We start from the raw sequence: 144179 nt of genomic DNA on the forward strand, positions 1-144179 counted from the left end.
GATACTTTATCTCAAAGTATGGGGTCCCCAGAGGACAGTTATTACTCTCACTTCTCACATAATTTAGCTAGGTCACATATGGAAATTTATTTGGCAGGTAAATTTGACTTTCCAAGGAGTGTGGCTGCCTAAATATTGTAATAAATATTAATGTAAGTATTATTGGGGTAATAAATATTTGGGTGAGATTTTTCATTTATAATAAATACATTTTGCCAAGCCTGTTCCTCTAATGCACTCCTAGGGGCTGACCCAGATAAAGGTATACTATATATTAAGGTGACTCACTTTAGTCCCAAGCAGAAGTTGTTTGGCTTCATGTGTTGTTAGGTTGGGCTGAACTGATCTGTTGCTGGGTCAGGCTACTCAGTTTCTGTCCTATAATCTTCTAGACTTCACTAAATTTACAATATCATAGCTATGTGTCACTTTCTGACTCCTGTTATATAGCTACTAACTCTAACCAATTCCACCGCTGACTCTAACTCTTGGCATGTGTGGTTCCTGTGATACATTCTCAGCATCTTCCAAACTCACATGATTGTCTCTCAGTAGTAGAGAGAGGAGAAAGAAATTCCTTCCAAAATCTCAACCAGAAATCCTGAACTTACCCCTCAGGACTAGAAAACTGTTGAAATTCTACAGGTATCTAAATCCCCCAGAGTCATAGTTTTTCTATTTTGGTTACCACTTAAATTTCATTTCTCTTGAACCCAAGCAGAGTCATACCATTTTTTTTTTCTTTGCCTAATTGCAGAAAGGAAAGGAAAGGCTCAGAGCTGTTTTAATTTGCATTTATCTTACCACTGGCGATTTGAAATATATTCTCTAATGGTCATGAGAGTATACAATTCTTTTTTAAAACTGTTTGCTCATATTTGTTACCCACTTATATATCAAAGATTGGTCCTTCGTCCTACACATTTATGTTAGTAAATGGCTTTTATAGGGAATGTGGGCCAAGAGGTACCCTAGATACATCCAGGCACTTAAAGGACATAATTACTTACTGCTTGGGTAATTGAAGGGTGCAAAATTTCCTGACTCCTTCCTGATAAAACTTCCTGGATCCTTCTTGCCAAGTAGTGGACCAGTGATGAGAAGGCAGAGCATGTTAAGATGATGTGCCAAATGCTGATTGGTCTAACATGAGGGATATGAATGCTACATCTGTTTTAAAAAAATGAAAGCTTCCTCATGATCCTATTGGCTGTAACAAAGGATTTTCTTAGCCTCTCCCAAGCTGGAATAAGGGAAATACTCTTTCCTCTAACTAACTAAGATGGGGAGCCTGGTCTCGGGTGAGCATAGGACTAAGTCTTTGATTATTCATTCCACCTTATGATTCCTTTTTTGAGTAGATGAATGACCACCATTCTCAGTTTCCATGATAGATGATCTTGTAAATCTGAGAGATTCAGCTGGTTGTAATAATGTAAAGAAGAGTTGATTTTAGTATATTCTCAGTGGTTCATTATTCAAATTGCTGAGCACAAAGTTCAGAAGAGGTTCAGGGATAGATGGAATGAAGTTTGAGGATAGATTGGCCAAAATACATAAATCCTATCTCAATTTCCTAAACAATGCTTTATGTTCTAATGAGTTTGAATATCATTTTCCTAGCAGGTGACAAAGGTAGTTATATTACTGAACACTATTTTAAATTCGTACAAAGGCTCATTTTGAACTGTCTTATATTTACATTTTCATTTATGCTTAAGAATAAATTACCTCATGTGATACCCAGACGAATCGTGCCTCAGCTAGGGAAGGGGTGGTGGGGGGTTGGGGTGGAAGAAAAGAAAATAATCTGTTTCCAATGAACAATGGATGAAAATGACCAAATAAAATAATGTTTTAAAAACTAAAAAAAAAGAATAAATTACCTGTTCCAGGACTAATTTATATTAGATATTAATATCTTTTTGATCTCAATTTTTGAGGGAGACTCTATACATTAGCCATAACACATTATCCTTGAAACCCATCAGGGGGCATTTAATCAGTCACTGAGTATGATAACAAGTAGCCTAACACCTTTTAATAAAGGCAAACTTCCATTTACTTAACCCAATCCTGTCACACTTGGGAACAAAAAGTGATTAGACACAATATGACCAGACCTATGATAACACAGCAATGGTACCTAAAAGGCAGAAATGTGTATCTTCATTAGCAAATATTTTTGGTGATATTTGATGCAAATATTTCCCCCACTGGACAGCTTTCTTTATTATTCTACATTGATTTTATTCAAGTTTAATTTCGGGAATTTTATGAATTCTAAACTAATTGTTTATTGGTCTTTTATTATCTCCTTCTGGCTGTTGTTTCCTTAAAAATTCAGATCCTGCTTAAGGTAAAGAAAAGTGACTTTTTAAATTCTTTATTTTTTTTAAATAAAATGACTTTTTTTAGGTCAAGTGTCCATTTTAGTAAATGAAGTTAAATGTTAGTCTAAATTTAATTTCTCCCAAATTGCTTTCTAATTTCCCAAGCACTTATGATCAAATAGTTTTTCCTCTTGATTTATATTCTTGAGTTAACAAATATGGAGCTTCTGTTTTAAATGGCACTTGGTTCTTATCTAATCTGATCTATTTAAAAAACAATCTTTTCAGTGGTTATTTTTTATAATCCAGTTGGTTTGTTTTATCTAGATCTTTTTAATAATCCCCTGAAGAACCGATAGTCAAATTCTGTAAATTAATTTACACAGTATTGTCATTTTATTATATTGGTATTTTCACACCATAAGCTCCAATAGCTCTCTAATGATTGAAATTTTCATTTATTTTTTTAAAAGCTAATTTGTTGTATAGTTGAATATGGCAAGGAAAATTAACTATGAAATATTTTATAATTACTTCCTAAGGATATAACTTCCTATTCCTCATATGCTACACCTGAGGCTCACTGGAAAAGAGCCATTCAAAATAGAGCTTTAATACATTGGGAGTTCAATCATGTCAGTCCTGTCTAATTCTTCATAAGTCAATTTAAGGTTTTCTTGGCAAAGATATTAGAGGAGTTTGCCATTTCTTTATGAAACATTTTACAAATGAGGAAACTAAGGCAAACAAGGTTAAATGACTTGCCCAGGGTCACACAGCAAATAAATATCTGAGGCTGGATTTTAACTGAGGTGTTTCTGACTCCAGGCCCATGCTCATTCCACTGTACCATTTAGCTGCTTTAATTTTTGCATTGATTTTATAAACACCTTTCCTTTTATCATGTGCATTAAATATATGTTGGAAAAGCTTAACAAATTGAAATTTGTTAATGAACAAATTATGATTTCAAAACATCCTAAATTCCATCTATTAAGCTATCTATCCAGCATATTATTTATGTGTCCATCAAAACAATCTAAGATCTTGAGTTATCTGGAATCTACTCCCATTTAAGTCCTACAGAAAATCAAATTCCTATCCTCCTCCACTGTTTCAGAGAGCTGCTCTAAGTTGAGAAGTTTTCTTAATACATCACTGTGCTCAGTTTAGTCCTGTGGGATGTGTGGAGGAAGACAGGAATTTGGCCAGGGAAATCGAAACACATAAAAACAAATCTTGCCGTATGACTTAGGAACACTGGGGGAAAAAAATAGGTTTGTAAACCAGGGCTCAGAAATGTTCCAGTAACATCCTGATAAGTCCACACCTACTATCTGAACACAATCTAAAGTTATAGATCTTGTTCACATCAAAATTGAATTGAGGAATTAGAATTTGGAAATGTGTTATACTTTTCTGTTGATATGCTAGAACTGAAAATGAATTCTTTTCCCCCAGAAGTAGCCTTGTAATGAATGTCATAAATAATACAGGGGAGTGCAGGTTTTGGAACATCTAACTGACACATCGTGAATGAATTGTTTTGAGGAAAACACACTTTTCTGTCTATAGTTGAGATGTTTTAGGTGACATGATTTGAACTGAAATGAATCTGAGTTACAACCATATAATAAAAGTATCTTCTGAGAAGAAATAGAAACAGTGAAGTCTAGGGAATGTTGGACCACCTTTGGTGTCAGGAAGACCTAAGCTCTAGTTCTATCTCTAACACATACTATATTTTATATTCCCAAAACTTCACTGAACTTTTCAGTGCCCCATGCAACTATTTATAAGGTATAGATGAGTCATAATGTTCTTCAATATAAGTAGTTTATATGACTGTAATCCCTATTCTGATGAAGTAAAAAAATCTAGGCTTGATTTTCCCCTTTCTGCCCTTCTCCACTACCCCAAAGTGACTAATGTACTTTCCAGATTAAAAGAAAATTTCATATTTGTTTGAGGTGAATTAGCTTCTTCTGAAGAAAAGACTTATGGATAAAATAGTCATTAGTTTGGAAGAGGCAATTACTTTCCAATAAGTAGAAATTAAGTGAGAAATCATCTCTGATTATTATATTTTCTGGTTTGATGTCAAGCATGTTAAAATAAGTGGATATCAAAATATAATATTCTATGTAATGTTGAAAATAGATTGGGTCAATATCTCGAGCAACATGCTCTACCACTTAATTTATATCAATGTTAGCAACAAAGAGGAAAAAAATAGAAAGAGATCTTAATCTCTTAAGGAGGGATAGCAAGAAAGGAAGACATTTCAAAAATTCAACAAAATATTCTTTTTTATTGAAATATTTTATTGAAAATTTTTTGGATTGTGAGTAATCTTTTCAAAACTAAACCTGGTCTTCCAAAGTTTCAGAAAAACTTGACATTGACTTAGAGGAAAAGAAAATAAAGACCTAAGTGAATATTAGTGTTGAAGAGCCAATGTGTCAAGGGCATTCATAGAAAGTTATTTTGAAGATTAGATTGAATTTACATAAAATGTTAAGTCATTCTTTAAACTGGAATGGGAGACATTTTCTTCCTGAGAAACAAAGATTTATAATACCAAAGACTGACTCAGAAAATATAATCTTAGTAAAATAGAGAATGAATCAGAAAAAAAAATCAAAACTTTTCTCAAATGGAATTACTTGTAAGAACCCTTCACATACATTGCAATTATAAGGTCTTTAACAGTAATTAAGTATATTTCAAGATAGTAAACTCCTTATTTCTATTAAAGGTATCATTATTCTTGGAGTCACAAGAATTCACAACCTAGAACCCAACTTCTACTGTTCATTCTATGGTTCTTTCCAGCTTTCCTCAATATCTATAGCATCTTCACCATTTTTGTACTCATATCACAACAATCATTCTTGTCTAGAATTTCATTACCTTTCCCCTAGAAAACTGGATCAGTCTCTTAAAATTTATCACCTTGGATCTAGTCTCTTTGTTTTCCCAAACTATCCTGTTTAGCTACTAAATTTATATTACTAAAGTTTAGTCTGACCATAAGTAGACCTGGGTCTGATCAGAATTACCTCCATATTATGATGAGGAACCAAAGTAGGACTACATCAGGAGATTGTCTTATTAAACTTTCAGAATAGCACTTTATTATAATTATATATGTAAAGGTATAAATGTGTGTATAATTCAAATTTGTATATTAATATACAAACAAAAAATTATTCTGTAATTGAATGAGAAAGAAACACTTAATTTCATATAATAATATAAAAGGAAACCTTGTTGGTATTAGAATTATTAGGATAATAGATTTAGAAATAGAAAGGATTTAAGAGAATTTCTAGTCCAATCTTCTAATTTTATTATTAATTTATAATTAACAATCACTTATTTTCTCTCCCTGCAACCCCACCCCAATTCCTTACATCACAAATATATACTCAAGCAAAACAAATTCCTATGGTTGTCATGTCCCAAAACGTGTCTCATTCTGAATATTTAGTCCTTTACCTCTCTGTCAAGAAATGGGTAGCATTCTTTATTTTGTTCATTTATTATCATAGTACATAGAATTTTTCATTCTTTCACAATTGTTCATTATTACATTGTTTTTATAATATAAATTCTCCTCCTTGTTCTGCTTACTTCCCTTTGCATCAGATTTCTCTGAAACTATCCCTTTTATCATTTCTTATAGAATAACAGTATTTCATTATGTTCATTATTTATTTATCTGTCTCCAATTAATGGGAACACTGTCTTTATTTTTGCCACAAGCAAAGGAGCAACTATAAATATTTTTATTCATGTATGGTACCTTGTTTTTCCCTTTCCTTGATCTCTGCAATCTAGTTGCTCTTTGGAAATAATTCCAAATTGCTATCCAGAATGACTACAAATCTCTTGTTTTGCAGATGGGGAACAGAGGCCCAAGAAGGTCAACCAAAGAATATTATACAAGTAGTAAGCAGTACAGGCAGGAAGTCTAGAACTCTTTCCACTGTACCACACCATCTGGTGGTACAAGACACAATTTATTTGATGGTGAGTTATAACAATAATACTTCATATCCATAGAAAACTTAATAATTTACAAAGAATTTTCCTGTTCAGTATCTTATCTCATTTTTTATCAAGATCCGTCAGGTAGGTAAGATGTATATGATTATCTCCAGTTTACAGACAAAAAAACTAAGTCTCAGAAAATTTAAATAATATACCTCAAGTTATATGATTCCCAAAAGGCAGAACTGAGACAATATTGCAGTATGAAATCAACCTGAATGACTGTACACATCTTATCTATGAAATACCAAGTTAATCTGTATAATTCTAGAATTTAATCATTGTATGACTTTTAAAGCCAAACTCCAGTTGGCTTCTATAAGGAATTACAAACAAAGTAAAAAGTTACCTTTCAAGGGACAAATGCCTATGAACCAGACTGAGCAATTTTGTTCTCTAACATGCATTCTTGCAAATAATTAAACATGGCTTTATTAACAGTTAACTAATCAAACAAAACATGGATTTGGAAAATCTTTGCCAAATTAAGAATAATATACCTAAATTTTAAACTATGAATAGTCCAATATCTGTCTTAAAATAAAAGATCAATAAAATAGTTAAAACAAGTTTCCCCCTAAAACTATGAAAATAAAATCCATAAAAGTATCACTTTATTGAAATAGTGTGAATAGAACATAGTTAGATAAACTCAAGAGCAAGGATTGTTTTTGTCTTTGTATCATTTGGTGCTTGGCACAGTTCCTGACACATAGTTGGTACTCAATAAATGACTTTTGATGGATGGGCAGGTGTCCTGATATTTACATATATGTTGCATGTAGCCTAATTGGTTCAAATCTCAGCATTGTTCTGAGAATCATTGAAGAGATGGCTGTATATCATGATGAATTCATTTGTTTAATATTTATAAAATAATGAAATGTCCACAGCACCCTGGGGGCATAAAGATGAACAAAACCCAGGCTTTGTTCTTAAGGTGTTTTATACACAGGATGCACAATAGGCGTGATGTTGGATTTGATGGCCTCTAAGAGGAAGCTCTTCTTTCCAGTTCTAAATTTAAGATTCTATCATAGCTAAGGTTTATAATGCATTATAAGACTGACAAAGCATTTTACACATCACATTCATTAGGCACAGCAGACTTGTGAGTAGATGCTATCATATCCATTTTATAGATGAGGAGACCAAGGAAAGAAGTCTGTGACTTGTCTAGTCTGTCACTAGGATCACATAGCTAGTCTGTGCCTACAGCAGAATTAGAACTCAAGTCTTAGACTTTATCAACTGAACCACCTAAAAGCTAAAATTTTATCAAGAAAATTAATAAAGAAAACCCATTCAGCAGGAAAAAACACAGAAAGCTCCAGAGAAGAATTGATGCCTTAGCTGAAGGAAGAGTTTTCCAGATGGTGATGAGAAGGTAGAGTGTCCCAATTAGGTGGATGTTCTACATTAATTTATAGAGATAGAAACCAACAGGATTAAAAATTATAGTAACAATGAATTTTATAGATTACTTTGAGGTTTGTGAAGCATTTTATGAATATTTTTCATTGTTCTTCAGCTGTTTTGGTCATGTTAAACTCTTTGTACCCTAATATAGGATTAGGCAACTAAATTAGGCAAAGATACTGCAGTTGTTTGACATTTTCTTCTCCAGCTCATTTTATAGAAAAGGAAATGGAGCAAATAGGTATTAGCGACTTACCCAGTGTTACAGCTAGTGTTTGAGGCTGGCTTTGAACTCATGAAGATGAGTTTTCCTGACTCTAGTCCCAATGATCAATCCACTGCAACACCTAACTGCCTCTGAAAAATATTACTTTTTTTCCCTTCAATACCTCTAAGATAGAGGTGCTATTATTATCTCCATTTTTCAGATAGGGAAATTGATGCAGAGAAAGATGACACAGGTCACAAAGCCATTAAATATCTGAGTCTGATTATGTGTTCAGTTCTTCCTTACTTTAAATCCAAAGAGCAAGAGACTTTGCTCATAGCAAATGAGATTGGATGGATGGTATTTGGGGTAGAAGACTAATTTATCTGGAATGCCATTGTTGTTGTTCAGTTATTTCAGTTGAGTCTCATTGTTCATGACCCTGTTTTGGGATTTTCTTAGCACGGATACTGCAGTGCTTTGCCATTTCCTTCTCCAGCTCATTTTACAGATGAACCTGTAAACAGGGTTAAATGACTTGTCCAGGGTCCCACAACTAGAGTCAGGGGCCAGATTTGAACTCAGGAAGATGTCTTCCTAACTTCAGGCATGGCACTCTATCTACTGCTCAATCAACTCTGATTATAATAGTCACGTGCTATCTTGCCTCCTCAGAAGGTGAGTCTGGTGTGATGGACTCTTCTTTGTCTTCATTGAAGGAATAATAGTGAACTGGAGATGACTGTGATCCTGCCTCCACAAATGACTACATTTCTAAATTTGAAACTTTATGAGCCATAAAGGAGATTCCGGTGAATAATGTCAATGAACCTAGAAATCCACATTCCATACATCACCCTGAATAATTATTTCCAGAGGTCTTCAACCAAGAAGTCAACAATTCTTTTTTTTTTTTAAACTCTTACCTTCCATCTTGGAGTCAATACTGTGTATTGGCTCCAAGGCAGAAGAGTGGTAAGGGCTAGGCAATGGGGGAAGTCAATAATTCTTTAGGATCTGAGTAAGGAAATCAAATTATTCATCTTTGAAATGTTTTTATTCTTAAACTTTGCCAGTGTGGCTGTCTTTTTCAAAGGTTGTAAAATCATCTTCTCAGTAACTTAAAATGGTTGACTATTCGGTATGTTAAGTATATTGATAATTAGAGTCAGTGTTTTTCAAGTGTCTGCATCAGTATGAACAAAATATATTTTTCACCCCTCCACCCCTCCACTTGGTTGTTGTAAGTCTGAGATAAACATCAGAATTTTGAAGTTGTTTTTGCTGAATGTTTTTCTATGTTTTTATAAATAAAAAAATATTGTTCACAGAATTCTTTCTCTTCTAAGAATTGCTTTGGTTTTCATCTTGTAATTTTAAAAAGTTGAACAAAAATCAAAGAATATAAGCTTGAAAAATTGAGTTGTTATTATGGTTGTTATTAACCACATGAACCTTTTGTCTTTAGGCAAACTGAAAAAGTTAGGAAATAAAAATACACATTGGAATTCCTGCCCTGGTTGATATTTGCAGGGGAGTAGAAAGAGGCAGCAATGGGTAACATAAGCTAGATATTTCCCTTATAGTCATGCAAATGAATTGCTAAGGAGAGGTCTGTCTCCATTTGTGTATGTGTTGTATGCATCCTTACTAAATGCTAGTCAAAGAATGGCTTGATTTTTGGTAATGGAACAGAGAAAAAAAATAATTCAAATTACAAAGAATCTCCATTATGTTTTAAAGATAAAAACTTTTTAACATTCATTTAAAAAATGATTTCCAAATGAGTTTTACTCTTTGAGAAGGCAAGCAATTTTATAGAGGTTAAATATATACAACCATGCAAAGCATATACACATTAGTCATGTGAAAGAAAACACACACAAAAAAAGAAAAATAAAGTAAAAAAATCTGCATTGATCTTCATTCAGACACCCTAAGTTCTTTCTCAGGGGATGTATAGCATTTTTCATCATAAATCCTTCAGAATTGTCTTGGATCATTGTATTGATGAGAATACCCAAGTCATTCACAGGTGATCATCATACAATATTATTGTTACTGTGTACAATATTCTCCTGGTTGTTCCCTTCAAATAAGATTTTCCCTTTTTCTGAAAGCACCCTACTCATCACTTCTTATAGCATAATAGTATGCCATTACAATCATATATCACAACTTGTTTCGCCATTCTCCAATCGATAGGCATCCACTCAAATTTTAATTCTTTGACACCACAACATGCTATAAACAATCAAGATTTTTTTTTCCATAAAATTCCTTTTCTTTCTAGTTTGTTTTTTGTTTTGATCTCTTTGGAATACAAACATAGTAGTGGTATTGCTATATCAAAGGGTATGTTGTATTTTATAGTCCTTTGGCATAAATGGGTACTTAGAACAAGTGTTGATTATTTTTAGTGTAGTTTTTCTGAAAAAAAAAAGATGGCATGTTATAACTTCTTCACATTAAATTTTCAATAACCACAAAGGTCATTGTTAAAAATATATATATTAATTTCATCAATTTACCAAGACCCTCTCTTTAATTCTTTGATATTCAAATTATTGCTATGAAAAACCTAACAATTGACTCCTGGAAGAGGTTGCCTCAATGGGCAGAAATAAACAATAGAATTATGAGGGAAGGTATGATTCAATGGAGGCTAAATAAATAGATTAATAATACCTTCACATTTATTTCCCTTCTTACTTTAAGAAATCAAAATTTTAAAATCAATCTGCCCCTCTTTACTATCCCTTTTTAGAAAGTAAAACAAAGGCCTAAATCTATAGTTGTAGTCTTCTAAAGCAAATTAATTAGTTGCATCAAAAAACGTATTTCTTTCTGTCTTTTATGTTCATCATATCCATCAAGTGTTGAGCTATTGTAAAGGCCCAGAGATTAAGATTAAGTTTTAAGGAAAATACTGCTAATTGACCTGGACCAAGAAAACAGATCTTCTGGGAAAAAGTTCTGTAAGGACCATCATGATTACAGATGAACTAAAAAGGGTGACAGCAACAGATGTACCCATGAGATCTTGAGCAAGCCTTTGGATTTCATGAACTGAAGAGTGAGGGTTGGGTCTTCCATCCCTTTCTGTCCTCACTCTGTCCTGATATTTTATTTTGATTGTAAAAAGGGGCAGGGGGGCAATGCTTGCTAATAGCCCCTTATCAATGCATCACTCATTTTTAATATTGTAAGAAACACCCAATTAGAGTCTTCTATGAAATGCATAATACCTTTAAGTCCTTACGTGTCTTGGTGAGATAATTCTGAAGTTTATAGATATATGGATGATTCACTAGGGAGATTAACATGTATCCTAGTGAATCAGAACGGGAACTGTGAAAACTAACACTAGCCTCTACCTTTTCTTTGGTACATTAAAATTAACTTTGGATTTTAAAAAAGGAGTTTTGATATTAAGTGTGGAAACATCCCACTTTCTGATTAAATCAAGATGTAATTCATCTCTAACCCTCTGATTGAATTAAGGAAGTGGATAAAGGAAAGGTAGTGGACCTTTGGAAGCTGTTCTAAAGGTCTTGTGACTCCCAGCATCCAGAAGACCATTGCCTCTTGTCCCACCTGACTCCCTAGTGTCTGGAAGATCCAAATCTTGCCCTGGGTGAGTCCAGAATCCTCCAATTGGAGGGGCTGGGGAAAGGGATGTCACTAAGAACATAAATTTGATTTGGGAGAGGAATGGCTTTTTCTGGGGATTCCAAAGAAAGAGAATATGTGTAGATCCAACTTCCAGCTCTCAGTTCTTGGAGGAGGCTTGTTAAGGGAATGGTCAGTTCTCTGCCTTTTCTTTCTCTGGACCACATTTTACTTAATAAACACTTATAAATGACGATACACAGTGTCTAGAAAATGTTTATCTTAACACAGGTGAACAGTGTGCTTCATCTACATTCTTTTTAATTCATTATCATTATGTCAGTTATAAAGTTTTTCAAAGCTATAACATTACCATTGGATAAACTGATCTAATTTTACTCACTTTGCTCTGCATCTATTCATAAAGATCTTTCCAGTTTCTTCTGGTATCATTTCACCATTTCTTATGGAGCAAATATTCCATTATTCTTATACTATACCCATTTCCCAAATGACTTCCAAATTTTGATTAACTAAAACCAATTTTTTATAAAAAGGAAAAGAAAAAAGCAAACCCTACAATATTTTTGTATATATAGATGTTTCCTTCTTTGATTTCATGAGGGGATAGATCTAGTAGTTCTACAGGTGGATCTGTACCGTATGGTCACTTTCTGGTAATAATTTCCAAATTGCTTTTCAGAATTTGTGTACTATTTTCAAGCCCCAGCAACATTGTATTAGTGTACCAATTTTCTTAGACCTTCCAACATTTGTCATTTTCTGCTTTTGTACTCATTGCCAGACCAGTATGTGTGAAGTTGAATATTAAAGTAGCTTTAATTTGTATTTATTAGTGACAGCATTTTTCTTATCTGACTGTTGATAACTCACAATTTCTTCCTTTGAAAAATGCCTGCTCATCTTTTGACTATTTTTCTGTTGGAGAATGGTTGTCATAAATTTGAATCAACTTGACATTTCTTTTATATGTTGTTTCCTTAGCAATAAATTTACTCAATTTGAATTTGTTCATATTAGATTTTAAATAGCTTAAGATGGCATAATTCATGTAGGCTATCTTCCACAAAAGAATAAATTTGTCAATATATAATGTTGGGCATTATGATATGCATTTTACAAATATTTCATTTGATCCTCACTACAACCCGGAAAGGTGGATGCCATTGCCCCCATTTTAGAGTTGAGGAAATTGAGGTAGAAGTTAAGTAATTCAAACAGGGTCAGATGGCTAATTGGCACTCAGCTCTTCCTGACTCCAGGACCAATGTTCTAGCCACTATGACATGTAGCTAGCATATTACTATATCACTTTCCAGTATTTCATTATAAGCCTTACCATTTGCCAGACTTTTAATATTTAATATTTATCAGAGTACAGTTTATTTTCACTTCATTCTGGGAACTCTCCTTCATAAATATTTTCAATGTGCCTTTATCTCCCATAATAATCTCATGATATTTAAAAGAATAGCATGCCCATTATATAGAGGACAAGTCCTAAATAAAGGAATACCTGTGACACCAGGTAGATCTGTTTTCAAGAATTCACTAAAAGCCTTAGCAATATTTTACTCTCTAAATTATGGATAAGTTGCTAATTTGAATGAAAAATCTTTGCACTGACAAAACTTCAATTCTGGACATCACTCAACTATACTGTCACCCTCCCAAAAAAACACAACACAACGACCTAAAGTTAAAAATCTTAAGAAGCTGGTATAATAATAATTTTAGAATATCTGGATTATGTAACTGGAATTCCTCCTACCTGAATATCTTATTTTCCAGAATTTTTTCTCCTTTTGGGTATGATTGGAACCTAATTTTATTCATTTTTCATCTATTTGAGTCACTTGCATATACATATCAGAAAATCAGTCAACATTTGAATGATCAATAATTTAGATTATGCCTGTCAACCTTTGGTTTTATCTGACAATATTTGGAGAAGTAGGGATGTTGTAAAAAAGTATGTTGTGGGCAAGAAGACCATTTACTGGCTTAAACTATCACATTATAATAAATTTGGAGGTAGAAGGGATGTTAAAGGAAATCAACTCCAACTACCTCGTTTTAGGGAACCTCATGTTAGAGGCAACCACATAGGGAATGTCAGAGGGAGAATTTAACAACACATGAAGAATCCTGTCTACTGTGCCATGCTGCCTCTTTAAAAGAAAAAAAAACCTCAAGATAGGAAAAATACCTCCTACTAAGGCAACTAAAAAGATAATGAGCATATAAAATTTGACTATACCTATATAGAGACATCAAATACAAGAACACAAAGATGGAACAAGTACTTAAATAAATTGTAGAACAGAAAACATCTTTAGACATAAAGAGGTATAAAGATAATATTTTTGAGTTTTAAATAACTATTATAGCTCACAAGACAATGCAATTGTAATACCTCTCAAAACCAAATTATCTTGAAAGATGTAGATAATTTTGTGCAATGACCTACTGAGTATTACCATCAACCAAGCATAAAAGATGTGCTGCTCACCTTCTCTAGTATCATGATTTCCTTGAAAGAATGTCAACAGAAGAATCAATAAATCTCCAATTACCAGTTTAGATGTGATAACATACTAATTTTATAGCATACCACAATACCACAATCCTTCCTTAGTGGAGAATAAGAAAGTAGTTAACCATACATGCTAGAAACAAAAAATGAGTAAAAAATCCTTGGACCAGAACTTGACTTGTAGCAGTCAGTCCACTGAGTTTGATGACTCAAACATACATACCTACATACATACATATTATATATATATATATATATATATATATATATTACTTTAGTCACATTAAACCTAATGCAATAGTTTAAAAGTATTATAATTCCTATTTTACATATATGGAACCTGAAATTCCAAAACTCTAAGTGACTTGACCGCATAACTTGTTATCAACCAACAAGTAATTACTGAATAAATCCTTTGTGCCCAGAATTGGGGAACAGTGACAAAAACTAATCTCTTCACTCAAGTAGCTGACATTCAAAAGAGAAAAACAAAGAACAAAAGATTATAAAATATATAAGTGAATTCCAAGGTGATTCTCTGTCTGTGTGTGTGTGTGTGCATGTGTGTATGCTGAGTTGGAGGAAAGTGAAGACCACTAGCAGTTGGGGAGACCACAAGGTCATAGATTTTAGAATTGTAGGTTACATTCAATTCTTTCATTTAATGATTTGGGTGGAAAATAAAGATATATGTTTTTATTCTAGAGCCAGCATTCTAACAACCACACTTCCTTTTTGGAAAGGCTAAGGTACTTTAGGATGGTATGTGAACTAAAGTTTGAAGAAAACTAGGGATTTGGGGAAAATTTTTTTTCTCTATTATGTATAGATCAATAAACATGAGTTTCACTACTTATAAAAAAACAACAGGAAAAGTGTTTTATAAGCACTGTAAAACTTTTATATGTAGCTTTTTCACGTATACATCAAAGTTGATTGCCCTTTCTGAACTTCCTTTCACTCTTCTGTGCACTTGGCGTTATTTTGTTTGTTTTTTAAAAGCTCAGTCTGGTCCAAACTCAAATTTCTAGCCCCATTGGAAAAACACACATATACATACAGAAATATACATACACACAAATACGACTAGGCATAAAGATGTCATAAGATTTATGAGAAGTGGAAGGCTGTCTTTAAGGTGCATACTAGGAACTCAAGGTAAAGAATTTTAGCAGGCAGAAGGCAGGGGAGGAACTGTCTGTTATTGACAACTGCTAGGGAGAGTAGTGACTTCTTGTTGGAGGTTGGGAACTTCCCTGTCCTGAAGTGGTGGAGGAAAGGTGGGCTTGTCATAGCTCATCTATCTTAACCTGACTGTGGAGAATATTATAATATAATATAATATAATATAATATAATATAATATAATATAATATAATATAATATAATATAATATAATATAATATAATATAACATAACATAACATAATATAATATAATATAATATAATAACATAATTTCCCAATTCTTCTTTGGAGGTACTATTTGATTTGGAAAGCTCTAGAAAAGGATCTGACTATATCTGCTATGATTTTTCAGGTTTTACTTAAAAAAATCCTGTCAGATCAGGGATCAGACCCCCTGGGGGGAACTTAGCCATTAGAGCTTAATCATAAGATTTTCAGAGACAATTTTGGGGGAATAAATCTAACCAACTACTGAGTATCATATATAGTTAAGTTTAGTCAGTTTTGAGGACACCTAGATAGAAATAGGGAGCTAAGTTAGCCAGAAAACCAGAAGGCTCCCTCTTGCAAGGGACATTGAGGATGGTAGGAAATTAGGTAGATCTCTTAACAGTTAGGGACCCCTTGTTCTGATCCTGTTTGTATTCCCTCTTAAAATAAAAGAGATATTGTTTTTATAGCAACTGTCTCCAAGGCATTTGCACAACTGGGTCACTGAGAGAAAATGATTCAGTTTCACTTTCACTAACCAGAGGTTAGAATACCCAGCTGGGTATTCAGGGGGATCCCTGAGTAGATCTACCTCTATCAGCATCTGTGGCTCTTTCCCACTATATTCTTTTTTTTTTTTAGTTAAGGGAATGACCCAAGTGATATACTAGTAAATTAGACTGGAGTGGTTAGGTAGGAAAAACAAACAAGAACACCATAATGGTTCAGAGAGAAAAAATCATCTAGGAGGAGAGAGGTTGATCAACATTATAAAATGTAGCAAATAGTTCAATAAATTTGAGCACAGGAAAAAAAAAGGATCATTAGTAACTTTGGAGAGTAGTTTCAATAAGTGTTGAGAACAAAAGACAGATTTATAAAAGTTTGAGGAAAGAATAAGTAGAGGTTGAGTGTAGACAATTTTTTTCCCTTTAGGAGGTTGGTTAAGAAAGGTTAGATAAAGGAAAAAAGCTTAAAGGCATGGGAGATCTAATAATGGTTTTGTTTGTTTTTTAGGATGGGGAGGCAGACATAATTGAAGGCAGTAAGGAAAGAACCATTAGATGGAAAAGTTAAAAGATTTAAAAGAGGAAATGGTCAAGGTTGCAATTTGCCTGAAAAAGATGGGAGGGGAAGGAAAAATGGGATCAAGTGCATATGTAGAGAGAATGGTCTTGGCAGAAAGTCACTTTATTTCCAGGAAATTAAAAAGTAGAAAATGGGAGATGATGTGAAAAAACTTTAAGATAAAGAGAAAGAAGGCACTCATGTGTAATATACTTAATATTCTTTGTAAAGAATAAGGTAAGGCCTTCATCTAAACAAAAGGGAAACACCTATCACTCTGTTCCAAGAATTGTTCCAAGAATTAATTTTTTTAAACTATATCTTTTTTATGGTTTTAGATTGTTTTACTGTTTGCAGGAGGGAGTTAAGTATTACACATAATACATTTCAGTATATACTGGAATTCGGTTTTATTCATTTCATAGTTATTCAGGAAGTACAGTTATTATTTTATCAAATTCTATGTCTAATCCCATATCTTACTTGAGAAAACAGTTCATATTCAAAAAGATGTTTTTAGGATTATGAACAAAGAAAAATAGCTCATATGAAAATATTTTAAAGTAGCAAAGAAAATTAAATTCAATTGTCAATTCTAACAACAACACCAATAATGAAATGTTGGGAATGTTCTTAGAATAGTATCCTAATCAAATGATTTTGCAGTAGGAATTGAGGTAGGCATCTTAAATGGTAAATTTATTATGTTTGATAAAACTAATGCTAAATGGAAAACAATATAGCATATGAAAGTATTTAGTTTAGCCTGACTTATGAATTCCATTTAAACGAGGCTGCTGATGAAAATTAAAAAAAAAATTGCCAAAATCTGATAACACGTGTTTTGCTTTATTCTTGCTGGAAAAGAATCTTTTTACAACTTAACTTTGTCTGCTTCTTACCTTTAAAATTCACCAATGCAAATGCCAGTTAATTTCCATAGTAAAGAGCATTTAGGAAATTCATAGGTTATTTCTTCAGCAAATTACATTGACACAAAGGCTTAATATAAAGTTTGTAGAAGTTATACTTTATTCCAAAATGAGAGAGACTTCACATGAAAGGGCTGGCTGAGCTGAATTAATTTCATTTTGGGAAATTGAGATTTTCTTAAGACATATAACATTTCTTAGGGAAATGTAAACTATAATAAATTTCTGGTTCTCTCTGAATAAAAGAAAACAGGAAGCAAACTACAGGTATAAGTGATGAACAAATTCTGAGAGAGCTGGACAGATTTTATAGTAGAACAAAGGAAAAAAACTGGGAAAATAGTGTTTACTATTTTTTTTTACTTTTACTATTTTACTACGACTAATTACTATTATTATAAACACCCACTGGCCTGCAGTATATTAAAAATTCAAAATAATACATGGAATCAACAAACTGGATTGTAAAATTTTAAAAATCTTAAATTTATTAGGCTTTATTAGTAACATATAGAATTACACAGAATAAAGTTCAGGTCCTCATCAATGATGGCTTACCAATGTGTGTTCCTTTTTTTCCTCCTTCAATCATAATTTTTATGAGGAAAATTTACACAATTTTATTTTACTCTTATCTTCATACTGTGGATGTAGCAGTTCTTCCATCAATAAATTGAATGAAAAACATATTTTTCAGAAAAGGCACATAAAGAATTTAGACCAACAAAGTTAGAAAATTTGGATAACTTCCAATTTTTTTTAAAAGCTCTTATAATCGAGACTGACATTAATGCAAAGTCACATGTAAGCACTTTAAAGAACACAGACACACAAACTGATGGGTGCTAACTGGCAGGGTAAAATCAAATATGAGCTAACCACTATGAAATCTGCTTATAAGCAAACAATTAAAATAACATTTTTTTCTGGGATGAGCATTAACCTCTTTGTAGTTTTGCTGAAAATGGCTTAAAGAGGTACACAGGGAGACAAGCCCAAGTAATAGGAAAGTAATGATTTTATCAAAGTGCAACATGTCAGTGATATGTAACACTTATGAGTATAGACTATTATTTACTTCTAATAAGCTTTAGTAGTTATACTTTGAAAACTTAATTATTCATGTTTAAGAGAAATGGAACATTTTAATAAATGAAATAAAACAGACCTAAGACACTTGAAGGCAATATGAATACCATAGAAGACAGGGCAATTTCAGCATAGCAGGATAATAAAATCTGAATCTAGTCATATAGCTAAACTTAAAGCTTGTGCTGAATCAGTAGTAGACTATTCAAACTATCATGTATGCTAGGTACAAAGAGTTTCCCAAAGGAAATACACAAATGAATGTCTCTAAATTTATTATACTCACATTTTAGCCCACAAAAATGCTCTCAACATCCATCTCAACTTACTTATAAATAAAAGCTTATTCATTTAAAATGTATAAAAATTAATCTTGGCACCACCATTTAAGGTAATGCATATATACCAATCACATAGTAAATTTTAAAGTGAAAACTTAAGTTAGATGACTAAAAATTAGATATAGCACTAAGTGTGAGGCTGTCTACAACATATCAAAAATTGGAAATACATCTTAAGTTTTGCAACTGAAACCTAATAGAGAATAAGGGAGCATGCATCTTTAAAAAAGAAAAAAAAAACTAAAATGTACAAGATTTGTTTAAATAATCAATCCAAAGGCAAGTATATTTATCCTCTTTTAAGAGCATTTCAATAAACAACAAATTTAGAGGACAAACCAAGTTATTAAAATATTTTGTTCAATGTTTGTACAAATAACATTCCTACAATTACAAGTATACATACAATCAAGGTAGTTTTTCAATGTTTCTTAATATTACTGTACTTTAAAATTTACAAGACATAAACATAAATAAAGCTGTTTAAAACTGGCAAATACAGTACTGGTCTATCATTCAGCACAAGTCACTTTATATTTTTCACCTTGAAAACCATCAGGTTAGAATTTTGTGAAGCCATTCCTCAAACCTAAAGATCAATAATTAAACTTATAAATATAGGTATGCACAGAATAATTTCCATATTTGCAAATATGCAAACATCATACACTGGAGCCTCGCTATAACTTTTCCCTGGGATCCATGCTTGAGGACTGTGTTACAGGCTTTTAACAGTGTTACAATATGGTCCTTCTGATATTTCCAAGGGTGGGGGTGTGGGGAACAATCTTCAATCAAGATCTCTGATGGACCTGCCTTGTGAATTTCATGCTACAGCTGGTCATACTATATAGTGAGGCTCCTGTGTATATAGCTCCAAATTTAATTACATTTGGCTTAAGAAACTTGATTTACCATTAAACTTAAAAATCTTAGAAGAGGCCACAATCCTTTAGATTATTTTTTATGATGACATCTGTTACGGCATCAAACACAAACTGCACATTCTTAGTATCTGTGGCACATGTGAAGTGGGTATATATTTCCTTTGTGTCTTTTCTTTTGTTGAGGTCTTCAAATTGACATTGAATATATGCTGCTGCTTCTTCATATGTGTTTGAACCTTAAATAGGAAAAAAGAACAAAACATAAAATTAAATTAAAATAAATTTCAAGTTTAAAAAAAGTATACTGCGTATTGCTAAATAAAGCTAACCTAGGATGAAAATTTTCAAGGTGGAGAAATTGAGCATAGAATCTGAGATTAGAGTGGTGTCTGTGAGAGTAGAGAGGAAGGCACATATTCTAGATGTTTTGAAGGTAGAAACAACAGAGTTTAGCAATGGATGGGATGTTTTGGTAGAGGAAGAGTTAAGGATGACTTTGTGGTTATAAGCAAGATTGATTGGCAGAAGAGTGGCAGCTCTCAAAAGCAATGAAAATTGGGAAGAGAAAAGAGGATGGGGGGGGATTATGAGTTTCAGTTTGAACAGGTTAAGTTTGAGATAACTATGAAATGCCAAAATTGAGATGTCTAAAAGCAGCTGGTGATGTGAGACTGTAGCTCAGTCAGGCAAGAGACAGAGAAAAGTGAATCATCTGCATGGAGTTTGTCATCGAATTCATGGGAGCTGATGAGATCACCAAGTAAGTTGTTACTGAGGGAAATCAGAAGAGGAGTCCAAGACAAAAATATATTACTAGTAAGAATGCAAAAGCTTTCTGCAAAAGGGCAATGACAGTGTGGTCTATATTACTAATAACTGACATTAAATATGCCTTATTTTATTGATTAAAACCATAAAACGGGAAATTCTTCTGACAATTTAACTAGCCTGCTTCTAGACTTCTCTTTTACTATGCCCCAACATGTTATATGTTTCAACTACTCAGTATTGGTCGAATGTATCTAATACTTTCTTCATACCTTGCTTATGGTCTATTCAAATTTTATGTAACTTTTACCTTTCAAGAGCTTCAAAAATAGGAACTTTTCAATGAAGCCACCTCTAATTCCCAGGGGAATTCACATTTCAAAATGACTTTTTCCCACCCTGTGACTTTAAGAGAGTTCTTTATTTTTTTAAATACTCTCTTGGTATAGATAAAGCAAAGAGAAAAACTACTCTGATAGGAACATGATTTGTTAGAAGTGAGAACTTAGAATTTGGGACAAGGACTCATATTGGTATAAAACAATGTGATGACTTTCATTAATGATTCTCAGAGTGAGAATAAGCATATCTGGGTGAAATGCTGTGAGATTTTACAGCTCTTAGGAAAATGATGTGTGTAATTAAAAATTTCTATTTTATGTATTTCTCTTTGTGTTTTTCAATTGCCAGTTACATACACTTGAATTCATGTATGTTGTTGAATCTATGTAAAACAAAGTCCTACTATACACTTGAATCCAGGTTTTCCCAATTTACAAGCTATCTTATGAGTTTTAATCCATAAAACAACATGAACTTTCTTCCAGTACAAAATAGTTGCCGCTAAATGGAGTAAAAGTAAGGGTTCTTACAACAGCAATATCAGATTGAGGAAATTTTTTATTGGATTATATTATTTATTAGCAATATTTCCATGAATCCATTTATTCCTTCAAATGCCAGACTCTGAGGATCAGGCAGTTTCTCAAGATTTCAACTGAGCGAGTGATAAATCAATCACTACTACTCAGTTCCCAAGACATTTAATTGGGCAATGGCAAAAACTCTTGCCTTTTGGTAAGGTAGGGTGAAACCTCTCTACTTTATTCACGAAAAAATAATCCAGCCTTCCCAAGGGCTTTGAAAGCTCATGTCCTTTTATCCTTGTTAGGCATCTCAGATAGATTTCTCGTGACATGGTCCACAATAAGAAAAAGTTATTGGAAACGTGACTGAGAGGATTTATATTTTTCTAGCCAAAGATTGCTAGAGGAAGCTGGATTTCTTAAGCTAACTGAAAATCCATTTCTTAAAGTAGCAGAGAAGGGCACTGGTCAGCCACATTTATCTAGCTTAGTGAAGCTGTAAGGACCCACCCACCTGGAGAGTATTATTTCCCTTCCCTATAATGAAGTACTGAGGGAAGAGCTGAGATCTCTAAATTAATCTCTTCATTAAAATATCCCAATCAGAATCCAGGAGAGATACAAATGGTGTACTATTAGGTCAATTAGAAGGAAGATACAACTTCGTCTAAGACTGGTCTTTCCACACAAAGCCATGAATGATTGACCTGTCCTATATTAATAGACAGTATGCCCCTATTAATAAATCATGTTTTATTCAGAAAAATGATCTCCTTTTATTTACTGGTTAAAATTTTGGATAATATATTATTTTAAAAGTATAAAAATTTACCACAAGAGTTTTCAGTTATATTTAAAGACTAATTGATTTGACAATATTTCCAAAGAAAGCAAAATACCTGCATATTCAGGATAGCAGATAGTGAGAGGACTCCTTTTAATTTTTTCTTCAAAAAGATCCTTCTTGTTTAGAAAAAGAATAATAGATGTATCTGTAAACCATTTGTTGTTGCAGATGCTGTCAAACAACTTCATACTTTCATGCATCCGATTCTAATATTAAAAGAAAATTGCCATTGTATCAAGAGCAACAATAACTCCATGAATGCAGTTCTCTAGTGAAGTACAGCTTAGTTAATTCTTGCAAAGATAAATTACATCCAACTCAAAACTACCATCTTATTACTGACCTAACACAAAAATGCATGTTAAAATTGAAAATATTTAAGCTATTTTTTACATAAAATATAACATATTTAAGAAAATTATGGCTTCAAAAGTTAAATATATAATAAAACATTTTTGACATCTATAATATATATATATATATATATATATATATAGTAGCTCCATAGTGCCCCATGTAGCACTGAAAAAAAAATTCACTACCCCTCTATTCTTTATCTCTTTCTCTCTTTCTGAAATTCTTCATTTTTCCATCCAAAAAAGCCTATGTAGCAACTTCAGAGGGAATATGTATTTTCCTCATGTTATTTAAACATAAATATTGAAAATTTATAGATAACAAGTAACAATATGTTGCTATCATAGACTGATTGCTGTAATACTATAAGTAAGAGATTCAGAAATACAGTCTTTACTTTATGAGAGGCTCATCTTAATTCCCTGTCATCTTCTGTACCACAAGTCTGGTGGCTTATAGATATGAGTGCAACTCATTTCTTATGTTCCCTTCAAGTTAGGGAGTGGAAGGTGGGAAGGCAGAAACTACACTCTGGGTCAATCTGGCACGCAAGAACTCATCACTCATGTTGGATCATTAGAATGGTTTAACTTGTTAAAATTATGTCATCTAACCATCTTCCTTTTCCAGATCTTTTAAAAGATCTTTTGAAGATCATCCCCAAAGACCTCTTGATATTAACGTTTCAGAAATTGATCAAAACAAAACAAAAATTTGGGAATAATGGGTAAAACCACAATGCTATTTGCTTTGACATTCAGTCCTTCGAAAATTATACTTACCATTTCTTCATCTTCAGCCAGAACTAGGTCATAGTCACTAAGTGCTACACAAAAGATGATAGCAGTTACTCCTTCGAAGCAATGGATCCATTTCTTCCTTTCAGATCTTTGTCCTCCCACATCAAACATTCTATAGAAAGAAAAAGTTTATTGATATGATTTCAAAATATTCATCACTTTGAAATACTAAACTGTCAACAAAATAGCCACAAGGAATCCTGATAAGGACATGAAGGGAAAAACATAGGAAAACATTTTTATTTTTTCAAAACACTGAAATTATACTATAAGGGAGAGGAAGGATTGAGGATTACAAAAATTATATCTCCTATCAAAAAAATATGCTTAAAGAAATTAAATATACTCATTTAAGAATTAGTGAATTCCTATTAATAGCACAGTACTATCATAAAATAAACAAGAGAGATAATTTGGTTTCAAGAGCTCATAGACTAACTGAGCAGACAAGGAAAATCTCAAAAAAAAAATCAAAATATTTAGAAAAGAACATGAAAAAACAGTGATGAATTCAGTATAAACTAATTCACAATTTCAAAAGCCTCAGAGGAGGTGGGAAATATTGTATTTATAAAATAGAATGACAAAGACCTGACCAAGTTCAAACTATCCATAAGGAGACCCAAGTAGTAGATAATCAGAATAAGGTCAGGCCTCTTTTGGTAGTATTTGTTTTTAAACCCTTACCTTCCATATTAGAATCCATACTGTGTAAGGGCTAGGCAATGGGGGTTAAGTGACTTGCCCAGGATCACACAGCTAGGAAGTATACAGCTAGGAAGTATCTGAGGTCAGATTTGAACAAACCCAGGACCTCTCTCAATCCAGTGAGTCACCCAGCTGCACCCTCTTTTGGTAATATTCAAAATATATAATGTTTTCAGAAAGGTGTGAGGTGATCTCAGTGTTGTTTTAATTTGCTTCTCTAAAATCAAAACAGATTTACAGAAGTTTTTTTTTTTTTTATGTGACAACTGATAGTTTTGACTTCTTTTCTGAAAGTTGCCTCATTATATCTTTTGATCAATTGATGACTGGCTTGTATTCCCATTAACTTTTATAGATGTTAAAAAGAAAGAAAGGGGGCAGCTGGGTAGCTCAGTGGATTGAGAACCAGGCCTAGAGACGGGAGGTCCTAGGTTCAAATCTGACCTCAGACATTTCCTAGCTGTGTGATGTGACCCTGGGTAAGTCACTTGACCCCCATTGCCTAGCCCTTACCACTCTTCTGCCTTGGAGCCAATACACAGTATTGCTTCCCAAGATGGAAGGTCAGGGTTGAAAAAAAAAACACAACAAAAAACAAAACAATAAAATAAAATGAAAGAAAACCTTTGGAGGTGAAATGACTTACTTAGCTACCAACAAATGAGGAGCCTGGATGCCATATGACAAAGTAATAATTATTACTCCATTATGTATACAAAACAGAAAAAAGATGAGATTAAGGAGGAAACCGATGATAATAACAACAAAAGTAATAAAAATAAGTGGTAACTAAAAAATTATGGTATTTATACAGTACTTTGAGGTGTGCAAAATGCTTTACAAATATTATCTTATCTCATTTTTATCCTCACAACAACGCTGGGATGTAGGTGCTGTTTTTACCCTCATTAGGAGGAAACTGAAGTAGAGATTAAGTGAATTGTTCAAGGTCCCACAGTTATAAGTATCTAAAGATGAATTTGAACTAGGGTCTTTTTTATTTCAGGCCCACTTCTCTATCCGCTTTTCTACCTGATTGCCTCTGATTAGATCAAACAGGCAAAAAAACAAATATATGTTCGCCATTTGCTCAATTCCGAAAGGAAAAAAAAAAGCAATAAATATTTTCACCAAAAAAAAAATTTACTGGAATTCAAACAATTTCAAATAAGATTTACTTTAGTAATTGATTAGCAGTAGCTTAAAAAAGAATGCCAATAGACACTCATAAAACATCTAGCAATAAAATATTTACATTGTTGGCAAGATAAATTTGAACCTACCAATTAGCATGTTGCATAGTATTTTAAATGTACAATGTACAATAATTCTATACTTTATTAGAGTCTCAAGTTGGTAATTAGAGGTAATGAGAATTTTACCATTGAAGTACCTTATGTTTTTTACTAGATGAAGGTGGAAAAAATCTCAAACACCAATGACGTAAGTGATGTTCCTTTAGTCCATAAGTCAAGGGACACAATGATTGAGAATGGTTTATTAACCTTGGCCAGAAGGTGGTAAACAATTACATTAGTGAGAACGGTTTTTAGTGAATTACATAGGGTAAAAGCCAGCTGGCTGAAGAACAAAGAAAACTCAAATAAGGAAGAAAGACTGAGTATTATTTCTGTATTGGCTCAGTGTGAAGGCATAAAGGTTTAAAATGCATTACAGAAATCTAAAATTACATAATATAGTATGTTTTTTGTAATGTACTGTACTTAAACATTGAAACACCTCATTTGAAAAAGAACCAGAGGTATAAAGCTATCTTTTTTTCTTACTTTTTTTGTTTTAAATAAGATGACACTTAAAGACCTATTCTGTCTAGGTCATTCCTTTTGATATTTTTTTTCAAGGAGTGGTGATAGACTATGTTGAATCATACTTGCTTTCACATACCCTTTATTAACAAAGGAATAAATATGACACATTTAGGAAAAACTGAAGTTTCTTATATCCATAACTATGCATCATTTTTCAAACCTAATGATTTAAGACATTTGGGGTAATGTTATTACCTGGCACTATTACTAATCAGAGAATGAATAACTACAGTTATTTATGGATCAAATTTTTATTGATACAAGGAATGAATAGGGTCATCTTGATTCTGAGGACAGCTCTTCTGAAATCTTGATATGTAATTAGGTAAATAATTATTTCCATAGTAATAAGTAATTTTTAAAATTTCAATTTAATGACAATAACCAAGGATCTTTTTGAGGTTCCCTTCATAATACCTAGAAAAAAAAACTGAAGAGACACTAACAAATAACTATGAATAAACACCAGGGACACAAAGAAATACAAGTTCATTGTCTTCAAGGAGCACATATTCTAACAGGGAAGACAACGTGCAAATAATTTACATATAGACAAAATATATATAGTGTAAATGGAAGAGAGTATCAGATTAAAGTCATTAGCAGTGCATGGGGAGGTAGAAGTGAAGAGTTATGGGGAGAAATAAAAAGGTATAGAGATGTCTTTTGGGAAATGTAGTATTGTGTATGAGGAAGAGCAAAAAGGTCAGGGTAATTGGATTCAAAAGTAAACACCTCGAGGATAGGACTGTTTTTTAAATTTCTTTTTGTAATCAGCCCAGTGCCTCACACATAATGGAAGCTTAATAAATACTTGATGACTGACTTAAAGGGAATAAATTTAAGAGATCAGATAGGAAGATATCAAGTTGGGAAGGACTTTAAATAATAAGAACAACATTTTATAGTTGAACCTGGTGGTAATGAACCACTGGAGTTTGAACTAGGAACCAATACATTTGGATCTATACACTAAGACAGTGATAGTGAACCTTTTTGAAATGGAGTGCTGGGCCCACCTCCACCTGACCCCCAGCTTACCACACAGGGGAGGGAGAACAGGCTCACATTGGGCTGCAGGGCAGAGGGGCAGGTGAAGTAAAGAATGTCACCAGGGAGTTTAGAGAGGGGGAGGAGCGAGAGGAGTGGCTCCAGTGCTCTGCTCCCCTTCAGCTCTGCCTCCTGTGATCCTGTGAGCTGCCGACTTTACCAACGTGTCCCACCCACTCTCATTGGGCTGTTGGGCAGAGGGATGTAAGAAAATGTTGTCAGGCACTGTGGAGAGAGGGAGAGGAGCTGCTCTGCACAAGTTCTTTTGCCTTTCTAGTAAGGAACTGGGGGATGAGGGGGTATCCACATATCCAAAGAGAGAGCTTTTTGTGCCACCTTATATGCTCTAAGAAAACCATTTTGGCATCTAAGTACAGGATGGACTGAAATGGAGAGACCTGAGACAGAGTGACGAACCAGAAAGTTAATCCAGTAGTACGTACATGAGGTGATGGAAGTCTGTACCATGGTGGTAGCTAGCTATGAATGGGAGAGAAGGGGACCTATAAGAGCTACTGTAGTGATAGAATTAAGACTTAAGAACAAATTTAATATGTGGGGTATAGATGAAAGAATGATATTGAAGTTAACTGAGAGAAAAATAGTTCTATTGATAATGACAGGAAACATGAGAAGAGTTTTGGGGGGATAGGTAAGATAATGAGTTCAGTTTTAGACATAGTGAGTTTGAGATGTCCAAAAAGAAGTTGGCGATTTGAGAATTGTGCTGAGGTGATAGATCAGGGCTCTATAAACAGATCTGGTCTTCATCTACATAGAGATTAATATCTAAAGCCATTAGACATTAGCAAATAAAACAGTTTAGAGAGAAAATAAAAGAGCCCAGAACTGAGCACTGTCAAGTTACCCAAGGTTAGTCAGTAGGATGATGGAGGTGAGCAATCTTCTAGAGAACACGGGGCAAAAGGGAATCAAAGGTGAAAGATGAAGTGCTAACCTTGATTAAGAATGGCTCTGGGAACAGTTGGGTAGCTCAGTGGATTGAGAACCAGCCCTAGAGACAGGACATCCTAGGTTCAAATCTGGCCTCCGACACTTCCCAGCTGTGTGACCCTGAGCAAGTCACTTAAGCCCCATTGCCTAGCCCTTACCACTCTTCTGCCTTGGAACTAATACACAGTATTGATTCCTGGACAGAAAGTAAGAATTTTTTTTTTTTAAATGGCCACCTCTTCACGTGAGACAGGTGAAGGAGGTGTGTGTTTGTGTGTGTGAATATTTGAGTGATGTGAGATAAGAGGAAAGAAGGGGAAGCTCTCACTGAATGTCTCCATTTTTTCTGTGAAGTGAAAGGACAGGTCAGCTGATTGAGGAAAAGAGATTCAATCAGGGGCTAAAGGAGAGGCAATAATGGATGGAAGACTTTCTACGGTGAAGGGGAAAGGAAATTGATTAGAGAGGTATAAGAAGTCTGCCTTACTACACTAAGTAACCAGTTGAAATTAGGTGACAAATCTATAGACAACCCAATCAACAAGCTTTCATGCTTTTTTCTTCCACTTAAAGGTAGAATAGGAGCTTTTTTTTTTTTAAAGGCAAGTTGGTTAGAGTAAGCCAAAACTGGGATTTTTCAAGGAATGAATAGAAGGCAAGGAAGCAAAAAATTCAAATATATATACAGAGTATAATGTAGCCCGTGCAGGAGTAAGGACTTGTAAAAGAACCAAGGGGCAGAAGAACTAGAAGTTAGGGTGAGAAGGAAGAACAGAGTTTTAGTAAGGCATAGAGAAAGACAACCTATGCTGTTTTCAGTATAAACTTCCCTTGCTGCTTTCAGTTATCAACTTCCCGTTAATCATTTTTGTTCTGTCATCTCCAATGTAAAGGTTGTTCTCTTAGATAATGAAAACAGAAATGAAATAGGAATTGAATAGCTCTACTTTCTCTCCAATACCAGTTATCACTGTGTTCACCACAAGGCAAAAAAGGATCCTTCTTTGTTCCTTTTTTGTTGTCAGATTCTTTCAGCCTCAGTCTCAATTCTTTCTGAGCTTTTTTTTCTAATGCTATTTTTATGGAATGAATCCACACTTGGAATTTAGTCTTGTTTCTTTCTAGGCTTTGCACATTTCTTTTAACAATCTAAGGTGCCTGATGAGTAACCTCTTCATTCACATCTAACTCTCCAAATGAATCCCATTTTTCCTCTTTAATGGAATGATTCCTATTTTATCCTTCAGAATATTTTTCTTTGATATCTCTCATTCCCTCCCTGTTTAGCACAAACATTTTGATCTATTATGCTAATATCAATATTCTTCCCCAAAACCTGTGATATATGTTAGTTAGCTATGTCCAATTTTCTTCTCCCCAGTCATTAACTTTAGGATGGAGTTGAATTTGCAAACCCATTTCATGCCTTTCTACTTTTTCACAACCCAGCAATTCATTACTTCTCCACTAGTTTATATTAGATAAAGAATACAATTATTGATAGTTCTGAACTTCTCCAGATAATTCTTAAAAAACAAATATTTTGACTTTTTAAGTCAATACAGAATTTATTAAATACTGAGGAAGGCAGGATCACAGATATAGATAGGAAGAATTTAACAATATAATACCAAATTTCACTCCCCAGGTTCCCTGCCAGATTTTAGAGACTAGGAACCTATGTCTCAGAAAAACTAGTTTACATGCCTAAGGTGACATAAGTATGAGTGCTTAAATTTCACTACATCCTACACACCTGCTTGCAATTCTAGTTTTCTTTTCACTATACTTGAACTTGATAAAGCACTACTATATGAATAGCCTGAGTTCCCTCAACCATATGTTCAGGAGAAAGTAGAAAATAAACTGTTACACATGTTTTTGCATGTTTCCACAAGAGTAACATCTTTTTTAATCCCAAAGGAGAATTTTAATATATTATCTGATAATTTTACTCCATTACTTGTTACTCTTAATTTTACTATATTACTTTAATAAACCATTAGTCATTCCCACTCATTGATCTAAAAAGAGATACAATTTTAGATCAATAAGAAAGCATGACTAATCTTTGTATGACACACACATACAGATATTTAGATAGGAATGATTTCCTAACTCTACACTAATACAGTTCCATCTAACACATACAATATTCGACAAACATATATACAATTATATTTATACATGAAACTACTAAAATTTAAATTTAATGTTTCTTTTTCAATAAAAAAAAACACTTCTTCAATCAATGAATATTCCTTATAATTTTGTCTTTGAAAAATTTTAGAACACTGTGGTAAAGATAATGTTACAAAATAAATAAAACAATGAAGGGTATTTCTGATTTTAAGGAACGAAGGTGGACATAAAATTCACAACAAACTCCTATATACTTTAAGGGAAATTAGGAGATTTGGTTATCTAATATGTGAAATGAGAGTTTAGGTATTAAAAAAATAGAAGACATGGATAGCAAAGGTCAAAAATCAGGAGAAAATGGTAGAAAATATTACTAATTACTAATACTACTCATGTGACAATGGTAAAGTTATAAACATCTTTGGGTCTCAACATACTCCTCAACTATCACATGAAGAGATTGAACTGAAAGATCTCTTAGGTCCCTTTCACCTCTTAATCTATTATGATGTGAACACCATTAAATTAAAATCATATTTCACACCTTTGGAAGCATGGGGTTAATGACTGAAAATCAGACTGATAATACTTATTTTATAATCACTTGTATTTGAATATATTAGTTGGTTTTAGCTTATATGTTTGCTTTTCTTTATTTTCTTGCGCTTGATATTTGTATTTATTCATTGAAGCCAAAATAAATTTTGAATTAAAAAATAACTCTCGGAGCAGTTAGGTGGCTTAGTGGATAGAAAGTCAGGCCTGGAGAGGAGAGGTCCTAAGTTCAAATATGGTCTCAAACACTTCCTAGATTTGGGAACCTGGGTAAGTCACTTAACCCCAGTTCCCTACCTGTTACCATTCTTCTACAGAAGGAGGAGAGAGGGAGAGAGGGAGAGAGAGAGAGGGAGAGAGGGAGAGAGTGTGTGTGTGTGTGAGAGAGAGAGAGAGAGAGAGAGAGAAAGGGAGAGAAGGGAGAGAAGCGAGAGAAGAAAGAGAATGGGGGAGAGAGGGGGTGAGAGGGAGAGGGGGAGATGGGGGGGAGAGAGGGGGAGAGAGAGAGAACTGTTATCAAAATCAGTTAATACTAGACAAAAAAAAGTGTTTTGAGTAACTTAAATATACTCAGCCTTTTCAGTAAGGACATCCAAAATATACTTTCGTTTTTATTGTTCTGGGATCCACATAATTCTTAAGGACAACTGAAACCAATACTTTGGCAAGAATAGTAATCTAACATTACCTGTTTAAAAATAAAACTTAAACCAATTTAAGAATTCCTAAATAACCCAAGATTATCCTTAAGCCATTAAGTTACCCTAAACATATGATATAAAATTCTACCTCATCTGTAATATATATTTTGGGTATGAGTCATCATGAGAAACATCTTTACATAGCAGGTTAGTACTTGACGGGTAAAGAAATGACAAAACTGTAGAAACCCAGCCTGGGAATAAAAATGACTCAGTCATGATGAATTTCTAAGACTTATGCAAGTCAAAATTTAAAGCAAATATTACAGAGCACATCTATTGAACTATCAGTGATTAATTTCTTAAAATTAATTAGCAATTTTTCAACACTTGTAGAGTTAGTATCGTGCACTATTCTTACAAGTGTGAGAAAAATAATCGGGGGTATTTATCCTTGTTTGATATTATAGGAGACAAATACAAAGATCAGAAAGTATTTTAGTGGCACACAGTGAGTAAAGATTTAGGTTTTCTGACTGTACACTGTTAATTGAAAATTGTATTTATAAAAAATTGCATAAATGCTCTTTTCCTTGCTTTCTTGAGCCTATTTTAATATAATAATAGTTATTCTTTTTATCAGCAAAGAACACAACCTATCCATGCCTTTACATCCAGTGCCATTTTCATCTGTGCTCTACTTTCCAACATTTTTCTTTACTCTCCATTTTAGAAGGCTAGGAAATAGACTCGAGCCTTAGAACAATTCATATACTTTTGGGTCCATGCCATGGGATTCCATAATGCAAATCATTTAGCAGTGACTATTAAAATAAATAAAAATGAAAATCCAGCAACACTCCCTTTGAAGATGCCAGGACATTTGCTATTATCAGCAAATCAGTTTGTTAAGAGTCCTATGAACCTTCAATGGAATCATTATTTTATCTACATGGCTACTCCTCCAGTGTTGATTTCAGAACTCCCAATCTGTTTAAAACTTTTGTCTCTTGTTTTAAGTCCTCCACAGAAGTAAGCCCAAAGTGCTAGGCACCTTCTTCCACTAAAGCTCTACCCTTAAAACACATAACAAACCATAAAACCCAGACTTGTCAGTCACAAATCTCCAGTAGTAAAAGATAAGGTCCTGTTAGAAAGCTTACTAATGCTTTACAATTCATTATAAGTTTTGCTGAAGAAGTGGAAAGCTGGAAGGGGTTGGGTCTAAATACTATTAAAACAAGACACAATGACAAATGATGTTAGCCTGACGGAAAGGAAGATGAGAGAAAAACAAAATATATATAGAACTGTAGTGCAAAATATGACAAACATAGGATCTTAGTTATAATTGAGTCATCAAGAAAAGATAAAATTAAGTTTAGTGAAAAAATTAAATTTCATAAAAGTGGCTATAAAATGTATTTGATGGAAAAAAATCATAAAATAATTTAAGACTAAACAAAAAAAAATTGTGACTCTTGTCCAAGAAAACTTTAGCTATTAGATAGCTGTTATGTGCAATATCTTACTCTCCCTCCCCCAATGATATCAGAAACTATTTTTTGATACTCAAGAAAACAATCCATTGGAAAAGGTTCCCAAGTAGATGTATGAGCCCTACTTCAATTAATGACAGAGCACAGACTTTTCCAAAATTATTGATGATTATTAGGTTTTCTCCTGGCTTATACCACAAGAAAATTCCTTCAGTGATTGGGTAAAATTCCATGCTATTATCAATGGATTTTTAGATGTTGACATTGCAGAACTGAATTTCAATCTCTATACACGTGCATTAGTCTCCTTGAGAAGGACGATGCTTTTACATCTTAAAAAAATGTGGGGATAGATGACGAAGGAGAAAACAACTAAAAACTAAACAATTTATATTTGAAGTTCAAATGCTGATATAAACTTTGATATAAGCTTAAGAGTTGCTTAAATTTATTGCTGTAAACCAGATCACACTTCTATAAGAAATGACAAAAACACTAACTAGTATAGAAAGCTGGATATTCCTTATAGAACACAATAAAGTGTCCAGATGATATTAGACAATGCCCCAATAATTAGAATAAAGTTTTGGACTTTCAAATGGCTTTAATACTGGATTTCTATTTCCATAATATATACATTATCATCTTTGACCACATATTCCCCACACAACCTGAAACATACTGTTAAAATGGAGATTTGCTGGACTTCAATCCCCAGAAGTCCTTGGTACTTCCCAGAATTCCCTATAATCTCACCTGAGTCCTCACCTGAGTGGGAGAACACAATTTAGTATTTAAAGGGCTCTCTGCTTCCCATGAGTCTCTCTTCTTCCACTTCTAAGCACACGTGTCTCTCTACTGGGCACGCAAGATGTAGTAAGTGAATTGTGAATGGGCTAAAAAGCCCTAGGCATGTGCTTTTCTTATTCTGTATTTTCTTTATTCCTTGATTTCTAATCATCTTTAATAAACCTCGTTAAATATAATACTTTTATTACAAGAGACTAATTTAACTGTTACAATACTTTTGCATGTGTCCTCTTCTCTCTATTCACATAGCTACCACCTAATTCCAGACTCCCATCACCTCTTGCTTGCACTGTTCCAGTAACTCTTCTAATTAAAACTTCATGCCTCATATCTCTAAACTCCAATTATCTGCCAGTGACTTTCCTAAAATGTAGAACTGGCTGTATCACTACTTTCCAGACTCGATATACTGAGTTCCCCATTACCTCTACAATCAAATATAAACTCCTCTATTGGGTATTAAAACATCTTGCCAACATGGCCCCTTATTGTTCTAAGCCTTAAAATATTAATAACCAGCATTTATTAATTTGTAGATGACAACTCATTTCCTGCCTCTATACTCCATGTACTAGCTACCCTCACAATTTGGAGAGTTCTGTCTCCTATCATTTGATTTTGTGGTTTCTCGCTTCCTTCACGACTTAGCTAAAGCACCAACTTCTACACCAGGTTAAAATATGAGCTCTTTGAGGGCAGGGGCTGTTTTTGGTTTTTCCTTGTAACCCTAGAACTTAGCAAAGCATCTGACATAAAGCAAACCTATTGCCTAGTTGCTGTTCCAGTAATGTTTTTGGGTCTATGCCATGAGACTATTTTATGAAAGAATCCACTTCATGATGAAAATAATATAGTTATATCCCACTTAATGAATGGTCAGGCTTCTGGTAATTTCCTTTGCATTATATATACAATAGAGGTTTAAGAAATGATGCTTATTTCAACAAAATGTGAAAGAATAACTAGTAAGTCAACGCCCTAGAATTGGTTTGGGAACAATAAAAAATAGAACAGTCATGACATGAAGTCATGCCTTTAAAATGATAAAAGAAAGAGAATCTAAGAGGACAAAGATTTAAACTGAGAAAATGCGAGAGTCAAAAGGAGAAAAGTAAAGAATGAAGGCTTTTTGCAAAGGAGAACCAGGAAGCAGTGAGAAATTAAAAGATGAGAAAAATACATCATTAAATTTTATAAATGAAGCATCCTTGCATATAAAATAACAGGTCAACATTTTGTGAATTTAATGGATTTTCTATCTTCTATGAAAACCTATTTCTATTGAAAAAAAATTAGAAATATAGTAGTGTATGTTTTAACATGATACTTCATTCATTTAGCTTCTGTAGCTGTTACCCCATTCATAAAAAGAATATTTTATAGCAAAGAACAAGGTTCTTTGCAGTTCAAAACAGTGTAACACTATACAAGACTGAGAAATCATAAGAACGCTAACTTACAGATTTGTAGAGGAAGCAAAGAAAGAAGAAAAGGCCCCACAGAAATCTTTCATATTTTCAATTATTTAGAATTGTTCAATTATTTTAAATCACTTCACAAGTAGTATATTTTATAAATATATACATTCTCACTAAACTTTTAGTTCATATATATTATATAACAAATAATTAGTTTTTCAACTAAAAGAGATAAGTCATCCATGACCTTCATAGACAAAAAAGGTTTTTATATTAAAATTTCTCCAAAAAAATTGAATGCAGGTAGTTGAAAATGGCATATAATTCTTTTCTGGATAAAATTATAACATCATTTCCAGGGTGTTTATGTCTTACATTTTTTTTTCAATGAAAACTTACCTTTACCATTTTTGAGAAAGCAATTTATCATTCCCTAGCATTTGGATCTTCAAATATTTGTACATTTAAGCCTTGTGTTTCTGAAGCAATAGGTTTTATACTTAAATATACATTATGCATTTTTTAGCTATACTCACTTAAAATGAAGATCCTTGAAAGTAAAATGTGTTTCAACTATTCCTGTTGTTTTCACTCTAGTTCTGAGAACATCCTGCTGTGTTGGGATATAATTTGGATGTGCTATTCTGTCCAAGTCATTCAAGTAGCTGAGGAGGGAAAAAAAACAAATATGGTAGGTTAATCAACCCATAAAGATTCACTAGGAAAAAGAAAAAAGTAAAACATTTTCTAAGCACATGTTCTAAGATATTTAGCAAACAGACCCAATTTAGGCCTAAATATTTATGAAAACTCCTACTGACATAAAAAGAATTCAATCTTTTTTCCCCCTAAAGAAAAATGATTGTTTTTCTTTGTCAATTGGAAGCAAAAGCAAAACCTAGAACAATATGTAAACCATATAAAAAAGACTCATGTTTAATTTTACTTTTATTTCTTGAATAAGTGTTCAAAGGTAGAACATCTAATAATGTAGTACTCCCCTACTTGGACAGCAGATTCTTAAGCCTATTGCCCAGTCTGTCCATACTAATATGGAAAAGCTTTGACTGGGAAAGAGACTGGGCAATAGACTGAATGTCTGCTGCCTAAAGACCAGATCAGGTGTCGAGTAGATCATCCCAATTCACTTCATTCAATTCATTCACAAATTTCTTGTACAACTCCCAAAAAGGCCCCAAAGCACTGCATTCTCTAACAAGGAAATGTGTGTCCACTTAGATGAAATTGTGAACCCATGAATTTTTGAGTAATAAACCTAACTTTAGCTTTTGGCTTGTTCTTCATTAATCTTTGCCCAGACTTTGACCCCATTCAGGTTCTGTTTTTTTCCCCTTTTATCACTTCTCAGTCAATCAACTTTCTACCACATATAACAAAATCATCCATTTGAGTCAAGTAGCTCTTTCTCTGTATGCAATTCAGTGTGGCTTCCAGGGCCATGTTGTATTCTACAAGCAGTGAGTGTTTATTGTACATCTCAAGATATAGGCTAAGATAATAATATTTATTTGAGAAATATGACTACTGTTAGATAGGACACACCTGGCAGAAACTAGAAACTATCTAGTGAAGAGCTGTTTTATCATTTTTGTGCCTTGGGTGATTTTTCCTCTTCACTTTTGCTCATGCCATTACACCTACCAAACTGACCTTCACCCTCCTCTAGTCTGCAAAATCTGTTCAATTCCTTTGTCTTCTATAACGTTTTTTTGCTAATTCACCTGATTTAAAATAGTCTCCAAACTCAAATCATCTAGTAATTTTTATCTCTTGACTTAATGGTGGAAAGGATAGAGGATATAAAGTCAGAAAATATGATGTTTCTATTGGTTAGAACCTTCTATCTTGATTGATAACTTGATTTTTCAGTTCCAGCTCTACTTTGATAGAGCATATCATTTACTGAGTCTAAAAGTGGAGGCTAGGAAATCTGTTATTGGTCACAATATTTGATTTACTAAAAAGTTAATCTATAAATGCTCTCAGATTTTCTCTCTTAGTTGGGTCTCTCCTGCAGACTTATTTTTGTTCTGTTTTTCACTGTTTTATAAGGTAAAGCTGCTAGTAATTTCTCCCTGTACTCCTCAAAGCTACTGAAGTCACTTTGTACTTGAAAGGTGGTGCTGACCTTGTATGCCTTGATCTTGTGTGTTTAAGAGATAAATGTTTACTGACTGATAAGTTATTCTGGCTCTTTTGAACTTTCCCCTGTGGTGGCTGACAATTAAAACTTTAATCAGTATCTTTAATTTTATCCATTCACATTTTTCAAAGTTAACCACTTGTTTTAACTAGGACAAACACTAGTAGTGTTAGTTTTAAGTGCATGAAAGTATTATTTTGTTGTCTTTATGATTTCTTATTTTTAAAAGTTTCATTAAAAAATAAAAATGGAAAACAAATATTAAATCAATATCTTTTAAAACAAACAAAAAACATATGAGGGCCCTCATTATGTTGGGCTGATCCTTTATGACATATTCAAGAAGATGGATAAGAATTGAATGAGATAGGAAGGTCTGCCTGTACCATGACAAAGTATGATCTTATAGGGAGAGGAAGGTGAACATGGAGAATCCATAGCAATGATCATATGCTGCATTATATACATACATATGTATATTTATGTATATATATACACACATGCTACAAATGTTTAAATTATTTGGTACAGTTATTAAAGTTTTATATTTTATGTTCTTATTTTTCATTAACTCCAGCTACCAAGGATGCAGTGTACTTAAAAGCTTCTTTATTAAAATGGCAACTCCATTTAAAATCTGGTTGTTTACTTATATATGGACATCAATGATTTTTTCCCCTTTTAGTCTAGTAGAACTAAAAAAAATGCCTTCCTTCCAATGCTAAACTAATGGTCTAACTTTACAAATAAGAGTTTTAATTAATAAAAGAATATTTCTAGCATATAAAAACAAACAAATGAGAATGTGAGATTGTTCTTTACTTGCTGGCAGTTAACTGATTATAGTATGATGTCAATAACATGAACAGCATAGTTGGGTTGTAGCTCTGTTCTTAAAGGAAAATGATCTAATCTTGAATTACAATTATCACCTATAAAAACAATAATGTGAATGTGATTATTGTAACCAAGGAATAATGTTCTAAATTGACTAAATAAACTAATTCAAATGAAAAAAAAAAGAAAAGAAAAAACATTAATGTGAAGTAGCCTGTTATTTTTCCTGACTCTAGGAATTTCAAGGTGAGGTTCAATTGTCCAAGAAATTACCAGAGAATTTTCATTTTAATACTATTCTCAACAAATAGGGTATGTTTCTTTCCTTGGGTCCAAAGCCCTGTTTGAGTTCTGGGGAAGAGTTAGGATTGTTCCCTGCCAGGTGTCTGACTGTCGCAACAGTGTCACCACTGGGTGTACCAGTATACTCTCTTAATGATTTTCATGATAACCATTTGGCAACTTGCCCGGGTGGCATCTGTCTCTCCTCTGTCATTTAGCTTTAGTGCCTAACTCATTCTCCTGTTGGAAAGGCATTTGAAATTCTAAGTAATGGATTTTCTTCAGGTTTAAATGATGTTCATTTGGTAGTTACTCCCATCCTTTAAGGCTCAAACTTGCTTGCTCTCAGGTTACTGAATAGTTAATGAACTATAAATACCACAGTTCACTATTCTTGCATAGCTGGAGCTACAGTACTTTCCTGGTTTCATCTAGTGTTTGGAAGCTTGCCTAAAACTGTCATTTTATATGTTTAGAACCCACATAGCTTTTGAATTAAGGAAAAAGAATACTATAAAACCAACTGGTCTGGGGTAATTTTTCAATTTTCTTGTCTTAGTTTCCTAAATAAAATGCTAATACACTGTTGGGGGGGGGGGGGAAAGTGACTTTTAATACTAACAGTGGTCACATTCTGAAATCTTATAATTCATTTTCAAATAAGGTCAACAGAATTTTTAGACTCCTGTACTTTAGTGGATTAATGAAAAATGATTTACAAAAATTCAATATATCCACATTAAATATCTACTTGTCTTTGGCGGCTATTCACCCTTTAGAAATCCACTTACATGGAACAACTTAATTTAATTTATATTGAATATGGTATTATTATGTTCCCTGACTGGCAAATGGTGGCTGGGGATACAAAATATTTTCTAATTTCTAGGAATCATTGGGGGAAAAGTACAAGTATATATTATCAAAATATATGCATTGCACGCAATAAGTGCTATAGGAGACCTGAGCACAATGAGGATGTGAGGCTGATAGGTCAAGGAGTCAAGGAAGGATAGCTATAGGACAGGAGAATAGAAGGTAAGAATACCTGGATATGCAAAATGGACAGAGAGGACATTCTAGGCAAAAGGAATCTTTCTTAGGTTCTCTTTCTTAGAAGGGTAGCTAGCAATCCCTGTAAACCCAGCTATAAGGGTAATATACTCATCCCAAGCAAAAAGTATAGAATTTTTGCTTAACTTGAAAAGATTTAGTCATCAAACACAGTTCAAGAATACATTCTGGCAATACTGTATCTTCTGAGAGAAGAGCCTTCCTCATGTCTCCCTTCTCTACACAGTGATGGTGCTTAAAGAGTAGCATGTATGTAGCTCTCTGGGTGAGAGTGAAAGCACTCTGGGTAGGAAGGGGAGAACTGGCTGAGTCTGAGGAGGCAAACACCCCCACCTCCCATCCCTGAGGCAGGGCTGGATGCTTTTTAGAGACCCATGAGAGGCCAGGTACTACTTAAAACAAACCTCTGTGTTATTCAGCAGCATTCCCTAGTGTTCAAAATATCATGAGATTCTATCTGCTCCCAAAAGTCCACTCCCTTCTGTTATGCCAGGATTTTAGAAAGGGGAAATACATAAAGAATCATTTTGCAGTCTATATCTTTCCTTGATACACTTCTTTATAATGTACAGAGATTGTACCCTGAATAAACCCTAGATTTGGGGGGCATGCCAAGTAATCTAGCCCCATCAATCTCCAAAACCAGCAAAGACTTTTAATTTGTAAATTACAACTTTTAAGGTTTACCAAAGTCCTTTTTGTAAGATAGTGTAATTCTGATATCCTTCATTTTATGGATTAAACTGAAATACAAAATCATTCATTTATGGCTAGTAAGTTTTAGAATCAGGATCTGAACTTGATTTGTCATCTCCCCACAATGAAATATGTGAATAATAAAAAGTATTTTGGGACTATTAATATGATAATGGCACATGCGAAACATGCAGACTGAGAGATTGTAGAAATTTTCAATTTTACAAATCAGAGTTGTCCCAGACAGTTCTTGCCTGTAATATAAATACATAGCATAATGCCTTATACCCAGCAGGTGCTCAATTCTCTACTGATGGGAGTAGGAGTAGTAATGACTCATTCAAATACTTTCTGGCAATAATCAATAACTAATAATATATGAGGTGGTGTGGTATAGTCAATAGAGAGCTATCCTTAGAGTTTGGTGGGGAGGGGCATTCAATTCATGCCTTTGATATATTGCCTACCTGACCCTGAATAAATTATTTAAACCTTTCGATTCTTCAAGAAAGTATTTCAGACTAAAGTTTAGAGTTAGTTGTACACCTCTCTTCGTGGAGGGGACTTCTTTACTCAGACTATTAAATGGACAAAAAAAAAACCCCTCAATAATAGAGAGAACCACAAATACACCCATACTTATAAAAATGAATACACAGTGTGTTTATTTGCATGAATAAGGGATACAATTTACAGAAATGCCCTAAAAATATTCCTAAAGTATCTAAAAGGATCCTGTTAGAAGCATTAAACAAATAACTCCCTAATTTTAGCTCTTTTGCAAACTTTTATATTTTGACACAAGAAAACATAGCTCAAAAACAACAAACATGTAAAGTATAAAGCTGTCTCCCTACAATTTTGTTCAACTAGTGAGTTCCTCCAATACTTGTGGATTCAGAAAAGTTTGATTTTTGCATTAACTTTTCATTAATAGAATTTTCATTAATAGTTCTATTATATCAAAGTAGTATGTTTGTATTTCATGGTATTAAGGGGGGAAAAGAGTGAATCTAAAGACTTTCAAAGAACTGTTCAAAATCATAAATTGTATCTAAAAGATGAGGTGGAAAGTAACTATTACATAATATAGTTAATAGTTACTTTACACTTCATCTTTTTTAACATCATTCAATATCTGATAAACTTCATGCTCCACTGAATATGGTTATAAAGTGGACTTTCCGAGAATTCAATTGTCCTAATAAACTTTTTAAAAATAATAAATTTCACCGTCTATAGAATATTTCATTTAAAATCTTTCTCTGAAATAAATTGAAAATATTATCAAGAGCCAATGGGGCTGTGTGACCCTGGGCAAGTCCCTTTACTCCCCCTAGCCCTTAATGGCTCTTCTGCCTTGAAAACATTACACAGTATTGATTCGACTATGATAAGAATTTTAAAAAAAGTCAATAGGAGGGAAAATGAAGTTTATTGCTAGAGACTTAGTGAATCTCTAGCTATTCACCATTAATAATGTAATAACGGCAGGTAGAAAAGCACAGGGAAAAGACCACACACGATTAAAATTTACAAAGGACTCAATATAAGAAAGGCACAGTATTAAGCTATAGACATAAAGCTATGTAAGATAAAATTTCTGCCATAAAAATGCTGATAATAAAGACTGATAGGACACAAACATAAAAAGCAACAATTCAGTGTTAATGAGTTTATGATAAATGTCAAATAAATATTATAGGCAATAATTACTAATGTTCAAAAAAGATATCTTATGGAATGGGGCAGTCAAGGAAGCCGTCACCATCCACATCTCAAAAGGCAGAGAATCTCTCACTGGCTATTTCTCATTTAGCTGTGTTTTGTGTATATTGGGGAAGGGGGGGAGGTTGTTCCTGCACCTTCTACAATATTCACTTATTTCTCCATTATTTTCCATTCAACATCCTATTTTACATTTGACTGTTCTATTTTATAATTCATGGTCATTCAAACTCTGAAAAGCAAATGATGCCAACAAGAAAATAAAACTATCTTATAAAGTTCAGCAAGCACAAAATATATTTTTTGGCTTTTTTTTTTAAACCCTTACCTTCAGTCTTAGAATCAATACTGTGTGTTGGTTCCAAGGCAGAAGAGTGGTAAAGGCAATGGGGGTCAAGTGACTTGCCCAGGGTCACACAGGTGGGAAGGGTCTGAGGCCAGATTTTAACCCAGGACCTCCCTTCTCTAGGCTTGGATCTCAATCCACTGAGCCATCCAACTGCCCCCAAATACATGACTTTTAAAGGAATACTAAAGAAGAAAGTTAGCATGAGAAATTTTCTTTAGAATATATATAATATAGAAATATATAACAAATTCTGGAGTAAAATCTAAAAGGCAGATAGGGTTTTATAATTGTTTGAATCACTATGGGCAAGTTGGGGGGCTGTTCATTAAAAGACTATCTAAAGATAGCTATAATTCAAAGCCTTCTAGAAGTACAGCAGGCCTCACTTCTACTGTCATTCACAATGTTTACTGCAATATGATGTATTCATGACCATTTTAAAGTATATTATTATTTAGGGCACTTCCCACTTGAGACCTTGACCATCGAAAGGAGTTCCTCCTCCAGGACTACATGTTAGACCATGGTTTCTCATCATTAAAGTAGAAAAGGGTTTTGTAATTTGTTTTATAGCTTGAAGACCTTTGGGCAGTTAAGTCAAAACTACAAAAATTTTCAGAATGCTGTTTATTTGTTTTTTCTTTTTGTTTTTTTTTTAGTGCATAAATGAAAAGAATTGCTAACTTTCAGTTTGGGGTTATTAAAAAATGTCATTTTTTCCCCCAAGCAAACTGAAGGAACTTCTGAAATCTATTCCTAGGATCCCTGGTTAAGAACCTCTAAACAAAAACAATAATGCAGCTATAATTCAGTTATACTCTTAATTTCTCTGGCACTTGCCAGATGAACACATGTGAATCTTGGTACTAGAGACCATAATTATTTTCCTTGAAATGTATTTTTAAAACATTCCCCTGATATATATTTTTTCACTAAAAACACATGCATTAATTTCTTCAGGCACTTCTGCATACAAAGGAAATAACTAACAATGGCATACTAGAAATGACACAAAATAAAACATGAAAGACATTGAAATATTTTCAGTTGTGCAACTGCATCTGACATTTTAGCAATAAAATTCTGAAATACAAATACATCTGTCTATAATTAATAAGGATATTTTAGTACTGAAATTAAAATTACTTACTATGCTGCAGAATCATTAAGTTGGTACTCCCGGGACCTATTGAAGCAGGCTTGCACACCACTATCTTTCCACAATCTTTTGATAACACCTGCAAGTTCTGCAGTCATAAAACCTTCTTCAGCAGCTCCAGCAAGTACAAAAAGTTGCCGGGCATCATCCTAAACAATCATAAAACAAAAGAAAAGAAGGAAAAAACTATTATAAAACAAAAAATAAATGTTTCACTCTGTTCTAAAAATAAAAGCAAAACAAAGTGACAAACATACTTCTTCTAGGTATTTATCCTAGGTAATCCTCACTAGATAGTTAAGACTAGGAAAACTATTAGAAATAATGATTGAAAGAATCAAGAGAATGCCATTGCTGAAAGTTCAAGGGGGCAGCTGGGTGGCTCAGTGGATTGAGAGTCAGGTCTAGAGAGGTCCTGGGTTCAAATCTGACCTCAGACACTTCCTAGCTGTGTGACCCTGGGAAAGTCACTTGACCCCCATTGCCTAGCCCTTACCACTCTTCTGCCTTGGAGCTAATACACAGTATTGACTCCAAGAGGGAAGGTAAGGGTTTAAAAAAAAATGATCTTCCAATACACTCAAGAGAAAGTGAGATCCAGAGAAAAATGATTTGTCCAAAAGATTTCCCAGCAAATAACAGAGAAAGAACTAGAACCCTGGGCTAAAGCTCTTTCTACAACATGCTACATTCTTTGAAGAACACAAAGGATACCAAGATGAGTATGATATGCTCTTTGTCTTTGAACTTGTTAAAGACAATGAATCAATATGCTTATAATTTCTATCCATCTTTCAGGTTACAATGAGCTTTCCCCCTATAAAACTTTTTGAGTTAAGTGTCCTATTATAATCATTAAAATAGATGAAGAAACTAAAGCCTAGGAGTCTATGAGACTGGTACATTGTAACACAGTTAAGTTAACCCCATATATTCTGACTCCAAAGATAGCATCCTTTTCACTCTGATATTTTGTCTTAAAAGTATTTATTTTGTGTGGGATGCATTGTAATAGTCACTTTGGGGATCTGGTCTTTAAGGAAATGCCAACCTTTTGGAGTAAGAGTAATGAAAATTTAAATTAGAACCTAAGGTATAAATACTTTAGGACCTAGGTAAAGAAGGGGAGGAAATTATATGAAAAACATAGAATAAACAAAAACATTGAATATGTGTGATAAAGAAAACAAAATGACTGGAGAAGTTCAGCCTTTCATTTCAACCAGGATGTTCATTTTTGGGATTAGTAGGAAATAAGACTGAGTGAGTAGGATGAGGGCATATTATTGAATATCCTAAGAGACAAATACATTTAGATTTGGAGAGTAATTTCTTTTTCCTTTTTGGACTTAAGAATTCCCCAAATACTTTGCAATATATTTTTGCACAAATATTTTGAATGAAAAATGAAGGATGAACTGAAATTAAGAATGTATTTTAAAGCATTGAACCATACATATGTACACACATATACACATATCTATTTATATATAAATGTATAAAACCAAATTATATGGATATTTTTATTAATTTTATACATGTATGGAATTAATTTCAGTTTTCTGTTTGAATTTTTAAACTCCTTTTCTTCATTTTCCTTTTTTACTTCACTATGCATAAAGGGTGTGTGTGTGTGTGTATGTGTGTTTGTGAATACCTATCTTATAGCCAATAAGGCTTCATTGTTAAATGTTTATGGGATTAATTTCCTCCTAGGCTTTAACTTTTATAAAACACATAAAGAATATTGTATTAAAATGCTCTAATCTTGATCAAAATCATGCTATCTGATTAAATATATCAAAAAGTGCAGAGGAATGTAACCAGGAATGGCGAAAGTCTTTGAGAACGTGTCATGTGAATATGGATGTCTGGCAAAGGGAAAAACTTAAGGTGGATGGGATAGCTATCTTTAAGTATATGAAAGTAGAAGTGTTGTTTGGCTTTGCTAAGTATAACCAGCAACAAAGTACAAAAGTTGCAAAGAGATCAAGTTTAGCGTTAATGTCATAGAAAACAAACAAATTTCCCAACACTAAGAGAAACCCAAAGTAGGACAAGTTGTCCCACAAAATGATTATATATTCTTCTCTACTCCCTAAACAGTTCTAAGTAGAGGTTATTTGTTGGATATGGTATAGTGGCAATTCATTTCAGATAAAAGGTTGGACTAAATGGCCTTTTAGGTCCCTTCCAACTCAGAAATTGTAATTTTACACTGAATGTTTAATTTTTCCTTTAAAAATAGTGTTATACTTTAGGGCAAGGGATATCTACATATATGGTGCATTTTTTTCTCTTAAGTGTAATACAAATTTTCTGACAGAAAACTAACAGGATTGATTTCCTCCCCTCAAACTTCCAGTTGAATTTTAGATGTTATATTAGAAGACAAGAAAGAAACAACATGAGTATCTTACCACACAACAGACATATTTGAGCATCATTTTGATGCTATTACAAAAAGCAGTTTTTTTCATTTTATCTCCTCCAAATAAAAATGGTATGCAAATTACATGATAATTTCTAGAATACTGAACCTATTATATTGTGCATTTTCAACATAACATTTTATTGGATTTCTTAAAATAGCTATTATTTCACACAATGTACAGTTTAAAAATGCAAACAAAATTAAATATATCTTCCAAACATTTTAAGTCATTTTACCTACCTTTGTACTTCACATTCCTGTGATTTTAAAGCCAATGATTTTAACTGCACTCTCTCTTCAAAAGAGAAAGTTTTCAAAAGCTGCTATGGCCAAAAAAAAAAAATTCACCACCATATGGCCAACTGGGCAATAAACCTTCAGAACTTAACTATTTTGGGGATAAGATCCACCTGATGTTCTTCCAGCTGGCTAGCATCTGCCAGAATTTGTTGCCTACTCTGACCACCTTTCATAAGAGTCACCAACATGCCACAGAGAAATAAGCAGTACACAATACAGACTAAATTATAATATATATTTTTAAAAGTCAGTACTAGATTCTTGGCCATTTATTAACTCAGGTTAAAAACAACATTGCTTAAAGAGATGTGATTTGCATTCTATTCCTATCTTTAAGAATTATGAATTTGACTAAGAACTAGACAGTAAATATGACTTTTTAGATTATGTATTTAGTGGGTTTTTTTTAACTTTTTAATTTTTCCATGTATTATGATCAAAAAAGGGAATTAAGTTCTTTGGTCATCTTCAGAGTTTTTTTGGTAAATTGAAGCTAAAAGGTTATTAGCTGCAATCCTCATAGGTATTCATTTCAGACTATAGTCTATATTTTTAAGCATAAATGGAAAAATATAATTGCTTACCAAAAATGTGATGAATGATAAAGAGAGGATTTTGATGGAGTTGGGTATTGGAGCCTATTTGCTGAAGGAAAACAGAGACTTTTTCTTGCCAATTCATAAAGCTCACCATTTTCCAGTCATGAACAAAATGTGAAAAATAATCACATCTTCCAGATGGAATCACAATACATAAGCATATGTTTCCTTTTTTTAGGAAATTTTAAGAAGAATGCATGCAATCAGCTTACCACATGTGATATATCCTTAATAAACCCAAAGAAAACATGTCCTTAATAGCCTACATTCCTGAGATTATTTGTAAAATTAAAAAGAAATTGTTTTCTACTATCCAAAATAATCCTTTAATTTAACCTAGATTCCAACCAATTAATAGAAATCATTCTTATTTATTTAAAAGACTCAGATTTAATGTATATAAGCTGATACTTTTGTAGAAAAGAACTATATAATAGCTAATGATTCTTTTTTTTTTTAATAGCTAGGGACCTAAAATTTGTGAACTACAAACACATATATCTAAGGCAAGATCTCAGAAACAAAGAGGGAATTTTTTAAAAGACATTTGTACTATTTCTGTGACTTTTCCAAAGCAAAAAAACCCTACCCCACCCCCTGTCAAATAATGTAGTTATCCAATTAACAATAAATACTCATAGATATACTCATTTGAAAGAAACTAGCAGTAGACAAAAAAAAATGATTGTGCACGTTTCAATATAATATTTAAGACAGTTATGATTTTTGAAAATAATCACTGGTATTGAAAATAAGTAGTGGGGAGCAGGAGGAGAGTTTACAAACAAGGTAATAAGACCTTCTGTTCGGTAAGTTTCTAATGTAATGAGAAAACACATAAAGCTTACAAAAACATAAAGAATATTTATAAAACTGGGGAAAACAAAAAGCAATGGGGGAATATGCTTAATTAAACTAATTTTGTCAGAAAACACTAAGAAATTAGCTTGTTACAGTCTTAGTGTGGTTTGGTAGAAAAGAAAGCTAAAAGTTAGGAAGACCAGAGTTCAAATGGATCCTGGGACACATAATGGCTATGTGATCCTAGACAATCTACTTATTCTCTCAGTGCCTAAGGCAATGCTTTAAGACAGAGGTATCAAATACCTGTCTTGCTAGCCTGCCTATAACAGTGCAATATAGCCAGAACTAGATTTTTAAAGTCATAGGAAAATAACAAAGTAAATAAAAATGCTATACAACATAAATAATATTAATGAATTGTTCTAAGTTAATATGTACATGCAGGAATTCTTATAGATCATTTAGTGGCTGGCCCTGTTTCTATTTGAGTCTGAGACTATTCCTAAGAATATTTTAGAGTAGTTATTCATTGACACTGGTAGAACCTAACCTCTACACCAATAAAATTAGAGGTTCAGTCTAAAGATTCAGGAAGTTAGATGGAAGACTGAATAAAGGTCTGGCCTTGAATTAAGGAAAATCCAAATTTAAATGCAGCCTCAGATACTTACTAGTTATGTGACCCTGGACAAGTCATTTAACTTAGGCTTGCTTTAGTTTCCTCATCTGTAAAATGGGGATAATAATAATACCTCCATCCCAGATGAGGAGGAAATTTGTAATGAGGATCAAAGGAGGTAATAATTGTAAAGCACAAAGCATAGTATCTGGCACTGAATAAGCTTATTATGAATATTAGTTATTATTAAAATATACTGAATTTAAATATATATTTTTATAGGTTACAAAGGAAAAAGGTTTCAATTTGATAAGATAGATAACAAGTGCTTATACTGGGAATAATGGGGGGTAAAGGTTTGAAGAAGAATGCTTTAAAATCAAGTAGGAAGATGTGAAAAGAGAAAGGAGATCTTACAGTGGAAAAGATTTGAGAAAATAAGGAGAACAAAGGTATTAAGAGTCTACATGTTAAGTCAGAAAAATCAAACTATGTTGGTGTCCATGTAAATTAAAGAAAGAGAAGACCCTGGTGATAGTGAATAAAAAAAAATACTGTTAAATTCTTTTTATTTGCTTCTAAAAGAACATTTGTCCTATAGGGCAAAAGTCTGTCTCTAATAAATGTTAAGTTCCTGTTAACATGAACATGTTAAGTTCATAAAAGATTCTTTGAAAGGTAAAAAGAGAAATCTGTTTCATGATTTTAATTGTTAATGTCATACATAAGGAATAAAACAGAAGATAAGTAGTATCATATATTAGAAAGGGCCCTGTAGCTCAAAGTCACAGTCTGGTTCTAATCGAGCCTCTAAGGACCTAAGCTTGAATATGATTTTAGGTAAATCACTTCACATTTCTGGGTCTATGTTTTCTCTTCTAGAACAAGAGAGGGATGGATGAGAAGGACTCAGTGTTTCCTTTGGACTCTAAACCAATGAACCCCCAAACCTACCTTATTTCTCTCTTCCTTTGATAACTGTGACCATCATATTCTGATTGCTCCACACAAACAAATCTTGAGCTTTCCTACCTCTGTTTTTTTAATGCATAAAGTAATCCAAAAGGAATGAGGGTACAAATACAATCATAGTCACAAATCTTAAACTGGAAGAAACCCTAAGAGTCTTACACGGGGAGGATCAGAGGGGAGTTCATTATCACTAAAAAAAGGCATTAAATCTGCTATGTGGGAGCTGAATTTTAGTACTCCACTACTTTTTTCAGTCCTCATCTGAAGATGAGTGGTACTTAAAAGTGAATCCATTCAAAAGAACAATTTTTCATGCTATATACTGAAAGAATTATTTAGAAATTCAGCTTCAGCAAATATATATCTATATATGCATATTATATATACATACACAAACATGTTTCTCAAATTTAGCAAAATTTAGGATATAATTGCACATGTTCAGTAAATCATAAACTTAATTCTTGATTTTTGAGGAAGATGATTTCTCTTAAAGAATATATTATCTATCACTGCATGTGTGAATTTTATAGAGAACTCATAAAGATTTTGCTACTGTGAAATCATTTTGGAGCCAAAGCAATTTTCCCAAGGGCTTTTCTTAATTCAAAACATTTCCTTTTTTTTTTAGTTCCTATCCAGACTCAGGTTAAAAAATGGGTAGGAATAGTTGTTAGTGTTAAGCAGAAAGAAGTGCTTGAATGAGGATTCATTTTATAAATACTGAGTTCACTACTGAATATTTTGGAGTAGGAATGACTTTTTCTTTCTTAGACAAGTTCCTAGGACACTAGCATGGCATACTGCATAGAGTTAACTTTTGGGTCAGGAGAGTATGACAAAAAGTTAGTCAATCAGTATTTATTAAGCACCTATTATGACATGTTGGTTGTATAATACTAGAGGTTAAATACCTGTAAGCCAATGTGACTGTAAGACATAAATTAAAGGACAGTTACTGATTTAGACTGGTAAAATGAGTTTCCTCATGGAGAAGTCTCTACCTCATTTAAATCACAAGTCTAGACCAAAACAAAAACACAACTTGGTAACCTGTAAGGACTGAGATAATGAATACTCTGGTTAACAAAGACCCTCTGAACATTCTCTTGCTTGCAATCATCATTGATAGCTTTATTAAAATGTAACACAAAATAATACATTATGCAATTAAAATGATCAATACAGCAAGCCTACTTGGTGGTAGGAGCATAAATACAAACAAAAATTTCCAAAATCTAATCAAAATGAATAAAATACACATGCACAAAAGATACTTACCGCCCTAGCAGAGTCTCCAAAGTCTATCTTTAATCTCCCCATTGCTCTAATAATAGCAATAATTGACTGAATGGTGTTGCTATAAACAACTGCTTTATATTGTTTACATTCTTCTTCTGAATAACCAGCTTCGTGGATAATTCTGAGAAGGAAAAATAAAGAATGTATTTCCCTTACCAGAAAGATATATTCTAACTAGAAATTTCATCATGATTTTTATATTCACTTACTTCATTTGTTTTACAATTGTGCTTTTCCCTGATTCTCCAGCTCCTAAAAAATTAAAAAGATACAGTTAGAAAGGTCCTTTGAGCAACATTATCTAAAACAAACTTAAGTTCTTTTCTTTGACTTCAGAAAGTTGTTTTTTTCATCTTTAAGAAAACTCTCATATTCTAAATTATGTCAAAATAAGGAAATAATAGGAAATCTTTTTTATGTAATTCCAAATTTTCATCACAAGCATCTTCCCCCAAAATGTTGGGTTTTTATCAGTTATTTTGAGTACATTATTCGTTACTGAGAGGCAGCATAGTGGATAGAGGGAAGACCACAGAACCAAGACATACTACTCAAGGCAAGTCACTTGAATGAATTCTGAGTCCTCTAGGCAACTCTCTTAAAGACTATAAATTGGCAAAGATGCTGACTTGTATTTCATAGTGAGTTTCTATATCTGAGAGCCAATAAAACCATATCACTATCTTATTAAAATTATATTTCCTAAGAAATCTCAATCATCTATAATTTATAGAGGGAATTTATGGAAGAGAAGGGAATGGAAATAACCCATTATAACTATCTAAAACTTTTTAGCTAAAGAAATGAGAAGTAATATTTCCTTGCTATTTTAGGAGCTTAAACTTGTTCTCTGCAAAATATTATTTTACTATTCTAGATCCCATCACTAACAGTTTAAAAAAATAAAAATATACTCTAAAATTATTTGGATTTTAGGAATCCAAAAATTTAATTTTCTCTCTATTAGCAAGGATATTCTTGGATGCTGTCAATTGCCCCTCCCCTTTATTTTATTATCCTTGTCTTACACTGAATTACTTTTATTTTTTTAACAAGAAATGACTTTGCTGAGGATTTAGAAGGCTACTATACAACATTTAGACCTGGAAACAAATTTGAGTAGAGGGGGAAGGGAAGAGAAGGACATTATTAAATATTACTTTCATGCCAGGCATCCTTTTTTTGAATGTGTTTATTTTAGAAATTATAACTTGGAATGTGGTGCCTTCTTGCAGGGGGAACAAAAGTTCTATGAAAATATAAAAAGGAAAGAGTACATGCTGATTATTGGCTGATTTCTATGGTGGTGTTTGGCATGTTCGTTAGAAAAAGAAAAAAAGGAAAGGAAAAGACAGAAGTAGCAGCCAAAGACCTAGAAGGCTGCATTTGATCACTAACTGTCCTCCAGGAATGTATGCAAGTGCTGTGGGGGGGAAGGGGGAGACACACTTCTTATATGTCCATCACTAATAGTCTTGATTGTTCAAGGCTTAATTATCCAGTTTGTAGATCACCTAGGCTTTGCACACACAGGCTTCCTTTTTTGGCCATTCTGTTTAAAGGATGAAGAGAATGTAAACTCAGAAAATGGTTAAGAGTATCAATAATTGACAAATAAAATTGGGGAGAAAAGTTGCAACTATGTGATAAAGTTGGACATAGGATTAACTGAGCATTTATTTATTCACGGTACCCCAGACCTATATCTTTGTGAATGATTTATAAAGTGAATGCTTGAGGGGGGGGGGATGTCATTCAATAATTGAAATATCCTCAATGTCCACTCTCCATGAAGTAGAAAAAACAAGAATTGGATGCACAACAATGACATTCTTCATTTTACAGTCTAAGCTTTCTAGGGCATGTGCCAATGAACACAGTTCCAAGATAAACACCCCATTACTTATTAATCAACAATAGTGTATTTGGCACTGTGAAAATCACAATCTTGGTCTTAACAGCTTAGAAGTAAAAATAACTGTTTTTCAGTATTTTAGGAGTAAATAATTCCAGTAACCCAGCTTTTATCAAGGGGCAAAATAAAGAAACTCTTCCTTAGTTTCTCTGGCTAGTCCTTTGTCACAATTAAGATATACTAACAGCCAGTATAAGTGAGCTACTATGGAACTCACCCCAGAAATCTGTGATCAATTCAAAATTTCCCAATCCCACAATTGTGGGGGAGATCACCATTGTATATGGAAAATCTAGTCTCTAAATTTTGGAAGCCATGTACACCATCAAGTTGGTAATGGATGGCTTTAGCACCAATATCCAAAATAATGCTAGAAGGTTTTTCACAGAAAGGAATCAATCATTCTTTAGTGGCAGAAATTTTCTTTAAAACTTAATTTACTGTGAAGGTGATATATCACACTGACTACTTGATCTGTCAAACAGAAAAAGTACATATGTGTATATTCTATGGTCCAACAGCATTAGTCTTTTTTTTTTTCAGTAAAATGTGGTCCTTTCTTTTTGCATTTGTCTCTCTCCTAGTTTAGTTAATTATATTACTTGATGAGGTAAATATATTTTGTATGGAAAAGATAACCAGAGCCACTTTCAAAAGATCTTTCTTTTAATGAATCTTACTGACTATTCTTGTTTTGATCTCATAATAGCAATCTTCCAAATACTATCAGCAAAAGTTCTAACACTGCACATTCTGGTTCATTATATAGTAAAATAGAAAAATCACAGGCTAAACCCACTGAAGTTCCATCTTTTGGTAATGTAAGCAGAAGAAAGGAAAAATTCATGAAGTCATGAAGTAATTGATTTTCTCAGAGATGTTTAGCCTAACGTCTTCAAGGACAGATTCCCATGCCTGACCTTCTTTCTGGTTTCCTGAGACTACTGTAGAGACTGACCCAGTAATCAGATAACAATTAAATCTCTTTTTTGTCTAAATTGTAAAAATGCTCTTTTCTCTCTCACTTATCAATTGTAAGTTAAGAATTATCACACACAAAGTTATATTAAGTTATTATATATAAGTTATATTAAAATACAATGGAGTTGAGCTACAATATTGTATTTGAACTTTTGTTGCTGTTCAGTTATGCCCAATTCGCCCTGACCCCATTTGGGGTTTTCTTGGCAAAGATACTGGATCAGTTGGCCATTTCTTTCACCTGCTTATTTTACACACTGAAGAAACACAGACAAACAGGGCTAAGAGATTTGCATAGGGTCACACAGCTGGAGGCCAGATTTGAACTTTCTGACTCCAGGCTTGGTATTCTAGCCACTGTGCCCCATTGCTTCCCCTAGCAGAGCCAAAAGTAGCATAAAGAGTTTAAGGTTCAGAATCATACAGTGATGAGGTGTACCAGACACTTCCCATCCTCCACCACAACCATTTACACACACCTCTAGACCTCTAGTTCTACTCTGACTCCTCCCTCCCCTCCTATTGCTCATTCTGAATAGGAATAATAGGTCAAAGAGTTATCCCCATAGACGTCATTTCTTCTCTGCCACTATCTCCTCCTTCCCCTTCAAGTGGGCACCTTTCCCCTTGATTATATGCCTTTCCCCTCTTTGTTTCATTGTTTCATTTGTTTCATTCAATTCCATCTCAAGGTCTCAGGACTCTTTCATGCTCATATATACATTTTTTTTTAAATAGAAGTCTTATTTCTATGTCTCTTTCACAAAGATCTCCATCCTGTTTATCCTTCTAAAAGCATCTTGTTTTATTTGTGATGGAAAGAAAAAGATTCTAATCATGAATCATTATTTTTAAAACAGTGCTAGTTGTGAAACATTACTTTCTAAAATGTGGAAAATAATTTCTTAAGGATAATTAGGCATGGGAGAAAAATTAATGCTTACCAAAAATGGAGGTCCATTTAAAATCTCCTCAAAAGGCCTCTTCTATCATTTTAATTTTTATGACTATTTAGTCCTCAAAATTAGAAACATTCAAGAGTTTTTAAAAATATTCTCTCCCACCCCCCCTTTAATGACTTGGACAGGGAAAAATATATTTGTCTATTACATGTAATTGAAAATTTTATAGCATTTCAGGTATGGTACTGATATGCACTACTGGGGAGGTATTGATTGGAAGATGAATTATCTTTGTGAACATATTTCCCCATAGCAACAATATTAATATATAATTCAGGGCTTCCTAAAATATATCACAGCAACTAAAGAAACCAGGATGCCAATGTATCTTGAAAGTCATGAAGCACATAAATGTACAGAGGTATGGAAATGAAAGCATTAACTTTTTTCTTTTAATGGGAGAGGAAGAAGAGAGAGTGTCTCCCTATCTCACTCACCCAGGTTTGAAGTTTAGTGGACACAGGTTAGTTTCTGAATTGATGAGCCCCACAACTTTAGCCTACTGTTTCTGAAGGTGGGATGATTTTCCCCTTCTTAGAAAGCCATAGTCTTACCAAGGGGGGGAGGGGGCAAGGGGGGCTCAACTTAATACACAGACAACTAATGGTCTTTGGCCCTACTTCAGCTCAGAACTCCTGAACTCTAGCAATTTAATGGCCTTACCCTCTCACAGTTATGTGCCAACACAATAATTTCACTGCTGATTTCACAGAGATATCGGTTCAAGGAAGCTGTATCATGAAAGCTAAATGCTGTCACTTTTTTAAGAGAAGAAAATAAAATGATGAAGAAAAACTTGGAAAACTTGAAAAACTTGGAAAACCAGTGATAAGCAAACCAAATAAGGAGGCATAACAAAATTAATTATGGTAATATTTTTATATAGCATATAACCATCAAAATGATCAAAAAATTTTCTATGATTGCTAATGAGTAGCTTAAAATATTTTTAAAAATACATTATTTAAAAGTAAACGGGGCCAGGAGCAGCTAGGTGGCTCAATGGATAGAACCTGGAGGCAAATTCCTTGGTTCAAATCTGGCCTCAAATACTTCCTAGCTATGTGACCCTGAGCAAGTCATTTAACCCCCATTACCTAACCCTTACCATTCTTTGCCTTAGAGCCAATACATAGTATTGATACTAAGATGGAAGGTAAGGGTTTTTATTTAGAAGATAAAATAAAATTATAGGGGGAGGGGGAATGGGAAGGTCCTTTCAAGTTCAAAATCTATGATCTGATGAATAATTCTGTGAGGACAGTAACCAAACTTCTGTATACAGTTACAAGGAATGATAATAATATTCCTATATCAGTTTATACCAATGTCCTAAGAAGTCTGGTAATATGAAAGTAAAAGGACATAAAGTTGTTATATACTACTTTTATGACTATCTTGGAAATTATTTGAGAGTAGTTTCGAAATTCCCATTTTAAAAATCTGGGCAAAAGACCTGATAATTGTTACAATGACTGCCCAGTCAAGTTTAAAGTGTTCTGAGAGAATATTGAAGTATCAAATGTCAGGTAGTCCTGATATATATGGTGAAAGCAACTCTACTTGCAAGTTAGCAGAAACTAAGGAGGTAGGAAAATATAAATGGGGAAAAAACATGGTGAATTATAGTTTCCTTTGAAAAGGCTTATCAGTGGGAGAAACACAACTATCAGTGGTTTTCTGATCACCTAGGATGGAAGCACTATGGACAACAGATTTTAATTATGAAAGCCTGTTTGTTCCAAGAAAATTTATCAAATGGAAAGCCATGGCCCCACTATAAACTTACCTGGTCAGATTTTATTCCCCCTAACTACATGAACATTCAAATCACTCTGTCACCCTAATCCTGAATTAAGCACATATACTGCTAGTTAAACCATCACTAATGTTTTAGACACATCATTAGATTTGAGTTGTACATTCTCCAGGGAATGTTAGGGACTCTAATAATTGGGATAAAAAGTATAGCTGTGCTTGTTAATGAATAGGAATAGAAATTTTGTATTCAATACATAATATATATATAATGTTAAACAAATAAAATTTTCATAGCTGACATTATAATATTTATATTTAATATATTGATTTTTCTAGTATGTTTAGTCATACATTATGCCTTGATATGCAGCCTGTGTCAGGAGTACAAGCCCCAATAGTAATACACCTCCCTAATATAATTTGTTCCCTTCTCCCCTAAGAAATCACAATCAAATTTCTGACACATCACAGCAGTGAAACTGGAAATTTCCTGTTATTCAAGCAAGGTTTATACCAAAGATAATTCAAATATGCTGTTAGTAATTCCATATTAAAAAAAAAAGACAAGATGGTTTGTTAGACAACTAGTATGAAAATTATGCCACAGCACTATCCCCAGGAACTACATTGAGGAAATAAATACATGGCTGGATGGTGACAGACCATATCAAGGACCTAATAACAAGCATATGGAGCTCTTAACAAAATAATGTTCTTATACCTCTAAATATATGTACTCCAAAAAAAGTCAAGAATATCATGGGAAAATACCAAAAAATTACATAAAAGTACAGAAATGTTTAATTAAGTATTTATAGTATTTATGACACAATAGTATTACTATTGTTAAAATATGAGCCCTGAAAACATGAGTGTTCTCTTTTCTAATAGCCATACCTAATGGAATCTCTTTTTAAGTGCATTTTATTTCATTAAATATTTTCTAATTATATGTAAATTTTTTAAACATTTGGTTAAGGTTTTTTTTTATTTACAAATTCTCTAAATTCCTACTACTCCATTCTCCTTGAGACAAGCAATTTAATATTTAATATGTGAAACCATGCAAAAAATATTTCCAAATTAGCCATGTTACAAAAGAAAACAGACAAAAAGAAAAAGAAAGGAAAGGGGAGAAAGCATGCTTCAATCTGCTGAGAGTTCATTACTTCTCTCTCTTGAGGTAGATTGCATTTTTCATCATGGATCCTTTGGAATTGTCCTGGATCAAGACAATGATCTTCTTTCACAGTTGATCATATTCACAATATTGCTGTTGATTTTGCTTATTTCATTTTGCATGAATTATTCAAGTTTTTTCATGAAAACATCCTACTTCTCATTGTCTCTAGACATTAGTTTCCATTAGTTTCCCATAGGCATTCCATTAGTTTACCATATCACACAGCTTGCTCAGCTATTCCCCAACTGATTTTCAATTAGTTGCTACCTCAAAAAGAGTTGGCAAAAATATTTTTTCTATCAACAAGTCCTTTTCCTTTTCATTTGATTTCTTTGGGTTACAGACCTAGTATTGGTGTTGCCAGGTCAAAAGGCACGCTTAGCTTGATAGCCCTTTGAATGTCATTCCAACGTATTCTCTAGAATGGGTAGACTAGTTCCTAACTCCATTAGCACGCCAATTTCTGACATTCCCTTCAGCATCTGTCATTTTCCTTTTTTCTGTCATGTAAGACAATCTGAGAGATGTAAAGTGGTATCTCACAGTTGTTTTAATTAGCATTTATTTAATAAGTTGTGATTTAGAGCATTTTTTTCATTGGGACTACTGATAGATTTGATTTTGTAAAAATGGATTGGAATCCAGGACTTCAATCCCCACAAGCCTTTGCTCCACTTCCCCAGAATGCCTTGTAATCTCACCTGGGTGGAGATGGAGAAGGGCTTTAACCTGATTGCAAAGGCTTTTGAGGGCTCTCTTGGACTTCCGTTTTGGGGCAGATGTGGCTCTTTCCATAATGTAGGTTATCTTGTCTAGGCTCTGGCCTAGGCACTTGTTTTTTCTTATTCTATATTTTCTTTAATCTTTAACATTTAATAAACCTCTAAAAAGTATAATACTCCTTGCTGAGAGAAACTAATTTCCACCTGCCTCAGTCTCCCCTAAATTTTAATCTTTACAATTTCTTCTGAAAACAGTCTATTATATTCTTTGACCATTTGTAAACTGGGGAATGATTCTTATTTTTATAAATTTGGCTCAGTTCCCTAAATACTTGAGAATTAAGGCCTTTATTAGAGAAACTAACTATAATTTCCTCCTCTCTTTGCCTTTTTCCTTCTAATCTCCGCTGCATTGGTTTTGATTATACAAAAACCTTTCTATTTCATAAAAGCAAAAAGTCTTCCTGTGATCTAACCAATGTTCTGTCATCAATTTTTATCCACAGAACTAAGAGGCATATTTTTTCATGCTCTGCTAATTTACCTATGATATCACCCTGTGGGTTTAAATCCATTTTGACCTTCTTTCAATGTATGGTGTGAAATGTTGGTTTGTGCCTAGTTTCTCCCAAGCTGCTTTGCAGTTTCCCCAACAATTTGTTAAATAGTGAGTCCTTTTATAATTTCTTTTCCATGTTTACCGTTTTAGGATTCTCTTGAGTCTTGTATTTGAAAGTCAAATTTTCTATTCAGCTTTCATCTTTTCACCAAGATTTTTCAAAGCCTTCTATTTTGTTAACTATCCATTTTTCCCCTGAAGGATTATACTCAGTTCTGCTGGGTTTCTTATTCTTGATTATAATTCAGAATACAATATGCTACGTTCCTTTAGTTTCATACTTGCTAAATCTTATGTGATCTTGATTACGATTACACAGTATTGGAAAGATGTCTTTACAGCAGCTTGGTATATTTTCTCTTTGATCTGGAACTACTCAAAACTGTATATAATATTCCTGAGAATTTTCATTTGGGGATCTTCTTCAGAGGGCAATTGGTGGATTCTTTTAATTTACATTTTGCCCTCTGGTTGCAGGACATTGGGGTAGTTTTCCTTGATTATTTCCTGAACTCTGATATCTATATTCTATTTGGTCATGGCTTTAAGTTAATCCATTAATTCTTACATTATCTTTTCTTGATCTATTTTCTAGGTAAGTTGTTTTTCCCATGAGATATTTCAAAATTTCTCCTATCTTTTCATCCTTTTGACTTTGTTTTATTGTTCCTGGATATCTTGTGCAGTCAATAGCTTCTAGTCATCCAATTCTAATTTTTATTTTTAAGAAATTATTTTCTTCAGTGAAATTTTTTAAGATTTTAATTATTTTTATTTATTAATATTTTAATATTTTTAAGATGTTATTTTCTTATGAAATTTTTGTACCTTTTACCAAGTTGTTAATATCCTTATTCTAATTTTCTTCCTTTGCTCACTTTTACCTAATCTTTCCTCTTAACATTCTTATTTGATTTTGAAAATAATTTTTAGCTTTTCCAGGAAATTTTGTTAATTTTTTGTCTAATTCACAATTTTTCTTTGAGGCTTCGCTTGTATCACTTTTGACTTTATTGTCTTCTTCTGGATGTGTCTTGATTTTCCCTGTCACCAGAGTAGATTTTTTATAAGCAGGTTCTTTTTTTTTTGTTGTTGTTTGCTTATTTTTCCACCCTATTTATAATTTTGAACTTTGTATGTTAATGTTAGGCTTTGTTCTTTAGTGTGTGTGTGTGTACATGCATGTACAGGTGCACACACATACACTGATATGAGGAGTGGTACATTGCCGTAATCAAAGCTAATTCTGGGAGTTTGGAAGTTTTAAGTATTTCTAAGGTGGTATGATCTTAAGGAGAGTATGTGATTATTGCTCTCCTGGGTTCTTATCCAGGAAGGGCCCCTAATCCCTTGGAACTACAATTGATCTTCTGGGTCCCTGTCCCATTGGGAGTGGAAATGATACTGTTCCCTCAGGGATTCTAATATCTTGTGACCAAAATCATTACCATACCTCAGATGTTCCACTCTCTCTTGACCAAAAGTGGTCCATTGTACTTTTCAATATGATCCTGAAGTAGGTATAGGCAATGGAATTGCCAACCTCCATCTGTTCCTGTGTCCCATACTAGATTAGATAAACCCTGTGATCTCTTTCTAACTAGTTTATAGGTCCCCTTACCATTTCTGGCTCAAGAACTCCCAATGCTACTGCTGTTTTAATTACTACCATCTAGTCTCTCTGTTGGTTTTTTCTACATGTGGGATTCAAATAAGCATCCACTCCCATGTCAGAAATCTCTTTCTGAACTCCTAAGTTATCTTAGGACTGGAAGAATGTATCATTGTCACCTTTTGTTGTCTCTGAAATGCCAGGCTTCAATTTGAAGGGTTAATGTTTGTAGGGGAATTTGAGAGAGCTCGGCTGAATGCATTCTCTATTCTACTACTTAAACTCTGCCCTGGAAGTCTGGACCTCATGGAATCTTGATAGCTTTTTCAAAAGGAAAGGATTTAATGTCAAAGATAGATATATATCCTATATCCTAGATATAAGATAAGGCTTGGAAAAAGAAACTGTGTTAAGAGAATCAGAAAACAGAATAATGTGGAAAGGACATTTAAATGGTCATTTATTATATAGCTGTTACTTCAACAAAGTGGTCTATTCAATCTAAATCATCCCTGACCTGTTAAAATTTCCCTATTTTTAAAGGCTTTGTGGAGGGAAGAGGGAAGCAAGGATGTCAGAACTTCCTTTAGAAAGCAATTCCAGAGTTTAATAACTTTTACAGTCAGGAAATTCCTATTTATACTCAAGCTAAATTCTTCAGGGTACAGCTTAAGTTCATTTCCTCTTGTTTGGTCTTTGTGGGCTGTGAAGAACAGCTGGTCATCATAACAAGTATGTAAAGATTCACAGGACAGTCAAGCCTCAGCTCTGTTTGCTAGGAGTATCTCAGATTGTTTGTAATTCTAAAAATAAAATATATTTGTATATTTGCTTTAAAAAACAACCTAATGAGATCTCCCCAGGCCTCTTAATCTTACAAGTACAAGGTTCGGTACTACACAGTATTTTTAAAATGTATTCACTGCTAAATAAATTTCATCATTTATCTCATCTTTCATCTTATTACTCTTCAAAATATTGTTGCTTCTTGAATATCAATGTTTGTATTGGAGAACCTTTGAGAAATGATGGTGGGGCATGAAAAGAGGGGCAATTAAAAGTTATACAGACAACATATCCATGATTTATGCAAAGGACTTCACACATTTTCTCAGAGTATCCTTGTGGTCAAGATGGGGAAACAAAGTTATGATGAAATTCTAGTCAAGTGAATTGGTTGAACAATATGCACAAAAAAATGTTAAGTACTGAGAGAGAAATATGCTAACCAAAGGTGTTTGTCATTATATGTTGTTACAGATGATACTATATCTATGAACATCAGCTCTAGAACATGAGAGAGCTTTAGTAAATGGTATTGATTTAAGAGATCAACCCAGCTATCTATACAAGAAAAAACAAGGTTAAAAATGGCTGATGGGGCAGTTAGATTGCTCATAGAGTCAGATCTGGAAATGGGAAATCACAGCCAAAAATCTGATCTCAGATTTTCCTCTGTGTGACCTTGGGCAAGTCACTTAACTCCAATTATCCAGTCTGTCCCATTCTTCTGACTTGGAACTGATATTGCTTCTGAGGCAGAAAGTAAAGATAAAAAAAAGAAAAGAATGAGTATTGTCCAACCCATGATAATTAGATGAATGACTCAAGAGTTGATTCATTAGCACAAATTTTTAGGCTGACACTACAGATGCACAATGAACTAGTAAAAACTGAATAGGAGAGAAGGTTGAATTACATTTTAGAAGTTGTTTCAGGTTGGCTCTAGCTTCTCTCAACAGTAAAAGCCCATATTTTTTATCACCAATAGTCTTTCTATGGCATGTTTCACAAATCAAAGAATGCCAACCACAGAAAAAATAAATTGACCCAAAGGACAATGGAGAAACACAATGTGGGTGAAAATATCTTGCTTCAATGCATGTATCATTCAGATTAATGGAATATTGTCCAAGTTTAATGATAGAGAACATATCTGAAGTACTACAAGGCAGTTAAATTACAATGGGTTTCCAATACTCAAGACACACCTATAATGGAACAATCTGAAACCATAGCAGGAATTTGCTTCTGTATGATATCTTTCTCAAGAAAGTGCAAGAATTCAGAAAATTGAAGTACTTCTCAGTAACTCACAAGCTGCAGTCCTTCACAAGCCCACGTCCATAAACAGACTTTAGGTCTTTGAAAAAGTAAAGTGCTATAATTATTGTATATTTTCTGATGTAGTAGTAGTAGTTATAAACAAGACTGGTCCTCATTATTCTACCCACAATTATACTCCAACACTTTTTCAGTAGAATGGTCCAACTTATTAAAGCCCCAGAGATTCAGGTTGAGTATCTCCTGAAGCTATAGATATGGCCACTATTTTTGGTAGTATTTATGTATTCCTTAATCATTTATCATGTATAAAAAATGCTACTATTTCTTATTAGGTTCCAATATTTTTATGTGTTACTGATAAAATGTTTTAACATTGTACCCCTAACCCTACTTTCCCAACAAGTATTGTGGTTTTAATTGCAAGACTTTGCATATTGAGGTGCCTTTTTTTTACTTTTTTGGCAATGTATATATCCTGCCATAGTAAAACTGCCATTAATTTCAATTTTGGAAAAATTTAAAAAGTCATTTACAATAAAGAGTTCACAGACCAATTGTAATATATCCAGGAAAGAGAAATGGCTTCCAAAATCACTCACACTATCCCATTCTCCTATAGCATTATTGTGATTTTTTTTAAATGGACCTAGCTGAAGTGTGTACATTTTTCATCTACTTTTTCCCTCTCCAAGATGGAATGTTAAATCTTTTTCAAGTAAATATAAATTTTGACAAAGAGGCATTATAATGTTCCAAGGTTCAATATAAATGTTATAATAGAAACTTTTTCTAGAAAAATAGATAAATGAATTTGGTTAATGAGCTATCAAAAATAATACCAATTTACCTTCATTGAACACAAATCTATTTTCTACTAATTATTTACCATGGACAAAGAGCTGTCAGCAAAACAAAGGTGAAAGAACCATGGGTCTTACCTTATATTAAATCTTACTATGTGACCTCCAGGCAACTATTGTAAGAGGCAAAATCTGAAAGTGAAAGAACACTGAAAAAGAAAGATCCAGAAAGCAACTAATATTGTCAAAAGACCTAAAACTATACTGTGTTGAGTAACTTAAGTAAGTAGATTTAGCTTTAAAACAAAAAAAAAAAGACAACATTTGGGTCAGGAGGAAGAGAATGGAATGAAACCATCAAGTGTCTGAAGAGAGATCATGTGAAGGGAGGCTTAGACCTGTTTTTCTTGGACTTAGAAGCTAAGAATTCAATGATTAAGATCAAGGGATAGAATTTGTAACAAAGGCTGGAAAAAAATTAGTAAGGACTTCAGTAGAATGAGTTTCTCAGAACTTAATGAATCCTCATCAGTCACAGGAAGTGTTTAGGAAGAAGATACTGGATCTGCTAGAAAGATGTCATTCAGATAAGCTGAAGGAAACTATTTTTGAGGTGTATTTTCTAGTCTGACAATGAACACTTCTAGATACAAACATTGTGTGTAATGGGAGTACATAGGAAATAGACTATTTCAAGAAAGTGGAGGTAAGGAAAAGCTTCATGATGAGTAGAATATGACAGATGGAGCTGGAGGAAAGAAGATTTAAGGTAAAGAAGATGCATTAGGACAATCATGAAGGGAGAAAAATTATAATGTGATTGAGAAAATAGTGAGCATGATGCCACCTCTAACATTCACATAAACATAAAGGTTCACAGACAGAAAACACAAAGGCAAAAAAAAAATTTCCAATGCAAATATGAAAAAAGGTCTAAGAAAAAAGTTTTATATTTATTAAGCTATTTTCTTCAGTTCAAAATACTTTATCCAGTGCTGGATACTTTGTATTGTTCAATCTTTTTTCAGACATGTTTAACTCTGAGTCCCTACTTGTATTTTCATTTTGGCAAAAGTACTGGAGTAGTTGCCATTTCCTTCTCTGGCTCATTTTTACAGATAAGAAAACTGACACAAATGGGATTAAATGACTTGCTCAGAGTCACACAACTGTAAGAGGCCACATTTGAACTCAGGTCTATAGGCTTGAGCCTCTGTCCACCTCACCACCTAGCTGTTTTGTAGTCACTTAGTAGAAAACAAGTCAACAACATATTTATTAAGTGTCTTCAATGTGACAGTTGCTATGCTAAGCAGTGGGAATAAAAATACAAGCAAAACAAAACAACAACAAAAAAGAAATAGATACTGACAAATGGAATTAAAATTAATTTTTGTCAGGTTTTTAAAAATTTAAAGAAAGTAGAAAATAGTACTTAAATATACTGACATCTTTCTTGGGTGAATGACAGGGCAAACTAGACCACTAAATTCACACTACCTCCTGGTTATTCCCAATTTCTCAACCATGTTTTTTTCCTTTACATTCCATTGAGCCATCCACTCCTGACCATCTTGTCATCCACCTGCTTCCTGCCAGTTTTCATACTTTCATACTTTCTATAATTTTATATCTCTTCCTCTGAGAACAGTAACTGAATGAACAAATTCCACTGATTCTGGAATATACATACCTATTGATTGATGGCCCTACAGATCAACTCACCATTTCTGCATCTCTAGAACAAAACTTTCTTTCCTACCCCTATTAACTTATTAGAAAGTTAGCTACTCAAAGGCAAAAATTGGTAACACTTTTTTTTTTGCATCTCTAACACTTAGCATAGGGTCAGGAACACTTCATAACTGTTTGTGCACAGATCCACTTATTTTTATCCAGGTCCCTTACCCAATAGTATAACCCAGTGCTCTCCTTTGAATATTCTTTTTTTCTATCATTCATCAGTTTCCATGGATTCATCTCTCACTGGGTTTTAAATCTCCATATCCAGTTCTGAGCTCAAGTCTTACAACTCCAATTGCCTGCTAGATAGACATCTCTAGCTGGTTGTTACAAAGACATTTCAAACTCAACATGTTCAAAAACGCAACTCAAAGATCACACATACACAAACACACACAGGGGAGACACAGACTGCCCCTCTTCCAAATTTCTCTATTTTCTGTTCATCATACTATTATTTTTCCAGTTACCCAGGAGTCATGCTTAATTTGGCTCTCACAAATACCCTCCCCACTCTAATAGTCAATCAGTTATCACATCTTATCAATTTCATCTCAATATCTGTTGTATTCATTTTCTTCTTTTCATTCAGACCACAACCACTTATTTTAAGCCATCACTTCTCCTTTGGACTAATGCAAAAGTGTAATACAAAACTGACATTCCTAAATCATAGGTCTAATCCACATCACTTACCAGGCTCAAGAAACTTCAATGGTATTCTGAATATATGGCAAACTATTTTATCTAGCAATTAAAAGTATTTCATAATCTGGCTCCAGTCTATCTATCCAGGCTAATTATTTATTATTTCTCCAGACAAAGCTGGAGGCTTATTAGCTGCTCCCTATATTCAATATATCATTTCTTTCATCTGTGCTTTTGTAGATTGTCCACTGTACTCAATTGCTGTCCCTCAATCTGCACATTGAAGAACGTTTAATTCCTTTCAAGGCTAAGCTGAGATACTACCTCCTTTCAGACAACACTGTTTATTTCACCCAGATATTAATACCTTCTCACTATGAGATAACGTTATCACAGCTTATTTGTGTTCTTGTATATATTTCCCTCATAAATTATAAGAGCCTTCTAAGCAAGTTCAGTCTTTCTTGTAATTATAAATACAAGATCTAAAAACATGTAAGACATTAATAATTCAGGTTCTTAATAAATTCTGGACTAGTGAAATCTATGTTTATTCCTCATTGTTCAGAAAAACTTGCCCAATTACTAATACTAGAGGCTAAAATGTCATAGTGGAAAGAGTTCTAAACCAAGAACAACCTGAACCTACGGCACCCATGCTGAATGGAGGCTACTGCCCTTCCCCTCTCCATCTGCACCTGAGGACATTTCTCTCATCACTTGCCCCTCTGCCCAGTAGCCCAGTGGGAGAGCTTCTTCCTTCCCATCTGGGGTAAGATGGAAGGCTCACAAGTGGCGTGACAGTTGGAGTAAGGGCACTTGGTCTCTAAAAGGTTCATCATCATTGACCATCATTATACAATTAGTGACAGACCTCTGTCTGACATAATTATACAAACTTATCCAAGTAACCTGATTTTTTTCTATTTTCTCAATTAACAAATGAATACTATAATCTGTCTAAAATCTGTCCAGATTGCTTTAAAATTTAGATTAAAAAAAACTGGGATGTAGGCTCTATGTAAAAGTCAAGGTGACATTATTATTTTATTTTAGCTACAAAAGAAGGGGAATTCCAGCACTGGAAAAAAAGAAATAAATTAGAATTACATTCATGATGTTGGGTTTTGCAATGTGCTATCCTAATGTTATGTCTGGCATTTTAGGATTACTTCAAATTATTTCAAATAAAATAACAAAACAACTCTCCTTTTACTTTCATATTACAACTCTCCAAGACCTAATTCAGTAGGTGTCACTGAGAAGCTAGGTACTCCATTTTCAAATTTGACCTCATCTCAATTTGTCTGGTAAATTTACACTTTGGATTTTTAGTTTCTAAAATGTATAATAAAAATGGATTTTTGAAAAAAATTATTTGAAATGATGTTAAGTGAGCAGAACCAGAGAATATCATTATACAATGAAAAACTGTGAATGAATTAATATTATCAGCAAAACAAGGATCCAGGACAACCCTAAAGGACTCATGGTGAAAAAAAAGCTATACTTTTTTATATATACTATTTGTATATATTTTTATACATACTTTTTTATACTATACTACTACTATAGAAAAGAACTGATGGAGTTGGAAGGCAGATTGAAGCATACTATTCTTTACTTTATTACCTCCATGAATTTTTCTCAAGTGTAAGCGATATGCATCTTCCTTTGCAACATGATAAACATGGAAATATGTAGTGAATGATAACACATTCACAGCATATATCATAGTTCTTGACATCCTGGGAAGGGGGGAGAGAGAGAGAACATGGATTGCAAAATGTGAGAAAAACTATTATAAAAATTATACTGACATGAAAATAAAAATAAAGTAACAAAAATAGACTTCTTGTGGTGGAACTGAAGCAATGGTTATATGTTAGGATTTCAAAACAAATTCCATACTTCAACAATGATAGCATATAAAAAAATGAGAAAAAGCAAGATATTAAAGTATAGCATAAAAGGATAGGTAAACAAATCAAATCAATTAGAATACTGTGCCTAAATCCTATCAATAAACATACTAAAATCATCAAATTTTATAACTTGAAGTCTTTTCATTATCACATTGTTCTACAAATGAGAAAATTAACAAAGATTAGTGATATATGGAGTTGGGATCATAAACTGGACTTGTTGATTAAAGTTCTTTAAATCATACCATATAATTTCTTCAAACTGAAAACAGGATTTTCAACAAAGAAAAATAACCTATTTGTGGATAATGCAAATGGTAAAGTGTTATAGTAACTCAGAACTATTCAAAATCTCTAAGTATTGAGAAAATGAGTAGTCTGCATAATCTCTAGTTTCATTATGAAACAATTAAGAAATTTGAAACATTAAAATAATAGTGATTATTCATAAAGACTGATGAGAGTTAGATAACTAACAAGATGGGACTACAATTGCATACCCTAAATAAAAAACATTAATTTTAAATTATTCTGAATTTTACTGAAAATATTTCTAAAACTCTAATTACAAAGGGATTTTTTAAAAATACAAAAGGAAACATAAGACCTTTGAAATTTAGTCCAACAACTGCTTGTTTTGTTTTTGTCACTGAAAAAAGCTATATTTTCCTCTTGATCTGCACATTAACTTCCTAACAGTCTGAATAGTGACATACTTACTAGAAATTTTAACATCTAACATAAACCCTTCTGTCATTATTCATAGTATGCCATTTGCCACTTAAAATTCCAAAACCTCAATTATTATCACTGATCTTTAATATTAATAACAGACATCAGCCCACTCATTGACTTTGACACAGATGACTAAGAGTACAAAGTTTTGAAAACTAGACTATATTAAAATAGCTCTCAGAAGGAAAGCAGCTATGATTCTTTTGCTTTACTATCACAAAAAAACTTGTGTCAGAATAAATAAGAAGAAAAGCCTGTTTGGAAATCTGGGAATTCCTAAAAACTATGTTGAATATTTAAGATCTTCTTGTGACCATTAATAAAAAAAAGTAAAGATATTACATTCTAATTTTTAACTGGTGACTTGATAAACTCCTCTGCAAATCTTAATGTGCTTTATGAATGTCAGATATTGCTAATGGGTAAATTTTCACATTAAAAACTGGACTAAAATTCTTTTCTAATATGTAGTCTTGTGCTAGTCTACCTGCCACATTTCTGCATAAAAGAGAAAGCATAAAACATTCACACACTCATAGTCTACAATATTATAAGAGAAGGTAACAGCCAGCAATAAATGATTCTTTTAGTGGAGTCATTCAAGACAAAGGATTTAGTTTTTATAAATCCCTCCTTACCATTCTTATCTTCATCAATCCTAACATTTTAGCTTGGATAATGCTGATATAAATTTTTAATTCCGTAAGAATATTGCAAATATCGCAAATGTTAAAAGACTAAACTAACTCAATGGATATAACACCAAAAGTTTTTTTTTTTAATGGAGTTAGTAGTTTTATATCAGAATAAACTATTTTGTTGTAAGAAAAAAATTTAGCACAAATTTGTATTTTTTTTGAGACGTTAAATAAAGTGCAAAATTCTCTTGAAGGCTTTATAGTGTTGTGCAGCTGAATGTAACTATCATACAACTTGAAACATGAAGAACTTCACCTCTAGGGAATCTGTCTTCAACTTGGAATCTAAACTGACTCTACTCTATCATCATCAACACCAACACTTCTAACATCTCTAGAGGGTATATGACTTTGTTATATGCCATACTTCATACCGTATTTTTTAAGATTATTTTATTTTTTTACACAAGATATGGTTTCTAATAATCGTCTTCTGATATTTTGCAACCAACATTCTCTTTCCCTCTCACCCCTCTCCCTTCCCTGAGAGGGAAGGCAATTTAATATAAATTATATTTGTGCTATCATGCAATACATATCTCCATGTTAATCATGTTGTGAAATGAGATACATATTGCTTATACAAGAAAAAAGCAAAATAAAGTGAAAAACAGCATGCTTCAATCTGCATAAGACCTCTAAGGTGGTGGATAGGTCTTTTTTGTCATGAGTCCCATGGAATTATGTCTTGCATCTTTGTATTGCTGATAATAGTTGCCATTTAGTTGATAGTAGTGCATTATTCCTGTTCCTATGAATGAAATTTTCCTGGTTCTACTCAGTTTACTTTGTATTAAAGTCTTTCCAGATTTTTTTTAATTGTCTTTATCATTTCTTATGGCACAATAGTATTCCATTATAATCATACATCACACCTTATTCAACCATTCCCCAATTGATGGAAATCCCTTCAATTTCCAATTCTTTGCCACCATAATAAGAGCTACTATAGATAATTTTGGACAAGTAGGTCCTTTCTCCCTATTTTTAATCTCTTTGGGATACAGATCTAGTAACTGTATTGCTGGGTCAAAGGGTATGTATAATTTGATGGCCTTTGGGGCACAGTTCCAAATTACTCTCCAGCTTACAATTCCACCAAAAATATTTAGTGTCCCAATTTTCCCACATTCCTTCATACATTTAATATTTTTTTTCTTTTCTGTCTTATTACCCAATCTAAAAGGCATAAGGTGATAGATACCTCAGAGTTGTTTCAATTTTTATTTCTCTAATCAAAAGTGATTTGGATCATTTTTTCATAGAAGATAGTTTTAATTTCTTCATCTGAGAACTACCTGTTAATAAGGTACTAGATACAGTATCATCAATCAGAAGGTTGAACAAGGTTCTTTCTGTCATTTTTTAAGGAATTTTAAATATGTTTAACCTAAACATGGGAGATAGACACTTTATTAGAGGGAAAACCCCTAAAGTGGCACTTTTTTCTATAATAGAATCAAATGCTTTTCAAAATCAACAAAAAATAAATAAAGAAGGAAATTTAAGCTTACCCTACAAGTTCTTTAACTTAAAGATATGAAGTTCAATGGTAAAGATATGAAGTTCAATAAAAAACATTTTTGAAATTCTATTTGATGAACTTGATACATAGATTCTCATAAAATGTGAATGGCAGTACCCTAAGTCAGTAATTGCTGATAATGGTTTTCTCTATTGTCTGTTCCCCAAATTAATATGGTTTAAATTTTTTTTCCATGATTGTGGTATCTACCTGTCTTTTAGATATTTTACCTTGATGCCCTCATGGCTTCCTGAATGGATCTCACCTATGTATAATTGATCCTACTTGTGTGACTTTCACATCTTTGTTCTTTATAATCCATTTCCACCTTCTCTAGAAGCTCATTTGGGATTGTAACACTAGTGGTCAAACATGATGACTCCATTTTTCTTATAAAAAAAAAACAAAAACAAAAAACCCTGTTTTTTATTCTAAAATTTACTGCACATCTTTTACATATTTTGTTCTTTTGTTACCTTTCTATAAATGTCCTTAAAAGATCTTTGTTTACATGAGCCTTCTACCAAACTCTAGAAAATTATTATAATTTTCATTTCTCTTTCCAGTTTATTAGGTGATATTGCTATAATCTTGTATCACCTTTACTACATAAGATTTTTAAAAGTCAGTTTATTACATAAATTGGCATGACCCTCAGATGCTCTCTCTTATTTCTTGGCAAATAAATCAAGGGTATGACTTCTGATCAAGATGGGCTGCCTGAACTTAAAACAGTTTGTTGTCCTATCCCACATCTACTTCAGCAAAAAGACTTAAATTTCTACTAGAATGAATATGGATTAAAAAACATAATACATAACTAAACTAAATGACTTTTTCTGATCTAGATCTAGACAAAAATCAGCCAGAAGCCTACAGGAAATAACAAAGATGGCCACAAAGCCAGCACTGGAATAATCATAAGTATATTATGCCATTCCTTCTGTAGTTATATTTAGGTTCTTTGTGTCCAACATCTCTGCCAAAGTTTCAGTTAAAATTTTCTGTGTTTCTATTCTCTGGCTCTCATTTTTAAAAAGGACATGTGATTCCACTATTATGGATGAGGGAGGAAGGATTCCTTGGTAATGGAAACTGTCTCCATAGACAGAGAACACAGGCAACTTACGGTTTGTAATTTTAGGTCTTAAAGAGTCATCTAGGACACTGAGATGTTGAGTTTCTTACCTAGCCCCAAATAAAATATGTCAGAGACATAACTTGAGCCCAAGTTTTCCTGACTCCAAGGCCAGACAGCTATTTTAATCCCCTATACTAAACTACTATGAATGTTTTCAATTTGGTGAATGTTAGCATTTCAATGGACCTTAGAATGTGGGGTATGTCAGGAGTTCTAGTCTTGCCTCTGACAACTAGTCATTAATCTAATCATTGCTCCTTACTAAATTGGTTTACTCTACTGTTGTACTTTTGGAAGAGTCATTTCACTTATCTGGTCCTCAATTTTCATTTCTGTAAAATGAGAAACAAAGACTTAATAGCCTGTAAGATTTCTTCCAGTTCTAAATCTATGATATAATTAATTACACTAAAGAAGCACTAAAGAACTAATCAATATATGTCTTTTTCATGAATCAACTAATATTATCAAATTATGAGTTGATATCCTCCACCTGGGTCCATCCTATTAACTGGTAACAGCCCCTTTCCACTGACTCCCCCAGCAAAGCTTTAGTCTGGAAAGGATGTGAGCCTGAGCCTCTGTGAAATTGAAAGTAAGGATTCAATGGTTACTTCCTAAAACATCATGTTTTAAAATATGACCCTCCATCTCCACATCATATTTCATTCCCACACACATTTATTAAGCACCTGTGTTCATGGCGTTGCATTCTGACCAGGCAGTCTGAAACAAGCTGTTTAGGATCATATTAGGATGTGCTCTTGGAAAGGCAATGCACTTAGCACTGTGAAAACAGAGATTTCGTCCCTGGTTCTCAGTTGCCTAGTTACTATTAGGTTCTTGTAAATATTTAATATGTTGGTTTTTCCGGTTTTATTTACCAGAGAGGATAAAATAGAGACAGTGTCCAACACACAAATATACTGCATTCCAAAAGTACATCTGTAAGTCTTTATATCTGGAGCTCGGAACACATTTACTTACAGGATTTTTTTTTAAAAGACGCTTCTCAGACCAGCCTTGAAAAATCTATTGCAACCATGATGTACTTGAAGTAAGGTATTGTGCTAATATTATACTGAACTATAATCCTGTACAGTACTCGAACACAAAACTGACATTTTTAACAATGAGCAATGCTTGTACAAGAAAATATAATCACAACTCTTAAGAATACAGGAACATTTTCCTTCTTCCCTCTTCCCAATTCTAAAGTATCCAGATTCCCTCTAGGATGGGTGGAGGAGAATTGGCCTGTTCTAACTGGCTTGCCTCAAAATGGAGTTGGCAACATAAAAATCAGGTGTCTATGTCAGGGTTTAGGCTAGGAAGAGGAAGGGTCAATGTTTCTTGGTGCTTCCAACCAAAGATTACACTACATCAAAAAGAGGCTTGTTTATGGCGTGATAAATATATTAGTAGCAGATTACTCAACACAGAATTACCAGAACAACGTGATTCAGGAGGAAAGGAAGACATTTACATTGTGGGCCAATCAATGAGTGTCTAGGATCTTATAAAGAGCTTAAGACAAGGTGTTCTACCTTAGGAGTCCCACATGCTTTCTACCTTTTATTTATGGAAAGTGGAACTGGTCTCTTAGGTCTAGATGGACCACCAGAAAGGATGGGTGTCAGAGATAGCAATGAGCAAGGCTGGGGGAAGGGAGAAGGAGAAAGAAGAGAGGGGAAAAGACTAAGATAAGGTTGAAGGTATCATGTGGCGGCCAGGTTTCAAAAAATGCCTGCCTCTGATCCACAAAGACAAAGCCTACACTATTTATGCACAGCTTATGTCTCCTGAGGTGGAAGGCTTTCACCCTGGTTGCGCTCCTGAGTCCCAACCTGTGGCCAGATGGCAGAAGTGACATAAAATATATATTATGGGTTAGAAGACCAAGAAACAGGAAAAGGTCTTCACCACTGCGGTTGTCACAGTACACCATCCTCCTTTCCCAATACCTACCCCTCCTCAAAGGCAGATGCTGGCACTCAGCAGCTTAACTGTCTTCAAATCAACAAACATTTATTACTATGTGCTAAGCACAGTACTAAACTATGAAGAAACAAAAGCAGAAGTCAAATAGTCCCATCTCCTCAATGAATTGAGTAGGTGGGTACATACATATACAAGTAAACAAATATAATGTACAAAATGAATGTGAAATAATATGAGAAGTGAGCTTCCAAGTAGCTGTGGAATCAAGAAAGAATTTAAGATGAAGATGGCAATTAAACTCAGTCTTCAAGGGTACCAGTAATTATAAGGGGCAGAGATGAGGAATATATTCATGGCATTAGGGACAGTCAGTGGAAAGACACAAAGATGGGAGAGATGAGGTGCTGTATGCTAAAAAGCAAATGGACCATTAGAACTGGAGCCTAAATGTATGAGAAAGGAAATAAAACAGAAGCCGGGTTAAGAAGGTTTTTAACTAGACATGTACAAAAAAATTTATAGCCTTGCTCTCTGTGATGGCAAAAAATTTGGAAAATGAGGGGGTGTCCCTAGATTGGGGAATGGCTGAAAAAATTGTGGTATATATTAGTGATGGAATATTATTGTCCTAAAAGGAATAATGTACTGGAGAAATTCCATGTGAACTGGAACAACCTCCAGGATTGATGCAGTGAAAGGAGAAGAAGTAGGAGAACATTGTACACAGAGACCAACACACTGGCACAATTGAATGTAATGGACTTCTCTACTAGCAGTAATGCAATGACCCAGGACAATTCTGAGGGACTTATGAGAAAGAATGTTATCCACGTCCAGAGAAAGAAAACACAGAAGAAAAACAACTGATTAATCACATGGTTCAATGGGGATATGATTGGGGATGTAGATTCTAAGCAATCACCCTAGTGCAAATATCAATTACATGGAAATAGGTCTTGATCAGCGACACATGTACCAGTGGAATGACACTTTGGCTACAGGAGCGGGGTGGGAGGAGGGGAGGGAAAGAACATGAATCATGTAACCATGAAAAAAATTCTAAATTAATTAAATAAAATCTTTCAAATTAAAAAAAGAAGACTTTTAACTACTACTATCAAACTGTGTTTGATCCTAGTTGCAACGAGTAACCATTGGAATTGAATGGGGTACATGATCAGATTTTTATCAATAAAATCATTTTAGAAAGCTATGTGGACTAAAAGTGGAGTAGGGAGAGGCAGGAGACAGGGGGACCAAAAAGATGCTATTTCAATAAGCTAGGGGAGAGGTAATGAGAACTTGAACTAAGGAGATGGCTGCATGAGTCTGAAGGAGATAATATATTATAGCTAGAGAAAGAGGGACATGTTACAGTTCAAGAAACCACAAGATTTGGCAAATGACCAGATACATGAAGAGAGCGAAGAGCCTAGGCTAATTCCAGTAGTCCATAAGCTCCTTGAGGGAAAGAAATATTTGTCTTTGTCTTACTAGTACCTTGTAAGAAGAGTAAAATTCAAAAATGAAAGGGATTGTCTTCTGTGATATTTTGGAATAAATTGAGTTACTAGATTGTTTATTCTTTTTTCTAATGATGAAAGAAAATGTGTTTACTTTTAATAATTCTTCATTCCTTTGGCTAGAAGGAGACACCTAGTTAGGAAAGCAAATAGGTTCAAGAATCAAGAAATCAAATGGACTCCACATATGTAACCTAGAGTAGATATAAGACAAACTTTGGCAACAGGTGTGGGAATTTAACATCAACTTACTTCTTTCTGGCACCCCAAAAAAACCTTTCGATTTGAAAGGGGGGGAAATTTTATATTACAATTAAAGCTAAAAGGGGGCTTCTTTCCACCTTGCTGAATGACGGGTGAGACAAACTTTTTGTTTCTCTGTAAACAAGCCTCATAAGATAATGTAGCAACTGTAAACCTCAAATTTCCTTAGACTTATAAATGTTGGAAATTTGAGGTTTACACAACTAAATAAGCAAGGCAAAGTCAGGCAGAGAAAAAGCCATGGGAATCCTGCAGCCATTCTAAACATCTCAAAAATCTAGACATCTGGAAAACCTACCTTCCATCATCCAGAATGTCAGAGTGGTCCAATCAAAGAGGCTTGGGAAAGAGACCTCAGGCAAAGCATAATTTGGGGTACAAGGAGAAAGTTGACTTTTTTCCCATGGAATCCCTGTCTAAGTGTGTGTTGTCATGCTCAAGCTCTATGATGAGGGAAGGAGGGCAGCAAAGACTGAAAAGTGTGTTGGCCACACATGAATCTCTTTCTCTGGCCCACTTTTTATTATTTTATAATTACAAATTAAGAGACAATCTCCAGAGAATTTCAATCAAAACATAGGTAAATAGACCCATGATGGCAAATCTATGTATATATTTTTGCTGACACTCAGCCACATACTAGCTCAGCAGGGCCTTGGGCTGGGAAGCCACACCCCCGCAGCCAGTCCGGCCCTGCCTTGGCAGGGGTGGGAGGGCTGCTCCACCTGCTGGCCTGCTGGAAAGGGGGGCTGGGAGTACACCTGTGTGGGGCTCCTGTGGAGGTGGGGAGGAGGAACAGTAGGCAGAAGGAGCCCACAGGGGCAGACAGGCTGGCAGGTGAGGTCAGACAGGCTGGGGAGGAGTAGGGAGGGGCTTGGCCTCAATGGGCTGCAATGGAGGAGTGCCAGGAACCCATTACCAGACACTTTTAGCACCCTGAAAAATATAGGAATGGCTTTACTCACAATTTTTCCCTCTATGTACTTTTGTGAGACCTTACTCTCAGCATTAAATAACATAAAAAACCAACAAAAGAAACAGATTGACAGATGTAGTAGAGCTTGCTTGGGCCTGAAGTGTACAAAATACCAACCTTCAATTGAAGATTTAGTCAGTGAAATTCAGCAACAAAAAAGTCACTAATAGGCAGGTTAAAGAAATCTCCCTCCCCCTCACTCTTACTTTCAGGCATCCCAAACAAGTTAAATATTATCAAGATCAACAAAAGAAACTGACTTGACAGATGAACAAAGAAGGCCCCAACTTAAATAATTAGTTCTTGGTTTATTAAATAGTTATATATTACAATTATACATTTTTGTTATTCAAACTATAAATATCACAAAATTATGAGTTTTTTCTCAGTGACACACCACCCAAGTTATGCTCATTTTTTTGGCAAATTTTGACACACCAAGCTCAAAAGGTTGCCCATCACTGTAATAGACACTAAACTGGTTCCAAGGACATAAAGAAGATGACTGAATATCAACAGGTTCTATAACTCAAGGCCATAACCCTTATAAATGGTACTGGGGGATCAGAATTTTCAATTGCTGTCAACACTTAGAAATACTTTTTGATCCAGGAATCACTTCCCAAGCAGATCTTTCTTTATCTGGGACTGTGGACTGATCTCAACACTCTTCTATTTTCCCCATCGATTCTCTCTTATATGACCCCAAACAAAATAGGATAGTTTGGCACAGAGATATTTTATGATTATTTACAAAGCTTTTACTTTGAAAACTTACTTTAGGAAACTCATACAAAGGGAAAACCACTGAGGAATAAAAAATAATTTTTAATGCTTTAACACTTTCTAAATTTTTGCTTATTAAGTCACACATCAATCAACACATAGATAACTACATGGTGTGTCTTTTACACACAAGGGACTGAAGTAAGATTCGTCTATGTTACAGAGGAAAAGTCATTCCCAGACCATCCTAATCATTTTGCTTGAGGTATGAATGTGGATTAAGAAGGAAAGAGGTTAAGATCACTGGGTAGAGAGGCTGGGAAGGAAGGTGGACTGCAGGCTAAAGGGACTGCATCTGAGGTACAGAGTGAAAAGTCAGTGTAATAATAATATTTGTAATGCATATTATATATCATATATTATGCTAAATGCTGGGGTACAAAGAAAAACAAAAACAAATGGTTCTTGGCCTCAACACCCTCACATGGCAACATGTGAATAATTATATCCAAGACATAGTGTTTATATTTTTTGGAAGAGGGTCAGTGACATCATGAGGTAATGTCTTGACTTTCCAGTGAACTGAATTTAAGTGAGGCAGAGTTGCACAAAATCATTATAGCTTCACTCTCTCTTCCAAAGTCCAGTGGCATGAAAAAGTCAAGATGACTGGTGATGGACAGTGGATGACATTGTGTCTTTGATGTCTGACAGATCTCTAAGCACTTTACAACACTGCTTCATCCACCTTCATAGCCTTTGGAAGGAATCATTCTCATCCACCTGTTCCACTAGGTGAAGTCTTCACATCCTTGGGTAGACATCCCCATAATTCACTGATGGGTTTCACTCAAACCCTGTTGATTACTCTCAGCCTTCTGCCCATAAATTTTAACTAGGGTGTGGCTGCTGAGCATGCTAAAGTTCTTGGAGCCATGGGTGAAAATTAGGTGACAGGTAGACACCAAAAGTGGATGCGCTTTGCAAGCCCTCACTCCAGGTGCCAGTTCTCCTTGCACACTCCATACATCCCAAGACATACATAGTGTGAATGGAAGATACCATATAGAGAGTTAAGAAAGTCCTAGAACAGGGGGTATTTGACTTGTGTTGAAGGATGGCCAAGGATGGTGTGAACTTTAAATTACTCCACCCTACATAGACCTTACTTTATGAGAAGATAAAGTTGTAATCTCCTGATTGAACAATGAAGGCACTTAGCTCTTACCTTACAGTGAAGCTAGAACTTTAAGTTAAGTCTATTTTTAGATCTTAATACAAAAAGGTGTTAAGTGACTACAAAGGTTAAATTCATCACAAAAAGGTCAAGTAACCAACAAACAGTGAACTTAACAAAGAAGTATTCAGTAACTCTAAAGATATAATCTAATCAAAGAAGATGAGAACTAAAGAATGGGCATTTAGAGGAGGGGACACAAGGGTGAAAGGTCTATGTATTTGGCTCACTTCCTCTCTCTGGTACCTTTGGCGGTGGAGAGGTGGCTGACAGCAGTGTACTGGGCCTTTCGGCATCTTGACATGGCTACAGCTATTTTCTGGTTCAGTGGTGAGTTTCTAGTTGAAGTTTCCCTCCTTTACTTTCCAACTTTATCCTCTTAGAAGCCTCTCATCTTCAGAGATCTAGAGGCAGAGATTTTAAACTCCCCCTGGCACAGGCCAGGCGGAAGAAATCCTATATCCTCTTCTCTTCTTCTCCTTAAATCCTTCCCTCTATATTAATTAAAATTACCATAAATTTCCTGACTGACTTGGGTATTTTATTTGGGATTTTCCCCTGGTGACCAATTAATTTGGATTTAAGACATAAAAAAAGGAGAAATTGAAGGAGAGGAAAAACACAGAAGACAACAAGTGCAAAGTCACATAGGGAAGAATAGTAAGCAAGTACAGGAAGATGGAAAGAGTTGTGATTGAGAAGTGGGGTAAAGAAAAATCATTGAAATGAAGGTACAATTGTACCAGGGTGGTCTCTCTTCCTTTCCAGTCCTTCTATGTCTATACCACTATTCTTGTCATCTATGATACTGCTCTATGCAAAAGCTGAAACTGGGAGGAAGAAAACAGGGTAATGATCCCAGGAGAGAAAAAGAGGGTAAAATAAATGGACAGCATTTATTAAGCACCTACCCTTTAAGTGGCAAGTGCTATGCAAATATTATCTCTGCTGATCTTCATAACATCTCTGTGAGCTAAGTGCTATTAAATTCCAAATCAACTAGAGGTGGGTGGGGTGTCTATTTGTAAGGAATGGAAAGTTCCAGTAACCACAGGCCTTCTCTTTTTCTCCCTCGCTCCTTCCCCTCTCCTATTTTCCCTTCTTCCTCCCTCCTCCTAGTGACTGCCTCTATTAAGGACAAATAGAGGATTAGAAAGTATTCATTATTAGTTTGTGAAGGGTCAGCAAAACAAATAAAGCAACTTCCTTTTATACAAATGAAACATTTATTTTATAATTTTGATAGATATCTACTAAAACAAGATGCTTCTTGTTCTTCTAATCAACACCTACTAATAAAGTGTTCTACTTTTATTCATGTGAAAAGGTCAACCTCCAAATTAGCAAGAAATATTTCAATGCCTGCAAACTTTTAAATTACACTCATTCAGGGGATTTTCTTTCCTTTTTAGGAGTTTCTGTCCAGTGGTTCAAAAAAGAATTTTACCCATCTGAAAAAAAAAATTCTCTCTATTTAAATGACCTAAATTAATACACACACCCACACAAAAGAGCTAACACATCTGTAATAAAAATTATGGAATAAAGTATAGTTCAATGATATATGATACTGTCTAACTATATACAAATTTAGATAGTACATGCTAAATGTCTTTCCTCAATAATTTTATTCAGGAGTTGAAATTTATGCTTAAAGAAATATAACCTATTTTTTCTTATCTTCACCTACAAAAATGCAAACCTAAGTATTTTACTTTGTACTTTATGTTTTGAACCTTTCTGGATAACTGCCCAGAATGCAACTGTGATTCAAAAACCTTCAGTTAAAACACCAGTAGAAATTCTGAAAAGATTTCATTTTTGAAAAAAAAATACTATTTTCAAGGAATCATTTTTAGCTTTTACTATGCTGATTTGTTGTTGGGTTTTTTTTTTTTGCATCTATCATAACCTAATTACTAGATATGGGGATTTATTATATACATATTTATATACATATATACCAGTTTTGACAGTAAAAATTACTTATTTCTGTAAAGATTATTTTATATTTGAATCAATATGGATTTTACTTGTCCTTAAGAGATATTTATTTTTACCTATATTTAATGGATTTTTTTCTAATAATGTCTTCCTGGTTTTTGTTAGTAATATAAAATTAATTTTTACATTTATTTTATATCCTTGTAGTTATCAGTAATTAATAATCTGAAATGATTTAATTACTGATGTTCTGGGGTTTTATTAGTACACAATCAATTCATCTGCATGTAAGGATAATTTTTAACTTTCCTTTGCAAATACTTATGCTTTTTGTTTTTATCATTCCTATTACTAGTATTTCTTGTATTATATTAAATAATACTGGGGAGAGGATGCATCCTTCCTTTTAACATGGAAAAGACTTCTTAAGTTACAAATTGTACTAGCTCTGGCTATTAGATAAATGCTTTTAATTACACTTTTAAAAGGGCACTTTAAAACTGAATGAGGCAGAAAAGTTACATCAAATATCTCTGCTCAGATTCTTAATTCCTCACATGCCTGTGCTATAATTACAAATATAAGACTGACAACCATTCCCCAAATGTGATTAAAAAAAATATACAAGCTGTTTATTACAAAGAAAAAATTTTAAAGCCATTAAAGCCATGAGAGTTCCAATTATAACTACAATAATAGGTTTACAAACATAAAATCTCATTTGATCCCCATGAGCCTGAGAGCTGCTCATAATTGTATTTTACAGATGAGGAAACTGAGGCTGAGAGATATTAAGCAAATGGATTAGAAATTTGTGAAATAAATGTAATATTATTTGCAGTAATGAATGAGTAATTCAAAGAAAGATGGGAAGACTTGTATGAACAGATACAGGCTGACAATCAAAATTGAAAAAATACACAGAGGGGGCCACTGGGTAGCTCAGTAGATTGAGAGCCAGGCCAAGAGATGGGAGGTCCTAGGTTCAAATCTGGCCTCAGACACTTCCCAGCTGTGACCCTGGGCAAGTTACTTAACCCCCATTGCCTAGCCCTTACAACTCTTCTGCCTTGAAACCAATACACAGTATTGATTCCAAGAGGGAAGGTAAGGGTTTAAAAAAAATACACAGAGCAAGCAATGTAAATGAAAAGATTACTAAAGGAAATCAAATTTAATAACTTGGAAAAGCTAAGAAATATTGGAGAACACATAACATTCCTCCTCTTCCTTCTCACAGCAGCAAAGCAGGGAGCAACTAAAGAAGACTGCTAGTATACTTTGTTGTTATTCCATATTGGATATTTTAATGTAATAGTTTCAACTGGAAGGGAAAAGGTAAATGAGTGTGATTAAAAAGAAAAACAACATCAATAAATATTTTCCTATAAAGTCATGCTTCTGTTTCAGCTGGAGAGAGCAGGAAAAGAGAAGAGAAGGGAAAGGAAGAGAATTTAAGGGAAGAGAGTATTAAATCTCTTAAGACAGGACCAGCCTGGGACAGAAATAGATTTAAAAGAACCCATTCTCTAGGATGGCATTAATAACTTGTAATATTTTATCTGGCAGGTTAAAAGGAGCTTAGAAAAACCTTATGATATTCTTATGGATGATATTCTACTAGATTCCCCCATTTATTTTTCCAGCAGAACTAGCACATGTTTCACATTAATCAAATGATTATCTCTGAGAAATAATTCCACATAATAAGAACAATAAACTTTAACAAAAGAGCCAAATTATTGACAAGCCGTCTAACAAATCAGGTGAATACTGAAGGTGATAGTTTCTCATGAAACATGTCTCCCTAAAATTAAAGTCACTTACAAGATAGGGAGAATAACGGTAAGCACATTTAGTAATATAGCAACATTACTACAATCTGAGAATAAATAAATGTAATTTGTTGGCTTAAAAGTATAGCAGAAGTGCTTAAAGAACCTCTGCACAACTGAGTCCTTCTAGATCAGGTTGATGAAATTATAGAATATAAGGGTGATCCCTTCTCTGAATGAGTACATCTTATACAGTAATAGGATATTGATCACTGGATGAAGGCAAATGATTTGCTGAGAGATCTAAATAAAAGGCAAGCTGGTTTGCTTTGAAGAAGAGAGACCACCATGGGAAGCTGTCTCCTAACCTTGCTCCTTCTCCTCTTAAAACAGTAAACATACACAGGGGAAATCTGACACCATCTAACAGGAGTTTACCAGCTGACTAAAGTGGAGTCCATGAACATAGCCTAAACTCCAGAGCCTGGAGTTGAGTTCTGATCAAGAATTGTACTGACAAAACCATGACTTCTATTGTAGTTAGGATATGCATAGGCTCTAGCTCTTTCTGAAACTGTATGAGTCTACTTAAGGTCAGGATGTCAGCTGAGCAAATGTTGAAGGTACTGTAGCCATCATAAAGTAACATCCATAAATGATTGGAAACCAAAACGGATGATCCTGCAGCAGCCAATGCCTGAACTGTCTCTCAGAATGGCCCCATGTTTCCTATGTGTGTGCTTGTCCACTTAAGAAATCTAAGTTCATTTTCCATAGTGAATCTCTTTTAGTGAGAAAGTATACTCCAGAGGATTTTTATTGCCTACTCATCTCCTTACTATGCCAGTTCCCCACATATGCATTTGTTTTGAGCTAATTGTGTCCTCTAACTGACTAGTCAGGGGTATAAAAACATTTATGGCAACTGATGTGCTGTTAGTTTTACTGGAATCTGAAAGAGTCATCCCTAGAGGGACCCAATTTTTAAGTGTAGTTGAGGGGGAGGAAGAATGGTAACTCAGAGAGATATCAAAAATTAAGATTTCACCTACACCTGAAAGTTTCCTAGTTGTTTTTTTAATGCCTCAGCTCAGAATTCCCATCAACTTTCATGATACTTGGTAGACTTCTCTAGCTGTGAATGGTTATTTATATACAATAGAAACTGACCAGGATCTTATTATCATCTATGGAATATTTTTTCACATAAACAAAAAGCTCAATACCATTATCTCCAATTATTCTTTAATGCCTTTATGGAAGGCACCTAAGAGTTTACCATACTTTTTGAATTAATATTTGCCAAAAGCTACATTAAAAGTCCCAGGTGTTTTGAAAAACATGATCATAACTCTACATATTCAAGATATAACACCATTACTGCCAAATGAGAATGGATATCATTAATAAGCTTAAAAATATAGCAGGGGTGATCAAGGAACTCCTACTCAACTGAAACAGGATCAAACTAATGAAATTACAGAAGTATAAAGAGGGGACCTATTTCAGACTCTGAGAAGTATATCTGCACACTTTAATAGAATAGTGGCCATTGGAAAATGAAAGCAATTGATGATTGCCTATTAACTTCTATTAATCTCTACTCATTTACTGAATTTATGAAATCTGTTGAAAGTTACATAATGATGGGCCCATTAGGAAACAAGATACTATACCGATTCAAAAATCAGAAGGAATGCACAACTTGAAACCCTTATATTGTGACAAATGTAATAAAAAACAGCTACCTTTTTTGAAAGGATTCATGAAACAGGATGAAAAAGAATTCTAAGTGGTCAAACTGAAGTAGAGATATGACTTTAAAAGTTATTTTAAAAGAGAGTCACCAAGCTGTACTTTTTAATCTTAGATATCTTCAACATTTCATTTAGGGGGTTATTGAAACAGCATATATAATATTTAAAATATCTTCCAAACCAAACTCAAAAGGTGATGAGACGGAAGATAAATGTATAACCTTAGAAACAAGAAGAACTCAAGTTCAAATCTTGCCTCCAACACAATGGCACTCTGGCCATGGGTAAATCACTTGCCCTGTATCTCAGCTCTCTTATAGTATCAAACAAACCCAAATCAAACAAGCAAAATTAAAGACCCAAGTAAAATGGTGGTAGTAAAATTAGGTGGTTGCCTAGAGTACAACATATACAGCAAAGCTCAGATTTTTTAATGTTTTGCTGCCCAGATGGCATCAAAGGAAGAAGCTAATTTTGTTCTAAAACTCAATTACAGCTATTGATTCTCTTTTGTGTGATTCCTCTTAGGTTATGTCTTTGAGGTTGTATGCCAGAACACAAAGAGCAACAAGAGACAAAAGCCTTAAGGAAAGGCTTTTACTGAAAGAATATAGAACTAACCTAGCAAAGGAAAATGTAGATGAGAAATGTAAATGATTAGAGAAGACATCTAAAGAGCCTTTCAAGTTAGATAAGGTAAACAGAGGAGAGATTTCAGAGTCCAGAGCTCAAGATCAGAGATTTCCAACTGAAGTGGCAAGTTTGTTAAAAATTTTAACCACTGGGCTATTTGTGTAACAACCTAAATCTGTGGTTCTTTTCACAAATTTTACCAATTAAATAATCATCAGAACAAAGGGAGGAATTGTTACACAATACAGACAGTTCTCACATGATATAAATGGACAATTCAGAAGACCTCTACTTAAAGTTCTAAGTGAGACAGCTAGATATCAGTGAATTAGCAAGCAGGAAGACTCATCTTTCTGTTTGCAAATCCAGCTTCAGATATGTATTAGCTGTGTGATCCTAGGCAAATCATTTAATCTATGTTTGCCTTAATCCATTAGAGAAGGCAATGGCAAAGGCATGACTACTGTATCTTTGCTAAGAAAACCCCAAGGACAGTACAGACCTCATCAGGAAGAATCAGCTGTGACTAAACAACAACTACAGCGTTAGTTTATCATCTGTGGAAGTAGAGAAGAGAGAGTCAGAAAAGGAGTTAACTATACAGGGAGGGGACCAAAAAACTAGAGTAGGAAGACAAACACAAAGGTTGGGGCTAGCACCTGAAGCCCTGGCTAGGACCAAGAAGAGGGTGGGGTGAAAAGAGAGGGAATAGAGAGGCTATATGGAAGGCTGTCACAAAACCAGACAGTAGAAGACAGGTGGGGATAGACACACATAGTACCCCAGCACAGAAAGAGGGAAAAAGGACAAAGGGACTGGACATGCTGTCAGGTGGGTAGGGTAGGACAACGATTTCCCAATATGGAGGCAGATGCCTTTTTTTTACTGTCTTTTTGCCTTTATTTATACACTTAGCACAGTGTCTGGCACATAGGACATCTTAAGTGCTGAAATAAATGCTCCTTCAATTGAATTGAACTTCTTCCCTTCCCTATTTCCACCTTCTTTCTGAAACCCTTGCGGTCTGGTTACAGAACCCATCACTCACTAAAACTATTCTCTCCAAAGTTACCAAGGATCTCATCATTGATTTATTCTTGACTTCTTTGGGAAGCTTTTAACCCCATTCATCCTCTCCTCTCCTCTCTGGATTTCCATGACACTGCTCTTTTTCTTGGCTCTTCCTTCTTGGTCTTTTTATCCGCCTCTACTTCTTCAGACTCCTTAACTTTGTTCATGGCTCAGTTCAGGTTCCATATCCCATGAATATCAACAATTATTAGTCTTTTCTTTTGAAATGAAAGTCAGCTTTCATTTGAAGGGGTTCTTTTTAGGGTATTCTTTTGGATGGGACTGAGGGTGTGGGAGGCTGGATGTGGGATCAGGAATAGAGACAGAGCACAATGCAGTAAAGTTAACATAGGTGTTTTTTGGAAATGCAGTTTTCTTTCAGTATTTCTTGGGAAAAGTCAAATTTGGGTAGTAAAATTTACATAAATCAAGAATTGTCTATACTGTTTTATGGAGGATCAAGCACAATCTTGGTGGGAAGAATCACATAAATCCAAGTTACTCAAATTTAGCAAAAAAATAACCTTACTCTTACCATAAAGCCAAATATTTAGAACAGGAAGGGATCTCAGATGTTATCTAATGGAATCCTTCATTTCCCCAGATGATCAAACTGAAGATCTGAAAGGTTAAGTAATTTGCAAAAAAATAAATAAATAAATCACACCTATATAAGTATCTGAGGTGGAATTTGAACCCAAGTCCTGAAATTCAGTAGCCAGTGATCTTTCCAATATATGACACTGCCTATTTGTCTTCCTTTAGAAGTTTAGGGTGTTAATTCTGGATTTAAAAACAGGAATCTGAGTCATCAAAATAGGACTTGAGTCAGGGTTTAGAATTACTTGGAAGTAATCATAAAGTCTTCCAAAGAAAACATTTTCATGTGGAATTCACTGTTTCATAATTTATGCTAATAGCTTACCTCCCTGAGGAAAAAGGGGGGGAAAGGTCTTAAAGAAACATCTGTGGCATTGTTACTCACATAAGGCAAGAGTTTCTGAATTCATCTATGTTGATGAACCCCTTCATCTTACAAATAAGTAAACCGAGGCTCAAAAAGCATGCAACTAGTCCAGTTACAGTTAGTTTGCACCAGAGCCAAGACTAGAATCCAGAGATCCTAACTGCTGCTAAGTTGCTTCTTAATATTTAATCTGCGTATCAAGGAAATTCATCCACTTATGTATTACCATATCTGTGCTGAATGAACAAGTGCTGTTTATTACTCCAAATTTAATCCACACATGGTCTTTAAAACCTATAATAAGACACTTACAACATACACATTTTTACTATTAACTATCAATTGTATACAGTAACAAAAAAAAAATCATCATAGATACCCTTCCTAGAGACCATCTTCTCTGGGGGAAGAAAAACAAATAATAAAATTGAGCAGTTGATCTTGGAAACAAGACATCATTTGTTCAGTCAGTTCTAGAATTCCAAGGTCTTCACTACAAATACAAAAGATAATCATTTGGGTGAAAGAGTTTGCTATCTCAACCAAGAATGGCCAACCTTCCTAGTTAGCGATTTGAATCTACCAAAAATTTAAATGACCAAATAGAGTTAAATAGTTGGTTCAAGTTTTATGATATGAAAGGCTACGGTAGTGGTTCTCTAAGGGTGTGCTACAGGACCATTAGTAGGCATACCAGAAAATGTAAAGAACTCATACTGCAATTACACGCACATGTGCAAGTCTACCAACTGTGCTGTAATGCTGTCAACTTAAACATTCATTGTGTCATGTATTCCACAAAGCAAAGAATATAACTGTCATGAGCCAAAAAATTTTGAACCACTGGTCTATAGGAAATTGGCAGGTTTCTGAGAGCAGCAATTTTTAAACTATCAAAAAGTTTAATTTGTTGCCCATTCATGCCACTACTTATTCCACTTACTATTCATGTACTCTCTGGTATTATTCCATAAGGGTGTTGGGTAAAGTTTGAAAAGGGTACTCTGATCACTGTGATGCACTAGTAGAGGTAAGTTTTTGGTTGAAACTTCTGAATATTTCATAACTTTCTAAAGAGTATGGCCAATGAGTGTATATATATATATATATATATATATATACAGAGAGAGAGAGAGAGAGAGAGAACAAATACTGATTAACTTTTCAGTGTTTCCAGAGCTGCTCCAAGAGACAATGTCGGATAAAGTCAGAGGAAGTAGTTTAAAATCCTCTCTTTGCCTTTTAATGCTAGTATGATGTGAAACAAGTCCCTTATCTGAGACTCAGTTTGTCATCTCTAAAATAAGGATGTTAAGAGTTGATGTCCTCTAAGTCTCTTCCAATTCAATCTCAAGGGAAAGTTTCAATAATTAAGGCTACCCTTAGATGACTTGGTCATTTCAGAACCTTAGGATGAAGGACTCTTAGGAAAAGCAAAATTTCATAATCTATAAACAAAGTTTGGCAGATCACTTAACCTTTCAAGAGTTTCAGTTTGGTTATCCGGAAAAACAAAGGGTTGAATTAGATGGCATCTGAGGTTCCTACCAGTACTAAATCTTGCTTTCATGGTAAGAGTAGGGTTTATTTTTTGCCAGACTTGAGTAACTTGAATTTAGAAATAGCTAGCTATGTGACACCCCTCCCCCATAAAGGTTGTATTTGGCCCTCCATAAAACAGTATTGACAGCCAATTAGCACCTCCCAAATTTGACTTTACCTAAAGAACTCTGAAGGATATTTGCATTTCCCAAATAAATGTTAACTTTACAGTGATCACTCTCTCTCCACTCTTGCCACTCTTCAGCTTCTTCCAACCCCCCCTCCCCCAAAAAAAACACTTCAAGTAAGAGCAGGTGTTGGTAGAGTCATGGAGCCACCATGGCATCTTCCTTCAGAAGAGGAAATCTTTGCTACCACTCTGCCCATCAGGCAACATGTCCAGCCTCCATGTCTGTCTTTCCTCTTTCTGTGCTAGAGTACCATGTATATCTGTCCCATCTGTCTTCTCCTGTCTGGATCTATGACAGGTTCCAGGAGTCTTCTCTTCCCTCCCCCTAACCCTGCCCCCACTTCTTTCACTTGGTTCCAGCCAGAGCTCCATGTACTGGCCCCCAACCCTTGAGCTCCTTAGCTTCTCTGTTCCTGGACCCAACATGTCCAGAAACCTTATACTGGTCTCCTTCCTCTACAGGCTTTTTAAGAGAGTGAGGACCAGCTGTGTTGAAAGTGAAGGGGTTGGATTTGTGAAATGTTTTAGAGGTAGAATCAACAAACTTGGCAACTAATTAGATATGTGAGATCAAGGAGAATGAGGATTCAAGACTGACTAAAAGAATGGTAGTGTTCTCCATGGAAATAATAAAATTCAGAAAGACAAGAGGAATAAGGAACTATATATAATAAGGCTTGCTCTAGACATGTTGAATGGGATGTTGAGTTCAAAGTGTCCAATAGGCAAGTGGAAATTCAGGACTGAATCACAGGGAGCTGATAGAAATGACAAGATAAATATTATAGAAAGAAAGAGAGGGGAAAAGACCCAAGATAGAAGGGTTCTTGAAGCACATCAACAGTTAGGGGATATTTTATGGAAGATGGTCCAGCAAAGAAGCCTGGAAACAGAGATGAACAGAAGAACTACAAGAGCAATGCCACAAAAATAAAAACCTAGTCAGGAAAGAATATCCAGGGGTGGAAAATACTGACAGGAAAAATCCATCAGATTTAGCAAGAAAGTGATCATTAGTATCTTTAGAGATCAGTTTCAATTGAATGAGTCCAGAATGAATGGATATAAATGGAATTTTTTTGCTCTTTTTTTTCAGCTTCAAGCAAAGTGCTATACGGTGTTCTTTAAGGAGAAATAAATAGCAAGCCTATCTCTAGGCATATTAAAAATCAAGGCCCTTAGTTAGGGGGCAGCTGGGTAGCTCAGTGGATTGAGAGCCAGTCCTAGAGACGGGAGGTCCTAGGTTCAAATCTGGCCTCAGACACTTCCCAGCTGTGTGACCCTGGGCAAGTCACTTGACCCCAATTGCCTAGCCCTTACCACTCTTCTGCCTTGGAGCCAATACACAGTATTGACTCCAAGAGGGAAGGTAAGGGTTTAAAAAAAAAAATCAAGGCCCTGAACAGAGGCATTACACCCTCCTGACACTTAAATCTACCAAGTCTCAAACTCCTTAGTTATTTTCAAAGATCTTCACAAGTTGAGGTCAGGAAACGGGGCAAACTAACAAAACCCTACAATTATGATATAAAAGACTTACTGATATAGAAATCTATCTTAATTTACCACTTCAAGGAATTGCAATCAGGGAAGAAAGCTTTTCTAAATAAAAAGATTACTGAACCAAATACATTGATCTAATTAATAAATGTGACCAAGTTTAGGGTAGGGGAATAACAATAATACAAAGTAAATATATGTGTATGTATATACATATACATGACAGATATAGGATGTGTGTATGCTAGTGAGACATTCTTCTAATTTTAGATTGGCTTTAGTCAGGGTTTTACAAGGTAAACTACATTATAAAATACACCAAGATACACATGGAGATCATCTAATTTAACTTCACTTTACATATAAAGTAAAGCCCAATGAGGTGAAGCAATTTGCCCAAGAACACCGAATAATATGAAATCAATTACAAATTATAAAAAAACCAAACTGCCCAGTAATCTAATCAAATTAAAATAGAAACTCATCAGAAAAACAAATAGATTAAATATCTATTTAACCAATGACCACAACATGAATAGGAATCATATACTATGTATATGTATATTGTAGGAGGTATAATCAGTCTTTGAAATTCTCTTTATGTTCAACACTTGTAGATTCTTTTTGACTTACACTCCTGAACTTTTTGTAAAAACGCTTGCACAAAAATGAACAGCAATTCTTACTTTCAAGATTTGTAAATGAAAAGTGAAATAGCTGTAAATGAGGATTGAGAGAATTAAGCACTTTCAAAAATATCCATATAATTTGTGATTTCAATTCAAGTAGTTGCCAATATAGGATACACACAAGGAGAAGCTACATAACTCATTTTCAAATATTAGTATCTTTCTTTTAAAAAAGAAATGAATTTTAATACTTTAATTCCAAGTTCTTTTTAGCATATGAGGCTATACAAATTTTTGAACTCTGGGCCTCAGGTTCTTCATCTGTAAAGTTAAAGAATGTGAAATAGGTTATCTGTAAGGTTCATTTCAGGAAAAATATTTACATGTACAAATCAAAAGAGATAAAAGACATATAAACAATTTAAGTGTTGCTTTAACAGTATTTCCTAATTTTGGTCTGGAATCTCTAGGGAAAACATACGTTAAATTCAAAGGAAGCCAAAGTGACTAAAATTGCCAAAATCCAAACAGCAAATTAATGGTGGTAGTGTCAAGCTATATACTTAGTAACAAATTGACTGTTATTTTGATCTTTCTACCCTATTTATATAAAACCCAGAAGAAAGCTAAAAACTTTCTTTTCTCCTTTTCATGAAGATGGAGTTTGATAAATATAAGACTACTGGAAAACTGAATTGAAGCAATTGACAAAACTGAGAACCATTAAAGCATACAAATGTTCCTTTTTTAAAAGTTCATATTCTAAAGTTACTGTGATCTAATATTTTACACACATATATATGCATGCTTCCACTCTTATGTGTATGGAAAGGTGGGACTAATTTTTCTTTTGGTAAGAAGTGGCAATATTTAATTGTGGCCTTCCCACTTCCCCTGAAGAAAATCAACCAAATGAAATGCAAAGAAATTTTTCTTTTTAAAACTGGTTTCTCCACCCTGTTTTAAATTTAATTAAAAAAGGCATTTATAATATGACCTTATCTGACTTAAATACTGAGAAATCTTTCCAATGCTAAAGCATAACAAATGAAACAAAAAAAAATTTAAGACTCAAAATCACAATCAAGAAACTAATAAATATGGGGCAGCAGGGTAGCTCAGTGGATTGAGAACCAAGCCTAGAGAAGGGAGGTCCTAGGTTCAAATCTGGTGTCAGACACTTCCCAGCTATGCAAGTCACTTGACCCCCATTGTTGCCTAGCCCTTACCACTCTTCTGCCTTGGAACCAGTATGTTTGATTCCAAGAGGGAAGGTAAGGGTTTAAAAAAAAAAAGAAACTAATAAATGAGCTAATATCTTGGACTGGACTATGCCATTGTGGCCCAGTCAATGAATAAATTAAATTTTAGTTCAATTATTTGGTAAAATCTATTTATTTTCAAATCCTATTTGTAAGACCCAATTTCAAGAAGCACTATTTGTCCTCTTCAAGGGTGAGTAAAGGACAAAAGAAAAAGGATTTAACATTTTCATGCAATCATAGAATTAAGAAGCTAGAAAGGCCTAAAATCTTCAATCCAATTTCCCCATTTTTTGTGGAAATACAGTAAATGGGAATGTTTATTTTGAAGGCCTCGTTCTCAAAAGATAGGGATTAACACCCTTCTCTCTCTCTTTCTCCCCCCCCCCTCTCTCTCTCTCTCTCTCTCTCTCTCTCACACACACACACACACACACACACACACACACACACACACACACACACAGGAATCAGTGGAATTATGCTTCGGTTACAGAAAGGGTGGGGGGAGTGGAGGGAGGAAAAGAATATGATTTTTGTAACCAAGGAATAATGTTTGAAATTGACCAAATTAAAAAAAAAATTCTAAGTCTTGTCCATACTAACTTAGAAAACTTTCTGAGATTAATTTTTAGTTTATACAATCACCTAAACTATTATATAGTTTCTTCTACAATCCAATCCTTCACACACCTTCCAAAGTAATATTTCTAATATCAAAGTCCTGTCTGGAGAAAATCAGAAGGCAAACTAAAAAGTGACAAAATATGCAGTTTTCCTTTTATGTCACAAGCATCCAAAAAAATGGTCTTCAGAGACTGTCCACTTAGCAAAGGTTACTTGTAGGGAAGAATTCACCTGGATGGATGTTTCCTTGCAATAAAGCAGAAAGTATATTCAATAATATATCTTGCAAAATCTCAGATGTCTTGATCAAATTGTAATTACTCAAAGCCATCAGTATTCCCATTTAGTATAAGATAAAACACAGATTTATGAATCTTCCTCTTTTTTCTTAAAATCCTTACTCAAATCTTATAATCAGTACTATGTATTGGTTCCAAGGATGAAGAACACTAAGGGCTAGGCAATAGGGAGGGGGGGGGGGCGGGGGGAGCAAATGACTTGCACAACTAGGAAATGTCTGAGGCCAAATCTCAGAACCTCTCATATCCCTGGGTCTGCTTCTCAATCCATTGAGGTACCTTAGCTCAGCCAGTAGTCGGCCTGTCTTGCTTCATTTCATATTGCCACTAGGGTCTAAAAGACAGTCTTCTTTTTCTTGTCCTCTCTCCTCCAAGTATTCAATGAAGGGTTATTTCATAATCAGACTGACCTTTTCTTATCTTGAATTTATTTTGTTGCTTTATGTTTAAGGCAGGTGCTATTTTCTCCATGAAGCCTCCCACAATTTCCTTAGCTAAAAAGGATCTCTCTTCTCTCATATTTCTTATTATATTGTGCCTAGTCTTCTACAAACTGGTAAGGGAGAAATGGAAAGACTAGTAGACCCAGAATCAATAGATTTGGGTCCAAATTTTGGTTCTGATACTTTTATAATCTTAGACAATAACAACTTTCTAGGACTTAAAATTTCTTCAACTTTTTCAAAGTTATCAGTGATATATATACATATATGTTTTATGCATATATGTGTATATATAAAATAAACGTGAAAGACCAAGTAGTCCAATTTCTCATTTTATACATGAGGAAACTGAGGTCCAATCCAAGGATATTAAGTAACTTGCTCATTACTCTATCAACCTCACAGGATTGTTGAGAGGATCAAATGGGAGAACCATTCAAACAAAGTAAATTATGAAGCATGATACAAAAGTAATTTATTATAATAAATTAGCACATTAGATGTCACAGGGATAGGGTGATGGACCTCCAAGGCTGAGTTCAAATTCAACCTCAGACATAAATTCCATGATCCTGGGTAACTGTTTAATCTGTTTACCTCAGTTTGCTCACCTGTAAAATGTGGATGATGATAATAGCATCTACCCCACAGATTGCAATACAGTACTTTGCAAACTTCAGTGTTGGGTGAATGCTAGATATTATTTGTATTGTTTTAAATATAATTTTCCTTCTACCATACTGATTTATGTATATGTCATATTCTATCCCTCCACAGTAGACTATAACTCCCTTAAGAAAAGGAACTAATTTCTTTTAATTTTTGTACCTCCAATACCTAGAACACAATGCCTTGCAAAATATTATGTACTTAATAAAAATATGTTTTATTAGACAGAAAATGTGGGGTTTTCCTTAATGGACTTCCCTGACCAGCAGGGTCCCACAAGGGAAGGGGCTCACCTTTGTGATGGGACCCAAGGAGAGGTAGGAACCGAGAACCAGGGTGGAAATGAAAGTCAGTGGTTGGATAGGGCAGGCAATCCCTATGATACTCCCTTTGATAGGAGAGTAATGAGTACAAAGGAACACGAGGTGGAGGAGGGGATTAAGATAGGAAATGCAGGCCGAGATGGTTATAGCCTCGGGGAAGGAGAAGGTCGAGAGGAGAGAGAGACATAGTCATTGAGGAGCCCAGTGGAGCTCCATGGAAGGGGAGAAAGGCCAAGAGGCAAGAGGAAGTTCATGGGATTGCCTCTGGATTTATTCCTGTCCTGCTTGGGCTGTACTCCCAAGCACGTAGTAACCACATCACAAAGTATAGACAATTAAGATTGGGTGGCAAGGTAGAGGGAACACCTTTGGGCGTGTAGATTGCAAACCGCGCTTTCCTGGGGAATTGAGTCCGAGCATGTTAATGAGTTTGTCTTAGCCAAGGGCCACATGGCCAGTTCAAGGTTACATTCACAAGCCTCATTGGTATAACCTTATGCTTGGAGACACAGTAGCCATAGTCATTTATATTTCATAGATGTGAATATGCTTGGGATGCTACAGAAAATTATGGTGGCCATATGTTAATTATAATTAATTTTATTCATTTGGATCTTTGAACTGGAATGATTAAGATTTTTAAGAGCCAAAAGAGTATATAGAAGGTCAGATTTTGGCAGCCTAAAGTCAAATCAAGAGTCTGCTTTCAGACATTCCAGAAAAGGAAATTGATGAAATTACTGAACTATTAGTCAGGAAAATGGCAGAACTCTGGGCTAACCAGTAACTCTAGCATAATTACTAGAAGGAGTAAAAACAAAGGGGGATGGAGGGAAGAGTGGCTAGAGACAAGGAAAGAGTTGACCAAGATTCTGTTGAGAGCAAGTGAAGTAAAGACAACCCAAAGCCAAAATAATTTTTTTTCAAGTGAAAGAAACTCATGTCCACATCCCCACCGAGAGTACTGAAAAATTATTATGATATTTTTCCCTCTTTTTTTTTTTTAATCTTTACTTTCTGTCTTAAAATTAATACAAAGTATCACCACTAGGAAGTAGTGTCTTAGGTCAGATTTAAATCCAGTGCTTTCTGTCTTTAGACCTAGATATCTATTCACTGAACCACCTAACTGCCCCTTTGTGAAATATTTTTAATATAATTAGTATAAAGTATTTAATCTCTTGATATTTTCTAAACATCAAAGGCTTACTAGTTATTATTCTACTTATAACCTGCTGCAAAGATTCACATATTTTATTATGCTACAAATTAAAGAAAAATATTGATTTGATAAATACATTTTAATACAAGGTATACATAATAAATATTAGCCCTGAGGCAGTGGCCTAAAAAGAGGGAACTCCTACCTTAGTCATCCATCCATTTTATAATTTTACTGAATGAGAGGACAACATGGTAGAATGAATGTTGGATATAAAGGAAGACATGGTTTCAAATCCCAGGTTTTTCTTACTTATTACAAGCATGCCCTTGGGGGAAAAGGGAATTTGGAGGACCTAAATTTTTTTATTTATAAAAATATGAGGGCTTGGACTTGTTGATCTCTAAAGTCTCTTCAGGCTTTCAAGTTATAGACCAGTACAATTATTTTGAAAAATAGCCTATATTTCTACAATAATGTGTGGTTTGGAAGTCTCCTGTTAATCATCTAATAGATTCAATTCATGTGTTATTAATGCCATTTTCCAAGTGAGAAATCTGAGTTACAGAGATGTTAAACCTTTGAAGTGACAAAACTAAGAAATGTCAGTCAAGACCAAAAATAATAATCTATATTGGCATAGCACTACCAAGATTGTGTGAGCACTTTGAAGTTTCAGAAATGGAAGTTTAAAAATTTGGTAAGTACCAAGATATTCTGATTGCAAGTCCACTGTTTTTTGCTACCAATTGTTCTGTCAGATTCTTTGTGATCCCATTTGGGATTTTCTTGGCAGATACTGGAGTGGTTTGAAGACACTGAAGCAAAGGGGATTAAGTGACTTGTCCAAGGTCACACAGCTAGTAACTGTATGAGGCCAGATTTGAACTTAGGAAGATGAGTCTTTAGGTCTAACATTCTATATATTGTACTACCTATTGTATATTATAATATTTAAAAACAATATGGCAATCCCTGAACTTCTTCAAAAGAAATTAAAACCAATGTTTTCTTTTTTCTTTTTTTTAAATAAAGCGTTTTCCCAGTTAATTGTTTTAGTAAAAAAAAAAACAGTATGATGGTAGGATCAACTTTGTGGCTCAGGGGACAGAAAGGCAAGCCTGGAGAGAAGAGATGCTAGGTTCAAATTTGACCTGAGATACACTTCCTACCTGTGTGACCTTGGACAAGTCATTTCATCCAAACTGCCTAGTCCTTACTACCCTCCTGCCTTGGAACCAATACACAGGGAGGCAGGGAGAAGGAGAGAGAGGGGAAAGGAAGAGGAGGGTAGAGAAAGAAAGAAGGAAAGAGAGAAGAGAGGGGGGTGAGAGAGAGAGAAGGAAAGAGAGAAGGGAGGAAGGAGGGATAGAAGAGAGAAAGAGAGAAAAAGAGAGAGGAAGAGAGGAAAAGAGAAAGAGAGAAAGAGAAAGAAAGAAAGAAAGAAAAAGAGAGGGAGGAATGGAGAGAGGGAGGGAGGGAGAGAGAGGGAGAGGGGGAGAGGAGGGGGAGAAAGAGAGAGAGAGAGAGAGAGGGAGAGAGAGAGAGAGAGGAAGGAAGGAAGGAAGGAAGGAAGGAAGGAAGGAAGGAAGGAAGGAAGGAAGGAAGGAAGGAAGGAAGGAAGAAAATTGTATAATGGTTAGATCAAACTAATAGCTGAGCTGGGCCTATATGAGTATTTTAGAACAACCATACTGAAACTTGAAAGTCTTTTTTTACTTTGGATGTGCTGGATAAAGGATACAACACCAAAGAGGGTCATTTCCACAAGATGATAGATATTATGTTGCACAACTTTTTGGTTCACACTATACATATCTTAACCCTATAAGCAACTTTATAGCTACATAAACTTTTAAAAATAGTATTAACTCAGAAAAAAGTAACCATTATTTAAAAAAAAAAAAGATTTCTCTTAGTGTTCTGGTGACCAGATCTTTAAAATTTCAGTTTCTCTACAAAATGACTCAGTTCACTACTTTTAATCCTGCTGAGTTTGATGCTTTCATACATACTACAGGAAAATTAACTAAACGCCTCCATTTATTTTGTAACTCATTAAATCAAGCAAAGTAAATTTAAAAATTGCCCATATACATTTTCTTCTTCCATTGTATCATTTTAGAAAAAAAGGCATGTCTTTATAACCTAACAATCTCCAGGCTGAAAATACTCAATTTCATCTGTATTAGTTTAAGTGCTTAAAAAGGGAAAAGGAGAACCCTTAAAAAAAAAAAGGGAAGCTCTACTTAATATGGCCCCCATTCAGGTACCTGGTTCATCTTTTTCTATAAATAAAGGAAAGTAACTTTCCCCTAAGCATTTTGCTGACCAAGATGATGAATGGGGGGAAAAAATGGAAATATTTTCCAAGTTTCATGCAAACTGACCACTTAAACTGGAAAGCAAGAGTGGGGTGAGAGGAAGGAGGGAGGGAAGGAAGTAGGGAGGGAGGTAGAGAGAGAGATGGGAAAGAATCTCTCACATGGAAAATTATTTTGTACTATTTTTCAAAATGACACTTTCGATTTCAAAATATTCATTTTTTACATAAAACAATAATTGAATACCTTAATAATGACTGTAGAAAAAATTACAGCTCCTTTGTAACAAGAAATATCAGCCTTCTAATGCAATGATGGCCTGCTCTAGCAAGCTTAAAAACATTATCTTAGTTCTTAGGAAATGCTTTTTAGTTCAATATGTAAGACAGGTTTGTAAAAGCTAGACACAATGCTTTGCAAAGACTTTCACTCATGCATGGAGGTTGATAACACCTCTGAAGTTTTGTTTTGTTTTAAGCCCCTTAACTGTGGGAAATGGCTAAATAAACTTTTAGGGAAAGATCTTAAAAATGCACCCAAGTAAGCCATGTTTCTGCAATCAAACCGATCCTGTCTTTTTAATAAGGACCACATCAAAAGACTTTGGAGTAAAGCAAGAAAAAAAAATATCTGTTCTACAACCAACCTCTGCAAGTTCTCATGAGCACATTAGGAGGGAAGAGGGAAGTGGGGTGGGGAAAACCAAGGGCTGGCTTTTGCTCCTGCCATATACTACACCATCAAACAGATCTACTCCTTCCCTCTGTGTATATTTGGAAGTCCTTTAAAAGGAAAAGGAAAAAAAATGTCCACCACCACCACATCTTGAGGAGTCTACATCTTTAAGAAAGCATATCAATACCTCCCTCCAAGCTGTCTTCGAAAACCCATCCAATCTCTGAGCATGATGGGCAAGGGAAAAGGGGCAGTGTAGACTTAACTTCCCCCACCCTCATCCCACCCCACCCCACCCAACACAAGCTCGCTCCAAGGAAAAAGCTCAACTCAGCAGAATGGGATCATTTCGTGATTCACAGCAAAGACATACCCAGGGGGTCTGTCTCCCTCCCCCAAATTGAGATAAACATAATACTACAGTGGTGGTAGACAACACCCTCAGCCCATGCCTTCCTCCCAATGTGCTTTTTCCTCCTTACCCAGAAGAAGCAGCTTGACCTCCCGGGCAGCTTTCTCGCCATCCTCCCGCAGGTTACGGTCAATCATTTTACTCCGTTCCACCGCCGCCTTGTCCTCCGCACTCAACGTACAGCCCATCTTGCGGAGCGTCAGGAAGGACCGTTCCTCCCTCCACCTCCAACGTCTACCTCTTCTTCCACAATCTCAACTGCAAAGCTCCCCCGCGGTCGCCTCTGGGCTCGCTCGTGGGCTTGAAGACCGGAGAGGTTCCAAGGCGTCTTTTTCTAGGCGCTCTCCACACTCTCCACCCCACTGGCGAAACTAGGAGTCTACGAAGCGAGCGCCCACAGCATCCAGTGGAGGATCCTCAGGCCCTGAGCTCCCCTCCTTAGAAGGGCACCTCAGCTCCCCAAGACAGGAGGATGGAAAGCAGGGGATACTGTTGCTGCTGCCAAAACTGATACAGATAGTATTTACCACCCCCAGCACGCAGCCACCGCCGCCGCTACTGCTCCGGCTGCAGTAGCTGCACCTCCCCGAGAGTGCAACGCGCCCGCGTACTCTCGCCCTAGCCTGGTCCTGACCGCGGCCCCTCCTCTTTCCCTTCCCTCCACTCCCCACAGCGCGCACCCGCACACGTGCACTCGGACAACACCTCCCTCTGCAGGACGCGCGCGCGCCCCCGCATTTCCTTTCCCACCCACTTCACTCTTTCCCCCTCCCCTTTTCCGAGGCCAGTGCGCAAAAGCCTGCGCCCCCTCCTCGTTCGCCCAAATTGCACCAGGCTTCTCGGCCTCTGGGGAAAGAGGGTCAAGTTCTGGGAAATAAGCAAATCCACACACTTAGGCTGTCATCCCCTCTTCCCCGTCTTCCTTCCACCACGAAGAGAAATGGGTTTATTTCCTCTTGGGTTTTTTTGCACTTCCCAAATGCAGACCTGCCAGTTCAGATCCAGTGGGGTGGAGGAAGCTGCCAAACTTAGAAGCCAAAGAAACCCAGTTCTCGGTGTCTGAGCATGCCCAGCTCCGTTGCTAAAGCCGCAGGGGAGTTCTCAAAGTGTAGATCCCAAGTCTATTAACGTTTGGGGCCTGTAGGAAGGAAAGGGAGAGGAGAGAAGACAGCAAAGGCAATTGCTGTGGAGACATTCCTCATCGCATTCCCCTCCCTTGGTAAGTAAAAAAGGTGGAAAGGAAACTACGATGTGTCACCATCAACCATTGATCTGCCTAATTCTGTCCAAAACAAAACGGCAATAGACACTCAAGATATTTGAACACCAAGAAAATGTGGAACAAAGTGCCAGGACACTCACAGGTACTATAATTCAATCCCATTAGAAATTGTGGTGTATGAGTGATATTAATCAAGTCCCCAGCTTGTTTGGTGGTCTTGTTTCCGGCTCCTTCTCCCATCCCCCCGTGCCTGGAATGGTCTTTCCCAGCACCTCAAACTCTACGTCTGCCTCCCTCTTTCTTCAAGGCTAAACTCATTCTCAGTTAAGCTTTCTGAAAGCTTTTCTGGAAAGGCTCCCTTTCTCTTTGATTTTCTAGCCTTACTTAACTTTCTTTGGACGCCACATTAGTTTCATTTAACTTGTATCAGAGGTACTTATGTACTTGTCTTGTTTATACTAAACTAGATTGTAAGCCCCTTGAAGGTTAGAACATATCAGATTTCAGCCTGTTGTCCTCCAGTTTCTCTCAAAATGCCGGCGTGGAGTAGATGATTATTAAATGCTGAAGTTGTGCATCGATTAGCATTGGCTAATCAACTGGAAACACCTTTTAAGATCTTTACAAGAGTATATATGCCTTTCTGATGAAAAGTGCACTGGAGTTTAAGTCCAAAAAACTAGATTCAAATCCTCCTTCTCTCCCTCCCCAACCTCTCATAATAAAATATGACCTTGGGAAAGTCAGGTAGACAATCTTGTTCTCTGTCCATCTGTGAAATGCAGGGTTTGGACTAGACCTTCCAGATCTCTTCCAAACTATAAACATATGGTCCTCTATCCCTGAAAGTGCTTTGTGCATAGTAAGACCTTAATAAGTATTTAATGAATTGCATAAATAGCAATTTACCTTGCTGTTCAGTTAGGTTACAAACTCCTTGAAAAAGAACCATATGTACTAAACTATGTTTCATCTCATCAGGAAGGCCTGATACAATGTCTTTCACTTAATAGGTGTCCATTAAGTGTTGTTCACTGAATTCTACAAGAAAATAAATTCAACAAGTACTTATTGTTGAAAATAGAGTGGGGGTGGGGCGTGAAAAAATAGGCTGTTTGATGAGAAAAGGAAATTGTTTTTTCATTCTTTGTAAGGTTTTCTTATTGTGGTAGTAGTATACTTTTTCTTTTCCCCAAGAAAAAGGGTGAGTCTGAATTAATTGATAAAACAACAAAACAAAAAAGAAAAGAAAAAAATAACTTTATATCAAATAACCAAAAACATTGACTGACAAATCTTATACAGCAACATGTGCATACATGTTCAACTATGTCAGCTCAACTAAGCTCATGAGGTGATATCTCTAGTCATGCTTTAAGTCTTTCCTATAACTGCTTGCAACACTTCCAGGAACAGACTCCAGGCTTCATTAATCAGCCTATACTACTAAAATTGGTATTCACTATAGTCAGTCAGGTTAAATAAGGCAATTCTCAAACACCTCATGGTACATTTTCATCTATGAACCTCCTCCTTCTCTCAGAAACATCAAGCTACAAGTTGGAGAACAAGTTACATTAAAAGAAGAAATTTTAGTCAAACTTTGTACAACTCAATTATAATGATAAAGTGAAAGTAGCCTCAAAATACTCAACCAATAAACAATGGAACTGGACCATTATCTCATACTGAAATGATCACATTAGTCACTCAGAACATTAGTCCAGAAAGACATAAGAATCTAATCCTAAATAGATATTGTCAAACTAAATGTTTCTAATCTCCAAATTGAATGGCATGAAAACAATTTAGATATAGAAATTTAGATGAGGAGATGAGAGTCATGAGGGAAGAGAATGAGATACATACCATCACCATTGTCCAATTTGCTATTGGAGTAATGCTTCGAATGCCTGCAGTGAACCTATAAAAAATTACATAAATCTGTAGCTATATGAAGCAGTTCTTATATGTACTCATGGAATAGTGCATGGAATACAGAATATGAAGGAATAATGGCAGGATGTGTCCCAATACCCTTTCTATCTGTACTCCAATGGTGAAAAAAAATGAAAAGGAAATGATAGCAAGACAAACAACAGCAAAGTAAAGCAGTGACTTTGGGTGCCCTGAGACAACAATATCTTTAGATGTAAATTTCAGAGGTAGCATGGAAGTGACAAAGCTAAGACTAGATAGCAGACTCTTGGTTCCTAAAACAGTGTTCTTTCTCCTTTTACTAACTTAAATATATATATTCATCCACTTATACATCTACATCTATATCTTTCTTACCTAGAAATATTTCTATATGATTCTAATCATATTTCAAAATTACTCAGACTCAATGTATGTACAATACTTTGATTTATAGATAAACACTTCAATGAGGGGGCATTTAAAAAATAGTGTCTATGAAACTTCTCTTTGTGAAACCCTCTAAGTATAGAATGAAAGACATAAATCTGTCAAACACTTTAAGATCACTATAGCAAGTTCAGGTTGGAAAGTGCTAACTGAAACAAAGTGAAAAGGAATGATCAAAATCAGTTTGGTGAAGTTGAATTGGGAAGACTTCTAAGAGAAATAGTCTTGAGTAGATTTTGAAGGTGAAGAGATGGAGTAGTGCAGAGCTGAGAGAATAACATTGCAGATGAGAGGGACTACCATCATTCTCATTCCAGAATCCATTATTCATTAAAGCTTTCTAATAGTGACTATATTGATAAATTTTTCTGTCTTGGGTGCCATGTCATGCTATTGATTCAGATTGAACTTAAATTCCATTAAATCTTCCTTTACCTGTTCAGGCTAGAGACCATTCCTTGAAGGTTTTGAAACTTTTGTTTCTGGAACTTGGACTTTGAAACTCTTCTGCCTGAAGTACCAGGCCCAAGTTTTGCAACTGCTTCATGGCCATCACTTTCTCAGTTCTGAAATCATGACCAAATCAACTTTTATCATTGTTCTTAGAAGGATTGTGTCAACTTCTTCCCCAAAAGGCTTACTCACAGTCTCTGGTAACCTTCAACGCTATAGTGACCTTTCTGGCTACCACTTTCCTAAGTGTAGTTTTTTTCCATATTAGAATGTAGTTTGTTAAAGGCAGGAACTGTCTCTGCTTCTGTATTTTGATCCCTAGAGCTTATCAGAATGTTTAGTACTTAGTAAGCTCTTAATAATTGTTTATTCATTCATTCTTGTCTCACTTATCCTGTACTTGTGCAGTTGTTTTGTTTTTTTTTTAACCTAAATATTATAGGTTAAGTTATAATTGCCTCATTATTTTAACCTTTTGCAATTTTTTTGAATCCCAATTCAGCCAGTCAACAAGTTAGAAATCCCTCCCAGATATGAATCACTTTATAATTTGACAGTATATTTGTCCAGATAGAATCTTTTGTTGTAATCACCCTCCCCCTTTCTTAGAGTGATAAATGTGGGCAGAACTAGGTTTGAGGCCATGTAAATAAAAAAGAGTCAGTTGGAAGACATAAGATATGCCAGGTATTGTGCCAAGTGATAAGGATAGAAATAGAGCAAGCAAGACAGTCTGCCTTCAAGGAACTTACATTGTAATGGTGAAGGGAAGAGGAGATAATATATACTGGGAATTAGAAAAGAGTTGTGTATATGTTGTTAACCTTGAAAAAAACAACAACTATTAAATATCCAGAAAAACCACTCTTTAAGAAGAGGGATTCAGTGTTTTCAAAGCCTCCAACAGAGCTGCATGCTACAGACCCACACAGAGCCCCAGACTCTGGCCTCTGACCCCTAGGTTTTGCCAAGATTGCACTAGATGGACAATTCCAATGCCCCTTAGAATTTGGGTAATTTATATACCCTTTTAGGGGAACATGGGGGACTGAAGTTGGTAGAGTGTAATTGATTGGCTTTACAATGGCAACAAAGAAAATGAGGTCCTAGACACCATTATAATGGAGAGGCTGATGCTTTACAATGGACACAAAGAGGAAAGATCCAGTCAAAGGTTAAAAAGGACTTTGCCCTGGGGGGGGAGGGGGGCAAAAACCCTTGGACCTAAAGGGGACTTAACTTAACCCCTGATGGCATTTGCTAACTCCTTCTAAACTATTTTAAAGTCTATTGTTAATCTGAACTTGTGAAGTTGGGCTTTTCTCTCAGGGGGAAACTCTTGTGACAAGATCAAACTTGAGGGCTTCACCTAAATTGGGGCGTTATCAGGCCTCCCAAGGCTATAAGTTCAGGGGTTTCTAGATTCGCATGGACAGTGTATAGAAACATGGCTTGCAAATGGCTGGGAAGTGATATAGAGGCCTGGTTCCAGCTAAGATACAGAGAAAGACCACCTCTCAGACAGCAGAGATTCAAGAGACAGTGCAAGGTTTTAGTGGGAAGGGCTTGAGGAAGAGATGGCTGGGACTGTGTGAACTTTTCAGCAAAATAGAAATGGACATGACAGTTATCGAGCATATCAGCAGCCTTGGTTTTCCTCTGCTGCAGTTTACTTATAATCAACTTGAATAGCAATGCCTCTAGTAGGAACAGTCTCAAAGACGGTAATGAATGTCTAGGACAGCCGGAAACTGAAGGTGTGCCAATAGAAGGAACTAGTTGCTGCAGGATTCAGAATCACTTCTAGGAAAAGGGAGCTTTGGATTCAGACCTCCAGTAGCACAGGGAGCAGTTACATAGTAGGAGGGAGGACTCTGAGACGGTAGCTACATTCCTTCAAACTCCTAGGTTTGGGGGTGTCAACATGGAATCTAGGAATCCCAAACTTGGGGTTCATCAGATTTCACTAGGTCATAAGTTTGGGATTCCTAGATTCCATGTTGACAGGGGCTTGTCTGTAGACAAAGTAAAAGTTTGAATTGCAGCTTCTAAGTTTTGATTTACCTGCAGACGAAGGCTTTGAGTGACTTGGGTTGGGAAGGAAAGACTGATGCCCATTGGAGTTAAGCTTTTAATATATTTGGATTTTATTCCTTTTTCTTTTTGATCCCCTTAAAGAGTTAACCATCATCCTCAACATCCTCACTCTAGAATCATCTGTGCTTTGTCCTGAGTGCCCAGGCTCTGATAGATGAACTTTCCCTTTATCCTGGCTGGAGCCAAACTGCCATATCACTTGCCCAGCTATATCCAATGGAGGAATAATGCCATGCTGATGATTTTAAACACCAATGAGGGGGGAAAAAATTGTTTGTTGGTTTTCTCCAGTGTGTTGGGACAGATCCAGATTATAGTTAGCTAAATCCACTCATGTCTTTACCTTAATACTATTGAGCCTCTGAGTACAATAGAAATCCTAACCAGAGCACAGCCATGTATAGGATGGCTATCATATCATTGGAAGCTAGCATTTGACTGATAGCACTTGGTCTCTCATTGCTAAAGAGCTTCTGGCACTTAACCAGCAATGCTGCTTGGTGATTAAAAATTGCAATTTTTTAAAAATTACATTTACTTTTAAAAATTACATTAGGGAATCTTGTTGGGTGTTATGATTTTTATAAAGTATTTGAGGATGAAGATCTAGCAGTTGTATAGAAAATGGATAGACCTAGGGATAAATCTAAAGACAAAATGATTGTAAGAGGGTGGTTTATCTTATCAGCTATTGACAGGCATTGGACTCCCAGAAACTCAGGCAAACTATTATCAGGGAAATTCCTCTGCTCCCTTAGGTCCCTAGGACTCCCAACCCAAAACACCTGACTTGGAGAATACCCTCCTTTAATTGCCCTATTAAATTGAGATGGACAAAGAGACATACCCCATTCAAACTCCTCCAAATCACAAGAACCACCCCCATGCCCTCGAGCTAACCTCCCCCCAAAATCCCATGCTCCAAAGTCATGTCCTCACTGCTATAGAATATAAAACCCCCAGAATGGAGGCATTCAGGGAGCAACCTCCCAGGTTGTTCCACTCATGCTATCTTGCTGGCCAGAGATTAGACGCTACTAATAAAACTCTCTTTACTTTTAAGCTGAAACTTTCGAGTCTTGCATTCTTGCAAAATGTATCCTTCTCGAACCCCAGGGGTATACCTCTATACGCCACAACATTATGATATATCAAACTCATCATCAAAGAATTTTAGAGCTGGAAGTGGCCTTAGAGATAATCTAATTCGAAGACCTCCCATCTTACAGATGGCAAAATTGAACTTATATCTCAAATTTTAGACTTTTTTTTAATTGAGTCAAACATTTATTATTAAACACTTACCCTGTGCGCTGAGAATAGACTTATAAAGCAAAAAGGAAAACAGCTCCTTTTTTCAAGGAGCTTATTTTCTAATGGAAAGGGAGAAGTAACATTAAAGGAAACTGAAAAACAGAAGTGGAAGAGGGAAATAGTAGAATAAGAGAAGAGAAAGTTGAGAGAATCAGAAGTGAGACCTGCAGAGCAAAGAAGACATTGCTAGGAACTTTTCTTAAGATGCAGGTACTGTGGAGAATCATCAAAGGGAGAGCCTCGGGAGTAGAATGTACTTCTGGCATGGGCATCATACCCCCAAAACTATAGAAGTGTTTCAGGCAAACTGTAAGCAGGGAAATTCCTTTGCTCCCTTCTATCCTTGTGACTCCTAACCCCAAATATCCAATAACTCATAAGACCCTGAGAGAATCATCCTCCTTGGATCTTTCTTTAGATGGACAGAGAGGTACACCTCCTTGATATCAAGTTGTATCTCAGACATCCATCTGACCCCTAAACTATGAGGGTCACCCCCTGTCTCTAGGCAGATGACTACCCTCCCCCAAATGCCTGAATGTTTACCACTCTAGAGTCACCATGACACTGTTGTGGTTTATAAAGGTGTTTTGGGTTGGGAGTCCCGAGGGCCTAAGGGAGCAGAGGAATTTCCCTGATAAAAGTTTGCCTGAGTTTCTGGGGGTACAATGCCCATGACATCTCCCCCCTCTCCAAATATTTAAGGGAATAGGGGTGATGGTCTCAGTATTCTGTAGCTTCTTTAGAGCTGAGAATGGTTGTAGAGCTATCCCTGCCTATTGTCAGGAGAGAGAGGCATTGGCTGTAGGCAATGTCCAGGGCTTCAGACTAAGAAGGCTGCAGGGTTCCAATGGCATCTCAGTGACTCCAATGGAAGCTTTCATCCTACAAGCAACTAGAGAAGTGACAAGGTTACAAATCAGAGAATTATCTGTCTAGCTGGCTGTACATGCATGATTAAAAAAATAGGAAAAGACAGACAGTGTAAGAAAAGGATAGTCATGGCTAGAGCAAGAGAGATTTGAAATAACAAGGAGGAAGGAGGTGAATAGAATGACTGGATGGGGCTCCTCCCATTGAGGGTGTTTGCTAGTTTGATCCACTCCATGTTTTCTGGTATACCAAATCTCCTGGGCTGGGTGGAAGGATTCCTCCTTATCCTCTCTTGAGGGCTTGGGAAGGATATGATTATCATATTCGCTCAGAACCTGGTAGATTGGGTCAAGTTGCTTAGAAAGTCTAACAAGGCTGTGGATTTATGTATCTAAAAGAACATCAAAGGTTAGAAAAGGTGTCCCTTACAACTGTTCAAATGGGTTCAGCCCTGGATTTGCCCCTAGAGGGGATATCTTGATTCTGGTTAGGGCAATTATAAGAGCTTGGTATTTAGGGAGATGGCCACTCGTGATGCATGGATAGCCTTTAGTCTCCAGAATACTCAGGACCCTATGTGTGGTCAGAGTTTCTAGGGGTTGGCCTAGAATTACTTTACATGCTTCTTCTGCCATTTGGGCTGTGGCAGAAACTGATCATAGACATGGTGGCCACCCTTGGCTAGCCAGATCTAATTTTTTTGAGAAATAAGTCATGGGCCTTATAGTTTGGGTCCTAAGTACTGGGCTAAAACCCCTAAGTACTGAGCTAAAACCCACAGATGAAAAGAAGGGCTTTTCAAGGTCTGAAATTCCCAAGGCCAGGGCAGCAGAAAGCCTGGGTTTTAGAAGTAAAAAGGCTCATTTTTATTTGTCCCCAATCCGGGGGTTCTGAGTCAGACCCCTTTGTGGTCTCATAGAGGGGATATGCAATGATCCCAAAATTAGGGATCCAAATGTGGCAAAACCCTGCCATACCCAGAAAAGTTCAGAGCTGTCTTTTGGTAGAGGGGACAGGTATGGATAGGATGGCCTGTTTCCTGTCTGGTCAGAGACCAGACAGAGGGAATTTGGGGTTAGGTTGTGTCCCAAGTGAATTTTTTCTTTCCCTCCAGATTATGTTCAACTCTGACTTCTGTACAAATGGCTTTACTTCCATTTTCAAATTTTAAACAATCACATTTTCAATTTATATATTGTATTTCTTAATATTATGACCAAGAATTTTACCGGCATTAATTTTTCAGTGTAGTTTGTTGGTTAAAATAATGTAATCATCAAAACCATACATATTGTTATACTACTCTTAACTAGGCTTGGCTATCAGTGTTTCTTTCATTGTGTTAAATGTATACTTGTAAATAAAATAGCTGCAAACCTTAAAAAAAACTGGGACACCAGTTGGGCTTTAGAGGCAGAGACCCATAGCCCTGTTTTAGGAAAGGTGAGAGACCATGGGCTAGGAATTTATCAGTGAGAGGTTGTTGTGATCCTTTCCTGGCTTCTGGGGAGATCAGATATTGCTTCCTGTGAGGATAAGGAGACTCAGACTTGAAGTTTTTCATTAAGTGATTCTCATAAATGGCTTGTCGGGGTGTGCCTTGATCCCAGACAATGGGAGGTACTTTCTCCCAGATTTCTGATGAGATTGTTGGAGGCTTTTGCAGGGGAGTGGCTAGGGAAGTTAGAGTTGAGATAAAGGAGAATTGGGCACAGACTGGGGATGCTGTTTCCCTACATTTAAGTATCCTACCCCCAACTCCAATTACCTGGTGCTGTGAAGAAATTGTAGGAGTGTCATGTGAGGTAAGGACAGAGAGTTGCCCCTGCATCTATGAGAAACTTCTACCTCTAGATTAACCCTGGATTCAGGTGGTAGAAACTGGGAGCACAGCAGCCCCAGGGCACCCCTCTTCTGAGTCTTCAGGAGATTGGAGGACAGGGGGATGCCTCTAGGGTCTCTGGGGTCTCTGTGTGGAGGGGCACTGGCATTTCCAGTGTCCTCGCTGTCCGCAGGCTGGGCATAGAGTCGAGGGTGGTCTTCCCTTCGAAGGACAATCCTGCGACCAATGCCCAGTCTGTCTGCAGGTGTAGCAAGAGCCCCTTGCCCTCTGCCCATGGGTCAGGGAGGCAAGGTCTGCTGCGAGCAGTTTCTCAGGGGTGTGTCCTTCCATTGTCACCTGGTCCCTGTTGTGAAACATTTTAAAGGCAGCCTCTACTAATTGGCTAATTGGAGTTTGGGGTCCCAGACCCAGCTTTTGCAGTTTTCACTTGATGTCTGAAGCTGATTGTCCTCTAAAATGAAGGCCTAAAATAATTGCCCCCTCAGCGTTCTCTGGGTGGACATTTGTATACTGTTTTCATGGCCTCTACTAATTGGGAAAGGAAGAGAGCTGGATTCTCCTCCTTTCCTTGAGTAACCTCTTTGAGCTTGTTTTAATTTACTTGCTTCCTGATCCCTCTCTGCATGCCCTCCAGGAGACAGTCGATCATGTGATCTCTAAGCTGTCTATGTCTTTCTTTCCTATAGTCCCACCTCAGATCTTGCCCTGGGACTGCATGGCTGCCCATGTGCCGCCTTGGGCCCTCTCATCTCCTACTTCTACAGCCAAAGCCCAGATCTGCTTTTTCTCATCTGGGATGCAACAGGTGGAGGTAATAATGTGCAGATCTGTCCAGGACAGGGTAAGGGATTTAAACCCATCAATGAATTTAGAGTGACTCTCTGAGTAGCAGCCTAATTTCTCCTTAATTTGGGCTAAATCTGTCATAGAAAAAGGGACATGTACTGGAGACAGCCCATCTGGTGCCAGCACCTCTCTCATAGGGAGGAGGTGGACCCTGTCAACATAATTCAGTTTGCTCCAGGGATGGAGAGGGCTTGGTTGGGGGATGGTCAAGGTAACATTATCAGGCCCCCATGGGTACAAGGGAGTATTATGGTGGTGGGTGGTTTGGGAGACAGGAATGGTCTCAGGCTCTGAGCCTGGAGAGTAAGGTGGGAGTTTTGGAGCAGAGTTGAGTAGAGGAAACAGTTGAACTTGGAGGGGATCCTGAAGTGAATGTTAGTTCTGAGGAGGTTGGGAGAGAGGAAGGCTGTGGTTGAACCCCAGCTTCTGGGGGAGCTGTTATCTCCCCTCTCCTCTGGGAGGCAAATTTTCCATTGAGTGCTGAATCATCCAAATTGTTCTCTGGAGGGCTTCTCCCAGTCAGCAAGGATGTCCTAAGGTGCCTCCTAAGCTCAGGATTCAGACTGAGTTTAGTAAATGCTGAAATATAGGATTGTGCTGTCTTTTTCCCTTTCTTCTTGCAAAACAGGTCCAATTGTTTGATGGTATTACAATTTAGGATGCCATGGATAGGTCATGCTTCTTGCTTATCAAGAGTGTAAAGTGGCCATTTAACAGAACAAAATGAAATTAGTTTCTCTTTTTTCAAGTTGTATAGATCCAATTTTTCCCCAATTTTCAAGTATACACCCCAAAGTGGAATCTCAGGGTATGCTCTGTCTCTGTCCCATTTTGATGCGGAATGGCCAATTCCACATCGAGGATCAACAACTATGTGTCCACAGAGGTTGCCCGACCTATAGCACTCAAGTTAGTGAAACAAGAGTCTCCCCTTCACCAGAACATCTTCTGGTATGAAAAAGGGGAGCTGATAGACCCCAGATCCAGCAACCAGACGGACTTGACTTCTGGAGCCGGTGGGCACAAAAGCCCATGACCATGGATGTGGAACGGTCAATTCCACACCGAGGGTCAACAACTGTATGTCCACAGAGGTTGCCCGACCTACAGCACTCACGTTTAGTGAGGCGAGAGTCTCCCCTTCACCAGAATGTCTTCTGGTATGAAAAAGGGGAGCTGATAGACCCCAGAACCAGTGGCCAGACTAGACTGATTTCTGGGGCCAATGGGAGAGAGCACAAAAGAGGTCCCACAAAGATGTCACCCAGAAAATAGGGTTTCAAGAGTCCAAGAAAGGCTCTTTCCTACCTGAGAAGCTGTGTCCTCATGGAGGATCCAGGTTAGCCAAAAACATTGGCACCAGATGTTGTGAGGTATAGAGGTGTTTTGGATTGGGAGTCACAAGGGCCTAAGGGAGCAGAGGAATTTCCCTGATAATAGTTTGCCTGAGTTTCTGGGAATATAATGCCCATGACAACACAGCATCACATCTACACTGTTGTAAAGAGTACAAAATCCTCAGAATTAATGTCATCTGGAGGATAGCTTTTCCATCCATGTTGTCCTCCCAATGAACGGCTCCCCATCTTGCTGTTCCACATTGCTATCCTGGTCATTCTCAAGATTACTTTCTAAATTAATAAATTTCTCTTTTTATTTTCAAGCTAAGTATTGGAGTCTTGCATTCTTGAAAAAGGTACCCTTCCTGAACCCCAGGGGTTTACCTCTAGCACCCCACAACACTTCCAGGGTGAGGAGAGTCAGAGGAGACTAGAAGTCAATATAAAAGCATTTATTGTAAAGTATACAAACATTTCATTTCATTTAAATCTTACACTAAATTCTCAGTCCTGCATCTCATTGTATGTGAAAATCATCATGGATTCTCAAAAATCTATGTCAGCAGAGTAACAATCTCTAGAAGGTTTTGTTAATTTGGAGAAGTTTCATGTATGAACATGATTGTTCTTTGTCTCTTGTCTGTGGATCAGACTAAGTCCTGAGGAGCTCATTATCTGGAAGATCACAAGGTGATCAGTTATTTGGTCAGTTTCTCTTGAAGACAATCTTGTTGTAGATGGGCTATGCCCTTTGCAGGAGGAGAGAATGATCTCACCAATGAAATCATACGTCCTTGAGGTCCTTACAATAAGGTAGATAAAACAGTATTATTATGTCCATTTTATGAATTTCATTTAGTTTATTTCTATTTATTTCATAAATTAAAAAATTGGAGATATAAGGTTAAATGACTTCCACAAGATTTGGGGACAAGACTTCAGATATCCTAGCTTGTGGCCTGAAATTCTTTCCATCCCATCACATGAATATCTGGCAATGAAGATCTATATTTCTGAATATCAGAAAAAAGTAGGGTACAGCTGGAATATGTTGGAAGGGTTTTAGAATGGATTTGATATAAGATATGAAGGAAAAACAGTAAACAAAAAGTTCTAAGTTATAAGAATATTGGAAATTATTAACTTGAGGGCATATCCATGTAATTATCTGAGTTTTCAGCAATTAAAATTCAGGTGTTGGTGAAATATCCAAATGGAGACACCCTGTAGGCAACTGGAAATAGGAAACTGTAAAGAAAATGAAACATAAATGCCAGAGATATAGAACTGAAAATCATCTGCATACTGATGAGAGTTGAAATTACACAAATACATGAGATCACATGAGGAAGAGAGTATGTATAGAGTACCATAAGATCTAGGACTCTTGGAAATGTCAGAGAGTAGAAGGAACTATTGGACAGAGGATAAGTGTTATCAAATGTCAGACATAGCAAGAAGGGCAAGATAATTGAGAATCAAAGAGAACAATGGATTCATAAAGCAAATTCTAGCCCCACTGGTAAGAGAAGTTCAATAGACTTAGGAATGAAAGTGTTGAAATGGAAGTAGAATGAATAGACTACCCATTTAATGATATCAGTCATGAAAGTTAGGAGAAAAATAATGGGATAGTAGTTAGAAGAGTGTCCAACATGAACTGGTTGTTGTCATTGCTTTAGTCTATCTCTCTACTCCCATTAACATAGAAAATATAAAGTTGACTATTTTTCATGATGACCAAATTCAACAGACTAATTTTAGATATGGTAAATAAATAGATATATGAAAACTTGACATGTCATATTGTAAATAGGTATCTACATTTTTTATGCATTTCTTAAAGCAGTTGTGATCAAATGAATAAAACTAAGCAAATTATGCACAGAGAAGGGAAACTGCTAATAAAGGATGAGATTTGAGGGATAAGGAAGAATAAACTGAACCAAACACAATATTGAGGAGGACACTGGTTAAAAGTCTTTCAAGTCCAAGGTGATAAGTTAGGACTTCATATCCTGGTGCCTATATTCATCTGACTCATTCCAAAATACATATTATTTAAAATTCATCAGAAAAATTTATTGTAGAGATTCATGGTACATTTATATTAATTTGCCTCATGTTCTCATAATTCTCAATATCTCCTACCCTTCCTATTTAGTATTAACTTGAAGAATTAAAAAAATAAATCTTACTATATTGAATAAAAAAACAAGGAAAAGTATATTTTTATGCCTAGGATTGAATTTCAAAATTTCTCAACATCAGCACAGATAATCAGATCCAATGCAATACAATTTCTCTAGTTACTTGCCTGATTTATTGTTTGTAGTCAAGTCTAACTTATTGGTGAAGGGAGCTGTTTTAAAGGTCATATTTATTTGTTTATTTACTCACTATATTGGCTCGAACATGTGTACATATATATGTACATGCATAAATATTCGTAACAAGATTCTATGTATTTTTTGCTCCCTGATAGCTCAATTCTTTCTTCTTTCATTACAGCTTCTTGGTTAAGCAGTAAAGGAGATACATTTCTGTTTATTAGCTCAGTAGGAGCTGTAACAGAAGGGCTGAGGGAAGGAAGAGGGTAGAAATCAGGCCAAAATCAACAATATCATTACTATCATTAGTATTATTATTAGCTCTAATAATGCTATCAACAAACATTTGTAAAACACTAACAACTATGTTAGCAGCTATACAGATTAGGGGTTAACAAAGGATAATTTTTTAAAAATTAGTTTAATTTTTCATTTAGGAATGAAGTTCTTCGAGGAATGAGTCGAAGGAAAAAGAGTCTCATGGACAAAATCACAAGTCAAAAAACAGAATATTAGTTTGTGAAATTATCCATTATCTAAGCAAATGACTATTAACATATAAAATGGAATTATGATTTACCAGACATCTGATGGAATTCCATATCTTAAATTTGCTGTACTATTCTTTTTGCGCAGAATTACCAAGACTGAATACCAAGGAGGGACATATTAGAGACAATTAACCTTGTCAACTTTGAGGTGGTAGCCACTACCCATCCCCATAAATGTCTGTTTCTCTCACAAGGGTGATACTATAAGATCATAGGTTCCAAGGGAATCTACCTGACAGCTTGAGGAATGCGCTGACAGTAAAGCAAGTGATTGATTACATTGATCCATTTTGCCCTCTTTAAATCCTGTTGAGGTGAATTCCTTTATTATAATTATACCCATAAAAGAACACATGAAATGGAATAGAAAAATACCATTAAAGGAACAACAAAACTCTCAGCAGTGAAATGAGGATGGTAGTATGCCTCTTCTTTAATGATTCTATTTCTTCTTTGCACAAACCTGAAAATGGACACCATTCAAAAATTTGAAAGTTTGGCACGAGAAAATCTCTGTTTAATGATATCTAGTAATAAAGCTCTGGGAAGATTTTAGAGGCACATTTTTCTTTAAGATATGCCACCATCTTTTTGCTGCAATATGAAACTTGCTTGAAAAACATTCCAGCATCCCTCAGAGGAATCATGTGGTCTAGTGGAAAGAGCACAAGGCTAAAGAGTCAGAACTAGGTTTTCCAGCCAACTCTGCCCCTAATTAACCATGTGAATTCAAGGAACTAAATTACATTGCTATGGTTTAGTTTCCTCTTTGGCCAAAAAAGGAGATAATACCTGCTCTGGAGACTTCACAGGACTGTTGTAGAGATCAAATGGAATGAGATCTGTAAAAGTGCTTTGAAAAGTGTGGGTTTATTTTAAAAAGTGTTATAACCAGTGAAAGATGGTATTCCCAGAGGCTAACTGTAAAGGTAAAATAGATTTGAGTTCCTTCTCACAGAATTGCCAATTAAATTATAGAAAAAAAGTGAAAGACCACAGCAATTTTGGCCTTTCATGAAAGCCAACACAATTACCATACTTTTAAAGCTGGGGAAAAACAAACAAACAGGAATTCCACTTCCAAGTATAGCAAACATGACATTTTTTTTTTTGGTAGACAGAATAAACTAAGCTGCATGAATGAATGAATTCCCATTTTTTAATTTTAAATAGAAGTATAATGACCAGTGGAAATGTATCCTATGCAGTTAAAAAAAACCCTATATTTTATCTGTGTTTAATGGTATTTTAAAATCTTTTCTATAATTGAATTTTTCTTTACTTGAAACTGAGAGTTCTGAGATGCATTTTTTAAAATAACCATTTTCAGTTCAATATAATCTACAACCTGCAAGGCACTGGGCACTGGATGTGATGCAGACTGTTTTAAAGGAGTTTGCAATCAAATTGGGAGGAAGATGTAGGGAATGAAAGACATGTATAAAAATGACTCTTATGTAGAGGAAAGTGAAATAAGCTCAATGGGAAGGCATAGGCAACCATAATGAGAAATTTTAGAAGGAAAGCAACTCACACTAGGGAGTCATCAGTCAATGAAGAGTCATTTATTAAACTTGTAGGCTTAATTTATTAGGACCTACTCTTTGGCTGGCTCAATGGGAATTGCAAAGGTAAAAGTGAAAATGGACACAGGCCTCAAGAAGCTGACTTTTTAGCTGGAGTGAGAACATGTATGTAGAAAAGTATATATTCAAAATAAATTCTAAATGATTTGAACGGTAGAGGTTCCAGGGTGGGGTTGAGGAGAAGATTATGGGTAGAGAACATCAAGAAATCTCTGAAGATAATTTAGGATTCTGGAAAATGGAACTGAGAAGAGAGTTCATTATATGAATGGAGAATAAGCCAGTATAAACGGATGGAGACAAGAAATCGAGTTCCTTGTTTGAGCAATAGCAACCAGGCCAACTTATCTGGACGGCAGAGTTTTGTAAGGTTGGAAAGACCAGTTGGAGTTAATAGGAAATGGCCTTTCAAAGCAGGGAGCTGCTTTAATAAATGTAGATTGATGATGGGGAGGAGGGAGAAGTCTATTCCAAATATAAAAATTGGAAGAAGCAGAACTAAAACAAGGCATAGCAAAAAAAGTGAGGATCTAACGTATAACAGCCAAGCAAATCAGCTTATCTCCATCGAGTTGTGAAAAGGTGTACAAATGGGCATGTCCAAACTCTTCACAAGCAAGATATAATCAAAATCCTAAACAAAAGCTCACCTCCTTGTTACATCATCAATTTAAGGACATTGCCATCATTCATTTTCTATATTTAGAATATAGAATATTTTCTATGTAATAATATGAAGAGAAATACTAAATACTAAAGGAAAAACTTGAGGGTTTCAGACCCAGAGAACCCAGGGGAATTATTATGGTATATAACTCCCTCCTTTTCTGACATTGATTTTGATTTCTAACATTTTGAGATGGTTGTCAGGGACAACAAAGTGAACCCCAATTTAATACAGGGAATTTCATTGTAGGAATACAGATTTAACTTTTGAAGAAACATTAGAGTCCTCATTTTACAAATGAGGTAAACTAGTCACAGAAGTGAAATACTTATTTAGAGTCACATGCTAGAAGTATCAGAATCTGGGTCTGAGTTTAGATCTCCCTTAGTCCAGTCCCAGAACTCCATCTGACACCAAACAATATCTAAAGTCCAAGATTTTTTCTGATGGTGAGCAATACTGTTTTTTTTCTCCCTCACTTCAATGATTAAGTGTGTGAGAAGCTTTAATTTTTTAGGCAAGAAATAAAAATATTTTTTTCTTTTTCAATTGAAGTAGTAGAAGAGCAGATTCATGAATGGAAAAAACATTAAAAATATTACCCTACTCTCTCTTGTAATGGTCATAGAAACCTAATAGATGGATCCTCAGAGAGAGAGAACTGGAGCTCTCTTCTATGCATATGCAGTGTATGTATTCCAAATTGTGATAACATTGCGTGGGACTGGGTGAACATTCTTACATGTTCCTGTACTTATAGAATGCGTTCTCTAGTTGGTTGGTGTTAAGGGTAAAATTAGGGGTTAATGACTGAATATATTAGACTAGTGGTCGCCAGGGATTAATTCAATCCCAATAAATTACTCAATAGAAGGAAGAAATTAAGAAGAAGAAAGAGTGGAAAGGGAAATTGGACTGCTCTGGCAAGCCAAATAGGAGTTGGAGGTCAAGGAAAGGAGGAGACAAGGAATCAGTCACCTTATCAGCAAGCCTCAAATGCCAAACGCCAAGCATGCCGCCAGGAGCTCCCAATGTGGAAAAAGACCAATGTCTCCATGAGAGCAAGAGCGAGAGAGGAAGTGACGCAAAATATATAGACCATTCTTTACATCACTTCCTACATATCACATGGACCAAATGGTAGCTTAAGCTTGACTTAGGACAGCCCAGGGGTCTATCAGTTGTTTCTTATTTGTCACTTGCTAGCCCAAATCTGTCATAGGCCATCCTCCTCAATATGTAATCCTTAAGTAGGGGTGTATACATTCCTGGTTGCTAGAATTTCTAAAGACTAAGCAGGGTGGAGTAAAACAAAAATTCACATTGGTCACTTTTTTCTAGTTTCTATTTCCTCCTTGATTTTTTTTCTTACTTTTGTCAAAGGGTTTCTTTTACTTTCCTATTTTTTTTCACTTTATCGATTTATATCATCTTTTAGACTGCAGCTTTTTTTTTTCCTTACTAGGGATCGTAGCTCTTCTCTTCCATCTTTTTAACATCAATTTTCTCAGTCAACAGTTATCTTGTTCTTTTTTTTCTACCCTAATATGTCTTCTTCAACAAATACTTGTTCTGTGACTCTTTCATTGCACCCTGGAGATTGAGGTAGCTGAAGAACTTCCCTTAGCTCATTCTCCCTCCTGAGAGCCATTTGGGGCCACCTTTTAACACTTAGGGGAACAATCGATTCAATCACACTGCTTGGTTCTGACAGGATCTCTTTGTCCCTAAAAACCTGATATTGGGCATTGAAAGTCTCTTCCTTCAGGTGACTCTGAGCTTTGGCTTCCAGCTCAAATATCACATTAAGGCAGGGGAAATGCTCCTGGCAGCAACAGTCTTAATGTCCTATTCTGCCATAGAAAGAGGGGAAATAAAGGGCCCAGATCATCCCCAGCTGTGGTCTAGGGATTAGAGACTTCAGTTCAAATCCCACAGGCCTTCTCAGCAATAGCATTCAGAAGTGACTGAACTAGATGGCTCCAAATTCTATCCCAGTTACCAGGACTATTCCAGGTTCTGCAATATTTCACTAGAGACAAATGACCACAAATCTCATGTACTCCTGCCTGAAGGATGTTTGATATAATCTTCCCTTTCTACCCCAAAAACTTCAAAAGGAACAACTGGAAGTAACATATTTGATTCTCCAGACTCATCACCATTTGCTTTTAACTTTCCAAAGAGAATATAGAAAGACTGCCTCCATTGTGGTTCTGATGATTCTGACATGTACTCCTCAACCTCACCCCACCTCCATTAGGAGACTCAGAATTATTTTCCATTTGTTACTAATTACACTTAAACCCATACTCTGGGTTTCCTATCTCTTATCCAAACCCTCTATTTTCCCCATGGAAACTATTGGTGATTCATAATTGACATAATTGAGCTGTGTATTTACATCTGCCAGGACATGGTCATTATGGCTCCAAAAAATGCTCCTTTTGCTCTGTGAGGATCAGGAAAGAATCTAGGGCCCACAATTTCCTTAGTCAGTTATACATACAAGTGATTGAGTGATGGCCTGCAACTTCCCTCCCTTTCCCATGGTACCAGCACAGAATTATCTTTAAAGATTCCTAGATTTCTGTCCTAATCTTGCTTTCACTCAGTCCCTAATATTCTTCTCCCACTCTATGTATATATTAACTGATCCATATTTCTTGTTTCATCAAACCCCCCAGATATTGCAGTAATTCCACATCCCATTGCTTGTGTCAAGAACATGTCTTGACTTACTGCCTAGAGAGTGATTAGTGTTCGGGAACGCTTGCCTTTCCCGCTGAGATTCTCAAATTACCAGTATTGCCAATATCGAACATAGTGCCTTGTGTATAGTACATGCTCAATAAATACTTTTGAATTTAGTTGTGAATAGGAAATGAAGCTGTACTTTAGGGTGGCAGTTGGTTTATTCTTCAGATGTGTGCCTCATGGCAAAAGGAAATAGAATCATAGTAATTTAAGTAGAACAGAATCAGAGACATTAGTATTCAAAACCACATTCAGAAGCCAAATATTAGACAGTGTCCTATAAGAAGTATCAGTTAAGTCCAGTAGCTGGTGAGCAAATGACATTCTAAAGGGCATAGTCAAGAGACATTTCTAAGCATAGCAAGAGTTAGGTAAGTTAGATTTCTTAAAAAATGATTAAAAGGGGAAGAAGCAAAATTTGGCAGAAGCAATGAATCATCTCCAGAGTGATAGGCCGATACAGATTCAGAGAATAGAATCCTGGAGTATAACACCCAATGGGAGAATTTAGAAATGAAAAAAAAAAAAAACCTTAGTAATCATTTAATTTATTTCTTTCATTTGCTTATTTTTTTTGTCCTGTTTAAGTAGAACAGAAAAAAGGATTGTATATTCATCTGTAACTATCAATTTCATACAGCTTGTTTTTAAAATATATTAAATTCAACATATAATTTTTACAGTTGTCCAATTTGCCTGTGCTTTCTTCTAAACTTTGCTGTATGTTTTAAAAGACTCTTACAATAACTTTTCATTTCTCTTTCTCACTTTTGTATTACTCTCACTATCTCCAATTCCTTCCCAAACAGTCATATATTTTGCTAAAGCTTGGAGACAGCCTTTTAAATTGGGTATTAGAGAGCTAGCCGTGTTCCTCTAATCTGTTCTATAGCTTTGTTAGCATGGTGGCTCATCCAGCCAGAATTTGGAATAATATAGCCTTAATGGTCAAGTCCCAGTTTCTGGCTTTGTCTATAACAGATATTGGTCTGGCAATTGGGAACAATGAATATTAGATCATTTCTTTGATTAAGCAGCATTTGAATATGTTATTACATTCAGTACTTTTTAAGGTATACATTGGGAGGTCTGATATTAATGTTATGATCAGAATGAAATGCTAGGGAATAAAATACTTTTCAGCCAGAATGTGTATGAATTTTGGCTTTCACAGATCAATTATTAACCTTGCATTAGGTACTGATATGAAGAAAAAACTAACTTTCAGACTCATTGTTTGCAATTTGAGTATATGCACTTTGGTCTCTGTAATAACCTTTTGGCATAAAAGCATCTATCAAAATGATATATTTTAAGATTTTCTAAGTGACTATTAACTGCTTGTACCTGTTATTCCTTTTTTCTCAAAGATTTTACCTAACATGAAGCTCTCATCAAGTGAATGCTAATTGATTTCCAGAATCGTTACCTATAAGCTAAGCTAGACCAGTATAAATTCAACTTCTGTGGGGAGTGGGGAAGAGTCTTTAGGGATATATGACACTCTCTAAAATATGCAAAAGACCTTCAAAAGATCCAGGACCACCAGGATTGGTAAGTCTCCTTGCCCTCCCTCTCACCAAATCAAACACTTCTACTGATTCTCAATATTTTCTGGATTTCAGAGATAGAAAATCACTAGTATATATATCTTAGGTTATAGAATTTTATATTTGGAGAAGGTCTTAATTCAGTGAAACTCTACTGCTTTTATAGGTGAGAAAGATGATCTAAAAAAGGGTTAAAACTCCAGGTTACCCTACTGTTTACTTACAGAATGAGAGAAAAAAAATTGTTTCCATTTCTTCCTGGTCTGGAGTTCTCTCCATTGTGACATTATCTCTCCCTTTGAACTTCCATGAGAACCCTTAAACTGACTTAAAATGAACATATTTTTTCCCTACAGATAATCTGCTGGGCTTTATAGACATTAGTCTGAAAGGCTTTCAGTGGTGTAGTAGTGAGAACCCAGAAAACCCTGGGTTCTCAAAGACTATGTCACTGGGTCACAGGATAGGATGGTAGTTGTACTAGTTGTGCCATGCCATTGCAGATAAAATAAATTTTATGAATAATTTTAACATATTTTACTTTTCTTGCAGACAGAGTATAATATTCATAAGCTAAGCTAACTGGCCTATTAATGCATATACACTAACTTTAAAACATATTTAACATAGAATTTGAAAATAATAACAGAACTGATCCTGTAATTGAATGGAAATTGCACATGGATCAGACTCCCAAGTCTCCTATTGTTTTGTCAGTTCATATATATATTATGCCACAATTCCACATGGCTCTGCCCGGACCAAAAAAAATCTTTTTTTAATTTACTGTTTTACCATATTAGGAAGGCATGTGCATAGGCAATAGATTAGGTATGTTTTCTAGAGACAAGCCTAGAGCTAAGTATAGAGAAATTTATTAATAATAGACTGGTGAGTTGGAGATGAATCCTTTTGCCATGGCAATGTTTGAAACAATGAAAAATTAAAAAATGGCACTTAGTTCTGTAATGTCTCCATTTATCTCTGCAATGATTATGTCAGAATGGTGGCCCAAGGAGTAGAGAGCTAAAAATCCCACAGTTTCTAAACGGTTTATTAATATTTAACATATTTCTTAGTACTTTAAAAGGGAAATCATTGTCCAATAATCATACTACTGAAGAAATTGGATCACATCAATCTTGACATTCTCTCTATAAATGAAAAACCAAAAGGACAAAGGAAGATGCATAAATGGAAAAATAACTCCTAGGATCCCTTTGAAGAGGTGAATCCCTCATTGGATATTTCCTCAATTTGTGTGTGTAGGAGTCTCATATTTCATATAGTTTGGAAAGTAGGTATGTAATCCATTAGTTGAAGAGGTCTCTTAATCGCCTTATTCAGTCCAAGATTTTTTCCATGCCTTTTCTGTCTTTCCCTCCTTCTGATGTCTCAAGAAATGGATCTATAATGCAGATCAGAGGACATATCCTCTGTCATGGATCTCTTTATAGTTTTTTTTTTCTTTATATTTCCCTTCTTTATTTGCTTTTATGCCATTTTTCCTTCCTATGAGTCAAATATATCACATCCAAAATGTGATATAAGAATTCAAGTGTGGTGTCTTTACTGTCCTTGTTGCAGAAAACCATTTGTTAAGAGAAAAATAAAAAGTTTGTAGTTAATTTCTAATTTTCTTCTATTTGTTGCCCTTCCATTTTTGATCTTTAAATAATCTCAGAACAAACTTGTTTAGTTGGATCTCTTTTTTATCTCCTTATAAACTGATTTTATTTGTTGCTTCTCTTGGTTTTATGGAGTGGATGATACTGCTTATAATAATACATCTTACTTGTTTTAAAAATTTTATGGATTGAATTTGCAGGTTTATATTTGAAACCAGTATTGCCTTGTACTGCCATTTCTCTCTGCTTGTCAAATAAGTCAAGTATTTCCTGATCAAAGAGAATTTTTAAATACTGTTTTGGTCACTTTGTTTTGGCAATTGATCATATGAATTTTTGTATAAAATTGTTACAATTGATATTGATGCTATACCCACTTATCAATGCCAGTTTCCCCTGAAATAGCTGATTTCTGGATGATTATCATGTCAAAATGAACATTTTATCTGGCTGTTAAATATAAAAATTTAGTTTTTTGTAATGTTATTTGATGCTCACCTTATTCACTGGGATTTAAATATCTTTAAAATATGGCTCTAACTAATCTTTCTGACTTATGAGGTATTACTTGCACTTACAAACTCCTATGAGTCTTGTAATAGAACTTTAGCAAATGTTTGTTGAACTGAAATTGAAGCCTGGTTTTTGATCATTAAGTTTATAATAGATTTTCCAAATGTAGCCATTGTGATAAAGGATGGAAAGGTTTGCAATTTTAGTATATGTGCTCGCTTCAGCAACACATTGCAAATTTCAAACCTTTCCATCCTTTATCACACCATCCTTCAATTATCTAGAACTTCCCCAGAGAATGGGGATGTGAGTTAGCCATGATAAGTCAACCTTAACTCTTTAAATAGGAAAATGTCTTTTAAAAAAATTTAACCTTTTTTTAAAGAATACTCTTAACAATGTATTAGCTTAACCCATAGAGAATATTGGATATAATTCAAACTTTTTGTGACTTAGGGTCATCATTTATAAATATCAGTTATTGTAATGTTCTATAATATGCCAGTCTTCATGTGCTAATGGGTTGTAAGAGTCTACATGAATTCTCAAAGAATATGTAAAGATATTTTATGTCCTAGTCAGTCTTTTAATCCTTTCCCCCTTCCAGCCATCTTGTCTACTCACCACAATATTCTTCTTTCTAATCTTTTCTGCTTTTTGTTTTCTTGAGAGCTTTCAACAATCTCAACAGCCTGATTTTTGCTTATATTCTTACCATCACTCTTATTTTCTTTGCCCCATTTTTCTTCATTCCCTCTGGCTTCAGAACTTCTCCGGTTTGGTTTTGGTAAAGCTTCTCTTCTTTACTTCCATAAAATAAGTATGTTTTTTCTTAGATGGCAAATTAATCAATCAGCAAACATCTATTAATCACCTCCTATATGCAAGACACTGTGTTAAGAACCGAGGATACAAAAAGAGCCAAAAGACAGACCTTGCCCTCAAGGAGTTTGCAGTCTGATAGACCATAACATGCAAGCAAATGTATACAAAGCAAGCAATACAAAGATAAATAGATAATAATTTACAGAGGAGAGAAATCAAAATTAAGAGGCAGCTGGAAAAGGTTTCCTACAGAAGACTGGATTTTAGTTGAGACTTAAAGGAACCCAAAGATGTCAATAGTCAGAACAAGTGAAGTACATTTTTCCAGGCATAAAAGATAGCTAGAGAAAATGCTTGGATTTGAGAGACTGGGTGTCTTATTCATGGAACAGCCAGGAGGCCAGTATCATTGAACTGAAGAGTATTGTTAGGAGAGATTTTGGAAAGGAAATAAGGTAACAGTGTGGACATGCTGGACATTGAATGGAATGCTGTGAACCAGGAGAGGCAGGAGACACCCTTTGAATCTGGGGGTGAGAATCCTGGGAAAGCAACTGCCATCTAGGAGTTGGGGGAGGACTCTGGAGCTAAAAGCATCTCCAGAACCCAGCTCTGACCTCCAGTGGACTTTCAACTTGTTCTGATGGAAAATCCAGCTACATCCTGAAGATCGATGAAATCCTTTACTTTGCTGCTACTCTGTGGAAACTAAATCTCAAGAGGGGTTGGCCAGAACTGATTAGTTTGCCTTAGGGGAGGTTTGGTCACATCCTGCATCTGGCTCCGATGTAAAAAATAGACTCGAATACAGGACTACAATCCCCATGAGCCTTTGCTCCACTTCCCCAGAATGCCTTGTAATCTCACCTGGGCCGAGATCGAGAAGATATTTAAGCAAAGGCTTTGGAAGGGCTCGGGCCTTTTGGACTTCTGTTTTTGGAGCAGAGGCGTCTCTTCCATGATGTGAGGTTATTTTGTCTAGGCCTCTGGCCTAGGCACATGTTTCTTACTTGTATATTCTTAATCTTTAACCTTTAATAAACCTCTAAAAAATATATATTCCTTGCAGAGAGAAACTAATTTCTACCTGCCTCAGTCTCCCCATCTCCCCTAAATTTTAATCTTTACAGTTTGGCTAACCACTACGGGAAAAAGAACTTTCAGTCTTCTGATTTCTTTTCTGATCTTAAATTCAGTTTTAATAGCTAGTACCTAGAAAGCGGCCCCACCGCTTCCTGCCTGCAGCCTGCAGCCCTGATTGTCCTCACCTGGTACCTGGTCCCGGCCTTGCCCACCCCCGCAGCCGCTCCTGCTCCTGGCCTCTCACCGGCCCGCTGCCTGCCTATTTCTGTGCCCCAGACCCAGGAGCCCGACCCAGCCGGCTCATCACCCAGATCCTTGGAGCAGATCGCTCAGGACTCATTGCGACCAGCTGGTAACAGTATTGGCCACGTGGGCGGAGGGGAGAGACCAGAGGGAAAGGAGATTTTCCCTTAGGCTAAGCCTCCACATGGCTGGGGGTATTGGCTGCAGGGGTATCAGAGAGGGGAAAGAGAGAAAAGACTAGAGAGAAGAAACAGACTTTTCAAACAGAAACCTAAAAAGCAATGGGCTGTTTAAAAGGATTTTTGACTCTTCTGGCAATTTCATTGATTTTACCTGCCTGTCTGGGAGCAGACTCAGCCCAAAGATTCAACTTTAACTTTGGGGAGGAAAATGGGTGGCCCAGCGAACTGGAAGCCAGGCCCAGAGCCGGGAGGTCTCTAGTTAAAATCTGGCCTCTGATGCTTCCCAGCTGTGGGGCCCTGGACGGATCCCTTGAACCCCTAGCCTTTACTACTCTACCTTCGGACAATAGACATTTAAATGGATAATTAAAAGCAAGCAAACAAACAAAAAAAACCCCCAAGGAACTTTGAAGAGACTAAAGGCTATATTCTAAGGCATTTCAGACTCTAATGGTTTATAAAAATCTCTGTATTCTATTGCATTGTTTTGTTTAAGGTTTAACTTTGTGATTTTAAGTTCATATATTACTGGATTGAATATTATTCTGTGAACTGAAGGTTGATTGAATTTATTTTGAATGTACTGAGTTTTGAAATTCTGTTGTTTTTCCCCTATAACTGTGTTGAAAAAATTATTGTGAATAAGCCCATATATGAAAAAACAGCTTTTTTCTATTTTGCTGAGGATAGATGGACTTCAGAACTGGTTATAATTGTATTAACAACCTTTGGAATTTTAATGTGCTAAATACCTCAAATGATTTGATTTTAAGGGTTTTTTAAATATGATTTTGGAATTTTTTTTAACAGTCTGGTTATTTTTGCCTGCCCCTACCACGAGGTAAGGCCCATTCTAGTAGCTGAAGTGAAATGTATTTTATAACCCCCAACCTTCCCACATGTGAATGGAAGTTGGGCAGTTAAATTTCAGGGCATTTGTACCCTTAAAAAGCCTCCAAAAGGAGCACCTCTTTATTTATACTCTTCAGCTCACTATTTTACTTCTACCAGAATGATATATAGATTTCTTGATTATGTTCTTAACCCAAGATGAGTTTTACTTTGTTTAAAAAATATGTTTAATTACCAAGGTTGAAAGATTGCTATGTTTGTAAAAATTGTGACAAATGTCCATCAATTCATAGGTTTTAAAAATGTCATACAGCAACTTATGTGAAATATGAAAGTGTGTTTGTTTGCTATTGTAATTAATTGGGCTATTGAGAATTTTGGGGATTTTGATATCTACATATTTGTACTACTATATTTTTAAAGATAAAAAAATTGTTAACCTTGTTCAATTCATTTGCCTTCTACTCACAGTGATCATGGCCAGATACAAAGAGGAAATGGATCTCATTTTTTGGTGAGAAAGCCTTGCATTTTATATTTTTTTAGCTGACACAGTGTCAATGATTATAAGCTATATTTTTGAATTTTTAAAGCTCTTTTATTATTATATTTTTCTTGCATGTGCAATATACTTTTTCATTTTTTTATTATTTTTTCTCTCCTTTTTATATTTGAAGCACATGTCACCAGTATTAAGATTTTCTTTAACCTTTTGATTTTTAAGTTTAAGATACATTTGTCAGAGCATGCCCAAAAAGCTTGTGACTATAAAAATGATGCCACTAATTATTTAAATAAATTATGGGACTTTGCTTGATGATTCTGTCTGATTTCCAGGACAAGAGATACACACAAGAGCCATTTCATAGGGCCAAAGAAAGGCCAATCTAGGATGGATTGATGCACTTCTAAGCCAATACAAAGGTCTTGAACCTAGTGTGAAGACTCAAGGTTACTATGTTTAACATGTGTTAAGACATAGGCTTTCCTTGTATCTACACTCACTCTGAAGATACTCACAGATGAGTATCCACAAAACCTTGGCTCCTACTTGGCTTCTATAATCTGGTCCCCTTTTCTGCCTCTCATAGTGTGGTACCTTTCTGTAGTCCTGGCACTGACTGGGTAAATGCATCATTACTTAGATCATTTTGATTGGGCCCTGATTCAAGGACCTGTTATAGATTTATTTTTCTTCTACTTGGAATTTTTACATATAAGACTTTGATAGTCTATATTTTTATCCAGAAATTTTTCTTTTCTTTTGGATTTTCTGATGTCTTTTTAATATTTCTTGCCAATTGATTCATATACCTCATACCTCAGCCATGCATCCCTAACTGATTCTGAATCTTTCAATCACCCACAACACGGGGGAATGTAAAAAAATATCATTATTTAAATTGCAAAGTTTAAATTCCTTTTGAGAAGAATTTTAGGTGAAGAAGATGCTACCTCTCTGAATCCAGAACTGAACTGTTGGAGAAGCCACCATGAAGAAGCCTCCAGACCACAAGTTGCACAAAATTGAACTTTGGGTGTGGTTGATTGAACATTTATTTGTATGTATACTTTTATGCCAAAGGGGACTGCCCCCTAACGGCTTTTTGTCAATGTGTTCAGAAATTATTGGTTTTATTCTTTTTTCTCTTATCCTCACACTATTGTAATCTTTTAAGTTTATTATGTTTTTATGATCCTTTTGGGGAAAAATTAATTTTTCCACAAATGATCACACGGGGGGATGTAAAAAATAGACTCGAATACAGGACTACAATCCCCATGAGCCTTTGCTCCACTTCCCCAGAATGCCTTGTAATCTCACCTGGGCCGAGATCGAGAAGATATTTAAGCAAAGGCTTTGGAAGGGCTCGGGCCTTTTGGACTTCCGTTTTTGGAGCAGAGGCGTCTCTTCCATGATGTGAGGTTATTTTGTCTAGGCCTCTGGCCTAGGCACATGTTTCTTACTTGTATATTCTTAATCTTTAACCTTTAATAAACCTCTAAAAAATATATATTCCTTGCAGAGAGAAACTAATTTCTACCTGCCTCAGTCTCCCCATCTCCCCTAAATTTTAATCTTTACACCATCACTGTTTTGTTTTTATTCTAGAGACTATTTCCTTTGTGGGCTTAGCCTAGGGTTAGATCAGATAGTAGGGGATAGTAAGGTAGAGAGGAGAGACAGAATAGCCTCAGCCTGGCTGAGGGCTGAAGAGACCCTTTTAATAAACCTTGTGACCTGGAGAAGTACAGTCTGATTAAGTATCTACAGGCCTGTGCCAGAGAGCAGCCATTTTTTGCTCTCTGACCCTGAGCAGATCATCTTGCCTGACTAGGGTTTAACAAAATCCCAGTCAACCATTTATATCTATCTTTATAGTATGTATTGGGAAATAAGATATAAGAAGATTGGAAAGAAAGGAGTTAGATGCTTTGAATTCCAAATTAAAAAAAAAAAAGATTTTGTAGTTGATCCTGGAAACAATATTGAGCCACTAGTTAATTGAATAGGAGAGTGATATGGTTGGACCTCTACCTTAGGAAAATCACTTTCGAGGTTGAAGATGGATTGGAGTTGAGAGAGACTTGAGGCAGGCAGACCTACTCATTAACCTAGCACATCATATATGACTTGATTTTAATATCTCAGGCTCATGGCAATTTTTAGCAGAAATTAGCTAGAATTTAGCTAGAAATTTGATGGTATTTGAGCCATGGACAAAATAATTTGTCATTGTTTTTGCATATCCTTGAGATCCTAGAACAGAGGAATATTGTGCTAATAATTATGTCTATGTTTTGAAGAAGTACTGTATTAAGAACCAAATGAGGTACCTCAGGAGCTTCTGGATTTCCTCTCGAAATCTTCAAGCAGAGGTGGAATGAGCATATCTCTCTCTCTCCCTCTCTCCCTCTCTCCCTCTTCCTCTCTCTCTCTCTATTCTCTCTCTCTCTCTCTCTCTCTCTCTCTCTCTCTCTCTCTCTCTCTCTCTCTCTCTCTCTCTCTCTCTCTCTCTCTCTCTCACCAAGAAATCATCATATATAGCAACAGGAAAATTATTTCAAAAATGACTTGTGGGGACCAGCTAGGTACTCTTAGTAATGTAAGATTTAAAATAAGTTGAAGGCCTTAAACTGTAACAGTTAAAAGAGTGGGAGCCATAAACTGTTACAATTAAAATGGTTGATGTTGTAAACTGTAGTGAGTTAAAATGGTGGAAGATATACATTGTGATAGATATAAGATAGGGTGAGTAAATTGTGACTGCAGAAAATATGTTTCACTACAATGTCTTGGTTTTTAAATCAAATATAAGGTGGTCGCCAGGGAAATATTCCTAATTATTCAATATGCCCACGTCAACTGGGTTTCATAGAGAATTTAATTAATAATACAATGAGTAATCAACGAAAGAGAGAGAGAGAGAGAGAAAGGAAATAAGTATGAAAGGCCTTAAGCCAACATGGCCTAGACCTGAGTCTTAAGAGAGAGATCAGTCAGTTAGGCTTTTATCACACACCACAAGGTCTGTCTAAGCAAGGATTCTAGGGACACCAGGCCAGCTCCATCTCAGCTGACTTCACCAGAGAGAGTTCCAGCCAGAGTCCTCCTCAAAGAGAGATCCAGCCAGAGACTGTTTCAAAGGGCCTCTCTCCAGAGCCTCCAGAGGGACAGAGTCTCCTCAGAGGCAAGACCTCCTTAGAGATTGTCCTCCAAGAGCTTCCCTTCTCCAGAGCCTCTCTCAAGAGATTCTTCCCAAGCGATCCTCAGAAGAGCTTTCTCCAAAAGAATTTATCTCCAAGGATCCTATCTCCAAGACTCTCAGGATCTCCAAGCATCCAAGCCTCCAAGGATCCCTTGCTCAAGAGATTCCTTTTCTTATATAGGGTTTTTTTTTTCCTATGTCACCTCCCCTAAGTTCTTCCATCTACCAATCACTGTAGATGTTTTCTAAAAGGACAGCCCATATGAATTCCTGCTAAGTCAAATAATCCCCTCAGTAATTCTGAACCAGAGAAAACACAGCTGAGTCGACTAATCTCATTAAGAGAAAACTTGCCTGACCCTTTTAGGTACCTAGCATCCCATAGTATCAATTCTAAAAACAGGCATGGCTCAAAGAACTCCTTGCCTTATTATAAGCATGGGTCCAAGTACTTTAATTGTTTAGCAAGGAGTTTACTCCCCTAAAGCAGTCTTAAGTACGGGTGGAGTAGAGGTCCTCCCATAGCAAGGAGTTTTCCCCCCTAAAGCAGTCTTAAGTACGGGTGGAGTAGAGGTCCTCCCATTTCTGATCCTGGTGAGTTCTCACATCAAAATGGGGAATGTTTCCAGTAGGGAATTTGTTCCAATGGAGGATTCCTCAATGTGGACATTTTTAACATTCACAAGTCTGAGAAATTTCAAGATTTACAGTAAGGATACTCTCTCTAACAATATAGGTTATCACCTGGTTGAATTAATGATAGTTTTTAGTATTGATAAGTGATTTGTACAAGGTGACATAGATTGTATATTTCAGAGGCAGGATTTGAATTCAGCTCATCCCTACTCCAAGACTGATTCTCTTTCTACTACCACAATATCCTTTGGAAATTCTGACCTACATTGAGGGATTTTCCTTGTTGGAAACTGTGAAATCACAGTTCTGTTAAAAAAAAAAAAGCCAAAACAAAAACAAAACCTTCTCTTACAAGATCTGGAAGAAATACAGGATTTTTAAATAATCCAGGATGTGGCTCACTTGTCTGGTATTTTATAAAAGGGCTCTTTTAAATTCTCCTGTACTACTATAAGATTTAAAAGAATAATTATTATCTATGTAATATGTAAATGTATGAAGAAAGTAAAAGAACAAGGCAAGAAGGAAATTTCATTAATTTCTTTATTCACAAATACGAATCGTTATCTCAAAGAAAACAATTTCAGCCTAAAATTCATGAGTTATGACAGTTAATGAGGTCAATAACAGACACACAGGAATCTGGCAATGGAAACTTACAGTGGAAACTCAGTAGAAAGGAAATTCTAGACTCAGTACAAATGTAGGCTCTGTGATTTGGCTGTTTATGTAATAATCGGCTCTGCCTTTGGCACTTGTGCCTCAGTTGAACTTGAGAAGTATTTAAGTGTCAGTTTTGTACCTAGCACTGTGCTGCACATTTCGTATGTGTGACCATTTGACTGGGAGGTAGGGAAGAAAAACAAATGCCAATTAAAAATCGCATGATGTAGAACTAAAGGGACTTTAGAGATGATTTACTATCACTTCCCATTTTAGAGATGAGGTAACCGAGGCCATAAATTTGAAATTAACTTATTCAAGGCCATCCTATGATCAGGAACATATCTAGGATTTAACCAACCTTCTGAGTAAACACTGAGATTATGGAGGAAAACCAACCAACCAACCAACAACAACATCAACAAAAACCAAGCGGGTTAGGAGTCTGAAGTTTGAACAGTGGAAAGAAAATATAAGGAGCACTTGATAGGTTATCCTACAGAAGATATAATGTGGATATATTTGTTGCTTTAAAATATTTGTAGGGATCTTAGTAGATTTGTTCTGCATTATGCCTATCATAAATCAATCAACAAGTTCTTTACTCTGTATCAGCCACTATGACAAGTGCTAGGGGATACAAATACTGAAATGGTCCCTGCCATTAAAAAAAAAAAAAAGCAAAATATAATTTTGAATAAGGGGTAGGGGATCAGATAAAGCCTTAAGGAAAAAATAGCATTTGAGGTTAATCTTGAAGGAAATCATGGATTCTAAGAGTGAGAAAATTTTACCATGAAAGACAACCAGCACAGAGATGTTGGAAGGAAGGATGTTGTGTTTGAGGAACTGCAACCAGGCCAGCAGGGCTAAGTTATAAAGTGTACATGGAGGGGCAATGTGCAAGAACACTAGAAAGATAGGAAGGGACCAGGGTATTCAAAGAATTTTAATTAAAAAACATTTTTCTAAGCCCTTATTTTCTGACTTAGAATCAATACAAAGTATTGGTTCCAAAGCAGAAGAGCTGTAAGGGCTAGAAAATGGGGGTTCAGTGACTTGTCCAGGGTCACACAGCTAGGAAGTATCTGAGGCCAGATTTGAACCCAGGATCTCCCATCTCTAGGCCTGGCTCTCAATCCACTGAGCCACCCAGCCACCCCATCAAAGAACTTTAAAAATCAAATAGAGACTTCAAAGTGAAGGGATAGATAATGGCAGGAGGTACTTGGGTAATGTGAGATTAGGAGGAGGAGAAACTCTTTGTCAAATGTCTACAGATTTTTTCAGTAAAATATGAGGCAAGATGTCAGCTGAGGAGTTAGGAGAGGAGGACAAGAAAGAGAACCTCAAAGTGGCAGTGGGGAAAAAGGAGTGTTCCAACTCCCTTGCCTTGATTAGGGAGTGCAGGGTTAGGAGTTAGGAGGCAGGGGAAGAGAGAATGAATGAAAGCACAGATAGTACTAGAAAAGATAGACAGGGAAGTAGTGTCATCAGGAAGAGAGGCAGGTCTTAGAGCCAGCAGATTGGAAGAGTGGGAAAGAAAGGATTAAGAGGAAAACAAGTTTGTTACCGATGGAGCAGGCATTCCAGAGAGCCCAATAGTTCACTTTTTAGTAGGATGTCAGGGGATGAGCAGGTTTAGATGGTGGGGAATGGGAATAAGGGATTGGGGAGTGGTGCAGAATAGAATTTTAGTCATTAAAGTTGGAGAGTTCAGAATGGAATAGATAGATGATGGCTAAATAGGAATTTGTGAGGAATGAATTCAGGTGTGTTATCAACATGCCTAGGGGTTCAGCCTTGGGATGGGGTCCTCTCCAGAAGTTAGGCTGCTCCAAGGTGGGGACCATTCGAGGAACCAAAGGAATGGCAGTTCTTTCCTTCTAAGGCAAACAGAGATAGGCCTGATCCAGAATGACTGTAATGGAAAGGAATATCTTCCCTTCAACCACAAGCAAGAAGAGATCAGGCAAGAAGACTAGCAAATGATGGGATGGTGTGTTTCCCCTTATTCTGCAGGCAAGAAGAAGCTCAGTGGGGAGATCACTGTGCTATAAAATGGTGACATTTCTCCTCTTTCCCCAAAGGCAGGAAGAAATCAGGTGATGGTCTAAGGTGTGTGGGAAGTCCACATCCTTATGCTTTGGAATAAAAGAAGCTCCATCCTATTTGTGAAGAGCTTCACACCTTTTATATGGCTTCAGAGAATCGGTCAATCAGCAAACATTTCTTAAGCATATACTAAATATTAGACTCTGTGAGAGGCTGTGGTGATACAAATACAAACATAAGCCCCTACTCTTAAGGAATATTTATCCCATTCAGCCCATTCTGATGCTTGGTATCAAGCCTCTTACTGCTAAAAGGCGAGTTCTGAAATCATGAGTATGCAAACGGTGTGGGAGTGGTGCAGTGTGATGGTGGAAGAGAGACGGGGTTCTGTTTTGAACATATTTAATTTGAGAACCCAACTGGACATCTAGTTTGAAATGTTCACTAGAGAGTTAGTGAATGCAGACTGAGTAATAATAGGTAGAATTTTCAAAGAGGCTTGAAGAAGAAAAACAAACAAAACTTCCTAACAATTGTTAGCTGTGTACAGGTGGAATGGATTACATCAGAAGAGAGATTTCACTAGAGATCTTCAAGTGGTGGTTGGTTGATAATTTTTCAGTGATGTTACATGAAGCCTTCATGTACAGGTATAAACTAGACTAATTGGATTTTTAAGTTCCCACACACACACAACTGTGAGAAAATTCTGTGAGCAATGGCTAGAAGTTGGATAGTTGAGAGTAGCTCTTTTTGGCATCAGTGTTCTGGCAGAAATCTGTAAATTATATATCAGAAATAGCTGAACAAATGAAACAAGGTGGGGGAAAGCACCAAGGAAAGTCAGAAAAGTCTGCTATAAATAAAGCATTGCTCAGAAGATCACAGTGGCAAAAAGGCACAACAAGTGGGCAGTTTGTCTCTAGAATGACAGAGAACAAAGAATCTCAGTTAAATCAAATACAGATAACAAAGGGACTTTTCTGGAAACTTGCTGAGACTACACTATGTTTGTTTTTCTCCCTATCTCAAGTAAAAGTCTCTTACAAACAAAATTGTTCTCCCTACTAGAAAGAACTTTGTTGTCATCTCTGTCTCTGTTTCCAGGGAAAGTGAGGTACTCTATAGAAGAACAGAAGAAAATGCTTCAAACTTTGAATAGAAAAGGAAATAGACTTGGTGATTCAGAGGACAATCCTAATCCCTTTGAGGAGGTTTAAGAGTAGAACAACAGACAGAGAAGGAAAATAAAGGGGAACAATTAATTTTTGGAGTTATGTTATAGTGTATGAAGTTCTTCCCAAATAGGAATAGGCTTGACTAAAAAGGAAGCAATTTATTGTACTTCAAATTATTTGTTATGTGGAACTATCCTTGTCATCCTGAGAAAAACAATCCAGTGGAGGTCAGAATAAGCATAGAATTGTGGTGTTTGACATAATCTGTGCTTGGTGATAACATGATAGCCTTCTATGGAATCCCTTCATGAATACTAGATAGAGATATAGCCTTACTCTGGTATGAATCCAGGATGTGGAGAGCCTACCAAGAATTACCAAATCTAATTATTGCTAGTCATTTATAGCAATCAAGAGGAACATCAAATCAGTTTCACAAAAATCCTTTTCTGATACCTCCCTGTGGCTTAAAGGTGACCTAAGGTTCTCAAAAGCTACACCAGGTGGAATGAAAGCAAGTTCTAGTAAACTGGAAAGGCATTGAGGCATTGGGGTTGAAGAGCATGTCTATTAACTAAAGATCTATCTAAGTAAATTTGATGATCTAGCTAACTGAATTTGAAAAGGCTCATTATCAATTTGCATGCAGCTTAATGAGTTGTTGATTTTAAGCAAGAAAGACTTGTCATTAAAGTAGAAATAATGAGAACATTAAGAGGAATGACTATTCCTTTATAGAGGTTGTTAGAGATATAGAAGGTGAAATTAAGGATAGTTTGTCCTGAATCTTAGATGTAGGGAAATTACCCCCCCCCCAAAAAAAAAAACGATAAAGAATAGTTTAGGATTCCATGACCTAGATGTTTTGGGGGAAGTTGATACCAGAAACAAGGGAAACTCAATAAGGAAATTCTGATGACAGAAGTACAAATGATTTCATTGAGGAAGAGAAGGGGGAGTGTCAAGAGAGACAAATATGGATGCACAGGAAATTTATTCCCTTGAATTTTAAAAGACATGTCTAGAAGATGGAAGTAAAACTTTTACATCAGTATTTAATTGTACATGGGTTCCTGGTTTCCTTTGCATTTTTCTGTGTTGTGAGGTGCCAGAATTCATACAGAAATGCCAACTTAAATGTACTGTGGGATATACTTAAAAACTGTCAGTACTGTGTTCAGTTAAAAACTCTCTGGCAGAACTTTGAAAAAGTAATGCAGTCTTTTACTGTATTCATTTTTCTGGTTTTTGTTTCTATGGTTTTTGTTCTTTGTGACTGACTCTTAGCAGTGGCTGCCAAATCTAAGTTCCTGTGAATATTTGATTTTAACCCTAGATTCAGTGCTCTTACACTGACCATATCATAGGTCTTGTCTTTTAAAAAATCTCTCATTTCATTAGTACAGGATATGTATAGATGAAATAATTTGAAGGCAATTTCTAATTAGAGATCACTTTAAAGCAGTTTTGTTCAAACACCAAAATATATTGTATAGATAAAGTACTATATAAAGCTAGACCCATAATAAATACACTGTGATCAGGGAAGATTTTAAGGAGGAGGTAGGATTAGTGCTGCATTTTGAAGAAAAGGAAAGATTTGACTAGTTAAAATTTGACTAGCAAATAGGCTTAGACATACCAATCATTATTAAAAATATGACATTGCTACATGAGATAGAAAGATAGAATAGCTTGAATAGATGGATAAGACAATGGATTTGGATTCAGGATTCATATTCCACCTCTGACACCTACTATTTGTTTGATCCTGGGCAAGACAACTTAATATCTCTACCTAAATTTTCCTCATTTGCAAAATGAAAGGTTGAAATCATTGGCTTCTAAGGTCTTTTCCAGCTCCAAATATATGATCTTTGATTTAGAGGGTTTCTTAAAATAGTGGGAGACATAATTATATCAATAAAATTGGGCCAGATTACTGAGTCTCTAAAGTAGCAGGAAGAGTACTTTGGATATCACCCACCAGGCAAAAGGAAGCCTCATATTGTTAAAATGGAGATTTGAACCACGGACTTCAATCCCCAGAAGTCCTTGCTCTAGTTCCCGAGATGCCCTCTAATCCCACTGAGATCCCTACTTGGGCAAGATCAAAATTTCTATTTAAACTGGCTATAAAGCCTACTGGGTCTCTCTTCCTACTTCCGCTTCCAAGCAGACGCATCTCTCATGATGTACTGTAAGTGAATGGGCCATTTGGCCCTCCTAGGCATGTGCTTTCTTATTTTGTATTTTCTTTATTTCTTAACCTTTAATAAACCTCATAAAAATATAATATGTCTAGCAGAGAAACTAATTTTAACTGCTACAGTTTTGGCGACACCACTTCAGGAAAATGAAATACCCTCAATATTTTGATCTTTAGTTCAGCCTTTAATAGCTAGTGCCTACTTTGTGTTTTTAAGCCACATTTCTCCAAGATGCTTTTTTAGAAAACTATCTTGATCAGTTCTGACCTGCAGCCATCCACTTCAGACTTTCTTGAGCCCTTCCCACCGGCCCAGTTTGGCTCTGCTTCTGCCTGCTTCTGCCTCCCAGGTCCGGACCTGTTTGACCCAGATCTCAATCACCTGGTGACCCGCCCACTCAACAAACTCTAGCCTAGGAGCAGACCGCTCATTGTGGCAGGCCCAGGACTCATTTCTACCAGCTGTTAAAAAACCGGGGTAATTTTCCCTTAGGCTACAATTAGCCTCCACGTGGACTGGGGACAGGGAATCACAGGAGGGGAGAAAGAAAGGGAAAGAAGGAAGAGACTTTTCCAAATAGGAACTTAAAGCATGGCTACTTTAAAAGGATATCTTTTAACTATATTGATTCTTTCATTTACATGTGATCATGTGATCCAGGGGCAAACTTCAGCTCCCTCTTTAGCCAAATTTGAGATTCCTCACTATAGGGGCAACTGGGTGGCTCAGTGGATTGAGAGCAAGACCCAAAGACGGGAGGTCCTGGGTTTGGCTCTGGCCTCAGACACTTCACACATACCCTGGGCAAGTCACTTGGGGTCATTTAAACCCCATTGCCTAACCATTACCAATCTGCCTTCTGACAATAGGCATCTAAATGGATAAAAAAACCCAAGGAACTTTAAAGAGACTGGAGATTATATTTTTAAGGCATTTCAGACTCTGTGCTTTATAAAAAAAATCTCTGTATTCTATTGCATTTTGCTGATTGTTTTGTTTAAGGTTTAACTTCGTGATTTTAAGTTCATATATTACTGCATTCCGTATTATTCTGTTACACTGAATCATTTTAATGTACTGAGTTTTAACTACTGTTAAATTCTGTTTCTTTTCCCCTATAACCATACTGAACGAACAAATATTATTGAGTAAGCCCATATAAAAAACAGCTTTTCTATTTTTGACTTTGTAAATTGTCACATAGAGGATAGATGGACTCCATCAGAAAAATTGCCATAACAACCGTTGGAAAATTTAATGTGCTAAATATATCCATTGATTTTAAGGGTTCTTTAGACATGATTTTTAGAATTTTTCTTAACAATCTCTGGTCATTTTTGCCTGCCCCTAACATGAGGTGTAAGGCCCATTCTAGTAGCTGAAGTGAAATACAATTATAACCCCCAACCTTCCCACATTTCTAAAAATGTGAATGGAAGTTGGGCAGTGAATCCCAGGGCATTTGTACTCCTAAAAGAATCCAAAAAAGAGCACCCCTCATTTATAACTCTTCAGCTCACTACTTAACTTCCACCAGAATGATATCTAGATTTCTTGATGATGTTCTAAACCCAAAATAAGTTTTACTTTGTTTAAAAATATGTTTACCAAGGTTGAAAGATTTGCTACATTTGTAAAAATTGTGGCAAATATCCATCAATTCATAGGCTTTTAAAAATGCCATATAGCAACTTGTGTTAAATATGATAGTGTGTTTGTTTGCTATTGTACTTAACTGGGCTATTGAAAATTTGGGGGATATTGATAACTACATATTTGTAATACTGTTATTTAAAAAGAAATGTTACCTTGTAAAATTCACAGTGGATCATGGCCAAGTATGAAGAGGAAGTGGATCTCATTTTTTGTGAGAAAGCCTTGCATTCTATATTTTCTTAGCTGACACAAAGTGTCAATGATTATAAGCGACATTTTTGAATTTTTAAAAACTCATTTATTATATTTTTCTTGCATGTACAATATACTATTTCAGTCTTATTTTTTTCTCTCCCTTTTATATTTGAAGCACATGTCACCAGCATTAAGATTTTCTTTAACTTTTTGATTTAGCAGTAATATATGTTTAAGATACATTTGCTAATACATGCCCCCAAAAGCTTGAGTCTGTAAAAATGATGCCAATAATTATTTTAAAAAATTATGGGACTTTGCTTAATGATTCTGTCTGATTCCAGGACAAGATATACACAAAAGAGCCATTGCATAGGGCCAAAGATAAACCAATTCAGGACAGATTGATGTGCTTCTAAGCCAATACAAAGGACTTGAACCTAGTGTGAAGACTCATGGTTGCTATGTTTAACATTTGTTAAGACATAGGCCTTCCTTGTGTCCACAGTCACTCTGAAAATACTGACAGACAAGTATCCCCAAACTTGGCTCCTACTTGGCTCCTACAATCTGGTCCCTTTTCTGTCCTTCATAGTGTGGCAAACTTTCTGTAGTCTTGGCTACTGACTGGGTAAATGCATGATTGCTTAGATCATTTTAATTGGGCCCTGATTCAAGGACCTGTTATAGATTTATTTTTCCTTTACCTGGAAATTTACACATAAGACTTTGATAGTCTATATTTTCATCCAGTAATTTTCTTTTTTATTTGGATTTTTCTGATGTCTTTTTAATTTCTCTTACCAATTATATATCATATACCTCATAACTCAGCCATGCATCCCTAAGTGATCCTGTGTTTTTCAATCATCCCTTTAATGGGGAAATGTAAAAAATATTATTATTTTAAATTGCAAACTTTAAATTCCTTTTAAGAACAATTTTAGGTAAAGAAAGATGATACCTCTCCAAATCCAGAAAGTGAACTTTTGGAGAAGACACCATGAAGAAGCCTCCAGACCACAAGCTGCACAAGAAGATCAAAAATGAATTTTGGGTGTGGTTGATTGAACATTTATTTGTATCTATACTTTCATGCCAAAGGGGACTGCCCCCTAACTAGCTTTTTGTCAATGCATCCAGCAATTATTGGTTGTTTTTTTTTTTCCTCTTATCCTCAAATTATTGTAATCTTTAAGTTGGTTATGTTTTCATGATCCTTTGGGGAAATTCTTTTTCCCAAATGATCACACAGGGAAATGTAAAAATGGAGATTTGAACCCCAGACTTCAATCCCCAGAAGTCCTTGCTCTAGTTCCTGAGATGCCCTCTAATCTCACTGAGATCCCTACTTGGGCAAGATCAAAATTTCTATTTAAACTGGCTGAAAAGCCTGCTGGGTCTCTCTTCCTACTTCCACTTCCAAGCAAATGCATCTCTCATGATGTATTGTAAGTGAATGGGCCATTCGGCCCTCCTAGGCATGTACTTTCTTATTTTGTATTTCCTTTATTTCTTAACCTTTAATAAACCTCATAAAAACATAATACTTCTAGCAGAGAAACTAATTTTAACTGCTACAACATTCCCTAATTCTAAATATATGTCTAATGCCTCTGCACGTAGAGAACTTTGGGACCAGAAAAATTTAGACAATGGCAAACAACACTATTTTTGGATATATCACTAGAAATGAGCCTACCTTGATTTTTCTTAGAACAGAAAGAGATGTACTTCCAGGGATGGAGCCAAGATGGTAGAGCAATCCTCAGCAGCTCTGTGCAACCATGAGAATCCTCTCCGACCAAGATTAAAATATCACCACAAAACGAATACAGGAGTGAAAGAACCAACAAAGAGACAAAGTGAAATAACTTTCAAGAAAAGAAAAACCTAAAAGGTAGGCAACAGACATCTTGTACACTAGGATGGGAGGAGAGCAGACCCAGCAAGAAGCTGTAGCAAGGAGGGAAAAACAAGTCAAGAGAGAGCCCCCTGCCCCCTCACATCTGCTGTCCAAGTATAACCTATCCCCAAACCAACATCCAGACCCTGAGACCCTGTCTGAGCAAATAGACATACAAGCCAGCCCATAGCCCTTGAAATTTAAAATCTGTGGTGAAATCTGTAGCCTCAGCTCAGGGAATTCTAATATGGGCTTGGGTCAAGGACTTCATTTACATTTGGAGGTGAATGTTAGTACTAAGTACTGATTGTTTTGCCTAAAGCTCAGGGTGGAGCTCCAAGACAGGAAAATAAAAGGTGTGCCTGATTAGATCAATTATACAGTGAGATCAAAATCTTGAGACTAAGCCTGAGGCTAGAATTTGATCAACCCCTGACCTGATCAAGATCAGAATGAGATCAGAAGCTCACACCTAAGCCTGAGTCAAGTCTTTGAGCTATCAGCATCTCAAGGATCAAATTGAATCAGCAAGGGGAGAGGGTTCTAAGAGCTCTTTGCCCTCAGACCATCACATCATCCCCAAGCCTACTTATAATTAGATAGGGGAAAAAAAGAGCAAAAGTTTTTTTTTAAAAAGCACCTAACTCTAAAGAATTTTTATGAAGACAAAGAGCAAGATACAGACATAGAAGGGGACCAGGAAAGCAAAGGAAACATATCCCAAGTCCAAAAGAAAAATATGAATTGGACACAGATTCTTGAAGAGCTCAAAAAAGACTTCAAAAACCAATTATTAAAGGTAGAGGAAAAGTGGGGAAGAGAAAAGAAAGCATTGCAAGAAGAATTGGGCCAATTGAAAAATGAGAACCAAAAACTGAGAGGAAAACCAGGACTTAAAAATCAGAATTGATCATCTAGAAACTAATGATTTCATGAGAAATCAAGAAACAATAAAGAAGAATCAAAGGAATAAAAAAAGAGAGAAAAAATGAAATATCTTATTGAAAAAAAAACTGACCTAGAAAACTAATCTAGGAGAGACAATTTGAGAATTATTGGACTACCTGAAAGCCATGATCAAGAAAAAAACCTTGGAAATCATATTATAAGAAATTATCAAAGATAGCTGCCCAGAGATCCTTGAACAAGAAAATAAAATTGAAATGGAAAGAATTCACAGATCACCTCCAGAAAGAAATCATCAATTGAAAACTTCCAGGAATATAATAGCTAAATTCAAGGATGATCAAGCCAAGCAGAAAATACTTCAAGCAGCCAGAGAGAAACAATTAAAAAACTATGGAGCTACAGGATCACACAGGTCCTACTAGCTTCTACATTAAAGGATTGAAAGACATGGAATATGATATTCAGGAAGGCAAAAGATTTGGGTTTAAAACCCAGTATCACCTATCCAGCAAAGCGGAGTATATTCTTCCAGGCTAAAAAAAAATTGACAATCAATAAGATAGGAGATTTCTAAACATTCCTCTTACTTACTCTTAGTAGTAGAGAAGTTAGGAGGAATTTATTCAGAAAGAGGATGGAGAAGTAGGTTGATTATGATGATTGATATATATATATATATATATGATATGGAATAATATGTATTTAGGATATGATATATATGCATATGAATGATATGTAAAAATCAATCATGGGCTGAAAGAGAGAGTTGCACAGAGAGAGAAGGAAAGGGAGAGATAGAATGAGGTAAATTATATAACATAAAGAGACATGAAAAATCATTATGGAGAAGGGAGGATAAGGGTGGTGATGGAGAATGCTTAAACTGTACTCTTATCATAAGGGGCTCAGAGAGGGTAAAACAAGTATACTCAGTGGAGTATAGAATTCTGTCTTACCCCACAGAGATGGAGAAGGGGAATAAGACAAGGGGAAAAGGAGGTAATTGGAGGGAGGGGGAAGTGAGGCAGTAACAAAAAAGCAAAATATTTGTGAGGAGGAACATAGAGAAAAGGAATAGAGCAGGATTTAAAGGGAATAATATGATGGAAGGCAGTACACAGTTAGTAATCATAATGCTGAATGTGAATGGGATGAAATCACCCATTAAATGAAAGCGGATAGCAGAATGTATTAAAAAACAGAATCTTTATGTTATTTACAAGAAACACATTTAAGGCAGGGTGACACACACAGATTCAAGGTAAAAGACTGGAGAAGAATTTATCATGTATCATCTAAAGTAAAAAAAACAACAACAAAAAAACAGGAGTAGCAATCATGATAATAGACAAAGCCAAAGGGGAAATTGATCTGATTACAAGAGATAAGGAAGGCAATTACATTTTGCTAAAAGGTACTATGAGCAATGAAGTAATATCATTACTAAACATTTATGCACCAGATAGTATAGCATCTAGATTTCTTTTTTTAAATTAATTTATTAATTTAGTCAATTTAGAATATTATTCCTTGGTTACAAGAATCATATTCCTTCCCTCTCTTCCCTCCCCCTACCCTTCCCATAGCTGACTTGCAATTCCACTGGTTATTACAAGTGTCCTTGATCAAAATCCATTTCAATGTTGTTAATGTTTGCACTAGGATTGCATTTAGTGTCTTTATCCCCAGCTATTTCCCCTCAACCCATGTAATCAAGCAATTGTTTTTCTTCTGTGTTTCTACTCCCACAGTTTTTCCTCTGACTGTGGATAATGTTTTTTCTCATAGATTCCTCCAAGTTGTTCAGGATCACTGCATTTCCACTAATGTGGTAGTCCATTACATTAGATTGTACCACAGTGTATTAGTCTCTGTACAATGTTCTCCTGTCTGCTCTTTTCACTCTGTATCACTTCCTGGAGGTTGTTCCAGTTCCCATGGAATTCCTCCACTTTATTATTCCTTTGAGCACAATAGTATTCCATCACCAAAAGATACCACAATTTGTTCAGCCATTCCCCAATCGAAGGGCATCCCCTCATTTTCCAATTTTTGGCCACCACAAAGAGTGCAGCTATGAATATTCTTGTACAAGTCTTTTTCCCCATTATCTCTTTGGGGTACAAACCCAGCTGTGCTATGGCTGGATCAAAAGGCAGACAGTCTTTTATCGCCCTTTGGGCATAGTTCCAAATTGCCCTCCAGAATGGTTGGATCAATTCACAACTCCACCAGCAATGCGTTAATGTCCGAAATTTGCCACATCCCCTCCAGCATTCATTACTTTCCATTGTTGTTATGTTAGCCAATCTGTTGGGTGTGAGGTGATACCTCAGAGTTGTTCTGATTTGCATCTCTCTGATTATAAGAGATTTAGAACATTTTTTGCATGTGCTAATTAATAGTTTTGATTTCTTTCTCTGAAAATTGCCTATTCATGTCCCTTGCCCATTTGTCAATTGGAGAATGGCTTGATTTTTTGTATAAGCATCTAGATTTCTAAAGGAAAAATTGAAGGAGCTCCAGGAGGAAATAGATAGTAAGACCATATTAGTGGGGTGATCTCAACCTTCCCCTTTCAGAACTAGATAAATTGAACCAAAAAATAAATAAGAAGGAAGGGAAATGAATGAAATGCTAGAAAAATTAGAGTTAATAGATATCTGGAGCAAACTGACTAGAACAGAAAGAGAATAGTAGGAGCAATCCTGCCTTAGTGGCTCTAAAGCCATCTATCTTACAGGTACAAAGTGATGGCCTCTTGTCTCTGAGTTGTTCTTTGTCCCTTTACTTTTTCTTTTCTATGCTATATATTTCATGAACCTTTTCTTGTGACCATAAGTCCAGAGCATTCTCTGAGGTGATAGCACTAAAAGCTGAGACAGCCTTCACTGGTACGATTGGTCCAATGACCTGGCCATTCCCTTTCTAGTTTTCTTATATTTTTATTTCCCTCCATATCCTCTGTGATTCAGTGACACTGATCTACTTGGTCTTATTCCCTGATTATCTATCTCCTTTGCACTGCCTGTCCTCTGGGCTTAGAATGTTCTGGCTCTCTGTGACAGAGGCTGGCACTAAAGGAAGAGTTTTCTCCTCCTTTGGGGGAGGGGCCCTAGGAGATTGGAATCTTGAGGAGATGTACTGGAGAAAAGGTTTGGGGATGGTAAAAGAAGCAGGATCTAGGAGAGGGTAGCTGATGTTTAGGGTTAGCTCAGAGAGAGGAGAGAGGGTTTCCTTCCTTAGCTATGGCTGCTCTCCCAGATTTTATTTTGTCCCTCTTACCCCCCTCCACTACTAGAGACCAAAGGGTTTCTTCTTAGGAAGATGTCTCTCCCCTTGATCTGTTCACTCACACTTGATTCATAGCTTGGGGAAAAGATAACTACTTTAATGTCAATTAACTCAATCAGGGTAATACAAAGGAATAACTGGCAGAGAAAGAATGGGAAAGGAAAGTGGGGAAAGGGAGTCCCTTTCCGCTAGTTTTTTTCCTCCCTCCTTTTCCTCCCTCCTTGAGTTTGGGTGGGGAAACTCAGGCCTTGGTAGCCTAAGCCCCCTGAGAGAAAGT

The 144179-nt window shown here is 35.6% G+C and overlaps 1 protein-coding gene across 1 annotated transcript; it reads right to left on the reverse strand.

The window, feature by feature from the left end:
* Positions 1–18045: 18045 nt before the first annotated feature.
* Positions 18046–99505, reverse strand: GNAI1 (G protein subunit alpha i1). Its single transcript, XM_001364564.5, has 8 exons — positions 98439–99505; positions 50670–50712; positions 50440–50581; positions 43422–43579; positions 35678–35806; positions 23518–23647; positions 22431–22584; positions 18046–20133 (listed from the first exon to the last, which is right to left on the reverse strand). Exons 1-8 carry the CDS (start codon positions 98554–98556, stop codon positions 19943–19945), a joined length of 1065 nt encoding a protein of 354 aa, XP_001364601.1. The 5' UTR covers positions 98557–99505; the 3' UTR covers positions 18046–19942.
* Positions 99506–144179: the final 44674 nt, after the last annotated feature.

The sequence above is a fragment of the Monodelphis domestica genome, chromosome 5 (genome assembly GCF_027887165.1).
Source record: "Monodelphis domestica isolate mMonDom1 chromosome 5, mMonDom1.pri, whole genome shotgun sequence".
Lineage (NCBI taxonomy): Eukaryota > Metazoa > Chordata > Mammalia > Didelphimorphia > Didelphidae > Monodelphis > Monodelphis domestica.

Coding starts and splice junctions, on each gene's coding strand:
- GNAI1 (XM_001364564.5), bottom strand. CDS start 98,556: ATGGGCTGTACGTTGAGTGCGGAGGACAAGGCGGCGGTGGAACGGAGT. Junction 35,807..43,421: donor CTTAATGATTCTGCAGCATA/GTAAGTAATTTT, acceptor TTCCCTCCTCAG/CTACTTGAATGACTTGGACA. Junction 22,585..23,517: donor TGGCTGAAGATGAAGAAATG/GTAAGTATAATT, acceptor TTTTAATATTAG/AATCGGATGCATGAAAGTAT.